Source organism: Lytechinus variegatus, chromosome 12 (genome assembly GCF_018143015.1).
Source record: "Lytechinus variegatus isolate NC3 chromosome 12, Lvar_3.0, whole genome shotgun sequence".
Lineage (NCBI taxonomy): Eukaryota > Metazoa > Echinodermata > Echinoidea > Temnopleuroida > Toxopneustidae > Lytechinus > Lytechinus variegatus.
Genome location: NC_054751.1, coordinates 4,794,649 through 4,938,827, shown reverse-complemented (window position 1 = coordinate 4,938,827; position 144,179 = coordinate 4,794,649). Strand labels below are relative to the sequence as shown.

The 144,179-nt window shown below is 37.3% G+C and overlaps 2 protein-coding genes and 1 non-coding gene across 7 annotated transcripts; all 3 read left to right on the top strand.

The window, feature by feature from the left end:
• The first annotated feature begins 19,959 nt into the window (after positions 1 to 19,959).
• LOC121425665 (ATP-dependent RNA helicase A-like) lies at positions 19,960 to 63,923 on the top strand. Of its 4 annotated transcripts, none has more exons than XM_041621814.1 (30): positions 19,960 to 20,005; positions 23,933 to 24,063; positions 25,910 to 26,050; positions 26,210 to 26,345; positions 27,101 to 27,177; positions 27,396 to 27,535; positions 33,467 to 33,513; positions 34,759 to 34,895; positions 37,691 to 37,792; positions 38,499 to 38,651; positions 39,895 to 39,969; positions 40,367 to 40,558; positions 41,769 to 41,910; positions 42,358 to 42,440; positions 42,932 to 43,088; positions 45,163 to 45,263; positions 48,148 to 48,246; positions 48,992 to 49,106; positions 50,996 to 51,090; positions 51,408 to 51,481; positions 51,882 to 52,034; positions 52,518 to 52,678; positions 53,205 to 53,316; positions 54,031 to 54,192; positions 55,993 to 56,077; positions 57,061 to 57,103; positions 58,958 to 59,181; positions 60,251 to 60,366; positions 61,086 to 61,292; positions 62,125 to 63,923. In XM_041621814.1, exons 2-30 carry the CDS (start codon positions 23,953 to 23,955, stop codon positions 62,723 to 62,725), a joined length of 4,041 nt encoding a protein of 1,346 aa, XP_041477748.1. In that variant the 5' UTR covers positions 19,960 to 20,005; positions 23,933 to 23,952; the 3' UTR covers positions 62,726 to 63,923. The 4 variants fall into 4 exon arrangements, with proteins under 4 accessions (XP_041477748.1, XP_041477749.1, XP_041477750.1 ...); XM_041621815.1 differs by having other exon boundaries at positions 19,961 to 20,005; positions 23,938 to 24,063; XM_041621816.1 differs by having other exon boundaries at positions 20,000 to 20,014.
• TRNAH-GUG lies at positions 36,774 to 36,845 on the top strand. Its single transcript has one exon. It is a non-coding gene; the product is annotated as a tRNA-His (tRNA).
• Positions 63,924 to 94,296: 30,373 nt separating the features above from the next.
• Positions 94,297 to 137,979, top strand: LOC121425661 (fibroblast growth factor 18-like). Of its 2 annotated transcripts, none has more exons than XM_041621807.1 (5): positions 94,297 to 95,600; positions 108,533 to 108,575; positions 111,800 to 111,974; positions 131,664 to 131,770; positions 136,658 to 137,979. In XM_041621807.1, exons 1-5 carry the CDS (start codon positions 95,578 to 95,580, stop codon positions 136,988 to 136,990), a joined length of 681 nt encoding a protein of 226 aa, XP_041477741.1. In that variant the 5' UTR covers positions 94,297 to 95,577; the 3' UTR covers positions 136,991 to 137,979. The 2 variants fall into 2 exon arrangements, with proteins under 2 accessions (XP_041477741.1, XP_041477740.1); XM_041621806.1 differs by lacking the exon at positions 94,297 to 95,600 and adding an exon at positions 107,063 to 108,076.
• Positions 137,980 to 144,179: the final 6,200 nt, after the last annotated feature.

The window sequence follows — 144,179 nt, the reverse complement described above, 5'->3', positions numbered from 1 at the left end:
AGATTTGCAAAGCGCAGGGGTGTGCAGTCCCAAAGTCCGAAACCATACCCTTAAAAATGAAGCTGCTATGAAAGGAGGGGCTAAGAAATAGATGGCCCTCTGCAAATTGGGATGCTGGGAACTTGAATTTTACAAGAAATGTGACTCCTCGAGAACTGACGCCTGAAATGTGAGGGGTTCAGCAACGGGGGAGAACGGGTAGGCCTATAGGCTTGGGTACTGCTTTCAGGCAGTGAAAAGTGGGGTTTTAATTTAATGCCCATGCGACCCCATTATACGTGAGTGCCCCAAGTGTCCCCTGAGGTTTAACGCAACAACCATTATTTTGTAAAGTGTTACGATACTGCAACAAGTAACAATGAAAATTTGGTTTTGAATTTGATTTCCCTTTACAGGAAATAGATCAATCATATACACTAAATAAACAACAATAATACTCTTACATCTCTTGAAGTGTCAATTCTGATTAGCCTATATGAACATGTATATTCCAAAGATATATCCCAGTTCGCTGGCAAAGGTTCCTTAAATGAATGTGCACAATGCTGGCGACAATGAACTTGATGTTGAAACACGATGATTAATAAGAGTCACTAACGAGTTGAAATGTCTGTGAAGACGATGTTGATGATTATTAACAGTCAATATCAGCAATCCATGGGTTTAAAAACGTTCATTAAAACAGGTTGATGATCTCGATGAGAACTGAGAATTCCTCTCTCAAAGTAACTGCAAACAGTTCATTGATGGCGTGCAAATAATTCCACAGAAGATAAATGTTGTATTCCAGTTGGAAATAAACTATGCTCTGACGTAAAGTCTGGTGCGAAAATCTGAGTTATGATCTGATATGATTATGTAGAAACTGCCACCTTATATAAATTTCCACTATTCTGGAATCTTCTAGTATTGTCTTTAAAAAGAACATTCTCCTTCTTTCTAGAGCAGTTCAATTATAGAAGACTATTAAATGACCTCAGTGAAATTAACAATGTAAACAAAATACCTGATCCTATTGTGATTTTCCACTGCTGGCAGGCTCTATTGTTTAGGAGATTATATTGTCTATCTTTGTTCATTCCAGAAATAACCAAAGATAATCAGCCTAATCAATAGGCATGCCTAACAAACTTTACTGGGACATACTATAATCATTATGCTATGAATATCCTTAAAGAGGAAATAATCAGATAAATGAATGTAATTGTTCTTAAAATTCTTATATTATAACAAAATTTTGGACACATTTTTGCTGAAACCCTCCTCTTTTAACCGGGCGCGAGACCTTATAACAAGCTTTCTGTTTTATCAACATTTACTTCTTGGGACGTACTCGAGCAATAGTATTTTTAAGAGTTAAATGCTGTTCAAAATATGGCCTATATGTAAAGAGGCTGGTTAAACTTTCAGAATCAACAGTTTTCATTTTATGAGTTCGTATACTGATGCACTGCACATTGACTATTTTTTTTTCTTACCAGATTTCTAATGGATATCAACAGTCATTACTTTCTTCATCCCAACGCGCTTTCGGAAACGCGTCGTTTGCAAAAAGTGTAAGATGATCCTTAGTCGATGTCAAGCCAATATTTGGGAAATTCCATGGTTCCTAGTCTAGCAAAAAAGTCATTATTCATGGATTAGATATTCCAAATGTATTTGTCTTGCCACGTCCGTACGACCAAGTCGTAGTCGGAAAAGGGGTCGGAGGAACTCTCTCCAGACGGGCACGACTCCGAACTTTCCTCCAGCCCCTTCCTCCGACCGAAACAGCCTACGTCTTGGTCGTGGTAAGATAAATATCTTCGGAATAACGAACGCATCCAGTCTGAAAGAGGCTAATATAACTGCTTTCATGAGCTCTAAATAAGTTATAAACATGAATTTCATAAATATGATGAGGTGTGTACGTCGTTTGGGAGACAAGCTGAGACCTTCCAACATCGCTTTTGATATTTTTAGTATACTTCAAAATGTGCTTCCACTCTTTTTTTTTTGCTACAATAAAATGACAGAATGGTAAATTTAGAAGTGTCCTAATTATTATCTTAGGTACTGAAAGAAACTGCTTGTGTTTAATGAGGGTGTAATAATGTGACACAAATAAAAATCATACCATCGCGACATGCTGGGTTGTCCACAGTGTAAAAGTATCTTCACACTTTTGAATTTTAGGATTTGAAGTGCGAATAATATTTTCACATAGTCCACTATGACAAACGACACAATGTAATCACACCTTCCTGTCGGCATGGCGCTTATATTGATTATTTTTGGATTCTATTAATTACGCTGGTCCTTTAAGGTTTAATTGATGTCCCAAAAAGAAGGATTGTTGTGATAAAAAATACGTCATCTAACAATTTACACAGACAATTGAATTCTATTATTTGAAGACCCTAGGATGTGCGTATAACGGAACCTCGAAATTTTTGTCGAAGGTTCGAACTAGCTGCTATAAGTCTAAAATACGAGCTCTCGGGAAGTATAGGCCTATGATATCGGGCTGATAGAAAAGCGGGGACTAAGGAATTACTTAGCAGTGTGTGTGTAATTTGTACCACAATAAGAGGGCTCGCGAGTATATATGCTGACTCCTATAGAGAACTAAAATCAAGGTCTGAAAGGGGGTGGGCGTCGAAGTGGATGGTCCATCCTGTTTACCAAATTAATGATACACGAGTTCTCCTAGCTCCGCTACCCCCGGGTCCGAACTATACTGGACGGTCTGCACCATATTAGTACACCATTAGACAATGTTCTCGTTGGCCAAGGCAGTAAGGAGATTTTTGCAATTGCAACGGGGACGGGTTCTGCCATGAGGTAAACCTATTAATTGCATGGCAAGTCAAGCCACAATGGACAACTGAGAGGTTTTTGTCGATAGTTGGTGGACGCGGGGACAGAAGATCGTCCTATAAGCATGATAAGATTCGGACCGGGTGAAAACTTGCAAATATGTCGCTTGTACAGAGTCCAGAACGACACTGCTGTTTAGATCCATCGACTTTCGACCAAAACTTCTTTGTCTTAAATGGCTTTTGACAATACATTCTCTGCGTTTTAGGGGGCGTCTGCGTAGTTGTTGCGAAAACACCCTAGTCACGGTTAGTCCAGCAACTCATTAGATAAAGAAATTATACGGAAACGGGATAGAAAGTTGCGATAGGTCTTGATCCGTGCAGGTGTAAAAAAGAAGCTATTTTGCATGACATGGTGCTATAAGAATATGACTTCTCATCTCATCCCCTTTGCAGAATAACGTCGGATAAACGTATCTGCTGCATCATGAAACGTAGAGGTGGATCGTGTATCAGCACAGCGCCGCCCGATCCTCTTGACACCTGCGACAGTATGTTTCCAAACAATGTCCTTCGAGTTGCTGGTTGGATTATAGCACTATCCGCTCTCATCGGCAACGCTGTTGTCATCGTTCTTCGTCTCCGGAGTGCGGACCTGGGTAGCAACTGCGTTCAAAACTATTTTCTAATGAGCTTAGCGCTTGCAGATGGGCTAATGGGTTTGTACATGTTGATTATCATTTCTGCTGACGTTGCGTACGGCACACTTTATTACTTGAGCGCAACAGCATGGCGTGAATCATTCGTATGCAATGTCGCCGGATTTCTAGGTTTCTTGTCAAGTGAAACTTCTGTTTTTACATTAATTCTGCTTACAACAGATAGGTTGATTTGTATTGTGAATCCCTTCTGGCGATTAAAAATCGAGAAAAGAGGGGCTCGCCTCTTAATCTGTGTGACATGGATTTGTACTGCCGTAATGGGCATGATCATGCCTGTATTGCAGGAGAATATCGATGGGTTATATGGGCTTTCTGATGTATGCATGGGGCTGCCTTTACATATTAAACCAGTCGAAACAAAGGTTTCTATCGAATTTATTTACCCAACGGCTTCGTTGAAGCGATCATTCGCTGACGGTGTCAACATAACGCAGACCAGTTCAGAACCTAAGCCCGTTTGGTGGTTTTCCCTGTTCGTTTTCTTAGGCATCAATCTCTTGTCTTTTCTGTACATTGGTCTGAGCTATATCATTATGTTTTCGAAGATCCGAAGCAGTTCGCAAGCGGTACGCAACACAGCGTTAAAGAAACGAGAGCTCACAGTTGCACGACGAATGGCAATTATTGTTTTTACTGATTTTTGCTGCTGGGTGCCTGTCATTGTGATGGGTTTCCTTACTCAAACTGGTTACCTGACATTACCCCCTTCAGTCTACACATGGACGGTAATATTTGTTATCCCTATCAATTCTAGCCTCAACCCATTTATTTATACGTTTATGATATTTTTGGAAAATAAAAAGGATACTACAAAGAAGCCCAAGAAAAAGGGTTGTGATCTTGAACTAATGCGTACTCAAAACGAACCGACACCTAAACCTTAATCAGAAAAAAAGTAACAAAAAACGCTTTTAAGGTAGTTCCGTCAACTGCTTTTTAGAGGGTGCTTTTTTTTGGGGGGGGGGGGAATTACCCCCAAAATTACTCCACCAGAGGGGGATCCCGCTTTCGCCAATGGGGAAGGGGCGGAAATATACACAACAAAAAAGTAAGTCCCCCCTTAAACAAACATCAATAATTTCCCAACCAATGCGATTTTTTAGTATATTTTTACATGAGCGTGTAGGTAATTTTATAAGCTACCCTCTGAGTAAATGTTGTAGACTTATTTTGCGTCATGCTTCAGTGAGCACCGTCAGAAGACAAAAATGTCACTTTTCAAAAGTCACAAGCCAAAAATCATGAATTTGATTCCTTTTAATGGAACTAATTCCATATTCTTATCATGAAAAATAGTCAGAAGGCTTGTTAAAGGTACTTTCTAAAGTACGATACAACCTTTTCATCTAAATTTCACGGTTGAATAAACACAAGTCCAAAATCTGTGTGTTACGATACTGCAACAAATAACAATTAGATTTTAAAATATAAATTTTAAATTTTCCTTTTTTTTATTACAGGAAATAATTATACATAAATAAAACAAATAATGATCTTACATAAATCTCTTGAAGTGTCCGATGTAAAATCCCGAAGTGATGATACTATATCCAAGTAATAATCCAAATGATAAAATCCCAGTTGACTGGCGAAAATTCACAATGATGGCGATGATGAAACTGATGTTGAAGTCCGATGAATAATAAGAGTCACTGCAACGAGTTGAAATGTCCGTGAAGACGATGTTGATGATGATTAACAGTTAATTTCAGCAATCCATGGGTTGAAACGTGTTCATTGAACAGGTTGATGTTGTTGATGAGAACTGATAATTTCTCTCTCAAAATAACTGCAAACAGTTCATTGATGGTGGGCATAAACTGCTCTGATCTGATCTGGTGAAGTGATCTCATATGATGTGATGTGATCTCCTGCTCTCATATGATGTGATGATCATCTTGAAAAATCTGCAGCTTTTATATACTAATTACAAGTGTTCTAGATCATTCTCAAATTTCAACTAATCTACAAGCTTCTAGAATTCACTCTTCTGGAAGCTTCTTTATTTCTAAAACATTCTTGAATGACCTCATTGAAATCAACATGGGTAAACAAAATACCTAAGCCTATTCATTTCCACTACCAATACAATTCTATTGTTTGGCTTTTCCCTATTCAACAATAAAACTCCTTGGCCTTTAAATAGGCAAGGCCTGCATAATAAAAAGACATTCTGGAAAGTTCTTTACAAACATGCTGTGGAATGTACTTGATCATTCTAGGCTATTCTTAAAGAGGAAATAACTAATAGATTAATGTAACTGCTTTCACAATTCTTCTACAATTATTCTTATATATAACATGTGCAATAATTGGATTTTTTATACGTTTATATCAGTAAGAATGAAAGAATATGATGATAGTTATTTTTGGGAAGAGTATCTTCAAAAATATTCATCGTTTCACGGTTCAATGAACATTTAATAAAAACAAAAAATACGATTTTCAAATATCATAGGCAAGTATTGTTTCATTTTGGTAACTGAAAATGATCTTTTCTCAACTTTTTCGTTATGTTCACGACCATTTAACATGCTTCAATGATTCAAAGGCGTTTAATTAAACATTCACGCTTGAATAAACATGTGGAATGTGATGCTCTCTTTTTTACGTTATTGGAAAAAATGCAATTCGTAATTATGGATATCTGTTGAAAACCTCCTAGCATAGTTCATTTGATTTGATTTTCATGAAAATCCCGATGTTTAATGCATCAGTGAGCACACAATATTCGAAAATTATGCAAATGAGAAGAAAGTTCAAAGCCTTGGCCCCACTCTGTGCCGTGTTGAATGGTTATTTTGGTGTACGCGCCTTTTGGATAGTGTCACTCTGAAGACATGTGCGAAGTTTCATGAAATAACTGTTGGCAGAAGTAGCAAAAACCGTCCATGAAACAAACCCTCACTTCATATTTGTGAAAATTTTGACTTCTTCTCTCATAGACTTGTGTACATTATGGGTGCATATGTTTAAGAATAAGTAACCCCTCATTCAATATGGTGGAACTTTTTTTCAAGGCTGTCTTTAGCAATGTAATTTGGCAGTAATGTTTATCAACCTAAGGGCAGAATTCTGTGCAAAAATGAAATCGACATGTTTATTCATGGATGAGTGAGCACGCATCAAAGTGGGAAAATTGGTATTTTCAATGTCACAGACTCATTTTAAAGGGTAATAAAGTGAATATTGAGGGCAAATTCGGTTTCAAATGTTTTTGTTTTACCATCCATCATTTCTATCACCACCCACTTTCCGAACTTAAAACATTTTCATGGTTGAGCGAGCACATTTGAAAACTTAGGAATGAATTCTCTTTATACGGCATGAATGTATTCTTTTCGTAACAATTTCTCATGATCAGTTTAATTTATGGTCAAATTAGCGGTGGACCCAGAATTTTAAAATGGGGGAGGGGCCTATAATCGGGGGAGCCACCAACATTTTCAAATTTTAACATAATCTAGCAAGTTGTAATGGATACTACCATAACCCCCTATGATGATACGTCACAATACAGGGGCCGCGCGGAACAGTTTTCAAAGTGGGGGGGGGGGACTGAGCCAAAAGTGGGAGGATGGGGGCTGACCATGCAAAAAATCATAATCGTATGGTCGTTTTTACATTTTTGTACATGCTTTTTGAAAAAAAGTGGGGGGGGGGGCTGAACCCCCTCCCCCGCTTCCGCGGCCCCTGCAATACGATGTCCTCACTCAACCATGAACACACGATATCAAAATTGTGTGTGGAGTGGCTAAATGATGGATAGTAAAGCAGTATCACATAAAATTAACCTAAAAAAAAACCACTTTTGTCCAACATTGTACTTGCACAATCTGAAACACGATTCTTGTGACTTTCAAAAATGGTCATTTTTAATTCAATCTTTGATTACTCATGCATGACTCAACCGATCAATCTCATATTTCCCCAGGAGTTGCCTAATGAGTGTAGAAAACCACCTACGAAGTATCATATCTCAAAATAATTCCGTTCAAAAGTTACAGCAATTTGATTTAGGGGGGACTTACTTTTTTTGTTGTGTATATATCTTCACCCACATTTACCCCAAATTGCCGCTAAAAACTGATTTTTGTCGGGGTCTTTTTAGATTATAGTCCTAACTACATATACAACTTAACTTTATTCTTAGAAACAAGATCAGTCATCATAAAACCGATTAATTATGGGAGCGCGAAGTTCCAGCACCATAATGGTTAGTTTCGGTCATCTTCGCTCATTTGGTTTACGTAGCAGACGATGCAGACTGCTATACAGTGCGTATCAAAAAAAGTTTACACTTTGAACAAATCCTGAAAAATTATACATTTGTAATATCCTGAAGATTTTTCAAAATTTTAACATTGGTACAGATCCATTTAAGCAAATGACGATATAATTATCAAAGAATATTTACGCTTGAGTGAGCAACAATTACTTTTAAAAAGTTAGTAAAAATGATTTGCGCAGAACTTTGAAATAGCTATGAGAATAAATCTAAACCTTTAGCAAGTAAAGTTGATTTGAAGATATCTTTGACCTCTTTTAACTTGTTTCCTTGCCCAATACACTTCGAGGAGTGTATCGCTCCCCGCCCCACTCCCACACACCAAGGCCATCAAGACGATATCAGGCCTCGAAATAGGATTTTGGGGGGGCAAGGCCACTTTTTTGAGGGGCACTTTTTCACTGAGGCCAGGCAGCAGAGGGCACCAAGGCCACTTTTTAAGGGGCATGTAATAAATTATTTGTAGGTGTTACAGTTTCGCGGCGTGGGGGGGGGGGCTTTCCACAGTCGATGTTATACATCAGATTCATTACCAAACCACATTATTTACTTAAGAAAAAATGAACTTTAATAGTCTGACAACACTCACTGTATAAGGTTTTAAAAGAAAGTTTCATTATTCTTCAGAATCACTTCAGGACAGGATAACACATCATTGCATTGCTTTGAGTCTTGAATTTGACATCCAACATGTAACATGTACATATTAACAAATCAAGTAAAAGTACCTCTGGTAGAAGTAAATTTCATCTAATTCTTTATCCAAATTACCTCATGGTATGCCAAGTAGGCCTGGGACGAATACCCTTTTTGCCATTCGATTGTTTGCCAGAGGAAACATTCGATTAGTTCGATTAATAGAGATTCCTGGAATATCAGAAATCACGCACTCAAAAATTGACCTACTTCCATGGCCTAGCGGTAGCTGCGCTTATTGATATGGGCTGATATGATGGGAGTGGAACTTGGAATAAATGCATTGTATACAAGGAACATGTACTTGTACTGTGTTTGTCATTTATCCCGCCCTCTATACACACAATGAACGAATAGCAAAGGAGTTGTACTGTGTTTGTCATTTTATCCCGCCCTCTCTGCACACAATGAACGAATAGCAAAGGACTTTGAGAACTGTGCGTGACCGCTATGGTGCATGGATGTTAGGCCTGGGACGATTGTCATTTTTACCATTCAATAATTTCCTGAAAAAATAATCGAATGATTCGATTGTTCGTCGGGAATCAGGTCTTTTAGGTCACAATAGTTGACCTACTTTATGGTGACCCCCCACCCCATGAATAAATCTCCATCAAAGTCACATGTTTAGAATAAATGAAAGTAGGACCTTTTTCCCCTTCTCCATATTTATATCAAAAGAAACTACATGAAATGAGATTAAAACTTTCAGTTTATTGTTCCAATGAAAATCCTTCCTAAATCCATGCTGGTACTCTGGTATTATGCATGCATCCCTCCCAGTGCCACACCCCTGCATATGAATGAATCAGCCCAGATCAGAGTCCAAAGCCCAAAGATGTAAACAACTCATTCATGAACTATTCTTTGAGACTGACCCCAGGTGGAGCATTTCTTGAACAATTACATCCCTTGCCCACACCATGTCCCCGCCCCCACTTGTGGCACTGCCCACGATTCTACACATGTATTTCAAAAAAATATTTTGCAAATATTTAATTTGAAATACCTTTTAAAATTACGATTTTTTATCATTTGAACCTACATGTATAACTGGGTCTATTTTTGGAGACTAGTCGAGAAAGTACCGGTGAAGACGGGCGCATGTTGGAATGTAGTTTTCATTGTGTGAGGGGATAGAAAAAAGGTTGCATTATTGTTTTGAAACATGAAAGGAATTCTCCGGCTCCCACCCTTATCTTTCTCTCTCCCTCACACACACACACACACACACACACACACAGATGGGGGAGGGGTCAATTTATTTCTGAAGTCATGACCTCTCCTGATAAGGGAACCACATGCCTTCTTCTTTGTTTCCCCAAAAGTTTCATTGGCTATCCGAAGGTCCAATCAGCTCAAGTGAGCTTGGTTGTGTGTTTTCTTATTGTTTTGTGCACGCAGACAATGAACTCATTTTGTGTATCAAGGGCTCGTCCATTCTTATGCTGCAGCTTACATAGCATATGTAAAGCGCACTAGCTGCCGGCTGGCCGCTAGCGGTGTATAGCTAGCTCATCGTTCGGCGCGGCTTCAGACTAGACTGCATACATGCACTGGACGTTGCTGGTAAAGCTAAGATATTGGATACTTTTTGAGATCGGAGAAAAGTTTTCCTCGCTCAGAAAAAAAGGTGCAGACTTTCAAAAGGGGCACATTATATATCAGAAAAAGGGCACATTTATGAGAAAAAGGGCACCACGGCCATATAAAAAAGGGCACATTTTTAGTGGCCGTAACTTTTAGCAAAAAGAAGAAGGGCATGACGGCCAGTAATCGGGGCATCGACGGCCATGGCCGTCGATGGCCGTCGATTATTTCGAGGCCTGCGATATTTGATTTACACTGAGCTGTGATTTACATAAAATGAATTAGGCCTGATGTTCATTTTGTTAATCATTGTCAAGCTTGGGAAAAGAGTGGAGAAACAAGTAATGAATAAAAAATCAAATGTCAATCCACTTTAAATAATAAAAACTTAGTGAAAAAGTGCTGGAGATGTCTGATGTAAACTTTTGTTCAGATTCAGTTATGTCCTCAGATCCAGCTGGCACAAAAAGGGTAAAAGCTGTGCTTACTAAGTGTTGTAATTTCAATTTGGGTGGCAAATTTGTTTAAGAATGCTTGAATGTATATCTGTTTTATCTTAATTGACTAAAAGTGCAAGGGAAATGTAGGAAAAATGTATCGCAGGGTAAGTTTGTCATGATTTCGCCCTTTCCCCTTAACACTGCGTGAAAACGAGCATTTCTGCGCAAACAGATTTCTGCGAGCTTTATAAAAATGGACAGTGCTCACTCAAGTGTAACATTCTGTCAAAAATTTTACTTTCATTGGATAGATGAGACCCAAACCCAAGATTATATGTCAAAAATTACCCATATGTTGTATATTTTTTAATTCCCAGAGCTTTTTCAAAGTGTAAACTTTTTTTTACGCACTGTAGTTTATACTGAATGTACGCAGACCCTATTGCAATAAATCAAATTCGATTCCGGACTCGATACTACTAAATATTTGCCCTCTCAAATTGTAGCTAAATATATCATGAATATCAGTAGACAAAGCTGTATACTACAAGAACATTGTTACTTTCAACATTAAATGTGTGAGCTACTTTTGTTTGGATTGTATTAATTGTTCCAAATGCAAAGGGTATAGGAACGGAAACTACCATACGTTAGTCACGTGATGTTGTACACAGAAATATGCCATGTTCTGCCTGCTCAATCTCAATTAAAGTTGGGAGGAAAATGAGATCTAACCATAATACCAGTCATGAAGTATTATACATCAACATGTAGGTAATCTATTTAGCATCGAGATGACAGTCAACCTCGACTTTTTGACCTTTACGGATATTTCAGTGGGAAAACAAAGATGCCAGTGTCTCGAAAATATGGGTGGTTTCGAACCGAACAGTAAGAATTTTGAACATGGACCATTTCAGATGAACAGCGAGACGTAAATAGTGAATTAATTGTGATAATATTTACATCAAATTAATGGAATGGGATAAAATTTTCACACTATTATCAATCTGGTGCGAGATTATTAATAGTTAAAATGATATACCCGGATTTTTGCAATATGAACGTGAAACGACTGTTCTGGTGTTGAAGCTGTGTGCGTGGACTTTCGGACACTCATGAAATTTTTGGATTTATTCAAAACTGAAAATAGAACATTCTAAGCAAGTTTGATTATCGTGATCAAGATACATATATCATCAATTATATAAAGTGAGCGCGAAGTGCGAGCCAAACATTTTTTTATAATCAGACCTGAAAACTTGACATTCCATGCATTTATTGTAAACATGAACAGGATAGGTCATACGTATCTAACAAAACCATAATTCATTCATGCAGGCGAAGTGCGAGCTGAAAATGTTTGATATTCCGACCTGAAAAACTTAAAGATATTGTTTAACTTTGTGAGCAGCCGATTTAAAAAATTATCAAACCAAGATGAAACATGTGTACAAGTGGATGTATCAGAACTAATAAACGCTGAAAACAGCTGTTATTGAGAATGAAAAGCTAAAACTACAAGGCAAACCCCGATTTTGTAAATAGGCGTCTTATAGACGCCTAAATAGTACACATAAGTGTATGGGATGAAATTAAGATGGTGTTTCCGGTCACTTTATATTTCAATTTTTGAAGCAATAAATAATGATTTTCGAACGCAATTTTTTCAGAGCTTCATTTTTGTAACATATCACAAACACAGGTGACAAGTGTGACCTTCTAGCTCAGATTTTTTAAAAGTCAAACCAATGTTAACCGATCACTTTAACACTTTAAGCACCTTTTTTATGCACCTTTTTTATGAAGAAGAAGCTACGTATCTCAGTAAAGCGAATCGAGGCCTGAAATTTTGGGAGATTCAGACCTTCAAAAAGGGCATTCTTTTCACTTTTTATCATGAAATGGATAAGTTTTTTTCCTAATAAATAATGCGAGCGAAAAGCGCGAGCTGATCAATCTTTAATATACGATCTGAAAACTTGAAAATTAAATTAATCAATTAAAAGGGGACATTTCAATGACCGTTTGTGGGATTCATGAAAAGAATGTTTATCTCACTAATCAAATAATGCTACGCGCGAGCTGTATTTTTTATATTCAACACTTGGTAAAATCATGAAGGATGCCTTACTCATTGAAACATTAGCAAAACTCAAATCGCGAGCAGAATATTGTACATGATGACTTGAGAAAAGGATGCTATAAGCCCGTTGTTTGAATATCCTTTTGAGCAGATTTTCATCTCCAAAAAGGCAATGCGATGGCTGAACGGGAGCCTAATTTTTAGTCATATAATGACCTGATTTCCCCCCAGCTATTCCCCTTGTTTTTTCCTCTTGATTTGTTTCTTTTCTTCCTTTTGCTTTTCTTTCCTTTTTTTCTTTTTTGTTTTTGCACTACCAATAGGGGGTGGGGCTGCGGTCCCTTAGGCCCCCCTTGATCCACCCATATCTTCTGTCTTAGCACAAAACAATTAACAGTTATACAATATTATTATATTATATATAATATTGCGTGAAAATTTGTCACATTTTTGTTCTATATTGTAATCAAATCCGATATTGGACTCTTTAGTCCCGGGTCTTTAGTTCATGAAAAAAATATATGTATAGGCCTAAATATTTATGAGAATTGCTTTCAAGTATAATCAACGTTTTCATACACTTGATTTACGTTAATTCAACATTTATTTTGATTTGACGTAACTTACTATTCGTTTTGTTTCTATTTAATGATTTTTGTAGTATATTTATACTGATAGATACAAATATTTTGTAAATGCTCATCTCTGATGTGAATGCAGAAAGGAAACTTTTAAAAATGAAATAAGATAAACACGAGGTAAAACAAAATTAAAGGGGAAGTTCACCCTGACAAAAAGTTTATTGTAAAAATAGCAGAAAAAATAATAAAAAATATTGCCGAAGGTTTGAGAAAAATTTATCAAATAATTAAAAAGTTATTATAATTTCAATTATTTGATTTGTGACGTCATATGCGAGCAGCATTCCTACATAGCGAATGGTAAAAAATCAACGAAATGTCATTTTCTCAGAAAATTGAAAATGGTTTTCACTGTAACTTTTGTATATCAATAGACAAATCGTTTCACACCCGATCGTGGAAAGAAAACAAAATTAAGTCATCAGGAACCATACAAAATTTGAAATTCATACATTTTATATTACATAACACATGGGGCAGCTGCTCGTTTATGACGTCACAAATCCAAAATTTTGAACTCTAATAGCTTTCTTACTCTTTAACGGATTTTCCTCAAACCTTCACCAATATTTTTTACTATTTTTTCTGCTATTTGTACAACAAAGTTTTCTTCAGGGTGAACTTCCCCTTTAAATGAAATTAGATTAAACTGAAATAAAACAAGATAAGATGAAAGTCATGTCACTTTAAAGCCTCCATATTGTACGTTGCTATAATGTCTTATGTCTTCATTCATTGTTTTTGGTTATTCCATTTTCGTAAACGTTTCTTTGGGTAAGAGAGATATTAATTAAAATTTATAATTTCATTTTCGACTAATTAGTTTAGTTTGGGTTAATATGCAGGTATAATGTGAATATAAATTGAAGTCCAGGAAATGTTATCGTCCTGGTTATGTGACTTTACTAGATGTATATGAATTGCATGATTATGTATATAGATATAGTACCATTGATATATCCTTGAATTTGATTTGGTTAATAATAGAATACGATTTTTAAAAAGAGTGAATTGTGTCTTAAGATAAGTAGGCCAGAGTAAAGGGTCTGATCCAGAGAAGCTGTGGATTCTTTCACTCGACAAGCCCTGCTTCCTGGATCCCTCCATTTCCTCAATATTTATTTAAATAGTAATGATGAATAAAAAGAATTATATGCAAAATGCTTTTATCATGATTAGTCTACAGTTATTATTATGATTATCTAGTTCATTGTAAATATCATTATTAATTTGATTATCATATTTTTAGTGGCTATTGTAAATGTTTGTTCATCTATGTCATACTGTCTATAGTTGTATATTCATTTATTTCTTTGTAATGATTTCTTTTGCTGTTAAATTGACTTGAGTTGAAATGAAAATAAACTGAAACTGAACTGAAACTGAAGTTGGCCAGATATGAAAAAGCTAACTTTGTAAATGTTTTCGATAGACCTCCCAGCTCCATTTTCTGATCTTAGAGGGTAAAATACGATTTTTAAGGATTTCCTTCATTGTATTCTCTCAAATCAAAATACCCAATCACATACCTTATTTGAAACATGATTATAGGTTTTACAATAAATCCATATCTCATTTAAAGTATACATCAAACTTAGATACTGAAAATTAATACTGGTGTGTTCCTACAATTACAAAATAAAATATTAACAAGATGTATCAAATGACAAGAGATCAAAATAAGCAATGTTGAAAAGGTGATGTGAATTTTTTTTATGATGAATTTTTAAGTTTATCAATATTTTGTGAAAACAGTTATGCACATCATTATGAATATTCATTAGGTGGGCTGATGATGTCACATCTCCACTTACCTTTTTCTTTTATTATTGCATGAAATCATAAATGTTTCATTTTTTCATACATGTGTAAAAAGATGTGTCTCCATTACGATAAAATAAGTTGCGACAATAAACAACTAATGCACTTATTGTCAATTCAATTGTTTTTAGTTCTTGGTAGAAAATTTTTGCATAAACCTAATTTCATATAATGAAATACAAAGAACAAGTGGAGATAATATGACATCATCAGCCCGCCTAATGAATATTCATAAAGGCATGCCTAGAACTGTATCACCATAAAAATGCAAATCGTAAAAATTCAATAACGTTGTTATTTGTTATCCGATTTTGATCAAATTTTCAGCATTTTGCATTATGAAGTTTACTTCATTTATCGAGATGTAAATATTTCCAGCCTAGACCATCCCTTTAATGGACAAGGAAAAGAAAAGAAACACCCCGAAATTATTAATTCTACATTCGCTCTTTATGGTATATATATTATATTAGTTGCATTAGTCTTTATGCTTTTAACCACTTCCACGGCCAGCATGAAAATTGTGTACACAATTATTACAGTGTTTGTTTTCACATGAAAATGATGATAAGTATAACACATAGAAATAACACAGAGTATTAACCACAAAGGTTGACTAATATAATCTAAGTGAATACTTGCTCCAGCGTGACAGTAAAGCAATTACATAATTAATCGTAATAATGATCACACATGGTTGTAAGCAGCGGGGGGGGGCACCCCCTTCCCCCATCAAGAAATTTTGAGAAATTACATGGTTTTCAGAAAATTTTCATAAATTTACCAAAAGAGTGCATGAAATCCTTCAATTACAGTACCATAATATGCCAACGGCAGTCTGTACTTGACAGGAGAAAGAAGAATATCACCTCACAAAATGCAAAGCCACCCCCCCCCCCCCCGTGAGAATCGCGGTCACTTCGTTCCTCGCTTTCGAGCAGGCGAGTAGGCCTATCTTAATAAGATATGTGCGTCTTGCCCCCTCCCCAGAAAAAAATATTAATAATTTTGCGTATACCATGTGATAACACATGTTTTGATATGTGAGAGCCTGGAAATAGTTTTGGGTAGGCATGAAAGCTTTATATAAAGCTATACCCTCAATATAAGATCAGTTGGGATCAACATTAAATAACTTGGAGTTCAAAACATCTCATTGTCCTCTGATTGTTTGGTATTCAGTCATTGTGTCTCTCATCCCATAATTGGGCTCTCATAATTTTTATTTTTCAAGGAATTTGTGTCCGAATACGCGATATTTCCTTCACTGTAAAAAATATTGGGCAAAATTTTAACCAGCACGAGGGTAATTATGTATCCAACCAATTTTGGGCAGTATTTTACACAATGCGGGAAGCATATTGTCCAGTATGGTTAAAAATAAGCAGAAATTACTTTAGAATGAGCAAATTTTCATCACACTGGATAAATAATAATGCCCAAAAGAAATGCCCAATGTTGGTTGGATACATAATTACCATCATGGAGCATTTTTACCCAATATTTTTAAGAGTGTTCTGACGATTGCTCCGGTCTTTGATACATATGATTAGCGTTAGGATTGTAATAAAAGTTTTTGTTTCAGATTAATGTAAAAATGAGGATTATGGTTTATTTCGATGTGGAGGTTAATGTTTTGGCTTAACGCGCAGATGTTCCAGCTTGTCGCCGTGAGTACGAAAAAGAAAACGAGGTTTCCATTCAATTTTCTGTTTAGTGAACGTGAAACAGAAAAAGGAAACAAAAATTTCACTTCAATTTTTGTGTTTTTCAAAGGAAAAACTAAAAATTGAAATATTTCAAAACATTTTAAAACGGAAAAATTAATCGTTTTTCCTTTATGTCCCGTTTCTACATATTCCATTCTTGAGACAAAATAATGAAAAATTACCGGTTTTCTACTTTAAATCTTGAAAATAAAATAAATTTTCACTCAATACTTCGTTTTTGCCTTTTCCGTTTAGAAATCAGGAAATCACATACTCTAACAGTACCTTGATTCGGCCATAGTTCTGGCTCCACCCCTTTCGCAAAAGCTTCAGCAGTCTTCAATATTCCGTTTGGTCAAAGGAAAAGGAATTATCTAATCGTACCTTGACGTACCGCGATATGATCAGATAATTCATGTTTCTGATTTCAAAAAGGAAAAAGGTAACGAGAAGGCGCACTCAATTTTCTGTTTCGTGAAGGCGAAACGGAAAAAAGGAAACGAGATTTCAATTGAATTGTCTGTTTCGTGAACTTAAAACAGGAAACGGAAACGAAAATTTCAATTCAAGTCTGTGTCTTTCAAAGGAAAAACTACAAATCAAAATATTCAAAAACAGTCAAACGGGAAAAATAAACCGCTTTTCTATTTTCCCGTTTGTACATATTTCATTCTTGAAAATGACCGCTTTTTCTGTTTTGAATCTCGAAAATATACTCAATCTTCACTCAATATTTCGTTTTTGCTTTTTCTTTCTCGAAATCAGAAAAAAAGAATTATCTAACAATACCTTGATTCAAGACACCTCCAGACATGTCCTACGTCCTACTTTGCACATCTCCCGCCACCATCTACATAATTGTAGAGAAAATACGTTTACGGCAAGCCACCCTGACATATCACCTTTCACCTTCTTTTTGTCATTCAGTTGCACGCTGATCGATGCAGTTTATCTGGGATGGCGCCAAGTCATTATTATTTTATTTTATCAATCTACGACTGCTCAAAGCGCTTCACAATTATTATTATTATTACCCAGTCACGGGATTCATAGCATTTCAAGCAGTAAGATACTTTCTAATCAAGATACTTTCTGATCAAGGTATATATATCAGACAAGTTGGTTAACGAAGATAAAGCAAACTTTTATAGATTGGGCATGACGAATTCATTTGACATTTCTGAATCCTCGAGCAGATATTGGGTAAAACAAGCTCTGAATCTATTCACAGTTGCAATATAAGTTCATAAACGAAAACATTCAGAGTGTTAACTACAGAATATTAAAAGAAACTCTTCGTTTAGAAACTTATCTCATCAATATGAATAAAAAAAAGATAGAATCATGATTTGTAGATTTCATTGTAGAAATCAGCGACTTCCTATAGTCTAAGGAAGATATGAAAATCGTCAAAGAAACATGAAGCTTTGTATTTTATGCAACGTTCAATCAATTGGTGATAAATTTCACTATTTGTTTGTCCTTCTTTTGGATTTTTCTTTTTTTTAAATCATAATTTTGTCTATTTTGATTATATTTGTGAAGCTTCAGGGTACTATTTCACAAGTAATTATCAAATTATTTTTCATGCTAAAATTTACCGTATTTTAATTGTTTTTTTTGTATAAAATGTATATGATTAGTACTTGACAAAATACGATTGATGATTTTTTATATACCGGTACATTGTATGATTGTTTCTCCACTACCTATTGGTGACAAGGGAATTATGTCATGCCATTGTCACCGTAAAAAAAGCCCGTCTCACAATATGCGATTCCGGCGTTGCGATCCGAATTTAATTTTGATAACCAACATTTGATATGGATATTCCAACCACTAGTAAAAAAGATATTACGGATCCTGAGAGTTCACAATAGTGGTAGGACTACTGAAATCGAAATTCAGTCCAGTTAGCCAGAGAGCCTCCCTGCTAAACAGATTCAATTCCAAATCGTATAACGTCATCGCATAAAGTCGGCTGTGACAAGAAGCCGATTTGGACTTTACTCTCCGACCAAAGGGCTTTCCACAAAGTAAAACAATGATTTAAGTTTTCCTATTGATATGCCAAACTTTATCTAAAATAATTTTACTTCCTGGAACTTTCTGAAAGTTCATATTTTGATGCAAAATGCGGGGGGGGGGGGGCCGGGTCAAAAAAATCGCGTCGCAGTACCGACCGGATCGCATATGCATGTGAGCGCTATTGTGCTTTCAGAATATACCGCCCCTGAAGACGACAAGTCAAATCACTCAAATGAATGATAAAGCAACTATGTATATATATATATATTTGTCTTATGTTACTAAGATAAAAAAAAAAGCGATATTGTATTGAATGGGTGTATTGAATGAATTCAATATTTTAATAAAACAAAAACAAAAAAAATGTCTCCGTGATACGGGAAGCACTGATTTCTCGCCAATCTCGTCAGAATGGTCCTTGGAGATATCGATCATATATATATTTTTAGACAAGTAAACTAGTTTCCAATAATGCGTATAGCATTTCCATTTATTTGAATGCAGTCCCAGTATAAAAGTCAAAAGAGCTTTATATCTACAGGTCTCACGGGCCTAATTACTAGTGGTAGGCCATAGATATTCATTCGAGCCAACCCATTGCTATTTTTTTTATTTTGATATGGCTGATTGACAAAGTGTATGCATATGATTGTACATCTAACACTGATTCTATTTTTGGTAATTACTGAACTTCCTTTTCCCTAATTGGGAAGAAATATCACCAATTTTGGACTATATTTTGACTGGCGGAAGGATTAGGGCCATTTTGCTGTTTGAGTTGATGAATCTGCTCCCCCCCGACGGTGTCTTCAAACACGCCAATTTATTTTTGAAATGAGCCGGTCGAGGGACCCTTTTCTGGTCAGATATGGATTGCCAGATATAAATCCTATCCACTGGTAGTAAACATTTGACCCCCGAATTTCATCCTTATTTTTTATGAATTTTTTAAAGTGCCAATTTAACACATGAGTCTATGGGGAATGAATTAGGCCTGTGAGACCCAAAGAGGTGCCATATCTCGTCATGAAACTTAAAACGCCCTCTAACGACGTGACCTTACATGGCGATTGGAGGTCGAGGCCGGATTCTCTGGATCTCGACGAAATATCAAGACATCAATTCTTATTTAGACATGTTAGACTACTCTAGAGTCTTGATACTTTTCTTGAGTTGCTGACTCGTGAGTTTGGTATTTGTTATTTTTTAATAGATTTCGATTCAATAAATTTTGTCTAATTTTTAATGGCGCTAATGCACTTTCGCACCAGGTTCCGACAAATAAGCCGAAGCGGCGTCCATTTGACACGATCAACGTTTCGCCGGCGTGGCTGGCTGGCAATCCTGGCATGGCCATGTGATGGGTGGTACGTACAGTACCTCGGGCGAAGTTCGTACAGGCCCCACTCCACTTCATTACTGCTGCTAGTGGTGCTACACTACGCGCCAACTACCCGAACTTCGGGACGGTGAACTAGTTCCGATATGCCGAGTCACAAAGGTGGGATGAAAATCGTGTATCGAAAAATAGAAAAAAATATAACGAGAGAAAGATGAATAACTTAATCTTACTCTAGCAGTAGAGGCACACGGCCAATGAATATGGGAGACTCATATTGGACTGGAGACTTGCTTGGCTTTGCAAAAGAACAAAAGAAACAACACCAACAAAAGTATGATTTTTTCCACCCAAACTTTTGTCCCACCGAGGTCAGAAGCCCATTTGTTTTGTGTGTGGATGACAACAAAAATCCTTAAAAAAACAAAAGTAGACGGTGAAAAGGGGTAATATTTCATGAGGAATCTGCTTATCACATTTTTATTTGCCGCCAAGGAAATTTAAACAAAGAAAATTGGTCTCCAAAACTGGAGACTCTGAAATTGGATAGGGCCTACCCAAATTCTTTATGAAAGTCTCTGATATTGGAGATAATCTCTCATGGGAGACGGTCCCCAATATTGGCCGTGTGCCACTCATTCAATGAACAAGGTTATAATATAACCTTGTTCTCAGTTATATCTCCATGTGTGGCAAAATAAGGGTGGCAATGTTTGGCTTATTTTCTCTTTTTCTTTGGGGCAAATGCTTGATTTTTTTACACTGACAGTTTTCATTACACCTATTATTCATACTACTTGGCTCTTATTTCAATTTGATTCTTTAAATCATTTTTTTCTTAATTGAAAATAGATCAAAAAATGAAAATTTTCTTGCCATATTGCTTTCCACCAATAGAGGGCGTACACAAAACTATGCCCAAAAGTCAAGTTTTTGAACGCTCTGGTGAATACAAAAATTATTCCCAAGTTACTAATGAAAAATAAATTGAAACTGTAAGAAAATTAGTAATTTTGGTCACAAAAGTGATATTTTAATGATTTTTTGAAGTGTGTGCTCTGTACAACATTGGCATACAATAGTCCTACCTGTAGATTCACCACAGGCAGGGTGGTAGCAATGAACAAGTGCCGTGCGCCTCTACCGTCTAGAGTCTAGATCTACACCTGTCGGCTGTAGCCTAATCTGTATTTCACTCTTTTTCTATCCTCCGGTTATCCTCAAAATTGGTGATTTCGGGCCGGTATCAATTTTCTCACACGTATTAATTCACGGTCGATTTCAAAACATCGCATGCGAGCGACCGCCGATATGTCCCGCCGTGCCCGCCGATCGTATTGACCTGTGATCTAGGCCTATGTGAATTATTTTCATTTTGTTTTCCTTCACGACTTTACCTTGAAGATGTGGCATTCGTTTATCTTTCTAATAAAAATGACTTAGTTTATCTTATCTATAGCAATAAGCTAAGCCTTAGTCATATCGATTATTTTGAAAACCGGTGTTCGACAGCTCTAATTCGATCGAACATTGATGCATCGAATATTGAAGGCGGGGAAAATTTAGTCTTGTTTTTGCGTCGATGCGATGCGCTTTGCATATGCACTATACGCACTGACGGTCTGCGCTGGCATTGGCCGGGTGAGCGTTGCACAAGCAGATGACAGAGCAAAGTTCGTTTGTATTTTTCATGATCACAAAACGCACAAAAAATGCCGGGGACCAAAGCAGAATTCTTCCCAAAATATCTTCAACAATGATATTTGCAGATGACAACATAAGTTTAAAATGAAACAATAATAAAGACATGAATCACGCAGAGTCGATCCGAATGATTTTCGGTCAACTAGCATTCGCAGTCCATTCACCAGCCCCGTCCGCAGCTCCGTACACTCACTCTCCCGAAACGACAGGCGTGCTTGACGTCAGCGCCAGCAAACAAGTGCAATCAACGGAGAGCGCTGTAACTTGCCTGAGATTGTGTAGTTTGATCCAAAATGAGCTCCAAATAAATTTATGGGAATAAATACGTAATTTTCTCTGGATGGTCATTTGAATTGCTATTCAATGCTGATATAACGATTGTGAGGAAAGATTGTGGAATATGAGTTATGACGATGTTCGAGAATTAATCCTGATGACAATCCAGTTTTTTAGACGCAATTGAGCATGCGATCAAAATAAATACGAATGGTTCGAATCGAGCCCTAAATTCATCTAAATTATTACGATTTAACAAGATTTTATGGTCATACTAAGAATATTGACGATGTCAGCAAAGTATGTTATGTTCATATGGAAGAATTAATACTGGGATTATTTCTATGATTCCATTTCTGGACGTCTCCTCCAAGCTCCGAGAAAATAAGCACAATGCGCATGCGTGTTCGATGACGTATGACATATTTTCCCATTCATGAAATCAGAGCCCAAAGTTGGGCACAAACTAGCTTCAAATTGATGGGAAAAAAAATCAAACGCAATTTTCTCTGTTTTGTCATGTAAAATGTTATTATATGGTGATATTACGAACTTGAACAGAGTTTTTGCATGTAGACAATGTTCGAGAATCAATCCTGACGTGATGATTATTTTTTTTAGACAAGTGCACTAGCTCGACTCAAGAAGTCAAGTCGATCGTCATGAGATGCCCGCCATTGAAAATTGAAACGAAATACAAACGTTTCACATCAAGCTCTAAATTCATATTAATGATTATCATATGCAAATTATTGTTAAATATTACGATTAAATAATGTTCTATGGTCATGATATTAATATTGTTCATGAAAGCAAGATTTATTTTACGTTGATCGCGTCAATTTCCGGCCATTTTCTGGTTTGATTAAAGAACAGTACTGCGCATGCACGATCGATGGCCATGACTTCCATTCATGAATTCATTGTGCATAAATTATCTCGGCACGAGCAGACGAGTAAGACTCGAACTATGATCGAAATAAACTTCAAATTAATGGTGAATAGCATCATAATTACTCAATCGGTTTCATTTTGGGGGCAATAGAAATCAAGTAAGTGGTAGTAAAGTTGGACATTGCTGATATTTTGATGATTGATTGTGTAAACCAAACGAATCGGCCGGCCGACGTTTTTTTTTTTTTTTTCGATGCACCGATTTTGCAAAATCTGCACCGGTGTTCGATGACATCGATCGAACACCGATTTTAAAATCGATTCGACTCAGGCTATAACACCTCAAAACCCTCGCGCAGTTCGATCTTTTATATGTTGGCGACTTCCATTTCAATGCATTCGTCTTTGTGACTTTGTCAGGAAGATGCGTAGGACTGCAAACAAAATTTTGATGTATTCCTTCGTTTTTAAACATCGCCGATTCGATTTTCAATTCAATTTTTATTTTAGAAGCTTAACTGCTGTTCCGATTTTGCGATCTGATTTTTTATCCTATTTACAACATTAGATGCTCCGTTGCTGAGACTAGAGTGAGAGTGCACCGAGCGAGACTCCGTTTGGCTCGGCGCTGCGGTATCCCCTCTGTCAGTGTCAATAAAGTTAGACCAATGACGGCCATTGGGCTTGTAATGTTTGAGGTTTGGAGGAAACAAAGCGTTTAAATGAAAATTAATAGGCCTCAATCTATATTAACTTAAGAAAATAATCAGCTTACCAATTTGAAATAGAATCTAAAACTGCGATGCGATATCAAAAAATTAAAGAGCCAGTGTGTGGTTCCAACGATAGACCGTCTTCATGTATAAGGCATGTCCATTTTTTCTTCTTTTTTTTTAGGATAGTGGGTGTATGGCACCATGAGTGAGCTGAAATCATTTCTCTACAGCTTTCTAGGGAAGAAGAAGTTAACTCCCGATTATGACATTCGCAACTCTGGTCCAAAACATCGCCAGAGATTTCTCTGTGAGGTAAGCACATGTGTATAATTTTGTTTATAAATTGATCATCCAAATTGAAACCCATAATAAGAGGGCAAATATACTAATTGTATCCCCCGAACAGAGTTCGGAGGATACAATGGATTTGGCCTCGTCGTGCCGCGTCCGCCGCCGCAGTGATTTTCTTGTGAGTGCTCTATCAGTTGCATTTCTTCTCTGATCATCTTCAAATTTGGCAGGAAGGTAGAGTATGGTATAGCGAAGCCGCCTATCGATTTTGGTGTGGGCGGAGACATCGTTGCCATGGTAACAAGAGATTTTGTCTCGCCCACCAGAGGTTAAGGCGAGACTTCGCGATCCAAATTTCGTCCGTCCGTCACAAACCTAATGACACATAACTTTTCAACTAAACTTGGATGGTAGATGGACTTGGGGGACCTGCATCTTATGCTGCAGTCGGAGGTCACAGGGTAAGGTCAAAGGTCATTTTCAGGTCAACGTTAAAGTTTACATGCAAGACTCTTATGACACCTAACTCCGCAACCGTACGTCACTTTTCAACTAAACTTGGATGGTAGATGGACTTGGGGGACCTGCATCTTATGCTGCAGTCTGAGGTCACCTGGTAAGGTCAAAGGTCATTTTCAGGTCAACGTTAAAGTTTACATGCAAGACTCTTATGACACCTAACTCCGCAACCGTACGTCACTTTTCAACTAAACTTGGATGGTAGATGGACTTGGGGGACCTGCATGTTATGCTGCAGTCAGAGGTCACATGGTAAGGTCAAAGGTCATTTTCAGGTCAACATTAAAGTTTACATCCAAGACTCTCATATGACACCTAACTCCGCAATTGTAAGTCACTTTTCAACAAAACAATATTGGAAGCAATATTAGAAGGTGAAGCGAAGATGCCTATCATTTTTTGGTGGGGGTCCTTAGGATTAGGTTTACAAAATATATCCAGATTACTCTATAATTTTATTCCCCAACGAATGATACTGGACAATACTTTAGGTTCTGCAGAGTTACGCTGCTACGTCATATTATTGTCATCAAATTTGGTACCCACTGGCAAAATGTGGGCAGGGTCATTGTCGCCATAATGACTATTTATTTGTCAAATTTCTGTGTGAGCTCTATATATCGCAATGACGGAAGACCCGGCGGGTTTGGGGAATACATGTGCTCGGCTGCGCGACCCGCCGAGCATCTCTAGTCTTTAATTGTTGAAACAGATCCTATACTTTAAAATTAAAATAAAACCTGAATAAGAGTGAGAATAGAACGAGAAAACTTGCTTTGAAGTTTGGAGTTCAATCATGCATAGACGTGCAATATCTGTTGAAACTCTAGGCCTGGCCCTGGTAGTCTCTTAGTCTGGTTTAACAATGGGTAGCCAAATGCGACATCAATCTCTATAATATCAATAAGATGAAAAATTTCTCAAATATATTTGGCATTTAAATCAAGAAGAATTTTGTAAATAAACTGAGACTATAATTTTAGCCCAGATTTACACCATGGTTGAAGCTAGCCAGAGTTCAGAATACAGGTCTTAGGGTCAAGAAACTCTTGTTCATAAATCACACTCCTTGGTCAAAGATCTTTGTAATTAGGCTTTATCAAGTTTGTCAGTCCATCGACTCACCAGTCCCTGCCAAAATAAACTTGGCAGGTCTTGGTTTATGGCCTATTAATAATGATATCATTCACTTTGAAACATTCAGATTCTTGATTCTGTATGTATGTGAACATGAGTATATGCCAAAAATATGAAAATTCAGCATTTAATTCTAGCTTCCACAAGTCTGTAATAAGCTAGGACATTGTGAACATTGCTGTGATACTTTTTTTTTTTGTTATTTGATCAGGTTCGTGTTCCGACGTATTCTTACGTCGGCATCGGCAACTCTACCAGCAAGAAAGACTCTCAGGCAAATGCCGCAAAGGACTTTCTCAATTTCCTGGTCCGGAGTGGGGAGCTGAATAGTAAAGATGTCCCACTCTTGGATGTAAGTATGCAATATCGGATTCTCGTATTTCAGCGTGTAATGTTACAGGCTTTCTAAATTGCCTTCTGTGGAAAATGGTAATTACTGTTTCGTTGAATCATGCTTCTTTGAAATGAATCGATTATTTAATGGGATGCCCGTCTCTGAATCTGTTTCCAGGCTCCTGTTGCATCCATGTCTAACGAAGGACCTTCATCATTGCCACCCGGGATGTCAGCCCCTCATCAGGGTCTTGGAATGGGTGGAGGCCCTGGAGACATGGGAGGAGGAGGAGGTGGGGAACATGGAGGGAGAGGTAAGCATTTCATTCTATTAAGAATATCAGCCCCTCATCAGGTTCTATGAATGGGTGGAGAAAGAGAAGACATGGCAGGAGGAGGGGGGGGGACATGTAAGTGATTGAGGCTTATTATCAAGGATGTCAGCCGGCCTTCGGGTTCAAGGGATGGGTGGAGGACCAGGAGACATGGGAGTTGGAGGTGGAGGGGAACATGGAGGGAGAGGTAAGCATTAATGGGTTTTATTATCAAGGATGTTGTTAGCTCCTCATCAGGCTCTAGGAATGGATAGAGGACCGGGAATTATGGGGGGAGGAGGAGGGGAACATGGAGGGAAAGGTAAAGATTTTATTATCAAGGATGTCGGCCCCTCATCAGGCTCTAGGAATGGGTGGAGGCCCCTGAGACATGGAAGGAGGAATAGTGCTGTGATTCTATTACCAACATGATCCTATTCCTGCTTTATACATTGCCCCCTTCCTGATCGTATTCAGCTCAAAATCCAAGTCCTTTCATTCAAGACAATGTGGTAACCTTGGTTATTGAAGTGAAGCCATTTTCAAAGAATGGAAATATAAGTCAATACCAATACTGACTTTCTTGAGTTTGACTGTAATTAAGCTTCTTTGAATTATGGAATTGTGATTCAGGAATGTTGTGATCGCTTTACTATTACTTTGAAGCAAGTTGATTGTTTTGTCTTGATTTTTCTTGTGGAACTCTCCTTTTTAATTGATTATTTCAACTTGTTTGTATATTCTGAAATCCACAGATAGTCACGATGGGAGTATGCCTTCATATCAGAGGAGTTTCTTCGAGAGGCAAGGTGACAAACGAAAACTCGAAGAGGTAATTTGATAAAATAAGCAGTTCTTGTTTAGCTCATATCACATGATTTACCATCTCTCTGCAGATTTAATCCAGCAAAAATTTAGCACCATTCCTATTTGGGGGAAAACTTGCCAATAATCGCATGTTTAGTAGACATTACATTTTGAGCAATGTGAAATATGTGTGAGGAAATCATTTCATTCAGTTTTATGCTTGGATGTATGTTTCGTTTCAAGGCTGAGGGAGCAGACATGAATGCAGGTATCCATGGCAACTGGACAATTAGCAACGCTAAGTCCCGCCTCCATCAGTACCTTCAGACCAATCGCATCCAAGCTGATTATAAGTATACACCTGTAGGTCAGGATCACAACAGGTAAGTGAAAGATACAATCAATGTTTATAATTGATTGTCATTTGTTTATCATGGTTTGCTAACTGTTAGAATTCACCTAGTGATCGATTGCATGTTGTATGTCCCAGAATGTGAAATTTTATATACTGATTGTAGAAATGGATTAGAATTTAATCAGACATCACACCTGATCGTATGTTATTCATCTAGAAATTGAGTGGTATTTAATTGATTTAAATGAGATGAGAATCAAACTGACATTTCTATACAGATAGTTTGCAAAGTGATTAATCATGTCATACTGAATTCAAAAGTGCACAAAATGAACTACATGTATTCCTTATCAAACATCAGAATGATTTGCTTTTAGAGCAAAGCTTAATGGATTTTTGTCTCACCTGCGAAGCAAAGTGAGACTATAGGCGCCGCTTTTCCGACGACGGCGGCGGCGTCAACATCAAATCTTAACCTGAGGTTAAGTTTTTGAAATGACATCATAACTTAAAAAGTATATGGACCTAGTTAATAAAACTTGGCCATAAGGTTAATCAAGTATTACTGAACATCCTATTAGAGTTTCATGTCACATGACCAAGGTCAAAGGTCATTTAGGGTCAATGAACTTAGACCATGTTGGAGGATTCAACATCGAAATCTTAACCTGAGGTTAAGTTTTTGAAATGTCATCATAACTTAGAAAATATATGGACCTAGTTCATGAAACTTGGACATTAGGTTAATCAAGTATCACTGAACATCCTACATGAGTTTCACGTCACATGACCAAGGTCAAAGGTCATTTAGGGTCAATGAACTTTGGCCGAATTGGGGATATCTGTTGAATTCCCATCATAACTTTGAAAGTTTATGGATCTGATTCATGAAACTTGGACACAATAGTAATCAAGCATCACTGAAAATTTTGTGCAAGTTTCAGGTCTCATGATTAAGGTCAAAGGTCATTTAGGGTCAATGAACCTTTGCCGAATCGGGGGTATCTGTTGAATTACCATCATAACTTTGAAAGTTTATTGGTCTAGTTCATTAAACTTGGACATTAGAGTAATCAAGTATCACTGAACATCCTGTGCGCGTTTCAGGTCACATGACCAAGGTCAAAGGTCAATGAACTTTGGCCGAATTGGGTGTATCTGTTGAATTACCATCATAACTTTGAAAGTTTATGGATCTGATTCATGAAACTTGTACATAAGAGTAATCAAGTATCACTGAACATCCTGTTCAAGTTTCAGGTCACATGATCAAGGTCAAAGGTCATGTAAGGTCAATGAACTTTGGCCATGTTGGGTTTTCTTGTTGAATAACCATCATATCTCTGTAAGTTTATTGGTCTAGTTCATAAAAAGTGGACATAAGAGTGGACATAAGTGGACATAAGGACATGTATCACTGAACATCTTGTGCGAGTTAGAGTAGTATTCAAAGTCAGCACTGCTGCTATATTGAACCGCGTGATGCAGGTGAGACGGCCAGAGGCATTCCACTTGTTACTATTCTGAGCTTTTTTTTTAATAATGCAATTTTCATATTCACAATATTCCTTCATATTTCTTGGAAACTGCTATTTTTTCTACTTCTCAGCAAGATCTTTCCTACATTCAGTTAGAAAGGTGTGGCGATCAGCTGAAATATATTTGAATATTATATGAAGACTTTTTTTCCTTTTGAAAGACCCTTTTATTTCATTTTATAACCACAATGTTACATTTGCAGGATTTGTCTTCAATCTTGATTTTCTATGATCTTGATAATATTTTTTATGATATAAATTAGCACTTTACCATTTATGATAAAGAGAGAGAGTAGAGAACTACTGATTATACAAATTTGTAGAATTTGGATGCCACCAAACCAGAGATGCTTTTACCAAATGTATGTAGAATGAGATATCATGTGATCTAAAGCATATATGGTCAGGTGACTAGATCATATTGCTTTGTAATCTCATGATATTTCTTATATGAAACTCCTAAGTCATGAAAAGCTATAAAAATTGGTTGGTAAAGTTACATTAGAATCCACTGAGCCAGGAGAAAAGCAACAGTGTATTAGATAATAGAAATGTCATGTGATATTGGCCATGTGATCAGGTGACAGACCTAAGATCACATGGTCTTTGATCGCATGGCATTTCTTGTATGTCATTTAAATAAATAGTGAAGAAGTAAGATGCTGTAATAGATTTAGAAAATGTTCGGCATTATTGATTGTTTAAAGAATTTAGAGCCGCTTGACCAGAAGAAAAAGTAACGGCAGTATATGAATAGAAGATATGTCATGTGATATTGGCCATGTGACAGACCTTAGATCACATGACATTTCTTATATGTACAGTATTTGTGAGTAAACAAAGATCAACATTTGTTTAACAAATTTTCGGCATTACTCCTATTTGTTTAAGATCAGTATGCTCGATCTGTAATGAAAATCATAAGATCAGTATGCTCAATCTGTATGAAAATCATAAGTCAGAAAAAATAGTAATGAGTCAGAAAGAAGAGGATCAAGGGTATTTGAATTCCAGTACATCGTGGCTTAGCCGTGAACCAGAATAGCCTGGTGGTTGAGTCGCTGCCCGGAAAGCAGTAGATGGCAGGTTCGAATCCCACTGGTTCCAATTTTTTCTGACTTATGATTTATGATTTTCATACAGATCGAGCATACTGATCTTATGATTTTCATTACAGATCGAGCATACTGATCTTAAACAAATAGGAGTAATGCCGAAAATTTGTTAAACAAATTATGATTTCCTCCTATAAAAGCCTCTTAATTTACTATCTAATGTCCACGGCGGACGGCATTTGAATAGTAATGAGTCAGAAAGAAGAGGATCGAGGGTATTTGAATTCCAGTACATCGTGGCTTAGCCGTGAACCAGAATAGCCTGGTGGTTGAGTCGCTGCCCGGAAAGCAGTAGATGGCAGGTTCGAATCCCACTGGTTCCAATTTTTTCTGACTTATGATTTATGATTTTCATACAGATCGAGCATACTGATCTTATGATTTTCATTACAGATCGAGCATACTGATCTTAAACAAATAGGAGTAATGCCGAAAATTTGTTAAACAAATTATGATTTCCTCCTATAAAAGCCTCTTAATTTACTAAAGATCAACATGCTATTGATTTAAAAGTAATGTGCTTTGATAGAAAGTTAGAGTTTTAGAGAGCCACTGACCCAGAAGAAAAGCAGCAGCCAGTGTAAGAATAGAAGATATGTCATGTGATATTGGCCATATGATCAGGTGATATAACCATGATCACATGGTCTTTGATCGCATGATATATCTAGAGTGTCTTCCCCATTGTATAGTGAAACTAGAGAGTGAAGATTATTTTGAAGGAAAAAAGAAATGACCTCAAGAGGTATTATTGGATTCTGGGATTGTTTGAAATTTCTCACTTTGAAAGAAAAGAGATAATCCAAAGCATGTTACAATTTATGCTTCTTTTTGCATTATTATGAATAATTATAACCATTTGGAACTTCTATATAAGTAAATCCAATATTCCAATTAAAATAAACATTGAAATTTGGCAACCTTAGGGGAGGTAACATGGAAAACTTTTGTCTTTCTGAAGCTAAGTTTTAAAACTCCGCTTTAGATCAGCAGATGATAAATTAGGACTGGTATCCCAGAATGCTTTTTTCCCCTCAGTAATTAAATCAAAGAAACAAGAAGTCATGTGATACTCATCACGTAATCAGGTGCTAAAATCTGGATCACATGATCTGTAATCACATGATCTTCATGGTGGGAAGTATGTACTTTAAAAATTTTGCATGGGTCCTGGACAACTAGGATTATTGGACTCGGGGAATCTGTAAATTCAAAAAGTGGTCAAAATATCTAATATTATTGAGGGTTTGTTGTCCATAAGTCAGAGTTGTCTAGGATCCTCATGTTTGAAGAGAGCCCTGATGTGTTTAACTTGCTGTCTGCTTCATTTTAATTTTTGGGGGTTCAATCTTGCTGTTAAAATGTAATCATAGTGAATAATTGATAATTTAAATTGCATTTGAACGTTTACAAGTCAAAATGTAAAGACTTGATTGCAATGGATGCAACTTGTAATGGATAAAAGTTGATTGCAAGGACCTGAATAACAGGAAATGTAATTGATCGAACAAACTTGGTAGAATATTAAAAGAAATTGCAGTCGAATGCAGTATTATACTTGGCAGATAGTGGCAATAAAGAGCAGTTTATTGTAAGAGTTTACATGTAGGAGCAAGATGATTGCAGGAAATGCAATCAAATGTAAGTTGAATGCAACAGGGCTCATGATCACTTGATGGCTGTTCTTTGAACCACCTGGAGGAGTCAGTGAGGAACCACACATTTTGTGGGGAAAAACCAGTGGCTAAATGTGGCGTATCACCTTTTACTGGGCAAAATGGGTCACCATAGTCATAGGATTTTGACAGCTGGATGTAAATTACATCTGTAAAAATGATAATGATGAAAATGAAATAATACATATTGTGTTGTACATGTAACTACATGTAATTGTACGTTCTGATGAGGAAAGAGAATATTACCCAGAATAGCATATATTCATAACAGTAAAGACCTGCTTTTAAAAGTGCAATACTTGATTTCATTTCATGCAAGAGCAAAGTTTAATATGAAGGATAACCATACCATATTTTATTTTCTTTTAATAATTTCATTGAAAGTGAAAATGGGAAGTTCACTGTCTAATGGTTCTTCAGGAAAACATCTGCCTTTAATATGTGCATTTAAAAAAATATCCTTGTAATACTTGGCAATATTTTTTTTGTAAATATGTACAAAAATGAACATGAGGTTCAACATGATACATGTATTAACAAGCATTGACACTATACATGAAGGTAGACTAAAACGTGGGATCAAGGTTTGTACTGTCATGTAAAGCCTGTGATTGTGGTGACACAAGGTTTAGTAAGCCAATGGGAACGGTCCCTATGAAAATGACAGGGACGGAAATTGAGGTGATATGCTGCATTACCCAGAATGCCACTGAATATTAAGATCTTAATCATCTAGTCTGGTTGCTCACTGAACCCTTCACAGTGGTTTAAAGGGACACATCAAGAGTTGGCTGCTGGCTTTTCTTCTGGTGGCTTGAATGAGGTGGAGGGGCCTCGGACCTTGGACACTTTGAGGAATATGGTTAGTACCATGTAGAATAAGGGGTGTTTCAAGAAGCTTGCATGTAAATTTTAAGTTTCATCACAATGGAAAATAAAGATAAATCCAAACTCTTGAAGCTATTTCCATTTTTTAACTTTTTAAATTTTGCTGCAATATTTAAGCATGCTATCTTCTTACATGTAGATTTCAATATTTCATAATCTGGTGACCTTGATGTAGATTTTAAGTTCAGACTTTTTATTGATATTTTATTCAAACAAAAGAGGCATATAAGTAGAAAGTGTGACAAATCCCTGCTTTTTTCTCAACTGTTGCATCTTCTTTTTGTGCAACTTTGAATGAAACCCTAAGCTGAATGGAAAAATAATTCAGTTTTTAAAAAAATGATTAAATATGAATTTTTATTTCAATTATACTAAATGAAATGGTTTCTTCATTTGTTTGTTCTTTCAGTAACCTATTCTAAGGAATTATGAATAAACTATAAAGTTCTACATATGAGTTTATCACTTTCTAGAATTTGTTTTTATTTCATGGTAAGGCTTTGAACCAAGTGATGTAATGAATATTTGTCTGATATCACATATTTGTTTTTATCATGGTATTTTAAAAGTGCAAATATCTAACATACTGTAGTACATGTACATCCTGCATTTCTTATCATATGCCACTACTAGTGAAGAGTAGTGACAAAGAGGCTTTCTTAAAATAAGTTTAGTTTCATGATTGGATGTACATTGCACAGTGAAATATTTGTTAATCAACTAAATGATTGTCATCCTGTAGGTCCTTTTATGCTGAAATGTCCATCTATCTCGCATCAAAGCGACGCAGTAAGTACAATAGTGCTATTCTATTTAATAGAATATTTTATTTAATTCTATTTAATAGAATATTTCTATCATATCATTTGAAATACATGCCTTTACTTGACTTTAATACTTCTTGTTATGATATGAAATGTATAAGTTCTATAATTTGTATTATGATTTTATGTTATTCCTTTGTAAATGGCTTAGAAACACTCGTTAAAAACGCTATTTATTTTGTTATTATTAAACCTACATGTATGTAAAAAATGTCTTTTTCACTGTAGCTCTAGAAAACTTTTACAAAGACTGATCAATGACTCCTATCAAAGCAGAATATTGAGTATGGTATTGTACTTTGTAAATGCCAATGTTTGGATTATACTTATGTGCCCTCTGATGAGTGTTGATTCACCAACAGTAAGCAACTTGTCTGTAATAACATACAGAAAATAAAATGGTTCCCACCTTTATTAAAAAAAATAATTAATATATTTAATGAACGCGGTGCCCCACAACGTCAACATCTATCATGCATGCTTGTTCAAAAAATTTTTAGATATGAATGTACATCCACTAAAGTCATTGATTTCTTGACAATTTGGTGCGTTTTCCTTTGTTGACAAAGGACATTTTGCAAATTTCCTGTAGAAAAAATTATGACACTGATGGATTTCCATAGAGTTACGATTGAGTGGATCAATTATAACCCTTTGTAAGACAGGCCTCAGATTATTGTCTATCATTTTATGTTATATGAATACTAGTAGAACTTTTAAAGGCATACAATAACATTGATTTGACTTCGAGGTTGCAAGGTCCCACTTGTCACTTGTGTCTGTGAAATGTTATGAATATGCAACCAAGAAAATATCTTGCCTGATGATAAAACGTGCATCAAAAAATGAAATATACATGTAAAGTGACCAGAAACATCTTAATTTCATCCTGTACACTAACATGTGTTATATTAGTCTTTAAAGGAGATGATAATTTTTCAGTATCAGATATCTTGAAGGTGCCTGTATGAATTATATTTTGATCCCTTGGTTTCTTTTTATCCATATGAACAATATGAAATATGACATGAATCAAAGTTAATATTTCAAAAAAATAATACCTTTGTAATTTAAGCCTATACCTGTTAAGTTGATTAAACTTTTGTCCAAATTGCTTTGTAGTATAGATATGTTGTTATGAATTTTCCGCTGTACTTAGAACAAAACTTTGAACTCACAAACATGCTCATTCGTTATTTGTATTTTGCAGCAATCCATGCCCGAGAGCAAGGTTCCAATAAGAAGACGGCATCGGTGTCCTGTGCTCTCTCATTGACTCGACAGCTCTACCATCTAAAGGAGATTGAAGCATTCACCGGGGAACGTAAAGCAAAGAAAGCTGACTCGGTAAAACGCATTTTTATTTTTTCTTGGATATCAAAAAGGATTTCAGTGTGGTTCTTATTTTTTGTCATCAAATTGATTTGAATGATAAGCAAAAAATAATACTTATAATCCCATATGATATATTAGAGAAGAACAATAATATTATGGCGTCATCTCAGCATTCATTAGCCTCCTTCTTAGATAAACTATGCAAGCATCATGATATTGTAACTTTGTTTATTTTTCATCTGATTTCTTTTAAATGTTTGTTGCATGCTTGTTCAATTTTACTACTTTCCATTCAAATAAATTTGTTCCCCTTTATATTAACATCATTGAATATATACATGTATATATATATATGTGTGTATAAACATGTTAAACAAAATAATCTAAAATGCAAATAGCTAGCTAATTACTTTTAGAAAATGCAAAAAAAAGACCTTACGTAGATGTATTTAGGGTGAAAATAAAGCATTTAGTTAAAATACTTCAAATTACATAACAAAATAATACTGCCATATTGCTATGTAAATTGCGAAATAATTTGATTCCTTATTGAGCTCCATTAAGTAAACAAAAGGGGGGGATAAAATTTTTCAATTCTTGAATAAGAATGATTGCAGCAGGGACATTGGTATTTATAGTTTGTTTGTTTGGGATGTTTTTGCATTTATTCAGACAAGTAGAACATATATACAAGTGAAGTGTTTGATGAACCCGCAAAGGTTGTATCTCCAATTCAAAGGGAGAAGCACAAGGCACTTGCATCGGTATATCTGTTTACTGCTGGACATTTCACACTGTATGCTGTCATGTTTGCAATCATTGTTAATTCAATGATAATAGAACAGATCTTACATAGCTCATTATACACTTCCCAAGGTCTCAATACATGTTAGAAAAAATTAAAGAAGAAACTATGAGGGGAAGCTGCTGGTAATGCTATGATTATATGTGACCTGCCACCTTAATACCAACAATAAGTCAACCAAAATGAATATTGAGATATTTATCGAGCTTGAAAAGTCATTCCCTAAGCTTTAAAATGATGTATAATATATTAAAATCGACCAACAATAGCCATTACAAGTACTTAATTGAATGCAGAGGAAATTCAGCATGAGCTTTATATTAAGGAGAAAACAAGGTTTGAAGTTTGGGGTTCACTCAAGCATGAGATATGCATATTTTGTAATCTCAGTGAAACTTCCAAGCAGTCCGAGAAGTAGTGTCCAAGAAACTCTTGTATCTTCTCTTTCATTCAACTTCACGACGTCAAAATTTAACAGTCTGAAGAAGAAGAATTACTCTTTCAGATGGAGGTTTTTTGTTTGTTTTTGAAGACTAAATTACTATTTTGGTTATTTACAGAGAACCTTACCTGGCGATGATTGGTGGTTTAAGGGCGGTAGGTCACATATTACTATCAGTTAAATCCATTGTTAGTAGGTAGTGCTTAAATATGTTTTCAAGTTGTTCATGTCTCTGTTGTGAGAATTATCTGTACTACTTTGATTACATCTAACAGCTTTTCAATGTCATGATGCAAACACTTAAAACACATACTTGAGAAAATGCTATTTTGAATATCATAGAATTACATAGAAAATAATATCGTGCAGGAAACCTTAATTATTGATATATGATAATTCAGACTTAAATACGTTACCCACATGCCTTTCCATCGCACCTTCATATTCTGATAACACTGTATTGTGCGTGAGTGTACTTCAACAGGTCGTTAACAAAGGGATGCTAAAAATAGAACTAGCCGGTGGTTTGTGGAATTCCCCATGAAATGGTATTCCCACATAAGCCTCTACTGTGCATAGTATTAGGCTGTATTACAAAAAGTTTAACTATTTAACGTTAAATTTGAGGTTGATCTATGGTGAGGCCGTGATAGTCTAGAGGTTAAGACATTACATTGTGAATGTAAAGACCCAGGTTCGAATCCTGGTCACTGCAACCGCCATTTTTTTTCTCGTCTCATTTTGCAAACTATGGAAGATGTAGCTTAATATTGTTTGTCTGTTAACCGTAGTATTATCCTCATCAGTTTTCTATTGGCTTTTTCATAAGAACATTGTCAGTAATTACCATATGATGCAATGAAATAAATCAGGGGCAGTGCCAGGTTGTTTAGATTTTTTTTTTGGGGGGGTTAAGATGATTTATAGGGGACATCATTTTGTGCCTCCACTCACCATTGGTGATGCTGGAGGCATTGTGTTTTCAGGTTGTCTGTCAGTCCTGTTCTGTTTCGAAATGACTCAAGAACCGTTTTTTCATATTTTGATCATGTATGCCTGTGGGAGTGACAATGAACTGCTTTATAATGTTGGGGTTATGGATTTCAAAGGTCAAGGTCACAGAGGTCATTATGCACCTTACAACGCACTGTTCTTGCAATGACACAGGAACTCTTTGATGGATCAACTTTGTATTTGGATCATGGATGCCTATGGGGGTTGATAATGATTTTATTATTTTGGGGTATGGAGGTCAGAGGTTCAAGGTCACAGGTCATGATGCACCTTAAAAAGCACCGTTCTTATGATAAGTCAGATAACTCAAGAACTCTGATGGATCAACTTCGTATTTGGATTATGTGACTGACAATGGCCTGAATAGTAGGACAAGGCACTCCACAGATATGATATAATTTCAAATTCTCTTGTGAAAGAATGAAACTTCCATTTCATTATTCGTGTACTTTATAAAGTTCTTCAGTAAGTTGACAGTACTTTACTGTTTGCTTAGTCTTCAAATATAATTTCTTATAAGCTTTTTCCCCTCTCTATCTTTTATAGCTGGAACCTTATGATGTGTTGCTGAACAAAGACGTTGAAGAGAGGCTGACCAATGTCTTGTTTGAGCTGAATCTCAGCACAGTCCCACCCTCACACAATCCTGTAAGTAATGCGCAGCAAGTTTGCAATCTCACACATATCTGAAGATCAGCATGGTTGAAGGTCGGCATGGTGATATAGTTGAATCTTCAGTGTTTCAAAATGCAGAAAGAAAATAAAATATCTGAATCATAAAAGATAAGAACAAAATATTAGAAAACGAAAAATGATCAGTGAAAAATCTGTTATCCCTGATAGGACTGGATGCCTAAGAAAGCTATGGGAACTGGTTCAGATCACCCCCTCCCCCCTGATCTCCATTGTTGATAGCGAAATAGCCACAGAAATTAGCATGCACGTTACCCATGAAATAATCTACAAAACTGTAAGGTCAAATTCATTGAAAAAATCTCTTTACTAATTAATGATGCTAATTTATGTGTGAAATCTAATTAAGTAAATTAAGGACCCCAAACAGTTATTTTTTTTTACTCATAGGCTCTTTGTAGGATTCTGATAAAATGTACTTTGATTAAAAAAAACTGACAATACAATTTTCTTAGGTATTTAAAAAAAAATTCTTATGTATTTTTTGGGTTACAGCTTTATTGCGAAAAATTCAGAATCTTATTTATAGGGTTAAAGTGATGAAAATATAGAAAGGCTTTCATGCTTCATAGTGTACAGTCAAATTTCTCAGCACAGCTGTTAAGTACTGGTGAACGCATTCAAATGAAATAACGGTTGATCTAATCTGTTCTATTCTCAGGAAGAGGTCGTGTCGATCAGCGGGGATACTGCCAACCAAGTTTTTGACAATCCAGAAGGACCAAGAGGTTGTTCTGGAGTCTCCTGGTCTCCTCCCATGAACAACTGGAACCCATGGCTCAACTGCAATATCGATGAAGGGCCCATCGCTCATGTAAGTTCCTCGGAGAGGACCTTAGGCCGTCGGTCCTCTGGTTGCTTGCTTACAAGCATTCTTGCCTTCTTAGCAGTCAGGGAAAAGATCACCCCCTAGTAGAGTTGATAGTCTATGGGAAGAATGTCTCCTTAACAAATTCCAGACCTCAACACTGCTGTTAGGAAACTTTGTTGATATAGATGATATCTGTGGTATAAAGATGGGTTTGTCTAATCAAGTTTGGCATCAGCAGGAACACATTTTGGGCAATGTTGTAAATTTATCGTTCATATGTGACATTGTTTGAACCATGGAAGAAGTGAATTTTTAGCATTTCCCTGCAGTGTGTTCAATGTGTACTCGCTCAACCATGATATTGGAAATAACTCTTGTGTAAATGTTGATGATGATGATGATGATGATTAAAGGGGAATGAAACATTTGGAACAAATAGGCTTGTGTAGAAACAGAAAAATCAAAGAATAAAGAAAGTTTGAGAAAAATCGGACAAATAGAGAGAAAGTTATGAGCATTTGAATATTGCAATCACTAATGCTATGGAGATCCTCACATTGGCAATGCGACAGGGATGTGTGATGTCACTGATGAACAACTTTCCCTTTGATGGACTATAAAATACCCTCAAAATGTCTCTTTTTGCTTTTTCTTATGATGATACAAAACTCTTTATCCGTGATGTATTCTTAAAAAATATGCTTTACATGCCCTCATGTAGAAAGAACAGTATGATTTATGGATCGATGTGATAAGAGGCAATTCAATTGAAATATATACCAAAGTAATGGGAAGATTTGTTCACAAGTGACATCACACATCTTTGTCGCATTGCCAATTTGCTATCTCCATAGCATTAGTGATCGCAATATTCAAATGCTCATAACTTTCTCATTATTTGTCCGATTTTTGTCAAACTTTCGTTGATCTGTTTCCTTGATTTTTCTGTTTTCACACAAGCTATCTTGTTCCAATGGTTTCATTCTCCTTTAATGACAATGGATGATGATTGTTAATGATGATTGACAATGATGATGTGACAATGATTAGCTGGAGATGTTAATAATAAGGGTGAGATCATGATATTCATAATAATGGTGGTGATGGTGATGATAATGAAGAAGAAGGTGAACATGAATATGCTGCTGCTAATGATAATTAATATATTGATGATAGTGGGGTGATCATATTGATGAGGTTGATGGTAATGATTGTCTCCTTTCCCCCATTTATATCACATACATAGATGTCCCTGGAGCAGATTAGTTCAGAGCTTGAACGAGAACATCAAGGCCAGCAACAGAATCCTGAATTTAGAAAGGTAAGACAAAACTTCATCTCATCAATGCTGAATAAACAACTTTTTGAATCTCCTCTATTCTTCCTTTGATTTTGCAACCATGCACAGTACAGTAGATAATTTTAGGGATCTTTGAAGTTAAATTGCATTTTTTGGAGATTGTACTCATTTTAGTATGACTTACTTTGACTTAATTCTCTTCACACTTGGCAGTGCATAATGCCTCCAAAGCTGAGTGCCAGTTTCTTCTGTTCTGAGCAAGCATTCCCGGCCCTTTCCAGGTTTGGTTTATTCGCTTCCTCTCCTGTTCAGTAGTTGTCCTCCATGTCCCTTTGGTCTGCCCAATCATTTTTAGCAATCCATTGTTCATGAAAAAAAATATAAAAACCGGACCCTTTACCCTTATTTTCCTCTCCAGATCCAAGATGACCGGCGGTCTCTACCCATCTTCCAGTCCGAGAGGGAGATCTTGAATGCCATAGACCACAACTCTGTAGTGGTCATCCGAGGGAATACAGGATGCGGTAAGACCACTCAGGTGCCACAGTTCATCCTTGACAGCTACATCCGCTCAGGAAGAGGAGCTGAGTGCAATATAGCTATCACTCAGGTACGTTTGCATAGACCATCGTTTATGACCCTGTGCTCATCTACATTCTTAACCCAGAAAGAGTTACGTCTCATTCTTCCATTAATTAGAATGCTCAAAGCGGTCTTAACAGGGATCTTAAGTTGTATTCCAAACCAGTTGGGAAATCCACCTCATGGTGTGGTTTTCAAGAGCGCTTTGCATTTTCACACGGATCATGTACCCCACATAGCAACAAGACATTTTTAGTTGATGTACGTCTGGAAACCAGTTCAAGAGATGGTGGGTGACGAGAACACTGGTGAAGAGTTCTTACAAACTGACCAAGTGGTTGTAGACCAGTTGGCAATATTCCATAGCACCTTGCCTGAGGGAAGTGAATTTGGCCATTAAAGGGGAAGTTCACCCTGACAAAAAGTTTATTGTAAAAATAGCAGAAAAAATAATAAAAAATATTGCCGAAGGTTTGAGAAAAATTCATCAAATAATTAAAAAGTTATTAGAATTTCAATTATTTGATTTGTGACGTCATATGCGAGCAGCATTCATACATAGCGAATGGTAAAAAATCAAATAAATGTCATTTTCTCAGAAAATTGAAAATATTTTTCACTCTACCTTTTGTATATCAATAGACAAATCATTTCACACCCGATCATGAATAGAAAACAAAATTATGTCATCAGGAACCATATAAAATTTGAAATTCATGCATTTTATATTACATAACAAATGGGGCAGCTGCTCGTCTATGACGTCACAAATCCAAAACTTTCTTACTTTTTAACGGACTTTCCTGAAAACTTCACCAATATTTTTTACTAATTTTTTTGCTATTTTTATAACAAAGTTTTCTTCAGGGTGAACTTCCCCTTTAAATCTTAGAAAGTTTGGATCTTGGAGATAACCTTAGTTTTCATCCTTAGGAACATATTTTTTTTGTCTATGTTATATGAAGAGTAAAGTAGACATTTTTTTCACATTCTGTATATTATGAGACTATATAATAGAAAATTTGCATTGTGGGTAAGGAACCAGTAACTGTTTGACTATTTTAGGACACAAGCTGTTGCTATTCTTTCTATATGGCTGAGCAGGTTGGCTTTATGAAAATTGGACTGGTTACCGGTAATATTTCTCATTATTTAAGATTTTAGCACACTTATAAGAAAAATTCCTCCTAGTAAATATGTACGATCTACTATCATATTTCTTGTTTTCTATACTCCAGCCTCGTCGTATTAGCGCCATCTCCATCGCTGAGCGTGTTGCATTTGAACGTAACGAGCCTCTGGGTGTCAGTGCTGGATACTCTGTTCGTTTCGACACTGTGAGACCCCGCCCCCTTGGAGCCATGCTCTTCATGACCGTAGGCAAGTGGACATTATTTTTATTTTACTGCACAGATACAGTTTAAAGGGGATACTTAGGAATCTGCAGTTGGACGGGTAGTCGGACAGGTGGTTGGTCAGTCATTTGAAAATGTTGCAGACTGAAAGACTTCCTTAGTTTTTGTCCAATGCTCTTGATACCTAACACAGACATTCGTTTTGAGGTGAATATATGTTAGACATCATCCTGGCACTGCGAGGGTATTAATCATCTTCAGTTAACTTCATCATGAAATTCTTGATCATTGCAACTTATTAAAAAAAATGGATCCAATGGGATAGTCTCGCCTTTCTGTAGCGTTGTGGCTCCACTTTCAATGAAATGGAAATTGATTTTAGAGAGGCCATCATTCAAAAGATACAAGTTTTGGCACCCCAGCAATAATTTTGATTTACTTGATAATTATTTTTGGACACTTCCTCTTGCAGGTACATTATTGAGGAAGCTGGAAGCAGGTCTACGTGGTATTTCTCATGTTGTTGTTGATGAAATTCACGAGAGAGATCTCAATGTAAGTGATCACACTTGAATTTTTATTTAGATAATTGCTAATACCTTATACTGGAATTCCACTTTTTATGCTGTATAATCAGTCAAGTGTACAAAATAGCTGAATGATTTTCAGACTTTCGTAGCAGTTCAAAGTGGCATTTCTATGTAGTAGCATAATGAAATAAGTAAAGAAATTGAGGGGGACCCCCCCCCCTAAATTTGTTTCTTTTACTGTAATCAGTAGGAAGAAATTCCTCGAATGTTGCACACATCATGCAGACATGCTAAAGCTTGGTTTTTTGTAGGCAATGCTTGAAACTTAGTATGAAAGCGCTGTATGAATGTTCCAATATTAATTTTCTTATTTTATTCACATACTGAATGCTTTTGTATATTGTTTAAAAAGTTCTGCTTTCAAAGACCTGCTTATTCAAAAAGAATTAAATCTGGGAAGGCACCAAGATTGTTTGATTTAAATCCCAATGTGTCCTCTCTTTCTCCACCCTCCAGACTGATTTCCTGTTGGTCGTACTGAGAGACATGTTGAAAGCCAACCCTGGGATGAGGATCGTTCTCATGTCTGCTACCATCGACACCACCATGTTCAGTCATTACTTCATGGACTGCCCCGTCATAGAGGTCTTTGGAAGAGCTCACCCTGTACAAGGTGAATACTGTTCTTTGACCATTCTTGCCTTATTCTTTGTGATTTTTTTCGCAAACCTGGGGCCCGTAACACAAAGCTTAGCAATGATCGTAGAACATTTTTCTACGATTGATTCCATTGATGACAATGTGCAATCAATCGTAAAAATCAAGCGTACGATCAATCGCTAGCTTTCGTGTTACGCGACCCAGGTGGGCGTTTCTTGAAGTTTTTTTTTAAGTTCTGAGCAACTTAATAAACGACTGGTGATCATTCTCAGGAAATACACTACTCATGAAAATCTGGAGTGTATCATGTACCACAAGAAAGGATCACCAGTTGTGCGTAAAGTTGTTTGTAAAGTCGCTTGTAACTTGCAACAGCATCATGAAACACCCACTGGTTTATATACATATACATCAAGTATGGTAAGCCACTTTTAAACTGAGCATGCGTTTGGGACACCGTAAATTAGAATGAGTAATGAAGGTATTTATGTATGATTCCTCTGTAACACATAAAATGAGAATAGTGATGGTATTACGCATGTGTGATGCCACTCAAGATGGCCATTGAGCTTGTGGACAGTTATGAGAGAACAGTGATTTTTATAACCCATTTTGTTTCGATTTCATGTGCCTGATTTATGTAACATTGGTATTGACACTTAGGAAATTGTGGGAGCAATTTTTGAAACCCTGTTTGTTCAAAGCCATTTAATTCGAGGATTTTGCCATTTTGTAATATAAACTTTATATTTACTGTACAGGAGTGTGAGAGATCACATTTTTAGCTGATTTTAGATTTTGTTGTGATTTTCAGTTTCATTTCAGCTTATTTTTAGCTTTCCTCTGTGGGTCATTCCATCTGGATTCACCCAGTGGTTGCACCCGACCGTCTCAGAATTCGTTGTAATTTGGTATACATAAAATTCAACATGGCCCAAGCACAAAACAAAAAAATTAGTCCAATCGGTCCGTCGGTTCTCGCGCTACGGCCCGCCCTTTTCTCCTTGTTTTGACAAAAATGGGCGTGACCTTCAACTTTCAATGGCCACTGCGTCGTTACGTGTTGACCAATTTTCATGAAACTGGTACCATTGGATAGGAAATTCAGAGAGGAATCCAAAACATGCATCGAATAATGTATTGGAGCAATTTATAAGGTCATGACCTTTGACCTTAACTTTGACCTTCAGTTTGACCCCCGGACAAATAATTTTTTAACTTGATTTTCGTGTATGTTAATTATTGGTATGATATTGACAAAATATGTTAAAATCAATGATGATATTTTATTTCTTCACCTTTAAAAACTCTTCCAAAGATACCATGAAATTTCACTCTAGTCCCACACACTGATATTCATGTTAGTAAAGTGTTTACCAGTTACATGACTTCTTCCAATCTTAAGTTACAGTATGCAAGCACATGAAAAGAAATTAAGCTTAATCAGTTCACAAATAAAAGATTAAACCTTTATGCTCATGAATAGGTATCTGTTTAGGCATTTTGATGTTCATCAATATATATTCATTTTGATGTTCGGCAATATATATCATATATATTCATAGTAGTAAAGTCTTCACTTTAATCATCAAAATATATACATGTATATATATGTATATGATATATATTGCTGAATCATAAAATGCCTAAACAGATACCTATTCATTAGCATAAAGGTTTAGTCTTGTATTTGTAAACTGATTAAGCTTAATTTCTTTTCATGTGCTTGCATACTGTAACTTAAGATTGGAAGAAATCATGTAACTGGTAAACACTTTACTAACATGAATATCGATTGGACTAATTTTTTTTGTTTTGTGCTTGGGCCATGTTGAATTTTATGTATACCACATTACAACGAATTCTGAGACGGTCGGTGCAAAATTGCACATTCATTGGGTGAATTGGCATGGAATGACCCCTGTATAAAAAGTATGGGAGCTCTTTCTATTTCAGACTTTTTCAACACTCTTCAGCTTTATTCAGATCTGTTTATTTGTGACCACTCTTACCCCTGACTGTAACTCTGATGTTAGTTGATTGTAGTTCCCATGTTGATTTGTCCTGTCCCTGTTGCTTTTCTTCAGAGTACTACTTAGAGGATGTTGTTCAGATGCTAGGCTTTGTACCCAGGCTTGATAACAGAAGAAAGAGAAGGGACGAGGAGGATGATGATGGAGAAGGGGAGGTGAGTATAATAGATAGTGACCTTTAATGGACCAGTTCGTAGTTACTTCAAGGACAATTTTTATCTCGCCTGCATAGCAGAGCGAGACTATAGGCGCCACTTTTCCGACGGCGGCGGCGGCGTCAACATCAAATCTTAATCTAAGGTTAAGTTTTTGAAATGACATCATAACTATATATGGACCTAGTTCATGGAACTTGGATATAAGGTTAATCAAGTATTACTGAACATCCTGCCTGAGTTTCAGGTCACATGACCAAGGTCAAAGGTCATTTAGGGTCAATGAACTAAGACCATGTTTGGAGAATTACTTTCAAAATCTTAACCGAAGGTTAAGTTTTTGAAATGACATCATTACTTAGAAAGTTTAAGGACCTAGTTCATGAAACTTGGGCATAAGGTTAATCAAGTATTAGGGAACATCCTGCTCGAGTTTCAGGTCACGTGACCAACTTCAAAGGTCATTTAGGGTCAATGAACTTTGGTCAAGTTGGGGTATTTGTTGAATTACCATCATAACTTTGAAAATTTATGGATCTAGTTCATGAAACTTGGACATAAGGTTAATCAAGTACCACTGAATATCCTGTGCGAGTTTCAGGTCACATGACTATGGTCAGTGGTCATTTAAGGTCAATGAACTTTGGCCGTGTTGGGGTATTTGTTAAATTACCATCCTAACTCTGAAAGTTTATGGATCTAGTTCATAAAACTTGGACATAAGAGTAATCAAGTATCACTGAATATCCTGTACGAGTTTCAGGTCACATGACCATGGTCAAAGGTCATTAAAGGTCAATGAACTTTGGCCGTTTTGGGGGTATTTGTTGAATTACCATCCTAACTCTGAAAGTTTATGGATCTAGTTCATAAAACTTGGGATATAAGAGTAATCAAGTATCACTGAACATCCCCTGTGAGTTTCAGGTCACAAAATGAAGGTCAAAGGTCAGTTCAGGTCAATAAACTTAGGCCATGTTGAGGTAATTGTTGAATTACCATCATAACTTTGAAAGTTTATGGATAGTGAATGAAATGTGGACATGGGTGTAGTTGACAAGTCTTAACCCTATCTAGGCCGGGGTATTTTGGGAGTTCCTATGGCCGAGGGGTGGGGCTCCCAGGCCCCCCCAAGATATCGGCCGTCGACCGCGTGATCGCGCCGAAAATTGGCACGCAGGTCGCCTGGGACATAATCTACAAGATCGTATAGTAATTTATTTCATGCGAATTGTTATTAAGTGATTATGCTAATTTATGCGTAATTAGTATGCAAAATCATACTTTTTCCTCTAACTCCCTAAATAAAGCTCCAAATGTACTAATATTTGGTATAGAAACTCTTTGTGGTGTCTTTAGCAAGTGTACATGAAAAAAATTGCGATATCAAATCATTTTCTTATGTATTATATTGTTTTTTTGCAATTTCTTTGTTTTTTGACCTTTTGTTTTTCATTGTTTTTTTCGATGAAATTTGTTGGGGACTCTTCTGTGATCATAAAAAGCATAAAATGAATACATTTAGACAAGCAAAACTAAAAATAATCATACATTTATGAATTTTGGTTGAAAACACAATTTGCATTGACTTTGTACACGAAATCACGTTTTTGAGCAATTTTTGGTCTGACATGCACTTACATAATGTTGCGTAATTTCGGAACCACATACCCGGGTGACGCAAAATTGGTCTCAAAAGTTGCGCAAGACTTGAAAGTAAAAAGTCAGCGAGTTGCGCGGTAAAAAAATTTCGCACGGCGAAAATATCGCACGATTTGTTGAATGGGGGGCCTCCGAGGCCCCCCCACCCCCCCCCCGGCCTAGATAGGGTTAAGTCACCGTTCAAATGTCATTTGTGGTCAATGAACGTGGTATTATGTCATTATATGAATGGTGTTTTTGTGAATGATTATTTTATAGTAGTTTTCAAAGTTGGCACTGCTGCTATATTAAATCGCGTAATGCAGGCGAGACTGCCAGAGGCAGTCCACTTCTTGGTAAAATGACCTTCCATTTCTTTCATTATGATAGGCAGATTTCAAAGCAAGATATTACGTAAGTATGCCTTACATAGCAGGATGCAGAAATTGAATAGATAGGGTGACTAGAATAGCACACTAATGATGAATGAAGGTATATGTCGCATTTCTTTTTTGAATGCATATTATAGCATGTTGTACATTCTACTTGGCAAACTGAAATACCGGTTCATGGACGTAGTCTTTTTTTGTGGATGTAAATGAAAAACACAATTCAAAAGAATATATGAATAATCAAGACATCAGAGTTGGTGTTTATCTCATTAAATTTCAAACCACCATGTCACTTTAGTATCATTGACGTTCTGCTGATCATGCGCAGAGTGGAACTCTGAACTGGCTTATTCCAATTCAGCAAAATTCAATTTCAATTTATGCAACCATATAAAAAAATGAATCCAAAAAAATTGTGTACATACATGTAATCAGAAAATACAAAATATGGAAGAATGGATTTGCAGATTAAGGATTTCATAGAATCTGCTTTGATTAATACAGGATTATCAACATGGAGATGATGTGATCTGAAATGTTTAACCTATTCTGATTACCGGCCAGTCTGTTGGGTACAATGTTTTAATCCTTTGCCACGTCTAAAACCATAAACAGACATTTACTCTAAAGTTTTGTGTCTTTTTCAAGGCCAGTCATGTAGTGCTTGAAGGATGATGGAATTCTTAAAATGATTTCTTTTTTTAAATTATCTGCAATTGTTTTGCTGCTGTGTAATCTCACATGGATGGCATTTATGGGGCTGATTCATCCATGCGTGCATTTTAGTTGCTTATTAACGAGCAACACCAGTCCACTATAATCATAATCAATATTAATTCTTTTTTTTAAAGGAGAATATGAACAAGACTATCAGCAACGAGTATTCCGAGCAGACCAGGCGAGCTCTCATGCAGATGAGCGAGAAGGAGATGAACTTTGACCTCATTGAGGTGAGATAAAATCATTTATGTACCTACTGTTAATCATCAGTTGATGAACTGAATTTTAGTCACCATATGGTGGTACCATATTATCGATGTATATCTATCCATTTTCTATTTACAAACATTTTCATGTATGTAATCTATTTATATTTCTTTATTGACCTGTAAACAAGGCAAATTCCCACTGTGGACAAAGAAATCAAATTGAATTGAATTGAATTGAATTCTTTGCTCGCATATGCTCAATATCAACGGGGATATTTTTCCATTTGCTTGATTGGCAATGGTACATCTAATTCCCATCACTTACGTAATTGCTCAAGTCTGAACAAGCCCCCACCAATATTATTTGAGCCAAGAAAACAAGCAATAAGTCAACTAAGTTTATAAAAGAGGGAAGTCATTTGTTTGGATCATCTTCTCCCTTTTTTACTCTTGCGCATATACTGACTTTTACAGGATATGTTGCCCACTAAACAGGGGATGCTTGTGTCTCGCTGACCCTTGATCTCCATTTTACATGTACTGAGCGCACCCGCGCCTTTATGATATGAAAATGATTGAAGAGCTTTGATATAGCACCCACTGACCAGCCCTCACTTTTTCCCTCCAGTACAGCAACATACATTTTTTTAAATAGGGACCTAACTCTAATCTTCAAGCTTTCATCATGGAATATGCAATGCATATTGGTACAAAATATGTGCACTGCCATTCACTCTATTTTATTTATCTTTGTTTCTCCTTTCAGAACCTTCTAACCTACATTGGTACGTTGGGTGTACCTGGAGCTATTCTCTTCTTCCTGCCTGGCTGGAACTGGATCTTTGCCCTCATGAGACATCTCCAAGAACATCCTAAATTTGGTGAGTAATGATTGAAATGGGCAGTTCCATAAAATAATCATTTAGGACTTTTGACTCATTTTTTTAGTCTGCCTCTTTAACTACCCTTGCCAAAATGATTCAAGCAGAATTGCCAAGTATTACTGATTTTCCGTATAAGTACTGAAAATGTGAATACTGTTGGTCTCATGCATAATACTGATTTCTTAAGTTTCGGTTTTATGTGTTGTCCTATGGTATTTCTTTGAAAATACTGATTGCCTCACCCAAATACTGATTTTTGTCTCACCTGCATAGCAGAGTGAGACTATAGGCGCCGCTTTTCCGACGGCGGCGGCGTCAACATCAAATCTTAACCTGAGGTTAATTTTTTGAAATGACATCATAACTTAAAAAGTATATGGACCTAGTTCATGAAACTTGGCCATAAGGTTAATCAAGTATTACTAAGCATCCTAGTAGAGTTTCATGTCACATGACCAAGGTCAAAGGTCATTTAGGGTCGATGAACTTAGACCATGTTGGGGGAATCAACTTCAAAATCTTAACTTGAGGTTAAGTTTTTGAAATGTCATCATAACTTAGAAAATATATGGACCTAGTTCATTGAACTTGGACACAAAGTCAATCATGTATCACCAAACATCCTGCATGAATTTCATGTCACATAACCAAGGTCAAAGGTCATTTAGGGTCAATGAACTTTGGCCGATTTGGGGGTATCTGTTGAATTACAATAAAAACTTTTTTTTTTAATTTGATCTGATTCATGAAACTTGGACATACTAGTGATCAAGTATCACTGAACATCCTGTGCGCATTTTAAGTCACATGACCAAGGTCAAAGGTCAATGAACTTTTGCCGTAATGGGGATATCTGTTGATTTACCATCATAACTTTGCAAGTTTATTGATCTGACTTTGGAAACTTGGACATAAGAGTAATCAAGTATCACTGAATATCCTGTGCAAGTTTCAGGTCACATGATCAAGGTCAAAGGTCATGTGAGGTCAATGAATTTTCGACACATTGGGGGTATTTGTTGAATTACCATCCTATCTCTGTAAGTGTATTGGTCTAGTTCATAAAACGTGGAAATAAGAGTAACCAAGTATCACTGAACATCTTGTGCGATTTATAGTAGTTTTCAAAGTCAGCAATGCTGCTATGTTGAATCGTGTGATGCAGGTGAGACGGCCAGAGGCATTCCACTTGTTAGCTTTTAAATATACTGTGAAATGTTCTTGTTCAGGTTGGAAGCACTGTTTCAGAGCATTACAACTTTTCATATGAATGATACTTCAGAGACAGATCATTTAGAAAGGTTCCACTCAAAGGGATCTTACATACATGTATGCACTTTATGATATTTCCTTTAAACTTCTCAGACCAGTACCACATTTTTCCAGAGAAATTGACGAGAATAGTCACTGGTATGAATCTTTTCAGGGATATGCTTTGAAAGCAATCGATATTCATGGCTGTTGTAAGCATTGTGTGACTATGTCAGCCTTTCGGAAAGATAGTAATAATAACGTCATATTTTGCCCAGGATAGCCACTTCAGTTCCGAAAGCTGTTCTCCCAGCGGGCCCTGCTTAACATGATCATGTTATCATTACCTGGGCTTCAGCATGGCTACCTTGATCGGGCACTCAAGCATTCGAGGAATTGTTTCCTGACAGGTACCCATTCACCTCACCTTGGTTGAGTGCAGCACAATGTTGGTAAATTTCATGCTGAAGGACAACATCACTCCCCAAAGTGAAATAAGTGCCTACTGATTGGTTGTAAGGATCTGTGATGAAAGGATACTTATTTTGTCATCTAAGAGGGCCAAAGTGGGTCATTTATAGGATACTCTCGACATTTCTGCATTAACTCTTTTCTTTGTCTTCTTTAAATTTTAGGTGGGCGTGATTTCTGCATTCTTCCACTCCACTCTCAGATTCCAAAGGAAGAACAGCATCGAGTCTTTGATACCATGCCAGAAGGAGTCACCAAGGTAAGAATGACAGTAGCATATGCAGGATTTTTGAAAGGGGGGGGGTTAAAGCTGAATGAAATGTTGAAAAAAAATAAATAATAAATAAAGGTCCGGGTTCCCCACAAATTTTGTCTTTTTCTACCCCCCCCCCCCCCCCCTCTCCAAAAAAAGGTCTTCAACAAAGTTTTAGTGGTGGGAATTGAATTCTTAGGGGGGTTAAACACCTTTAACCCCCCCCTCCAGTACGCTACTGGAGAGTGCAAAATTGAAATCACTAACTTTGTTAAACACATTGTGAATTCAGAATTGATCCTCTTATTTTGTTGTTTCTACAGATCATCCTATCAACCAACATTGCCGAGACCAGTATCACCATCAATGATGTTGTCTATGTGGTGGATATTTGCAAGTAAGTCTGTCTCTATACACTCTCTCCTTCGAGTAGGTCAGATTCTTTCTAAGTTTTCAATAAAGATGACATTCCATGTCTGAATTTGAAATCTATTCACAATAATTTTCTGATTCTAATTCTCAAGATCTCTTTCAGTTTCAATTTAATCATTTTCATTTCAAGTCATCACAAAAATGAACAAAATGCTTACATATGTAGATAATTACAAAAACAGAATGAAAATCTTTCGGAATACTTCAATTGAAAATAATATCATAGGAAGATGACTGATAAATAAATGAAATGTTGCTATCATATTGATAATTCAGCACATGACCCTATTGCAAGAGATACACTTTTTGCTTATAACTCTTGGAGTTCATTTCCTCTTTAAATTATATTTTTTTCTTCTGTACAGAGCCAAGATGAAGCTGTTCACATCCCATAACAACATGACTAACTATGCCATTGTATGGGCATCCAAGACCAACCTTGAACAGCGAAGAGGTCGAGCTGGAAGAGTTCGGCCAGGCTTCTGCTTCCATCTCATCAGTCGCCCAAGGTTTGAAAAGTAAGAGAATGGGAAATGTTTTCACTACTTATCTAAACCATCAGTGTGTCTGGCAATTGGGATATTGTTGAATTGTACACTTTTCACACTTGAAAAGTAAGATATTGGGAAAAGTTTTCACTTTGGGCCCTGTTTCAATAAACTTGTTATGATAACTAATATGCAATAATAGTAAAAAGCTGAATCCTTCAATCTGATAAACTTATAGAAATTTTCGCATTATGAACCATGATCCTTATATCTGCTCAGTGTTCGAAATTTATTTAATCCACTTGGCTTTTTTCCTTTTCCTGCTCAAGGGGAATAAAGTCCTGTTTTCGTGTTTTTTTTTCTTCTTACATTTCTAGTTAAATGATGTGATAATATATCTCCATTGTCAAAGGATGTGAATTTTTTATCGTTAAAGTTTTACAAAACTTGATTTGTTTAGTGCACAGTTTGTTCTTGACAATGTTACCTCCTCCTCTTCTATTGCTCCTTTAGGTTGGAGCAGCACACCGTTCCAGAGATCTTCAGGACACCCCTCCATGAACTGGCCCTCACCATTAAACTCCTCAGACTGGGTACCATTGCAGAGTTCTTGGGCAAAGCCATTGAACCACCCCCGCTTGACTCGGTGGTAGAGGCTGTAGCAGCTTTGAAGGGTATGTATGTCGAACATAGATTGGACCGTACCATTCTGTGAAAAGGGAGTTGGATGATTTGTGCTGGGATACTTTGATGGAGCTTTTGGAAACATTGTGATGTATCTTCAAATGTAATCTCTCTCTCTCACTCTCTTGCTATGTATCATAAAGAGCTGCTATACGTTTAAAATAAATTGCATTTGATACAAGAATATGACAGGAACACAAAAGTATGGAAGGTTATCTAAAAAGTATGAATTCGGGGCAGAAAAGAGGAAAAGAAAAAAAATAAGGGTGGAACAAGTTTCTCTTGTAGGAAAACGTGTAATACATTAGTTGTTTCCACACAGTGATAGGACACCTGGCACTGTAAACACGCATACAAGCACTGAAAAGCACACTCATGCAGTTATCGAGTTTGTGATTGAGTGCTTGATAAACCTTACTTGGAGTTTCTTAAGCAGAACCTAGAATTAATATAGTCATAGGTGTAAATCATAATCACTCTGATTAAGATGTTTGACATGTGCTTTTATTCTTCCAGAGATGCATGCATTAGACCACCAGGAAGAGCTCACTCCAGTAGGCCGTATCTTGGCTAAGATGCCCATCGAACCACGTCTTGGAAAAATGATCATCCTTGGCTGTGTTCTCTTGTAAGTAGAATCTTTCACTGCTTGGGGAACAAGCCCTTGTATCTCAAATATTCAGGAGAAGTGCATAAGGTGCTGCAATAACAATGAATTGAAAGGGAATGTTTTCCTATTTAAAATGATGCAGTGACTTCAGTTTTTAAGATTGAAAGTTTGGACAGAATATCAATTTATTGATTATCCAGCCAACACAAGAAGTGATTTCCTCAAAGTGTACATCTATATACAGGGCCGAAACACTCCAGTGATTATATATTTTGTATCTTATTTCAACTGCAGGAATTTGTTTCGACAAAACTTTATTAAGAGTGACCCCTCCATTGTTTTTTTTTTCTTTTCCTTTCTTCCATAAATGATTCAAGAAATTTAATGTAAACTGTATTATAGAACCAAGTGAAAAAAAAGGAATTATCTGAGTTTGATATGAATTTTAATGATTGATTAATACAAATATCAGGATAATGTCTCATTTGTTTTTGACATATACTTATTAACTGAGTAAATGAATTTACATCTATTTTGAGGTGTAAACGTTGAGGTCTAAGCCCGCATATATGCAGGCTGAGATTAAGGGAAAATGGGTTACAGCACTATCAGCCAATAGTGGCCTAGAAGGATCCAGAACGCCTTGATGGGATTCAACAGATGGTAATGACCTTTTCTATTTAAGTTGGATGTTTTTATTATCTGTTATCATGTTAACATTTTTTTTTTTAGTGTTGGTGATGCGATGACGATCGTAGCCAGTAGCATGTGCTTCCCGGAGATCTTCATCACGTTCGCAGGCAAGGTTAGTAACATCCATCGTAACTACTGCCGTATGAGACACAGTGATCACATAGCAACGCTTGCTGCATTCCAGGAGTGGGAGGAACAGTTGTAAGTTTCACTTTGATGTTCGATACTCAGGCTTATTTTGATTTGGGGTGCAACTGCTGTGACACACTTATTTGGCAAATATGTGATTATGTCGTCTTTTGCGATACGGCCTCATTACAAAACTTTGGGGGACAAATTATAAGTGTCATAGAAGCTGTGTTGCAAATTTTAATTTGCCTATTTGCATAAAATTAATTTGGAAATAAAGTCATAAGAAGTAGCAACAAAATCCATTTTTTGTGTTTAAAAACAAAATAATAGGTGTAACTGTTACAGCAACAAAATCATAGCGATGGAAAGGAATTAAGTCATCAAGGAAGAGGGGTTTTGTTTCATGCATCTATATCGTTTTTTGTCTCACCTGCGAAGCAAAGGGAGACTATAGGCGCCGCTTTTCCAACAGCGGCGGCGTCAACATCAAATCTTAACCTGAGGTTAAGTTTTTGAAATGACGTCATAACTTAGAAAGTATATGGACCTAGTTAATAAAACTTGGACATAAGGTTAATCAAGTATCACTGAACATCCTGCATGAGTTTCACGTCACATGACCAAGGTCAAAGGTCATTTAGGGTCAATGAACTTTGGCCGAATTGGGGATATCTGTTGAATTCCCATCATAACTTTGAAAGTTTATGGATCTGATTCATGAAACTTGGACATAATAGTAATCAAGCATCACTGAAAATTTTGTGCAAGTTTCAGGTCTCATGATTAAGGTCAAGGGTCATTTAGGGTCAATGAACTTTGGCCGAATCGGGGGTATCTGTTGAATTACCATCATAACTTTGAAAGTTTATTGGTCTAGTTCATTAAACTTGGACATTAGAGTAATCAAGTATCACTGAACTTCCTGTGCGCGTTTCAGGTCACATGACCAAGGTCAAAGGTCAATGAACTTTGTCCGAATTGGGTGTATCTGTTGAATTACCATCATAACTTTGAAAGTTTATGGATCTGATTCATGAAACTTGTACATAAGAGTAATCAAGTATCACTGAACATCCTGTTCAAGTTTCAGGTCACATGATCAAGGTCAAAGGTCATGTAAGGTCAATGAACTTTGGCCATGTTGGGGTTTTTTGTTGAATAACCATCATATCTCTGTAAGTTTATTGGTCTAGTTCATAAAAAGTGGACATAAGAGTAACCATGTATCACTGAACATCTTGTGCGAGTTAGAGTAGTATTCTAAGTCAGCACTGCTGCTATATTGAACCGCGTGATGCAGGTGAGACGGCCAGAGCCATTCCACTTGTTTCGGTATATTTCTGTCTGTATCACTAATTGAGAACCAAGTCGAGTATCTGGAAGTTAAATTGTGATTCCTTGGTTTTGACTTTAATTCTATATTGATGCAGAAGCTTTACATTCAAATATGTCTTCAGCAGCATGACATACATCATCATGCAAAGTGTTTGGAATTGCTCTCTATCTTTGATTTATCTATTGCATATAAAAGAGTTAGAAACGATAATAATGCAACTTTTAATTGCTCATACCCTCTCTGCAGGGGTGCGAATTGTCATTGCGCTGGGAATAGCCAGCGAACTTCAAGGTGTGCAAGTTTTTCAAGGAATGAATATTCCTGCCAATTAGTACACCTGGGTCGAGTGCATCGCAATTTGGATGAATTTCTTGCTTAAGGTAGTAACTTCATTGCTGGGAATAGAGGCAATGACCCTCCGATTTATTTGTTTGTTATATGCAAAATTGTGTTGTACATGTATCTGTTTATGTTGTAACACGGCATTACCCCCATCTGTTTATGTAATCACTGATCTGTTGTCTTGTTAACAGGCAATCTGGAGAGGATACTGCTATGAACTACTGTGATCATAAAGGATTGCAGATGATGACTCTGAGGATGATCTATGAAGCAAGGGTAAGATCATGTCAGTGGTGATTATGATGGCAGTCTTGATGATGTTAATGGTGGTGGTGGTGGTGGTGGTGATGGTGATTGATGATGATTGATGATGATGATGATGATGATGATGATGATGATGATGAAGATGATGATGATGATGATGGTGATGATGGTGGTGGTGGTGGTGGTGGTGGTGGTGGTGGTGGTGGTGATGATGATGATGATGATGATGATGACATTAAGATCTGGATAATGATGATCATTCTCCTGTAGACGACAAGAAGCACACTTGTCGAAACATCGAGTTTGGGTGGTCCTTTTTACAACCAACAATTTCCCACGAAAGGTACATGATGTACCATGAAACCTACAGAATGATAATAATGCTGATGATGGTGTTGGTGGTTGGGGTGGTGGTGATGGTGGTGATTGTTATGCTGTGGGTGGTAGTGGCAGTTCTGATAATGCGAAGGACAACAGTGATGGTATGATGATAGCAGTGATATGATAAACCTGATGAGGATAAGATGATTATTATTGTTAAAATAATAATTGTATGGTCCATTTATGTAGTGAAGCTACTACAATTATATATACTCTACTGCAATTGATACTTGGTATCATATTATTACCCCGGCTGTAGCTGAGCCGCTATATAGGTGCTCAAGCATTCAGGGAACAAGTCCTACCAGGCACCCATTCACCTCACCTGGGTTTAAGTGCAGCACAATGTGGGTAAATTTGTTACTGAAGGAAAACACTCCAGGGCTGGGAACCCACGTCCCTCTGAGAGAAAGACGTGAGTTGTAACCACTCGACCACGACCCCCCCCCCCCCATGATTAGGATGAAGGTGGAAATGGTCATAATAATCAAACTAATTGATATGCTTATAAGGATAGTGATCATGGTGGAAGTCTATTTGCAAAGTTTAATCAAATTTTGAAGGATTTCCGCAAATTGCATGAGTTATATTTCTTTTTTTTTCTCTCTTAACAGAATCAGCTTAAAGACATCCTGGTTATGGAAGGATTCCCAGAAGGTATGATTATCCATTATATAAAGGACATTGATTTTATAGGAAAATAAATTATGGGGGAGTCAAGAGGGGCCTAAGCTTTCGATCCTAGCAGAATCTTCTTCGGAGGCAAAATGACCTGAAAATAAATTATGACTAATTGAAGGGGTACTTCACTTTTAAATGAAATGAATTGAATTTTTACAAAAATATTAAATGAGTAAAACAATACAAATTTCATCAAATTCGCATGAGAAATGATGGGCATATTTTTCTCATTACAAATCATCAGTTACCATAGACAAACAATGTTGATTGCAGGAAAGCTGAAATGAAAAAAGATTTGAGGTTTTACAATATTTTTTGGGGAAAAAGCTTTATACATATACAAGTTGTAATTTGCAAATGAAAAAGCCAGTAATGTTGTTCTTTTGTAGTTAGTTGTATGAAAAAATATATATTACTTATCTATCTTATCTTATCTACTTCAATTTTCCTGGATGTATCTTGATTGTATTTAAAGTGATTGGTTAACATTGGTTTGACTTTTAAAAAATCTGAGCTAGAAGGTCACACTTGTCACCTGTGTCTGTGATATGTTCCAAAAATGAAGCCCAGAAAAAATTGCTTTCGAAAATCATTTAGTGCTTCAAAATTGAAATATAAAATGACCGGAAACACTATCTTAATTTCATCCCGTACACTTATGTAGGGGAAGGCGGGGTAAGTTGAGCATAGGGGCAAGTTGAGCCACCAGCCCCAGGCCAATAATGAATGAGTCAGACATTGTGGTGGTGTCATGTATTGATGACCCAAAGCATAACCCCTAACCCCACCACATTGTTTCCAACTTTGAAACAAAAAGTAGTTTTTTAGAGGGAAAAATATGAATTTCAGCCAAAAAAGTAAAAAAGAGTGTGAAATAGAGACATGATAACAACATTATTAGTCCAGGTATGGATCTTCATTCTTGTCATAGTCTTTTATATGATGGATGCATAATAAATGTGTGGATACAAAATTATCGCACTAAGTTCGGACTGGGGTAAGTTGAGCCAAACAGCATGGGGCAAGTTGAGCCATGGTAATTCCTATGGTAATGTATCTTAAAAAATAAACAAACCATAAAAATCAATTGAAATGCAGGCTGAAAGGAGCAAATTTACATGACTGCTCTTTTCCTTTTACAGGATGTTAGTATTTATAGAGAATTAGCAAGTGAAAAGACTTTAAACAAAAAATTGACATGCTGGTTCTCCCCCATACATATTGTACATAGTTTTTGTGGCTCAACTTACCCCAGAAGGTGGCTCAAACTTACCCCATATATGGGGCAAGTTGAGCCATTTGACATCGTTTTTTTGTCAAAGGTCACGATGACTTTCAGTGTAGGGATAAAAAGTTATCTATAGGTGGAAAATATTTCAGAAGAATTAAATATCAAGGCAAGGTACTTATTTCGACAAAATTATTAATCATATCAATTCTAACATGCAAAAAGCAAAAACTGGCACAACTTACCCCGCCTTCCCCTACTATTTAGGCGTCTATAAGACGCCTATTTACAAAATCTGGGCTTGCCTTGTAGTTTTAGCTTTTCATTCTCAATAATGGTTGTTTTCACGGTTGATTAGTTCTAATACATGCACTCGTACACATGTTTCATCTTGGTTTGAGAATTTTTTAAATCGGCTGCTCACAAAGTTAAACAATACCTTTAATTGAATTACCATAATACTAAAGTTAGTATGTTCTCCATGAGGAATCAAATCATATTTAATATTTGTAAAGCAGAAATATGAAATATTTAATTTGATAGAATACATTCATTCTGAAGGGATTCATTTCTTATTGGATCATAATTTCCTTCAATTACAGAATGCCTCGCCCCTCAGATCTTCAATTTCCAAGCCCCTGACCCAAAGCTGGACATTGTCGTGTCTTTGCTGACCATGGGACTCTGGCCAAACGTCTGCTTTCACAAGGAGAAGAGGAAGCTACTGACCACAGAGAACAAGGCTGCTCTCATCCACAAGTCATCGGTCAACTACTCCAAGTTTGACCAGAACTTCCCTTCTCCGTTCTTTGTCTTCGGTGAAAAGGTGGGTTTGTAGGGGTACATGTGTATATCCATTATTCCACTTTCATTGTTCTTGAAACTTGAATTATCCCCCCCCCCCCATTCCTTCCTGTGTTTCTTCTGTCTTGTATGTAGCCAGAGCTTTCAAGTAGTTTTCAGTAGTACTGGAAAATGAGAAGAATTCTGATGGTTTCATGTAAAAGAATAGATTTCTAAAGTTCAGTTTTGTGTATTGTCCTATGACAGGGATAGTGGATCAGATGGACAGGTGTGTGATGGGATGGACTCGGTGAAGTAGTTCTCGTGGTTTATTTTCAATTCATCTTATGCCAATTCGTCCAATTGCCAACTCGTCTACTATCATTTGAACTGTCGTTTGGTCTACTCACCACATGGTCTACTTTCATTTAATCTAATGCCATTCTGTCTAATAACCAGTGGTCCAATAACCATTTACTCCATATACCATTTGGTCTAATTAAACTAAAGTGGCAATTGTGCAAAATGAATGAAAAGAAAATAGGTATTGGACCAGCTGGTTATTAGACGAACTGGTGATTAGACAAAGTGATGATTGGACCGAATGGTTATTGGACCAAATGGTTGTTAGATGAAATGTTGATGGACGGAATGGCATGAGACCAAATGAAGGTGGACCATGTGGTGAGCGGACGAGTTAGCAGTCAACGAATTGGCATTTTACCATTCTCATATGGGGGGGTGAGTGTGGATGAGGCAGCTGTGACTGGAGTGGTGAACCAGTTAGCGAAGGCAAATGGGGTACGATTGCATGGACACATGCTGAGGTGGGAAGATATGCATGCAACAAGAAGGGATTTGAATTACAGGTTGGCAGATTAAGGCGAAGTGGTGAAAGAAGACTCGGAAGAAACAGTGGAGGAGGAGCGTAGGAAGGTTCAAGTGAGGATGGAGTATGCACTGAATTATGCAAAGTTGGGGAGGGCGTCGGGATGATTAATACAATAGTATTAATCATCCCAATAAAGTATTTAAACTTTAGTTTACTGACCAGCTGACTGAAAAATTCTCATTATTTGTGGTTCATTTCCTATCTGTTGTTTTCTTTTCAGATCCGAACCCGAGCTGTATCAGCTAAGGGTATGACCATGGTATCTCCTCTCCATCTCCTTCTGTTTGGAGCACGTAAGGTGGAATCTTGTGATGGTATCATCAAGCTGGATGACTGGTAAGTCATGTCAAGATAGCTTTTACATCAGGGCCCCTGTCTTACAAAGAGTTACGATTGATACAATCAATCTCTTCTGTATGGAAATCCATCCATACCCTTTTTTAAAACCAAGGTTACGATTTTAACATGTTGTCATATTTCGAAAGTATGTGGACCTAGTTCATTAAACTTAGACATAAGGGTAATAGTGTATTACTGAAGATCTTGCCTGAGTTTCAGGTCACATAATTAAGGTCAAAGGTCACTAAGGGTCAATGGAACTTTGGCCATGTTGGGGGTATTTGAGGTATTGTCATCATAACTTAAAAAGTTTATGGATCTAGTTCATGAAACTTGGACATAAGAGCAGCAATGTATCCCTGAATACCCTGTGCACGTTCCAGAAAAATTCATTTTTGGTCAATGGACATGATATTTTATTATCATGTTAATGTTTTGTTCTGTGAATAATTATTCATTAGCTGTTTTCAAAGGCAGCACTGCTGCTATATCAAATTGTGTAATGCAGGCGAGACTGCCAGAGGCGTTCCACTTGTATTTAATGTATTCTTGATCTGGCAACTGCAGAGACATATATTTTTACTGTCTGCAGTTGAGAATCCATCTATTTAAAGTGGCTTGAGCACTCTACAGAGTGGATTTTGGTGCAGCATAATCCAGTATGTTATTATTATTATTATTTCTGTGTATTTTTGTTTATATTTAATTTGACCCAGGGTCCAACTGAGGATGTACCATGAAGCAGCAGCTAAGGTTGTAGCCCTTCATCCTGCCATAGAGTCTCTTATCTTCAACATGACATCCAACCCAGACTCGGTGACCACACCATCTCCTCAGGATGAGATGCTAATCAACATCATCAGAGCGCTCTCAAAACCCAACGCGGGTGTCTTCGGGAGCTTCGACTCTGGGGATAACATGGGGTGAGTGAGGAATTCAATCTTGAGATTGATTTACACAGTCCTGCAGAGAGTGACTTGATCTCTTAAAATAAGCCAGTTCGTAGTTCCACTCTGCGCATGATCCTTTGATGGTCTTGAATATTCATATATTCTTTTGAATTGTTTTTCACTTGCATCCACCAAAAGACAACCATGCGTCCACAACGACTGGTATTTCAGTTTGCCAAGTACATTGTAAAACATGCTATATAATATGCATTCAAAGTAGAAATGCAACAAATACCTTCATAGAGTGTTCATTGATGTGCTATTCTAGTCACCTGGGCCCGTATTCCATAAACGAAATAAGCTTTTTGCTTAAGTTTGAGCAATTTGTCTTAGCTTTTTGCTTGTCTAAGAAATCTTCCCTAACGATATTCTATAAACTTTAAGACAATTGTCACAAGTCAGACGATATGGCTAAGCCAAAGTCTCAAATTCTATGACGTCATAAGAAAATTGCAACGTCACGCAACTTTTGTCGCAAACGCAACAGCTGCTCCGCGGTAAAAAGTCTATGCGTTTTATGTGTTAAAGCAAAAATTGCATCATAACAAATATCAAGATGGAGATTGAGAAAAGAAAAGGAAGGCCAATTTTAGTGAAGGAGAGAAAATTACGCTAATAGCAGAAATAAGAGAGAGGGAGGAGATCTTGAGACCGAAGCTTAATTCACGTATCATGTGTGTACGCAGTAATTAAAGGGCATATAGTAAATGAGCACTTTGAACAACCACTGCATCAAGAAGGTTTTTTCCATATTGGATCCCCAAAATAACTGGTGTTATTTTTGTTTCTCCAAATCTCTTTCTAGACCTAGTGGTGCCAAGAGAGGACGATTTTCCTTTTCCTCGCCTGCTGGCGGACAAGGAGGTTTCAGAGGTGGCCGTGGAGGCGGTGGCTTCGGTGGTGGTGGTCGAGGTGGCTTTGGCGGTGGTGGTCGCGGAGGTTTCGGAGGCGGTGGCGGCGGCTTCAGAGGAGGTAGAGGGTTTGGAGGAGGAGGAGGACGAGGTTTTGGAGGTGGTGGTGGCGGGGGTAGACGAGGTTGGAACCGAGAGGGAGGAGGAGGCGGAGGCTTCCGGGGAGGTCGCGGATATGGAGGAGGAGGCAGCGGTGGCTTTGGAGGTGGAAGAGGAGGTGGATTCGGCGGCGGTGGTGGCTATGGAGGCAGAGACAGAGGTAGTGACTTCGGTGGTGATGGTGGGAATGATTTTGGCCGAGGAGGTGACTCTGGAGGCAGTGGAAGCGGGTTCGGAAGTGGCGGCCGAGGAGGCTTTGGTCGCGGTGGTGGAGGAGGATTTGGTGGAAGGGGAGGTGGGTTCGGAGGGGGTAATGATGGAAATGGTGGAGGAGGATCAGGCTCTGGTGATGGCGGAGGTTATGGGGCCGAAGGAGGCTGGGGTAGTGCCTCCTAAATGACCAAGATTCCATCGATAGATGTAAACCACCGTGTTATCCAGGTCTAAGATGATGATGACGATGATGGTATTTGTTGTAATGTAAAAAGGGATTGTAGACAACTTATGTAGTAATAGTCACATTTATTGAGGATTCTTTCATTGTGATCTGGTGGTGGGATATGCCATAACCTGTTCAAGGTTTCTTGGGAATGTGGATTATTGTGCAGGTATTTCTAGCTTGCACCCAGTAGAAAGAGGTCGCACAATCAAGCTCTAATGCTCGTATTCAAATTGAACATGAGATTTTGTGTACTGTGTACACGCCAGAAATGCCTTCACCGTTACAGTCTGTAACCATGGCTGTACTATCTGTCGCTCCTCTTCTCTATGAATTTAGGCTGTGTATGTAATTTGTGTGTTGAATGAACTTCAAGTGTAACAATGTATTATATGGTACTTATTACATTCTAGAAAGATAAGGTTACTTAGTCCAACAGGTTTGGCCATCAGCTTGGAATATTACTCATGTTCTCCCAGAAGTTGGCATTTTTATTACTGAATAGATTATAATTGTGCATTTTCAAAGGCCTATTTTTACCCCAGAGGTATATTAAGATATGATTTGCTGTTAATCAGAAATTAATCTCAATTAAGTTTACGGGATTTATATACGCTTCAGATTATTTCCAATTTGAGTATCATGTCCAAATATCATATAGGAAAAGAATGATTAAAATAAGTCATATCATGTGCTTATAGAACTTTGAACCATTCTGCATTTGTCATGATAAAATTAGCTTTATCATTTTCAAATTAATTCTATTTGTCAATGCCAAATCATTTTCTGTTGCATATAAAATTGGTTGAATGTATGTACAAATCTATCACATAAGACAGGATATCATACAGTTTTTGTTTTTTAAAGAGTGTAAAACGTATATGTGGCATGACTTACAGGGAAGATTAATCCAATGGTAAGTTGTTTTTATAAAAGCAAAAAAAGGGGGGGGGAGAGATTCGATGAAGGATGGTTTGTATGTTAAAAACCATTCAAAAATGAAAGTGTGATTTTATTGTTGTCAATGTCTCAATTTTTGATGTGATATGTGATTAGCTGCTCCATATATCATGTAATATGAATTCCATGAATTTACATTTTTCGTGTGTAAGTCTTTTGTAATTTCAGTAAACACCCCCCCCCCCTCCCCTCCATCTACCAAGAATATTCCTTTTTGCATATAAGTTTGTGAAGTATTGTTTCATCACATCCAAACATGTCTCGTACGTGGACAGTTGTTACTATTATTCATGAATATGTGAGCTGTCTTATGAATCTTGTATGTATAGAATTTATAATTAAGGCAATGTTGCATCCTTATAGAAAGTTTGCTTTTAAAAAAAACTTGCCTTTTTTTCTTGGTAGTGGCTTCTAATTGAAACCTATTCTACAGGAAACTGCCAACAAAGACAATTTGTAAGTTGAAATTCACCTGTGAATTGTCCGTGTACACCTGTTTATCGGTGAGAGAGGAAATCTTTATACAAAGACCATTTTCATGTGGCTTGGTATTCTCCTATACAGGATGCATATTCAAGTACAGTTTGGAATATTGGGGTGTTTCACAAAGATTTTAAGTATGACTTCAATCACACTTAAATAATGCCAACGCGCAGTCTAAATTGATCAATAAGCAGTAGTGCGCATCCTCTTCGCATGATCTGACCATTGCGGTACTGCCTTTTATACCGCACGCAACTAGACGTTTAAGTGCGACTCTAATTCATACGTAAATCGTTGTGAAACGCCCCCCTGGTGTTGAACACTGGTGTTGGGTTTCAAAACATGGAACATAAGGTCTTTTCTAATGATCAATTTTCACATCAGTGGCAGTTGATGCATGATCCAGCCACCTAACGAGATCTAGGACAACTGACCTGTGATGGTGGTAGTGTGGATAATTGCTTGTGCAGTTTGGCGTTGAAATAACAAAGTTCATTTGTACGGTGTTGTCTCAGTGTTTCAGTCAAATGTCTGCTTCATGTTCATGCAATTTGCTTCAAACACGATGATGATTATGTCAATTAAAGTATGAGGGTACAAACAAATATGAGTTATTACTGTTGTCTCATTGTGCAGTCTCTAAACACATTTTCTATGCAACTAAATCCTCATTCAGAGAAAGCTCGGCAACATTTATTGTATATATCCAATATTTGATGCCTTAAAAATTCAACTGTTGCATCATGAGTTTGTCATGCGAATTGCTTGCCTCTGCAAAATTTTATTTGGATGCCTGTTTTCCCTTTGACTGCAAAAAATGTTGCTGAGCTATGAGTGTGCCATGGTCGAGCAAACATTGCATGAAAGTTGCTACCATTGGCAAGTCAGATGTATGTCCATGAAATAATCTTTGTCTTGCAATTAAATGCACTTTTGAACACTGGTGAGTGTTGCATAAACCCGTTTGTAAGGTACTGCAACTTTACTCCCCTCCTTCCTCTTCCCCCTCCTCTTGTTCTTCTTTTCTCCTTTCTTCTTCCTCTTCCTTCCCTCCTTATTCTTCTCTTTCCTTTTCTTCCTCTTCCCTCCTTATTCTTCTCCTCCTCTTTCTTCCTCTTCGTTCCCTCCTTATTCTTCTTTCTTCTTCCTCTTCCCCTCCTCTGGCTCCTCCTCTTGCTCTTCCCCTTATTCCTCCTTTTATATTTCTTCTCTTCTATATCATCTTTCTTTTTATTCTCCTCATGAGACCTCATCCAATTGTCCCATGATACCACTCACATCTTCTTCCACTCTTTTCAACCTCCCTTTTACCCGCCCCTCATCTTCATTTCATCTTTCATTGTCGTTCCCCCTCTCTTCCTTATGTTTGCTACCCCCCCCCCCCCCCCCCCCCCCCCCTCTGATGCACTATTTGAACCTATTTCTCAAAGCCAATCAATTTGACAGAATTATGAATGTGTAAATGCTGAATGCAAACGATCGTGTGTTGATTTGCTCACTATCTGAGTTTTGTTGACATCGCTCTTGAAAAACCGACTTTAATGTGTGTTATGTCGCCGCACAGACGACAAACAACGCGTTTTAATTGGGTCAAGTGCCAAGTCAACCAACGATGAATCATATTTTTTTCTATTTTCGATGAGAATATTGTTTTGTTATAAATGAATGTAGCACTTGCGAGAAAATTGAAACGTATCTTCGAGAAAGATGACTTTGTGCACCTGTATGACACGATAATGCTTTGAGAAGTGAGAGGAAACAAAATAAGATTTAAATTGAGAAGAGTAATCGATGGAAAAGATGTAAGGGGGCAGCGATAGTGAGCGGGCAAGAGAAATAAATAGATATATTAAATGTGTAGATAAAGATAGAAGGAAGAGGAAAAAGAGAAGGAGGAGAAGAAGAATGAAGGAGAAGAGAGATGGAGGAAAGGATGAGAGGGGTGGGAGAGGAAAGGGAAGAAATCGAATAAGAAATGGCGAGATGAGAAATTACAGTCTGAGAGAAATGGGAGGATCAGTCTGGAGTGAAGGGAAGTAGTAGTAGTAGTAGTAGTAGTAGTAGTAGTAGTAGTAGTAGTAGTAGTAGTAGTAGTAGTAGTAGTAGTAGTAGTAGTAGTAGTAGTAGTAGTAGTAGTAGTAGTAGTAGTAGTAGTAGTAGTAGTAGTAGTAGTAGTAGTAGTAGTAGTAGTAGCAGTAGCAGTAGCAGCAGCAGCAGCAGCAGCAGCAGCAGCAGCAGCAGCAGCAGCAGCAGCAGCAGCAGCAGCAGCAGCAGCAGCAGCAGTAGTAGTAGTAGTAAACGGATAAAAACAAACCTATCTTTCAAATAAAAAAAAATACATGGGAGGAGCTATAATACAGTATCCAGGTCATATTTATCAAGATCCCTGAAATGAAAAATAAATAAATGAACAAAATACACAAATCTTTCCCTTTCTCAACATGTTACAGCTATATTTTCCTCTATTATTCAAAGTAAATGAAAGCAATGATCATATTCTGTCATGGGAGTTTGAGAATACAATAGGCTATCAGCCCGAATAGAAGTGCTCATCACAACTCCTCTCTTATAGAAGATTTCCCCTCCTAATTGACCTATTTGATTGTTAGTCAACAGCAATGGAAGTAGTCATAATTACCCCCAACCTCTTGACTAACTCCCGGTAACCGCATTAAACAATTGATCCAATAATATCACAAGCGTTTCTTGGCGGTGCTCCTTTAAATTGATATGTATTATCATGACTATTAAAAAAAACTGTCAATGCTGTAAAAAGTTTGAAGACTGTTCACCTAAGAAGGTGACTTGATGCCTGGGAGGTCCACGAAGAACTTGCAGGGAAAAAGATGTTTACTTTTATTTACAAGTTGCAATCCTATTTTGAGTAGTTTATTATGGCGATTGTGATTGTGGCTGTATGCAGCTTCACGAAGGAAAGTTGCCCCTAGAAATTCTCAGAACGCATTTTTTTTTTTAAGTTTAAAAAATCCTGCACCCCCAAGTACTCACTAGATCCTTCCACTAAAACTTTATTAAAATGCAGAACGCCACAAACACTAAAACTGTATTAGTCAATCTGCTCATCCAATGGAATGCTAATTTTTTTTATATTATATCACCATTGTCTCATCATTATCTTCCTCATCAACATGGTCATCATTATTACCGTCATCATCACCATTATCATCATCATCACGACCACCACCACCGTCATCATCTATTTTAGCTAAGTTTTATCATTCTTTTTATTAGTAGCGTCCTCTTCCCATGAAAGTAAAGGTACTATATATGAAAGAACCCCCCCCCCCATCAAACGGTAGAATATGATCTATATCCTGCATGCAAGTTTATTCATCGATCTGCCCTCCCCTATATCTTGGCCTATTTTCCTTGGACATGCCTACATGCTGCGATATATAATTATGTAACTGTCACACACATTCACCTGTCGACCTTATACCATCAACTCTTCCCACCTGTCTTATTCCTACTCCCAGCCGAGGAGTCAATCAGAAGACTTTATCCTCTTTGCGTTAAACGTACTTCGACTTTAGACCCACCAGTATGCATGGCCATTGGCACATAGGCGGCGATTTCATGAGGCTTTTGGTCCACCGAGAGGGATGGTTGGGGGCGAGACGACCCTCTCATATCGAAAGGCATGCGAAAATCCACAGGGGATGTTCCACCCCCCCCAGTGGCGTAACTACGGGGGGGCATGGGGGGCACGTGCCCCCCCCCCCCCCATCGGCTCGCCCCCCCCAAAAAAAAAAAAAAAAAAAAAAAAAACGGGAGAAAAGGGAGAAAAAGAGGGAGAAGAAAGAAACGTAGTGGGAAGAATTTATTGTACATTATAATGTTATATTATATGTTGTGTTATATTACATAAGAATTATTTTTCATAACTTTATGAAACATAATGTGCTCAGGGCCTATTTGTTCATTATTCCTGGTACTAGCATTGTCTGTTTAAGGAGATATACATGTACAATCATGTTGTACCAAAACGTCCTGTTTTCAAGTCAATATGCACCAAATATATATCATCGCGCTTCGAGTTATCGTTGTTTTATGTAGTGACATATGCTTCTTTTCATGACTTCTTAAATGATAGCCCCATTTTAAGGTCTGCATAAAAAAAATCCTGTTCGTGCTTACGTTCGAATTAGTGGATTGATGAGATATGTCTGCTCTTCATGAATTCCTGAAATCGGTCCTTAAAAATGTATCTTTTTCCAATGTAAATATCAAAAATTTTCAGCTCGCTCTTCGCGCTCGCATCATTTGTTTAGTGAAATACGTATGGTCATAGTAGATTCCTACAAACAAGCCTTAGAATGCCCCTCTTCAGACCTGAATTTCCTATATTTTCAGCTCGCACTGCGCGCTACTGAGATGAGTATGATAATCATGATTACTATGACTACAAAAAGCTCTTCATGTGTTTGAATGTGATTCTAACAAAATCAGCAATCGCTTGGCACTCGCATTGGATGACTTTGGTGAGATATGTATACACTTAATGGATTTTAAAAAATAAATAGTCCTTAAAATGTCCCTGTTTGGGGTCAATATATACAAAATTTTCAGCTCGCGCTTCGCGCTCGTATCAATTTTTTACGTGAAATACGTATGGTCTTCGTAAATTCCTACAAACAAGCCTTAAAATGCTTCTCTTCAGGTCTGAATTTCCTAAATTTTTAGCCCGCGCTTCGCGCTCGCAATATATGATTAGTGAGATGCGTATTTTAATCATGATTACAAAAGATGTTTCATGTTTTCTAACAAAATCAACAAGCGCTTGGCACTCAAATTAGATGAGTATGGTGAGATGTATTGTCTTATTTGATTCCTAAAAATAGTCCTTAAACTGGCTCTGTTTGGGGTCAATAAGTACAAAAATTTCAACTCGCATTGTTTGTTTAGCGAGACAGATAAGTATTTTTTAATTTTATTTAATAGTTTATTTTGACCCTTTTTAGGTATGAATTTCAAAATTTTCAGCTCGCGCTACGCGCTCGCATCATTTGATCATTGAGATACATTACATGTCCGTTAAATGGCACAGTCCTTAAAATGTCTCTATATAAGGTCAATAGGCCTATACCTGGTAATTGAGCGCGCTTTGCGCGCTCACTGAGTGACTCAAAATTTTTGCTGGTGCGCCCCCATGCCGTGACCCACGGTACGCCACTGACCCCCCCCCCATACTTGGTCGCCACCAATGGCGCCATTACGACTAGATATTAAATTCACTTTTATTCTAGGAAGAATGATAGCATAGTCATAGATTTGAATATTGGGATTCGTATGATGATTTAGAACAGTACACATCTAGATATTCCATTTCTTAAAATCAGTATCAAAATTTACACCAAAAAAATCCAAAATCGGGTCGCAGACCAATCGTAAGGTTTGCGATGGCCTTAGCGAATCTCAAATATCGCGTACGGAATTAGGACTAAGCAACCAAGCGTTGAACTCTATTTAAATCTTAATCCGTAAATCGCGAATTTGACATAGATAAATTGTTTCATGTTGGTTTATTTGTGTTTTCATTTTTTTTTTAATCGTAAAGATTGAGAGTAGAATTCACGAAATCCTTAACAAACAACCATACCTAGGTTTCAATGGCATTGGGAATAAATGAATTTTATTACATCTTATGGGATTCTGAAAGGGTAAATATTCATGAGAGGGGCTAAGGCGATCGAACTCCGCAAAACAGATATTTTTAAATATTCAAATGCTTAATTTCCCGGTGCATTTACATTTCTTCGTTTCCCCCTTTTCATTTTCATATTTCTGTTTCCTTTTCCCTTTCTCTCTCTTTCTCTTTTGTTTCCTGCGCCCCTAAATTTGCTATACACTCCGAGGTTAAATTTCTTTCAAATGACGCCGATCATAGTTTCAGTACATGTTTCAGTATAACATGTTTTATAACAACATTAAGCATGTAAAATAAATCGATTCTGAAATAAATCATGCAAATAAGTTTAAAATAAAAATATAAAGGGCATATGAATGAGTTTGTCGCTTGGGGTTTAGGGTATCCCCCCATAGTTCTTGAATTCATTACGGCTGTAAAATATATAAATTTGATTAGCTCTTGAAATTATGGATTTTCATTTTCATTTTTCATTTTCTCAAAGGACTTATACTAAATGGAATGGAAGTTTTTGCGGTAAACACCATCATTAAACGGACTGTTCTTTTATCTATCTTGGTTTTTTTATAGCTCTGTATTTGACGTTATCGATGTTTTTCGACGTTTCGATCAGCGTGTTCTGGTCGTCATCAGGAATGATGATCCACTCGAATACTTGGGTATAAGCAGGTTGGTAATGAGGAAGGTAATTAAGATTGAGCCAGTAGAAAGGCGGGAATGAAGAAGGTAATTAAGGTTGAACCAATAGGAAAGCATGAATGAAGAAGGTAATTAAGGTTGAACCAATAGGGAAGCAGGAATGAAGAAGGTAATTAAGGTTGAACCAATAGGAAGGCAGGAATGAAGAAGGTAATTAAGGTTAAACCAATAGGAAGGCAGGAATGAAGAAGGTAATTAAGGTTGAACCAATAGGAAAGCAGGAATGAAGAAGGTAATTAATGTTGAACCAATAGAGAAGCAGGAATGAAGAAGATATTTAAGGTTGAAGAAATAGGAAGGCAGGAATGAAAAGGTAATTAAGGTTGAAGAAATAGGAAGGCGGGAATGAAGAAGGTAATTAAGATTGAACCAATAGCAAGGCAGGAATGAAAAGGTAATTAAGGTTGAAGAAATAGGAAGGCGGGAATGAAGAAGGTAATTAAGATTGAACCAATAGGAAGGCAGGAATGAAGAAGGTAATTAATGTTGAACCAATAGGAAGGCAGAAATGAAGAAGGTAATTAAGGTTAAACCAATAGAAAGGCAGGAATGAAGAAGGTAATTAAGGTTGAACCAATAGGAAAGCAGGAATGAAGAAGATAATTAAGGTTGAACCAATAGGAAGGCAGGAATGAAAAAGGTAATTAAGGTTGAAGAAATAGGAAGGCGGGAATGAAGAAGGTAAATAAGGTTGAACCAATAGGAAGGCAGGAATGAAGAAGGTAATTAAGGTTGAACCAATAGAAAGGCAGGAATGAAGAAGGTAATTAAGGTTGAACCAATAGAGAAGCAGGAATGAAGAAGGTAATTAAGGTTGAACCAATAGGAAGGCAGGAATGAAAAAGGTAATTAAGGTTGAAGAAATAGGAAGGCGGGAATGAAGAAGGTAATTAAGATTGAACCAATAGGAAGGCAGGAATGAAGAAGGTAATTAAGGTTGAAGAAATAGGAAGGCGGGAATGAAGAAGGTAATTAAGGTTGAACCAATAGGAAGGCAGGAATGAAGAAGGTAATTAAGGTTGAACCAATAGGAAGGCAGGAATGAAGAAGGTAATTAAGGTTAAACCAATAGGAAGGCAGGAATGAAGAAGGTAATTAAGGTTGAACCAATAGGAAAGCAGGAATGAAGAAGGTAATAAGGTTGAACCAATAGGAAAGCAGGAATGAAGAAGGTAATTAAGGTTGAACCAATAGGAAGGCAGGAATGAAAAAGGTAATTAAGGTTGAAGAAATAGGAAGGCGGGAATGAAGAAGGTAATTAAGGTTGAACCAATAGGAAGGCAGGAATGAAGAAGGTAATTAAGGTTGAACCAATAGGGAAGCAGGAATGAAGAAGGTAATTAAGGTTGAACCAATAGGAAGACAGGAATGAAAAAGGTAATTAAGGTTGAAGAAATAGGAAGGCGGGAATGAAGAAGGTAATTAAGGTTGAACCAATAGGAAGGCAGGAATGAAGAAGGTAATTAAGGTTGAACCAATAGGAGGGCAGTAATGAAGAAGGTAATAAGGTTGAACCAATAGGAAGGTATGAATGAAGAAGGTAATTAAGGTTAATTAAGGTTGAACCGATAGGAAAGCAGGAATGAAGAAGGTAATTAAGGTCAAACCAATAGGAAACGCTAAACAGGTTATACTTCAGAGGTAGTTGTAATTCTAAATAGGTCACTTGGAACGAGTTTTTTAATAGGGGCGCTGTTTCTTTATTTCGTTTTCTTAAGGGTTTTCGCTCCAAAATGAAGGTGATTTTGGTTACCATCCCCTCTCCCCATGCAGGGGGGGGGGGCCACATTGACGAGTGGATACAATGCGCGACCAAAAAAACACATAAAAAGGAAGTCTTTTTCACGATAGGGCACGTTACGTACGTAACGTGATAAGGGTGTCAAAAACACAAAAAATAATGAAAAAAGGGTATTTATTTCACTAGGAAAATTACGTATTTAGGGTCAAATTTGCGGGAATGATAAAACAAAATTTAAAAAAATGTTTTATAAAGGATGTCCTTTTTGCCACAACACTTCGTGTTTAGAGTCCGATTTGCGCGATGTGTAGAAGGTGGGGTCGTACTAAACCAAATAAGGTAAAGCCGACGACCGAAGGAGCCGTAACAATAAAACATTCTTGTACTTGTTTAGGGGTTCATTTCAGGGAATATTTGCCAAGAGTATCGTTTTGTTTCCAATACTTGTTAAGGGTAGGGTTTCACACGCCAATACTTGTTAAAGGGTGCATTTTCAGAATATGGAAATTACGTGTTTAGGGTGCTTTTCGAGACCCCATGGTCGCGCATGGTATCCACTCGTGAATGGAAGTGCCCCCCCCCCGGGGTTAAGATTGACCGTAGGCCTTGAGGTGTCGCTCAAGTATAGGAGTATATTTGAGCCCTTCCCCTCTCCCAACCGGGTAATGGGGGGGGGTCTGTAAACTTTACGACAGCCAGAGATATATTGTTTCAGTACGTGATCCCCATCTTTGTACTTTGCGTCTCTTTTCAACAGATGGCGTCATAAGTAAACTGCAAACAAAACACTCGATGTCAAGATCAGAATTTCGATATGCAAGAGTCATAGATAACATTATATCAAGGGAAAAAAAACTTCACAATTCACACATGACAAGCAAGGTACCCTGGTAAAATTCTAATGGGGCACTTTGTACGCGCGGTATGCTCGGCCAGACAAGTAACGTGTGGTAGATTTCATTGTTCAGTTTTGTCATCATTGATAGAGTCGTGGACGGGCTGGCTTGGGTGAGCTGGTGGTCGAACGACGGATGGACGGACGTCGGATTATTGACGACGGATCGGACGATGATTTCCTCTCTATAACATGTGATTTGGAAAGTTCGATGACACGTGATGACATGATCAGGTGAGAAAAACAAACCTTGAAACTTTTCAGGTATTTTCTCAGTTTTGAAAGTGTTTTTTTTTTCTTTCAATATTGTGATAGCCTAAAAGATCGAACTCGCGCCGAAGCGTCATGGTCATCTCTAGGAGACAGTCAACTATGTTTTTCGTTTGGTCGTACCGAGCAAGAACGAACTTTGAAGTGTTCGTTTGTTGTCTCAATTCCCAGATGTCGTAAATACATAGGGTATCAATAGCAATTTAGTACCTTAAAACTTGAAAATTTGAACTGAGCTATTTTAGTTAAGCATAATTCTAATAACAAACAAGAATGATTAATGGTGACTTGCATAGTAAGATTAAACGATTTTATTATTTGTATGGACAGTCAAATTTAGAGAACTGATTAATGAAAACGACGCGAGGGTTGGTAAACGAACTGACGATGATATTTGTGATGATGATGATGATGATGATGATGATAATGATGATGATGATGATGATGATAGTGGTGGTGGTAGTGGCGGTGGTGATGATTTATGTAAACATGAATATATATATATATACATATTTTATATATAAATCTATATTATGTATAATCAATTATTTATTGTAAAAAGTGTAAATATGTTTATTCAAGATAATCAAGGTTATCTGTTCAATTTCTGAAAGGAGATTGATACAAATTACGGAGTGCAATCATGGGGGTTTTAAATCACCTCAATTATTGTGATAACCTATAACTCGCACGTAACGATTTCGTTACTTTCTATTGCATTAAATTCAATTCAATGGATGACGGTGGTTGTGGTGTTGGTGATCGTTATGACAATCACCTAGTCAAAGTAACTTCTAAAAGGATTACGCTATAAAGGGACAGGTGAAACATTGAATAAAGAAGTGATTGAAATTATTTATACTGTTCCTAGTGGAACAGTCGAAATCAGATAGTGGTCATCTCTTCAACACTCACTCGAGTTATTCTATTGGCTGTCCAATTACCTAATGAAAATCAACTCTCCATTTATTCACTCAATTTTTTTTCAATCATTTTCCAACCATGAAATGTATTAGTTAAGCTTTACATAGTTGAACTAACAATAGACATTTATACTTTGATGTATTTATGGAGTTTTATCAGTTGCTTTCCAAATTCCCTGAAAATTTTATATATTCGAAAGCACAGATTTGTAACTAAAAATAAAACCGAAATAGGCATTTTATGTTCCCATCTTTGGGGAAATGTGTCAACAGAAATATACTAAACTCGCGTTATATAAGCATTTTTTGTTTATAAGGATCATTAATGTTTGAAACATGAACCCTGAAGTAATATGCTCTCATTAATATATGTAATCACGTACCACATAATTCAACATACTCCTACGTATTATGGCCTTATGAGTTAATCAGTAATTTGAAGTATAGGCAAATGTTTAATTGTTTTACAATATACTTTCGTCTCTTTTATCTAACATACGGCATGACGGGGCAATCTCAAGTGGCCAAGGGCAAACATTATTTGCTATTATCTTTGATATTTTTAGTCTTCTTTCTCATCGTTGAGAGGTATAAACATTGTTATACCCCTTGTCGTTGCTTGTAGACACTTCTAATTCAAGGGCGTCATTGTTTATTTATGATAGGGTGATACGAGCGGCAATGCTTCCTATAATGTTCAATGTGGGTATCAACTTTCAAAGTACAGAACATTATCAGGCCAGAAACAGTTCAACGCTTTTATTTCATGGGAATCATATTTTGAGGATGGGACAGTTTTACCTTTTATCAACAAAAATGCAAGCTGAAAGATATAATTGAGTTTAGTGGAAGTCGAAGTATCGCAGTAAAGGAATATCCAGGACAATAAATTAATAAAATAAGTATAAACAAACGAAATGAGTATTATTGGCAAGTAAACGACAAATGGAGGAGGTTTGGTGCCCCATAATTTTCTCTAATTTGGAAGCAGAGGATGGGAAGGGGAATGGAGGATGGGGGGTCATATATTAGTGGACAAAATTGTCTTTCTCGTCTCCTTGCTTGGCCATCTACACTCTCAAAACGAATCAATCAATTTGGCTAGACAAGTAGTCAGCTGGGTGCAACTGATATGCTAGTCGCATTTCTGACATAGTATTCTAGTTGAAAATAACTCTGTTCTAGTGAAATACGACTAGAAAACAGTCAAATATGACTAAAAAACAGTTGCACCCAGCTGACCCTATTAACTTGTCATTTTGACTGATTTGTTTTTAGAGTGTACAATTATGAGTAATGTTTGGATTTTATTCAACTTTTTCATTATTTTCCACTCCATGGAGAGTGAAAAAAAAGCTTCCCCATTTCCCCTCCCCTATTACTTTATCCGTCCAGCAGCAGCGTCTTGCTGATACGGATAGTATGTAACCACCAGGCGAGAGTTTCATCATCAACATTTTTTGTCGCCAGACAGGCTGGACAACTTTCCCTGAATTTGATTGGCTGAGAAGCGCTGTTACTATGGTAACTGTCGGATAAAACTTCCGATAAGTCCTTTCATGAAATACTCCTCTGGTGCACTCATATTTTCTGAATGAAAATTTGCGCGTAAAGCAAGGGAACCTGCCCCCCCTCCCTCCGCCCACTAAAGAAATTGTGAAGGTCTCTTCCCTAAAGAAAATTGTGCTTCTCGAAAATTGCTGGGGCATTTAACCCCTTCATCACCATGGGCAAAGATTTATACTGCATAGTACGATAACGATAAACTGTTTGATAGTATACCGAGATCGTGGAAAGTATCACACTCTTAATCGAAAGGTTGGAAAACTCCATAAAAATGCATAGGTGTTATAGTTGTGTTAATAAGGTCAGAAAACTTTGAGCTATTTTTGAATAATCAGTCCATTTCAGTGATTCATATTTAGTGTAATCCAGTTCGCAGGTTGCTTTCAAAGTTCGCAGATTGAAGTCATCATGGTGATTCAATAAAAATATTTAAATATTATTTCATATGATCACACTTTTCTTCCAATTTCCAGGGCAGTGTGTTGAAAATATATTTTCATACCAAACAATAGGAGTGTGACGAAATGACTCACTTTGGGGGCAAATTACCCAGTGTTTATAATCACGTGACGTCCCATCAGTGAGTCACAAACCGTGGTGGAATTAGAAATCTGGTAAACGCGTACTCTATCGGAAAACGATGAATGAAGTTTCAAGAGATATCGGTAGTACGGTCTAGCGATTGAATAGTTCTGTGGGTAATTAATAACTCTCGTGGGTAGAATAAAGGACCACCTGCTGCGATTTTTAAAGAAACAAATTCAGTGATGCACACGTAATTTTGCAGCTCGAATGGTCTGCAGACTATGGTCATGTTTCAAAAGAAATTATAAAAAAAACGTTGTTGGAAAAGACCATTGTTCTACCATTAGAACATTTTGTGTTTAAACATATTAAAGGTGTATTGGCTGCAAAGGAGAGTTCATGTGCATTTATTTTTATTCCCATTTTTCATAGATAATCTCGCTCTCTTTTGCCTAATTCCAAGCTCTGAATAAATACATTTACAATCACTTCCATTATTCTATCAAAATTGAAAACATATCTCTAAGAAACTTTGCTGTGTAGACATAAATAAATAAAAAAAAAGCTCTGAACAAGCTCATCTGAATATATCCATATTAAAGCTGCGCTTTACAAATTAATCCACATAACCACATCACCAATCCCCACAAAACGTTTGGTTTAGTATTTCATTATAAAATGAAGTAAACGATATTTTTAACGATTTTTTAAACTGATATTAGCTTTGTTATTCATTAAAATTTGATTTGGTTTCTTTTGGGTATTATTCAATATATCCTCAAACTCAGAGGCGGATCCAGAATTTTCCAAAGGGGGCACATTTTCCCGACGAAAATCTTGACGAGCGAAAAAAAGGTCTTCACTTTCAAGGGGGGCATCTCCTTTTTAACGGCATTTTTACATTGCAAAGTTTGATTGTGCCTTTTAAAGGGGGGGGGGGCACGGGCCGGCTGTGCCCCCCCCCCCTGGATCCGACATTGCTCAAACTGTTGACATTTTGGGCAAATTGCAATTATCTTTCATTAGAAATTCGAGTATTTTGGGTCAATTCAACTTCGCTTTAAAGATATTTTCGCTTTTTTCAATTCGATTGCAAATATGAAACGTATATAAATTTAGCATAATATTCTTTATCTAAAAGGTGATTTATAAAGTAATTGCGACTCATGGAATAATGAGGCTAAATTCAGATTTACGTACATTACGTAGGGCCTACTCTGCAATATGAAATTACGAGCGAGCGAAGCTTGTAGACCTTGAAATTACAGATTTTTTTTAATGGCCCGAATAATTGATTATGTGAAATGGCGAAATGCTTAACTGAAAAATTAAGCAGAAATAAATATAAGGAATTAAGGAAATAACACAAGATAATTTTACCCCCACCCCATGTTACTATTTTGTTGGATGGATTCCACCCCACAACCCGTCAGTACGCTAGACAAGTGTCTATGTCGTGCATTCCTTCAATCAAACGGATTTCCGTATCTCATCTAATCAATTGACACTTGAGTCATTAAATATTTCCAATTCGGGCATATCTCATCCTTCCTTTATAAATAAAAATTAAAAAATAAAAGTTATTTATCTGATGAGGTGTCTACATGCTGCATGGATGTGACCTACTTGCTTTTCTAGACGTTCAGGTCGGCCTATTTCGGTACACGCCATTGTCTTGCGCGTGGTGTTATTGACCATGTCGAGGAGGATTGGGTCTGTTTCTACCAAGGTTACCTGCAAACAGACATGAGAAATATACGTAAATGAAAGTACCAGGTTTCCCCATAACACAAACATTTAAGAATAGAATGGAATTGACCTTGCCTAAAACAGGAACAACAGGAAAACGACTGTAGAAGGAAGCCCTTCGTGTGGGCTGGATGAGTTCGTCATTGGTCTATGCATTTTGATTTACAGGTTCGTAGATCAAGAAGGATTGTGGTACAGAGGTTAGTGGAGAAGTGATGATTATTCGTTTCCAGGTCCGTATTCGAAGCCCGACATGACCTGAGCTGGGTCTAGTGTGTTCGAAGGGCTACCTAGGATAAACTTATTGAATTAATGTCCCCTCCGCCTCCCCCCCCCCCCAAAAAAAATCCTTCATGTGACATCGTGTTTCTAGATGCTGTCACAAACGTAATGCACTTCTTCTTCTTCTTCTATTTCTTCTCTCTCTCTTCTTTATTATTCTATATCATTTCTTCCATATTAAGATATATCGGATATGTTGTGATGCCCATTTGATAGATCGCGTGTGCCTTTTCACTAATTTTCAGATAGGTATATGAAATATGATCCCACTTCCGAAGTGTCCTAAACGCAAGATACAGGATGTTGTGGTACACCACTCACAGTTTTCCTTCTATGCCGAAAAACTATTAGTATGAAGATAGTAATTATTTGTAGATCGTATTTACCAACGATTAGTATTTCTTCAATGCGCATTTCTCTTTTTTAATAGCTCACTTCACTTTTTTCTTGTCAAATAAGTTCTTATTTTTCATTCGATGAACAACATCATGTGACATGCATTATAGTGATGCTTTCCAATTGAAAGCCACGCTTTTTTGCAGGATTTTCTGCATTTATTGAAATAATATACAAAACAAATTAACAGTGCTTGAGACATAATCATAATATAGCATAAAGTACATAACCAAGTGACAATCTTATATGTAGTGACTGAAGACATGAATACATTAAAATATATATATATATATATGGTCACACCACGCTTTATAACCATGGCAGCGATAAAAAACGACGAATTTCCCCTTTTTGATGGTATTGACGCGATATCTTGTAAGAGTATACTTAAGTATACTTAAAACACAATTGATAGATATTTTATTTTTGTAATCTACCAATTTGAATTTAAAAGGGAACCACAACCTATTTTACAACATTTATTCCTTGATTTATTCCTTTTATTCAAATCAAGCTTTTATTGGGTTGGACTTGCCCTTTAAGAAGGGAGCAAAGTGCGAAGGGACACTCGGTCTCTGCTTGTAAGAATGACTTTTTTTGACAGGTTGAATGTTTTCAGAATCAGCTGTTACTGACACCGGAATACGCTCAAGGATTTTTTTTTCCACGCTTCCGGGATTTGGAGACTAACCGAATTTCTTGACTTAATTTCATATTTCGATTTATTGGTAACACTTCATAGACAATCAAGACGAGTTTAATGGAACAAATTATACCTCTCATGTGAAAAGTCATGGTGTATGGTGGGTGGGTGTTTCATTAAGTAGTTCGTAACTTACGAGCAACTTGATTTGATTCGATTTATTTATTTCCGTTTCACAATAATATGATAAACATAACAAAACAAGGTCGAAAATACTATTAAAAAAAATGTAATACCAACGACTGGTGACCCTTTCTTGTGTGTGATGATATAGACCACAATTCCATTGGTGTCGGTTTAGTTTCTAAGAATTGTCACCAGTAGTTGGTAGAGTTACGAACAGTTTTATGAAACATCCAATAAAATATATTTAAATTTTGGTATAAGAGATACAAGATACAAGATTTTTTTTCTATACTTCTACTAAACGACTTTTGGGTCACGAAATCCCAATTTCGTTTGGTCACCATATTTTGTAATCAGCCTAAAGTTTATCGTATTCACTATGTCCATCGCATGTCTTATTGAAATTATTACAAAGATGTGGTACTTAATGAAGTCAGCCGATGATGTATAAGCTTTGATTGTTGATTGTTATTTTAACGTGTTTGGATTCCCGACAACAATGTATCCAGATCGAACATTTTGAAATGTGCAGGTGATCATGACTTTATTTTTTGGTGTCGAAGGTCTTGGCGCTTGTTGTCATATGGACCAACTGTTTAATCTATTAATAGCATCCTGAATGTTTAGTCTGATATTTGCAGTGGCTATACCAAGCTGATCGTACCACAACGTTTTTAAAGACATATTATAACCGGATCAATGTCAACAGGCTCTTAAAGGCTACTGTAAAAGTTGGAAAATGGACAAACTTCCGGTTGACGAAAAGTCGGGTTCCGGTTGAGGGCTGCTCAGTTTTCGCCTGCATTACACCGTTGTGGGATATCATTATCAATATTGGTCCGTTAAGCGAATAAGGATGGGGTGTTCTGTCATAAGCCTTTGAAATAAAAAGATACACATTTTAAAGAGTGGACGTGGGGAATTCTTTAAGATAACCGCGCCAGGTAAGGTAGACTGGTTTCGATATTAAATCGGAAATAATTGACGACCCGAATAGACTTGTTTTCAAATCGGGAAATGTGTCAAACACACATCATTTCCGATAATCTGATTGGCTTACAATATGATCGATAAAGTCAGTGGGGTTGATTGCACGAAAGGTTCCTTTTAGTAAGGCAGCATTGCCTGACATTGTTACCCTACAGGCATGACAGTTTTATCTCTTAAAAATGAAAACTGAAGTACAAAATTCAAAAGAATAATTTGGGCAACAATTTGGACATCACATTGTAGGTTTTAAATATGTATACTATTTTTCAATAGAAATTAAATTAAGATGGAAATGGAGGGACCCACTAAAAAATAATGAGATAATGGCACCAATAAAACTTCTTCTTTAGAAGTTCATGCAATATCTTCCGCCACCTAAAGATATAAAATGTATTGTCTAGGGTTTTTTTTTTGTTCTACACTCTAAAAAATATTGGTTAAAAATTCTCCATGAGGGTAATTATGTGTCCAACCAACATTTGGCATTTCTTTCGGGCAATTTCATTTATCCAGTGTGATGAAAATTTTGCCCATTTTAAAATAATTGCTGCTTCTTTCTTAACCTTACTGGACATTATGCTTCCCGCATTGGGTAAAATACTGCCCCAAATTGGTTGGACACATAATTACCCTCGTGCTGGTTAAAAATTACCCAATATTTTTACAGTGTGTGTGGTGGTGATGGTGGTGGTGGGGGAAAGGTGTAAAATTGTTTAACCAAGGTTGGTTGTTTGCAACAGCGGTTATAAGATTTCTTGTGCCACTCAAAAACTCCTCGTAAAATCCATCTGGTCTCACATTATTGCTATTCTTTGATTTTACTAAACCAGTAATAATCTATACTTAAGTTGGTATGAAAAAAATTGAGTTGAGAATGTGCTGGATTGATATTTTAATCATTTCTAAAAAATCGACTTCTTAATTGCGGGTACAGGTTTACAATTCCAATGGTATTCTTAATCTGATGGCATTTGAAATTCGACGCTAATCAAAGTTCGATTATATTTAACATTCCATGGTATATGAAATTCCATGTTTCTTGCATGAACATTATGCATTCACATTTTCTCCAAAAGTCAGGAAAATACACCCAAGGCCTCCAGTTTGGTATTTGTTATTCAAGTTGGTATTAAAAAAGCAGCACAACAGGGCACATCTTACATAATGTTGCAATATATTCAAATCAATGTCGAATCTAATTTAGTCTTAATCCTTCATCTTAACTCCACAATTTGAGATCAAATTACTTTGAGAATCATTTGAATCTATCGAGACTATTTGTCAGACATGCCCTAAGTGTTCCCTGCCACAAGTGTTGTACGGTCTGAGTTACTCATTCCTGTTTGTTCCTGAACGCCTAGTTACAGTTCTACAGGCTTTTGATCTATTCAGCATAAGTCCTAAGCTCAAGAACATACAGTCTTTAAGGTATTTTGTCATTGGATCGAGCTTGACCGACAACCTCACTTTGCGACAAAGTTTATATCATCCCAGGACCTGTAATTAAACGTGCCTTGGTGTATAGCATTAACCTAGACACGAGCTTCCGACACTGATCTTGAAGCATGTCCGGTTTTCTGTTTGTGAAATGGATTCCCTGAAATCAATTCTGACGCGGACGGACTTCCCAAAAATAGTTTATGTATAAAGTGGGATGTTTCCAACTTTTCATAGTCCGGTGTGTTTTAAACGGGTTGCAGCGGTTTCCTACTACGTAACGAATTTTTTTATATTCATGCAGATAATGAGCAAGACATATTTTTGCTTTCTGTTTACAATTTTATCATATCATATCTTTTCTTGAGTTGTTCATTATGTGAATATCATACTTGCTACAGTTTCCGGTCGAAGTGCAATATAGAATTAGCTTAGAATAGTTTTTTTTTCGTAGGGGGGCGGGACAGAGATAAGATAACGATGAAAATATTTACTTGCAATGTTATCCCATCCCACTCTCCCTCCCCCTTCCCCTCCCCCCCTCTCTCTCTCTCTCTCTCTCTCCCTCACTCTTCCTCCTTCTCCGGCAATGATATAAACCACGAGTCCTATACAATATCTTGAGGGTTTGTACTTCAGATCATTAATGTTCAATAAAGTCATCGTGACATACAATAAGACTCTTGATTAGAGAGGTATTAGTTTGAAGTTGGAAATCGTGATGTCTTCTAACATGAAGATAAGGAGTAAGGAGAGCACTAATAAATGTTGCCCATTTTGAACCTTGCCACCATGTACAGGCACATGAACGTGTGGTATTTCATAGATACACAGGCCTACATAATCAGTACCTTTCATTTCCTCAAATATAGTTCAGTTCAGTTTAGTTTATTTCACTTCCATTTTCTGATAATAAACATAACAAACATATATATACATATGTATGAAGGTACATAACATAATAAGTTTTATAAAAATACTTCAATAATTAATTAACAAATTCGTAGGAAATAGTCGGAGTATATATAATTATTTTTTGTTCCAAACACATTTTAATAATTAGACAAATTATAGATTACAGTTAGCATGTGAAAATGAAAATGAGGGACTTATTTAAAAGCAAACCTTGTAATGGTAAGTCCCTTGGGATAAATTTATAGTAATCTTAATAGTATTTAATTGAAAGTAAAGTAGGATAATCTTGACCATATATGAAGAACGGCAAAATAGGTTTGAATAACAAGGAAAGGGGGGCAGTGACTACATAAATTAGGGGGATATTAAAAACTGGGGAAAACAAAAAAAACGGTTATGTGCCAGCAGAGAAAAGGGAAAGGAGAGGGGAAAAGAAATAGGGCCGAGAGTCAAGTATCGTGCAAAAGATACATCAGTTCATATGTGTTATACATGGTACGCATTAAAGAGTGAAAGTTTTAGGTGTTTTTTGAAGGTGTTTATATTGTATTTTGTTTAAAGCTTTGGTGAATATATACACCCAATGCACTGGTTTGTAGGTAAATGATAAAAGTGATAGTTGGTCGGTTTACTGGACTGGAATGAAAACATTTCTTTGCCAGGAGGTAAGCGACCAGATGACCCATTGCTTTACGTCCTATCCACAGATTTGTCAAGGACGAATTTAGTCCCACGAAAAAAAAATCCGGTGCTTTGACTTTGTGCCAAAACAGTCACACATGTGCACTAGTCAATATTTAGATGAAATTGTACGTGATGTTTTGTGAAAATTGACAGAAGATACAAGCTTTTCATACGATATTTACTCGCAATTTTCTTTACCTATTTATTTATATTTACTCAACATTTAGTTTTAAAGCAACACAGATACTAAAAATAGCATATGCGATAGAAGGTAGCCCTGAGGGATAACATTCGATGACTCTGCTTTAAATTCGAAAGAGAACCTTGGAGTCACTGCAAAGAAGTCGGGTCGGCGAAAAACTTGAAATGGTAGTTGATCGACAGTAACTGCTAGGTCTAGAAAAACGAAGTCTGATAAAGTGATCTTTGCCTCTTGAATCTTTGGGGGTAAAGATGCATGTAATCTGGATGCAAATAGTTATAAACGTCTAAGGGATGCATAATCAAAGGCCCGTCCAGCTGCTAATCGAATGGCGATGTGGATGAAAATAATTGTATAGAAAGCTGACATCATTCCCAAATTAAAAAAAGAAGTAATTTACCCTTCTAAAAACAAGTTTTACCATATAGAGGTATGGCATGGGAAAAATTATGGTGTTGAGAAATTCCGAAGCTGTGGACTGCCATAAGAGGCATGGTTGCTTTTCAAGACTCAAGGGGGCCGCAGCGCGACTATTTCAAGGATCAGACCGATGTGCTCTATATTCAACCCCAGAACAAAAGCGTGATACCATTGATGAATTCCCCGTCAAACACGATCCCTAGACAATGTTGTATCATTTTCAGGCATTCTCTCGGTAGGCGATGCTAAAAAATAAAAAATAATGTATCACAATACTTACACATGAGGTTGAGTATTTAATTACTCAAAATAAAAGACAGGTGTAATCGTTTAAGACCTGATTGGAATACGAATAAAAAAATTGTTATTTCATATGTGCTAATATGAGGATTTCGATAATCAGGCTAATACAAAAGTTGCCAAATGGTTGCCGAGAAGCAGCCAAGCCAAATTAATTTCTGTACCTAATTAGAACATGAATCAACAAAAAATTTGGTACTTCTCTAGGTTATGTACACAACTTATGGGACCGTCATATAGCTATATAATAATGAATATTTTGATGTTACCTGCACAGCGGGGATACATACATGGGCATGACTTGGCGGATATCAGTGGAGTCTGGATGAGACGTTGTACTTTGGTCGCTTCTTATTTAAACTACTGTACATGATATCTACATAAACAATCATCGTGCTTACTTGGTGAAAGAGTGATTCGAAGATGTTTGTTTTACATCATGTTCATTGTCTTTGATAATCTTTATTGTATTGTAAAGTAAAGCCTGTCGCTTGTCTCTGAATGGCTCTCGTGAAATTGACATTGACTTTGAAATTCCTGTGCTGTAAAACGTTCCAACGTACATATTCTCTCTTAACCCGTTAACAGTAAAAATGTATACTATTTGCAGCAATGCTACATACTGTGATAGTTTGCGATGTAACCTTAGACCGAAGCTCATGAAATCAAACAATAAAAAGCCTGACATTAAAACAACTAAATACAGAACCATTCACTTGGAAAATAGACACAATTTCTTCCTCAATGACAAAGTATATAATCGATAATTAATAATTGATAGTTGACCAATGGCTGATAAACATCTGGGACCCGTCTTACAAAGAGTTATTCTACAGGATATTTGCAAAATGTCCTTTGAAAACAAAGAGAAGCCTACTGAATTAAAAAAAAACGCGAATGCATGAATATACATCATATCTATTGAAAAAAATATTATGAACAAACATGCATTTTACAAGTTGACGTTGCTGGCTTTCCATAGTTGCGATGGATCGGATCAATCGTAACTATTTGTAAGACAGGATCCTGATGAGAGACACAGTAGGTCGATGCCATACCTCAACCAGCCCAAAGCTCAAGCAGCAACAGAAGACAGACCATTGACAGACAGATGGCTGACCATTACAACACCTAAACGAATCAATCAACCGATAGACGCAATGCAATTGATAGTCCAGTGCTACCATATACCATCGCCAGACAACCCTCAGACCAATGCCAGACCTTCAAAAGACCAACTTCAAAAACCCATCGGACCATTGTCAGAACTTCAAAGGACCAACGCTTGTCACCCATTAGAAAGATGTCAGACCTACAAAAGACCCAACATAGCACAATCATTAGACCAATGCCGGGCATTCAAAGGACCAACTTCAGACATTCATTAGATCAATGTCCTACCTTCAAAAGACCAAGGCCAGGCAACCATCATACAAATTCCAGACCATCAAAAGACCAGCACCAGACAACCATCATACCGATGCTAAACCTTCAAAAACCAATACCAGACATCCATTAGACTAATGTGACATCTTCAAAATACCAACTCGAGATCCCCATTGGACCATTCTCAGAACTTCAAAGGAACAACAATAGCCAATATTATGCGCTATATAAGTACAATATTATTATTATTATTATTATAGCCACCCTTTACACCAATGCCAGACCAGGCAACCATCAGAAGTCCAGCACCAGACAACCATCAGACAAATACCAATTCTTCCCAAGGCCAACGCCGAATGCGCATCAGAAGAATGCTAGACTTTCAGAAGACAACACCAGACATCAATCAGACCAATACCAACGCCATATACCCATAGGACCATTGTCAGAAATTAAAAGGTTCAACGATGCGCTCATCCCCTTAGTCCGGACTTTTCGCAGTGACTACGGAGAAACCCTCTATAAGCACGATAAGGCACCATTAGTGGACTAACTCGGAACCATCAATTAACCATCATCTTGCAGAATATGAACAGACTAACGAAAGCCAATCAACATGCCATCTCTACATATCATCAACAGTTGGATTTGTATTGAATATCAAAATCAGAGGTCGTGGAACAAAGGGGAGTCCCCCTCCACTTTTTCCCCCAAACCGTGTACAAATACGTAACAATTACCATATGATAGTGATTTTTTGCATGGTCAGCACCACCTCCTTTACTTTCAAAACCTTTCCACGGCCTCGGAAAATGATGGGGCCCTACGAGAGTTGTATACAGATTGAAGACCTGACATGTTTGGATAAGAACTAGTACGGTGAGTTGATTCAATTTACAAATCTAGTTCTTGTTGACTAAATATTTCATGGGCTTTTTAGAATGTCAATAATTGAATAAGGGGGAAACAAAATGGATATGGTGTATGACGTACAAATCATGGTTTAGTGAGATGTTATATTGTAATCAAAGTAAGTTTGTAAACAATTTGTTATGGCCTCTTCATTTATTTTGTGTGTACAATATTTACGACACCCTCCTCATGTTAATATTTTATGAAGGCAATTATTCGAACCTACTTTAGGTTCTGAGAGGGATACGATCCTCTTTCACATTGTTCACACCCTTCTCACTTCCCCCATCCCACCCACCCTACCCATTCGCGGCGGAAGCCAAAAATTTTAGGAGGGGACAACAAGCAATTTTTTGACAAGCAAAAAAAAAAAAAAAAAAAAAAAGAAAAGGTTCTCAACCCAAAAATTTTAGGGGGGACGTAGGAAAATAAATTGACAAGCAAAAAAAAAAAAAAAAAAAAAAAGGTCATCAACAACTAATTTAGGGGGGACCGTCTCCCCTCCTCAAATTTTTTGGGGGACACGTCCCCCCCCCCCGCTTCCGCCGCCTATGACCCTACCCCTCCTCCTTCATTCTATTTCCAAGAGTGCACTCAGAGCAGTGCTAGAAATACATTAGGAAAAACTTTGCTACTTTGCTGAATATTTTCGCTCTCATTTGATAGGTCCGACGAATTTGCTTCAAACATTTGAACGGAATGGACTCAATAAAGCACTAAAAAATATCACTGTCTTGTAAAACTCGTTTGATGTTACAACCTTGTTTATTTTTATCTTGCATATACATGTATGTTTCATCATGTCATTTGATTTTTTTTGGGGGGGGAGGTGCTGATTGTTTTCAATGCGAAAAGAAGTACTAATCATTGAAGCTATTCCTAAATTTAAAACCGGGTTTAAGATTGATGTAGTTACATTTGAACGAAGGTAGAAACGTCTAATAGAAGAAAAATATGAAAATAAAAAAACTTAATAAATGTATTTTTAATAGATATTAATAGCGTTATGTAAGGTACATGAGAATTTGTTCTGCGTTCTACTTCGATGAATGTTTATTTATGAAAAAGAACTCACAAGAAAATTTAAATATCATAAGACACATTAGACGCAGTGTACAGATCACCTGTAAAGATTCGATTACACACATTTCACTGGCCTCATTACGAAAAAATTGTTATATTATAAAGGATAACAGTTACGGTGGTCGCCCTAAATGGCAAATGTTTATTTTTATGACGAAACAAAAATAGAGAATCATAAATTGGAAAACTGGCAAGGCATCGGCGCTTGATCAGACTAATGGTTGGTATATCATCCTCATTGTCATGTAGTAGTATTAAGGAAAAAAAAACAACAAAACAAAACTTTGATGGGGCCAGACGAGCGAGCCAAAATTATGACCTTTTAATAACAAAAATCAAATTTTGTGATACGCTTTGACATAATATGCAGAAAATAATATCATATGCAACTCCTTTTCCTCCCCCCTCTTTTTTTCTTGGTCATAAAGACTGTAGGATCCATGACCAGCCCAAAGCCCCCCCCCCCCCCCCCCCCTTCCCTTATCTGTACGCCAGTGCCATGTAGGTCATTCTCTGTAAGTCTTCTGGATCCGCTAAGAATTCATATTTGTTTTAAGAAACAGGTAAACATAACAGATATCATCCAACCAAAAAGTAGGATTTCTTTGTATATTTTGGTTTGTTATGCCCCCCCCCCCCTTTTTTTTTGGGGGGGGGTGGGCTCCAGTCTCATCCAGTAGTCCAGTGACTGCACTAAAGCCGTCGTACGACAGAAAAAATGTTCTAATCTTCTAGAATCCAGTCGTGGACGTGTCGTTTAGCATTCGACGCCCTCAAACCATGCTACACAAACACAAGGTGTGACTACGGAGAAACCCTCTAAAAGGCACCATTCGTGGACTAACTCGGAACCATCAATTAACTATCATCTTGCAGAATATCAACAAACTAACGACAGCCAATCTACATGCCATATCTATATCATCAACAGTTGGATTTATATTGAAGCTCAAAATCAGGGGTCGTGGAACAGGAGGGTGGGGGCTTCACCCCCCCTCCAATTTTTCCCAAAACCGTGTCCAAACACGTAAAAATATTATCATTGTGATTTTTTGCATGGTCAGCCCCCCCCCCCTTCACTTTCAAAATCGTTCCACAGCCTCTGAAAATGATGAGTTCATTCAATTTACAAATCTAGATCTTGTTGACTAAATATTTAATGGGCTTTTTAGAATGTCAATAATTGAATAAGGGGGAAACAAAATGGATATGGTGTATGACGTACAAATCATGGTTTAGTGAGATGTTATATTGTAATCAAAGTAAGTTTGTAAACAATTTGTTATGGCCTCTTCACATTTATTTTGTGTACAATATTTACGACACCCTCCTCATGTTAATATTTTATGAAGGCAATTATTCGAACATACTTTAGGTTCTGAGAGGGATACGATCCTCTTTCACATTGTTCACACCCCTCTCCCTTCCCCCATCCCAGTGGCGTAGCTAGGATTTTTTTCCTGGGAGGGGCACTGGGGTGTCCTTGCTTTTTCAGGGGGGGGCACCGGCCATTTTTTCCGATGTGTGTGTATGTGTCACAAGAGCGGATCCGACTTTCGCCAATAGGGGACGGGGCCCTAAATTATCTTCACCTATATTTTCCCCGATCAGTCACTTTTTAGTTTTATTATAAAACAACATAAACATGTAATAATCTCAAAAGCCTTATAGAAAAAAAGTGCGAGCGCGAAGCGCGAGCGATTTTTTTTTTTTTTCCTTTCATGTACTTTGTCCCGAAAATTTAGTATTCTGGGCAATGTTATGTGTGATCCTGAAAAAGATTCGTATGTAACTAGATAGTTACTGCGAACGCCAAGCACGAGCAGAAATTTGTATTAACTGTTCTAGCATTATCTAAAAGGGACCTGTTAAGGACGACTGCTTACAGTTACCCACGAAGATGGTATATATTTCAATAATGCGAGCGCGAAGCGCGAGCCCATTTTTTGACATTCCAACTTACAAAAATGGTCATTCTAAGCACTTTTTGTATTAATAAATCGGATAGGTATCTAACTAAACAATTGATGCGCGCGCGAAGCGCGAGAGGAAGAAAATTGAGATTTTTGACCTAAAAGCAGGACACTCTATTCATATTTTGTAAATCATTAATAGGATATGGGTATCATTAATAATGCGACCGTGAAGCGTGAGCAGACAATTATCGATATTCTGATGTGAAACTTGATAATTTAAGTACATTTTGACTAAACAACATGCAGGCTATCGCGCATGTTTTAGATTTAGACCTAGAATCTGGGCATTCTGAATACATTTGTTTAATGGAACATTATGGAATACACGTAGACAATATGAACTTGACAAATCAAGCAATGTGACAACGCAGCGTGAGGTTTAATAATGCTGATATGTAGACCAAAATGGACATTTTACAGAGCACTTAAAGTTGTAAATGAAAAAATATTGAAAGCTCGATATCCGAGCTAAAATATGTTTAATATATTGACTTCAAAACTTGCTTCAAATCAGCCTATTGAACAAGATATGAATCTCATCGAACGGGCAATTCTGGCGCGAAGCGCAAGCAAAAATTTTATATAGTAACATGAAAGATCTTTTTTGCAAGTCTTCCCCTCACATTATTTCAATCACTCGTCTGAAATACATTAGGAAAAACTTTGCTACTTTGTTGAATATTTTCGCTCTCATTTGATAGGTCCGACGAATTTGCTTCAAACATTTGAATGGAATGGACTCAATAAAGCACTAAAAATATCACTGTCTTGTAAAACTGTTTGATGTTACAACCTTGTTTATTTTTATCTTGCATATACATGTATGTTTCATCATGTCATTTGATTTTTTTTTTTGGGGGGGAGGTGCTGAATGTTTTCAATACAAAAAGAAGTACTAATCATTGAAGCTATTCCTAAATTCAAAATCGGGTTTAAGATTGATGTAGATACATTTGAAGAAAGGTAGAAACGTCCAATAGAAGAAAAAAATATGAAAATAATAATAATTGTTTTTCTCTTGAATAAATGTATTTTTAAATATATATTAAAAGCGTTATGTAAGGTACATGACAAATTGTTCTGTGTTCTCCCTCCCTTATCTGTACACCAGTGCCATGTAGGTCATTCTCTGTAAGTCTTCTGGATCCGCGAATAATTCATATTTGTTTTAAAAAAAACAGGTAAACATAACAGATATCATCCAACTAAAAAGTAGGATTTGTTTGTATATTTTGGTTTGTTAGCCTCATCCAGTAGTCAGTGACTGCACTCAAGCCTTCGTACGACAGAAAAATGTTCTAAACTTCTAGAATCCAGTCGTGGACGTGTCGTTTAGCATTCGACGCCCTCAAACCATGCTACACAAGCACACGGTGTGGAATTTCTTATAATGATAAGTACTCCCAGAGGGGGAGTTAAAGTGTTAACCCCTCCGATTGATCATTGAGATACAGATATCAAGGTCAACGCATGCTCCTCTTCAGCTCCTTGTCATTCCACCGCAGCTACCCCCTGCTATGAAATGTCGCCCCCTATCGCCCTTACCACCGAGAGTAATTATTGTGTCTGAATAGCGTCTTCCCTTCACTGACATGAGTAAGGAATATTTTTTTCAGGTCAGATGCACTGTCAGATTTATCATACAAGATAAAGAAGACAAACAAAAAACAAAATAACAAAAAAGGATATCGATAGCATTTAAAATGTATGATGGCGGATTGGATAGGGAAAACGTGGAAAAAACGTGGAGCGTTGTAGCCCAGTGGATTAGTCTCCGGACTTTGAAACAGAGGGTCGTGGGTTCGAATCCCAACTATGGCGTAATATCCTTCAGCAAGAAATTGATCCACAATGTGCTGCACTCAACCCAGGTGAGGTAAATGGGTACCTGGCAGGAATTTATTCCTTGAAAAGCAGCGCACGTAACAGCTGCACTGCTAAAGCCAGGGTAATTATGCTGCATATACTGTAGAGAGTTTCTGACAAAGTAAGTGTTAGAGCTATGTAAGCAAGTACAATTATAATTATTGTTATTAAAAACAGACAAGAAGGAGTCTATGGGTTCGGTTTGTTCTCCATAAAGGTTAATGAGGAAACAAAATTTAGGCTTACTTATCTATTATTGCAGCAACCATTGTAATTTAGCCATAGTCTCTATGGACGGCCAAAAGGGAAATTCCGCCATTCTCATGCCCAGGTGAGAAAAAAAACATTTAAAGGACAAGTCCACCAAAACAAAAATTTGATTTGAATAAAGAGAGAACAATCAAATAAACATAACACTGAAAATTTCATCCAAATCGGATGTAGAATAAGAAAGTTATAACATTTTACAATTTTGCTTAATTTGACACAACAGTTATATGCACATCCTGGTCGGTATGCAAATGAGAGGACTGATGACGTCACACGCTCACTATTTAGTTTGTATTCTATTATATGAAATATTCTGATTTTCTCTCCCTCGTGATGTGAAATCGAGTTGTATTTCTTCCTGAACACGTGGAATTAACATTAATTAACCTTATGTGGTTCAGTCAAATTATACATTATTGTCAGTTCTGTAAAAATTGAAATATTGTATAATTCAAACAAAAAGAACAAAATAAATAGTGAGTGACGGAAATCATCGACTCTCTCATTTGTATATCACTGAGTTGTACGTCGAACTGTTTCTCATTTACATCCGATTTTGATGAACTTTTCTATGTTATACTTGTTTGATTTTTCTCTATTTATTCAAATCAACATTTTGTTTCTGCAGTGGACTAAACCTTTAAAGTCACATCCCCTTTAAATTTTTTGTTTTATTCTGCACTCACTCATCTTAATCTCAGTTCATTCTTATGATAGATAATAATCATAGATACCTTATGTAACAAAATTTTAAACTTGACAAGGAATTTTCTGAATCTCGACTGGGTAATTTATATGTTTGTTGATGTATATATTTGCCTTGTTGATGAAAATAGAATGTTTAATCCTAAAAAAAATATATCCCAAAACACATTGTCTTAATATGGTCAAACTGGGAAATTAGTCTTTTTATTTTTTTTTTTTTCAAATCGCTCTTTCTTTGTGTTGCTGAAAAATGGCTTATTTCTCGATTTTACCAATCGCATATTTGTGTATTATTATCCACTTAAAATGTTTGTTAGTATTCATGTTACCTTCAGTTATATTTAATGTGAACAAACAGAGTGATCAATTTATTCTAATTTTTTTCCAATTAAGATAATTTTGAATCCTTATTTGATTAAAATGTATAATGGTCATATAACCGATTATTAATGTTTTAATGTTTAATGTGTTTAGTCTATGTATGATTAAGAGCACGCTGATGTGGTGTAGCATGGTGATTATGTTCACAGTTTGCCTCATTTATTACACCATAGCGTGGTATGCATGTTGCTTAATGAGCGGTGGGTCAAATGGAGGTTAATATTGCCAATGTTCTTTCGAAATTATCAAACCAGACTGCGTGCCTAGTAATTTACCTTTCAAATTATGCTCCCTTTTCCTAGTCATTACCCAAATTCTAAATCCATACCCAGAACAGTGTGGTGTAAGGTATTAGGTCCATTAAAAAAGCCTTTGCTTGCATGTACAAACGCTCTTCTGTATTGCCCTCCAATTGGTAAACGACTTCTCAGTTTTATAAAGCTCGTCGGTGGAGTAATTATTTGATATTACACGAACATGATTCGCGCCATAGATCCGCCGGGTTTGTAATTTTTAAAGAAACTCTCCGCATACCGCTGCTAATCTGTGCCCAGTGTGAGGCTACGCGTAAACGGTGCAATACCCATGGCGACCTTAATCAACCAACTATCAAGATCAAAATGCATATCATGAAGTGGTTATGATTATAATAACTCGAGGCCCAAGCGGGTGAGAAGGAGACCTCTTCTGGCAGCGGTACTCTCCTAACTTTTCTTTTTGTTCATGAGGTGTACCGACTGAGCGCAGACAGCCAATGAAAAGCTGGTAAGAACTCGACCGTTCAGCTAGCTCCTCCTACCCCCTATTCTCAAACAACAATTCGTCAATTGGTGCATTTACCTCCGAATTCGCCTTCGACACGCATTAATAATTCAAAACCATCAAACGCTTTTTCTTCCTCTCTTTCCCTATTAATATGAATTTGCCTATGAAAAGCCTGTCCCAGCCCTCCGTTACTCCCTCCCCTCTCTCTCTCTCTCTCTTTCTCTTTCTCTCCCTCTCTTTCTCTCTCGTCTTGGGCACTATGCCTCCTTCCTCATTCGGGACTTTGGGAATACTTTTTGTGAGTCCTGATCATTTGGCGATCGGGGTAACACTTTGAGAGGGATCTCATTGCAACAAAAGTCACTTACGAGGAAGGACCTAATAACGCCTTTATCCGCTGTATAACTAAAATACTGAATCCTCTGTCTCCTTGTACCTCATTCACTTACTGAGATTTTCACTGGGACATATCAACCGAGGACCCCGTCTTTTTAACCAAGGACCCTGTATTTTTTCTTTTCTTTCTTCGGGAAAAGAGTGGTTTGCCCCCCTTCCTTCAGACATATGGTGTGGCAAATCTCCAATCTGGATTTTTACAGCTTCCGTAGAGTTAATGCTTCGCATGCTTAATATTCACTTGGAACACTTCTACTTCACAGGTTTTGAACACGACCTGATATTCGTCAGAAGTATTCGTTAACAATACATTTGGAATAAACTTTCATTTAGTAGAATTGATATTATTAAGTCAGAATTGTCATCTGAATATCTCTTCGAAACTATCCAGTCTTCTTGAAAATTCGCCGTTCTTTTTGGAATAGTCACAGCTTAAACATCTCAAAGACAAATGTAATTAGCTGAATGTTGATATCGAGCATCTGATTTGTTTAACCTTTCTAATTTTATTTTATCCTGGAGACCGCTTCGTACGATTGAAAGCCATCTTTTGGGGCTTCTGGTTTTTTTTTCAACCCTGAGCTCATGTTGAAACTTTTGGTTAAAAGTTTGCAGCCAGATCATGTTCACGACGACGACAAGCTGAGGCAACTGCTTTAAAGTATCACAAGTAATTTCTGGTCACATACACTGGAATTGTGCAAGAGTTTGTGACTCACTTTTATCAACGTGCCAGTCTTTTCTGTTTTCACTTCTTTTCTCTTTCCCTCTCCAGCGGCATATTACATTCAGCACAGGTTCAAGACAAACTCTCGGAGATCCTACATAAGTTTATCAACCATCGTCGGACGATCACCGAGTAGCACTGGATTACCACAAAGTACACGTGCGATCGCAAAGTTAGCCTCAGAAATCTCCTCCCAATTGCTCTTTCGCATATTGATTCATTTAGAGGATCTGTTTTGTGAGGTCCTAGATACTTGGAAATTTGTCTCCGAGAAAAGGCCTTTGAAATCTCTTTGAAGTTCCTGTATTTGAAAGTTTGAAGCTGATATCTGTTAGTAGATGGAAGGTTGTTAGACTGGCTACCTGTAACCCTGCGATTCTGATAGGGCTACATGGAACATGGCGCAGCATGAGGATGACTACTTTGTCCATGTAAGTTTACATCATCTTTTTCTTTCTATTAACCCTTTGAGCATTGGCTGGTGTTGCTATAACACGTATATTCCTGTATAACCAAAGGCATCATCTCGTGTATATATTATGCGGGCTCAGTATCCAACGGGTTAAACTTTGTCTAGATTATTCACCTTCCATTCCTTCTCCGATTAGTAGTCATCGTGATAGTGTAAACGAGGGTCATATCTGCTTGGTAAAGGTATTGGCAGTTAGAACCTTCTATCATGTACATCGACCTTATATCATTCAAAGTGAAGCAAATCAGTGTCATGGGTGAATAGATGAACATTTTCAGTAAATATTTTTTCTACAACCAGGGAGGTACGGTGTTTTGAAGAAAAGATGGAAGCGAATGAGCGAGGCAGCAAAGGAACCGAGCAGGCTCTGAATTAAGGATATGGTGCAAAAATTGGTTTTTGTTTTAAGAAGTAAATTTCAAATAGAATAAATGCCCCCTTCCTACCCTTCTTGGTCTCTGAACCTGAATCTCAAGCTGTTCGATGGTACAAATTTTCACCTTTCTGTTCTGTGAAAACCAAGGTAATGATGTATGAAGTAGGCGACGCGATGAGGAAACGGGATACACAGAATGTTGAATTTGCTGACAATGATGCATGTTTACGAAATGAAATGATGTTGTTTTTGTTGTTGTTGATTGATTTTAACGGCACTCTCATACAAGAAAAACAATGTATGCTGCAAATGTGGGAGCTGGCGGTTTTAAACCATTTTCAAATCACTCTATATAGATAATACCATTAAACATTAATGCCTTACAGAGTTCCAAACTTTAATGTCATTTTCGACACCAGGTTGAGTGGGTAACAAACCAACTGACATGACTGAGCCAAATAGTAGGAAAATTGCTTAACGGTTTATACAAGTGTTTTAAACGCATATTTTTCTGTCTGAAATGATTGGAACTGTATACAAAGGGGGTACTCGGGAGTTCCCAGGGTTGGGAAATAGTCCATAATTGAACAGAAAATACATAGAGATATGTGCGAGGGAGGGAAGCAACTGAGCTTTTCTCTAGAGGTAGGAATCTGTAGTATCGGATTGATATTCAGGCAATCTGGCCTGCAGAAGTGTTGATAAAAAGTGAGTTCTTGAAAAACTTGGGGGGGGGTGGGTAGGCTGCTACGCCCGCTCCTCCTCTTCATACGATCATGTTGTTAGTTACCATGGTTACTATTCATCTAACTTTTATTATCGCAATATTCTGTTTAGCACTATTAAGATATTGTTTCTTTAAACTTTTGTGAATTGAAAAATTAACTGATATCGTATCTGCTTCATCAAATAACGGGGGTGGGTTGAGGGGTCACGGTTTTATAAATGATACGGAAATTACTACCGTCCCTCACGGATCGAAATTAATCCTAATTGAACAAAATAAGATTAATGGCGTATAGGTCTACAAAGATATTGACATCTAAGGCGTGTCGTTATACATGTTGACTTTTGTGTGTTTATGTTAAATTAAAATAATATCATAAATGTGATGAACTAAATTTAGATGTTCATGTATGTACATGAGAGCCAGCTTATGAAATAAAAGAAATTTGTAAAATATTACGGTGCCGATGATTAATTTTCTGTGAATGATAATCATAAACGTGAGGTGATATAAATATTTGCAGAAAAGTTTTGATTCAACTAGGACTGGTTGAATAATTCAGACACTGATCAATAATTAACTTTTGATGAGGAAGTTTCTGTGATTTATTCCAAACATGGTGGCTTGAAAAGAATATGCTTTAGTATACCTGCAATAAAAAAAACGTTACAAGAATAAGCACCGATTGATCTTTTTGAACAAATTGTTTTCTCAGAAATCTTGGTAGAATTTGGGATTTGTGTTTCCCTTCATGGCTATCCGATTAACTCCCAATTACCACTCGATGTACAGAGTGTTTGGTTCCTTGTCGTTACAAGTGTACTGTCTGAAGAGTGCAGGGACTTTGCAGCTTGCCTCTTCTTCTCCTTCTGTTGTATACAAAGTCAAGTGCACGATTGAATGACAGAGAGTGGCCTTGTCGATCGTAAAAGACATGAATCACTCGAGCCCACCCACTCTTAAAGAAACCATGTACCTTTCCATTTTTAAGAGTACAATCACCCCTAATTGGGATACATTCTACCCCGATTGAACGGTCATTAGGCCCCCCTTATAAGGAACAACACTGATCCCTTTACCCATTCAGGGGGTAATCCTCATTAGCTGTGAAATACAGTCTAGAGTCTTGTCGCGAAGTCATCCCCCAAGTGCTCCTATTCATCAAGAGTGAAAAGAGCGAAGGATCACCGAACGCTTGACTTTCACATTTCGGCACTGTACGGTACTTAAGTTGACATGTAGGTACTCAATATGCTAAAGGTTGTTGAAAAAAGCCTTGGATTCGGGAGGTAGTAAAATGGACGGCATAATGCTGTCACTTGATTGTTATCATGGCAAGTTGAATGTAATCAACCCTTAACAAAGCTTTATAGTCAGGTGTATCTACGGTGTTTCAAAGAGTACATTGCAATTATATCTTAATTATTGCCTGTAAAGTCTCTTCCTTTTTAACCTTGTTGACTATAATACACTTTAAAAAACGAAGAGCCAATTTAGCTCTTAAAGAGCGTGTATTTTTCTCGTTCAAATTTGAACCAGACAAATCAGCACTTACAATATAAGAATATGTAATTTCGGCGAAGTAACCAATTTTCACGAAAAAAAAAATATTAAGTCCATCCTACCAATAAAACATCAAGGAACATGTACTTTTATGTTATTGGATTACATTGCTTGAGCTAACGCAATATCCATGTAATAAAGGTGCATTGGAATGTATGATTTCTTGATAGTCGAATCTAAATAAATGCTTATAGTAATGCACATTACATGATTGGATAAAACGGACAACAAGAATATATTCAGGGGTGGTGTGTGGGATTGAAGTCGCTTCATTTGCCCCCCCCCCCCCGTTTATTTCTATCAGAAATAACTGAAAGAGAACGAACTTTTGAAAATTAAAGGTTATAAAAAAAAGATATTCTAAACTTGATTCTAAGAAAACAAGAAGAGAGATTAGATCGTAATAATGGACCCTGATAAGATACAGCTTTGATGTGACAACTTAAGTCTTGTAAATTCTACGTAACGGTTCACACGCGTCGGTACTTAAGAATGAAATCACGTAGTCACATAATAAGGCTGTTCGTTTGATATCTTAACGTCATTCATCATTTTTATCCCAGATTCTAAGTATGACAGAAGTAATGGTTACACCGTTCTTCACTCTTTCTCTGTTTTGTACACTGCAAAAACACCGGTGTTAATTTAACACCAGCCCGGTCTCTAAATCGGAAAATACAAGAGAGGCATTAAAGCAACACCAATTAATGTTAAAACAATATCGGTTTGATTCTAAACTGGTCACACTTTTCATATGTTTTCTGATATAGATACAGGGCTGGTGTTAAATTAATACCAACGTTTTTGCTGTGTATAGGTGTATATGTTCAACAACATTTCGTGTTATGCGGATGTGTTCACGGTTCGAATGTTCATGTTAGTTTTGCATCCAAATTCAGGTATAAGGAATGTAAAAAAATGTTATTGACTGCTGGGGTGTCAGAGCTTCACCCGACATTGCAGCATTTGATGCACCTTTTGTAGAGATCCCGAACTCAGGAAATCTCGAAAGAAGAGATAAACCTAACAAGGTTGTTCATTGGTTTGAGTTCTAGCATCGAGTGTGATGTTAGCGCATATCAGTGTCGAAACGTGGCGTACTATTTGAGGGGGCCCAGATACGCTGTTTTGGGAAGATTTGCGAGGGAGTGAGTCGAAAAATAGAAAATTTTCGATTTATGAATAACTCCACTTTAGTGAGACATTGGTCTGTGAGAAAGTCACAACGGCCAGGTTTTAAATTAACCCATTGCCTACTGGAACCTGGTGATTCCCGTATAAAGTCTATGGGAATCACAGAAATCAGTAGTCAACAGGTTAAGTTAAATGTTTTTGCGCATACTGGTTGTATTGCAGGCTATTTTTATTATCACATTGAACATAATGATAGTGAAAATTACGCTTGTACATTAATCTCAATTTTGAATACATTGTACTGGTCCAGTAATCTTTCTAACCATAGTAAGGGGGTCCTAGGAATGAACAGTGCACACTAGACGAGTATGTATTTCCGATCGTTCTAGCCATGTCCCAGCCAGTGCCTCGACAAGAGGCTAGATTTTTAATGTAGCTTCCCGATTTTCCCTTGATATTGCCGACCCGGGTTTTTCCTACTTTAATGCAAAGTTCAATTTCTGTTTTTTGGCGTCATGACTTTCACGGCCCTACAAGGGATTGTTTGATATCGGCTTCCTCGGTATAAACAGAGAACTCGTCAAGGAACACGGTGCATTGTCATGTTTGCCTAAACTCTCCCGATTGAACCCGATTCGTTCCAATATTAACTGGAAAAGGAAATCACGATTTTGCTATATGGAATCAGCTAGATTTTATTTTGTCATGCATGCTCTGCATTTATGTCTGTCTAAATTTGCATTACACAAAGGACATGCATTTTGTGGCAGAGGATAGAGAGAGGATGATGAATTGTCGAAATGTACCTTTAAAGGTATCGTCGTGGCTTGTGATGGCCAAGGCTGTATCAAATGTTTCCGAATCGAATGCAATATTGAACAGCACCGCAAGGTCCGTGGAGTGACGACTGTGTTTTACACATTGTGAGATAAAACGTACATGTGTATAAAAGTATTCAATCCACTTTCATATTTAGAAAGCACACGTGAAAAGGTACCAGCAAGTTTATCAATAGAAAATATTCTGATAAGCCACATAACTGGTGTAATATGTAAATCTCTGCATTGTCTCTCACCTTTCGTTAATCAAATTCAATGAATATGCTGGTTTAGGTTTGGGCACGGTGTAAAAAAATGAGAAATAGTTGCAACTCTTGAAATGTACATCTTAGTACAAGATAATTGTTTTATTTGTTGATTAGACATAAAGGATGTTTGCTCTTTTTATCATGATAATCAGTTATAAATATAGAGTCTTTGTCTTATGAAATCAATAGTTGTTTCTATACCTTGGTTGACCTGTACTATTGTGGAAATGACATTATATTACTCAAACACGGGTCAAACATAAAGTCATGACAACTGTTTCTTCCTCCTACTCAGGACTCTTTAAGTCTGTTACATCTTTTAGGGAATGATTAACACAACCAAAGATCTAGCTCTGGGAGAGCGTGCTATATACCACAAGTTTACAATTGGAGCACTTATACACAGATTAGATCTGTGGATAACTTTATTGACCTACTCAAAATATCTTAAAAGAAATACCTTTCTTTTTTTTTCTTACGTGAGGATTATTCGATTAGCCTCAAGCCCGATCTCCGCCCAATAATCAACACAAATTATTGAGAACGAGGGGAAAAATAGGATCGAGGATTGTAACGCATGAAACACCGGTAAAATGTAGAGAAAACTCGCACTTTGGCCCTCTAGAAAAACGATGAATGACAAATATTGATGAAGGATAAACACACGTTTGTTAAACAGAGACAGCTTTATCTGTCTTATCGCTGCCCGTGACAAAAGGAATCTTGATATGATATTTTTATTCATCATGAAATGCAATCAAGACCAGAAAAATCAAGGTATTTTTGCGTCAATATTTTCCTTTTCGCTCTAAAGGTGTTGGGCAAGTAAATGTTCGTTTAATATTTCTTTTCAAAGTGGGCTTCTTCACATGGGGGCCGCCCGGCCCAGAGAATCACACCAACAAAGAATAACTGTACTTTGCAAGGAAAACATTTTCACTGTTTATTGAAGAATAATATCGCATAAAATCGGCAAAGTGAAAAAGACTGAGGACCTTGACAAACAATGAACGAGGATAGACAGAAAGGAAGAAAGAGAAAGGGATGGAGAAAAGGGAGAAAAAGTGAAAGGTGTGTGACAGGGTAAAAAATAATTACTATGGGAACTTTAAGGCAATAAAACAATAATTGGCCCACCAAGCATGCTTTAAAATATTGGGGAAGTTATACCCCAAACCCAAAAGGAAATAGTCCAGAAATTAATAAATGAGAGAAGGGCAAGGGGAGTTCCGAAGGAAAAGACACCCTTGAAAGTTAAAAGCGTAGAGGAAAATGGAAAAGGAGAGATTATGATTTGATATTCCCCCAATTCTAGTCAAAACAGATCTATTTTTAAGTATATTTATGACGTAAAACTGTCACCTGAAATTGAACTTGGGCGGAGAATCTCCATTCCAGTTCCGGGTGCAGTGATGCGAATCCAAGATGGCGATGTGATGATTGCCAGTCATACCTTTCTATTCCGACTTACTGACGTTTTGATTCCCCTCCAAACTTTATTTTAGAATTGCCCTTTCCTGACATCTAAAACCTCACCCTATTTAAGATCAAATATTGTCATATTTAGTGAGATAGTCTGAGGTATGCCACCAATGCAATTCTTCTCATTCACTTAGAAGATAACGTTTCCGATTAAGCCATCGTTATGAAAAAAGTAAAGTTGATTTAAAGTCAATGATTTTTTTTTCTTCTGCGGTCTGATAACAAAAAAATATTTGGACATTGTTTGTCAATCTTTGAGTTCGTCTGCCAAAATGTCTGCATCGCTATTTGAAGAAATAATGAGCTTATTATCTCTGCTAAATGTATCAATACATGGACCGTCTCTGGATTGTTAGCCGACACGAATTCTCAAATGGTGTTTGTGACGTGTTTATTTATCAGGCGATTTCTTTTTCTTTTTTGTTATTGATAACAATTCATTCTTGTCAAGATGTGCCATATTTTACATGCAATAAACATGATTAGACGAATCACTAATGCCAACAAATTTGATGTTCGTTATCAGTTAAAAGTGACTCCGACACGTTGAGAGGCGGATATTTGCATGTTACCATGGCAACATACAAATGTTTAAAGTTCGTGATTCAAAATGCTCCATTGTAAGCGTTTTCACTCAGGAGACACTTACAAATAAAGAAGGAGATATATTGATATACTTGGATTGAATGTAGCTTTTATTTCATCGAAAGCAGATATTTTTCAATCAAACTAAAATCTTCAAAACAAGAATAAAAATAAATGCTTTTGATCAATTTGACGATGGATTTAATGGCCCTCATGGCGGTTTTCAGTAGGTCTAATGCCAATTCGTCTAATTACCTGCTCGTCTACTATCATTTGGTCTACCATCAGTTCGTCCTTTATCCACACGGTCTAATGGCCATTTTGTCCACTCACCATTTCGTCTAATAATGAGTTGGTCTAATATAGCCATTCAGTCCAGTCCATATACCATTTGGTCTAACTGGACTGTGTTAATTGGGCGAAATGAATGAGAATGAATTGGGTATTAGACCAACTGTTTATTAGACGAAATAGACGAACTGGTGATTAGACAAAGTGATAATTGGACCAAATGGTCGTTAGACGAAATGTTGATGGGCCGAATGGCATTAGACTAAATAAAGGTAGACCATGTGATGAGTATACGAGTTGGCTTTAGACGAATTGGCAGTTTACCCTAAGGGCATTTATTTTTACTACAAGGATGTGGCGCCGTTATAGCAAATGCATTTTTACGTTTAGAAATTAGAAGTAACACGATTAAGAAAGTACTTGAGCCCTTTAAAGCACTACTGAAAAAACATATAGTATATGTAAAAGCCGGCATAATAATAAAAAAGAGGCGTATCGTTTTATAGGAGGGGGGGGGGTTACCCCTAGTACCCCTTTAACGATCCCAGACTATGATGGGTGTAAGCGTCGATGGCATGCATAGGGAGTCCTCAGACATGATCCCCTCCCCTCACTGGCAGAGAAGACGTGACATTTTACCAGTCTTCCTGAGGAGACAAGGGAGTTAGGCGAGATATACAGATACATTTTAGGAGTAAGTAGACCGACCTATGACAGAGTGTGCGATCTACGGCGGGACTGCGAAGTACGTGGACGATAAGCGACGCAATGTCCGGGATATTGCCATTCGGTCTACACCCACTTCGTCTAATTTTCCGTGTCGTCTCATCGTCTCATTTGGGGGGCGTCGTGGTCTGGTGGTTACGACTCTCGTCTTTCAATCTGAAGGACGTGGGTTCGATTCCCAACCATGGCGTGTTTTCCTTCAGCAAGAAATTTACCCACATTGCAGGAAGAAATTCCTCGAATGCCTGGCGGCTCGGCTACCGTCGGAGTTAAATGATTATGATACCATTTGTGAAGCGTAAATGGTCCATATTATTATCATTGCTATTCTTATTATTATCCTGTAAAGATTGGTCTATCCTTTTTCGTCTATAACCACTTCGTCTACTATCCATTTGTTATAATTTTGTCTAATATCCACCTGGTGGAACACAACCTAGGTCCCGTAACACAAAGGTTAGCGATTGATCGTACGCTTTATTTTCACGATTGATTGTACAGTATAGTCAATGGAATCAATCGTAGGAAATTGTTCTACGATCATTGCTAAGCTTTGTATTACGGGCCCCTAGTCTAAAATTCGTAGAAGACCGATTTATGAACTAAATTCACGTTTTAGCCACTTAAAAGATACTTGGTAGACGAAGGGGAGATTAGACCAATAGGACATAAGACTAAATCAATAGTAGACCAAATGGGTATTTGGGGCACAGCTAAATAGACAGCCCTAACACAGATGTTCCATGGCATGCAGATGCTTTGGGCATTGTTGGATCTGGGGCCCGTTGCAGAAAGAGTTGCAATCAAACGCAACTCTAAAAATCATGCGCAACTTGATTTTCAACCAATCAACAGCGCGCATTTGGGACTTGCAATTGACTTTTTGGCTTGCGTTTAAACGCAACTCTTTCTGCAACGGGCCCCAGGCTAATGAAATATACAGGGCATTGCATAATGTTAATCTCTCATAAAGCCTGATTCCTCTCTGGGTGATCTCCTGTTACCTTCATGAGAGGTGGTGCTTGATGAGAGAATTCGCTGCTCCCCCTCTGCAAACTTTCTCCCTCATTCTACCCCCTAATGATCATTGGGAGGGAGGAAGTACGCTCATGTGGGAGGCGAAGGAGTCACTGAGTTTCAGTCGAAGCTCGGGGAGAACGAGCTGTCTCTACAAGTTTTCGAGGCATTTCCGAAAGAGTGATGAAATGCACATGATCATGTCGGCTCCCGGCTATTTGGACGGGAGTCTACAAGCTAAGCAAGAACATCCCATTCTGTTATAAATACACCTTCCCGAACCAATCCTGGAACACTCAGAATTCTTAACGTAAACCTAATGCATGCTACCTAACAGGTGGTGCCTATTTCAAGTTCAGCCTATATACGTATTGCCTATACCCATCAGAAATAATTGTCTGAGCTATTCGTAACATGTATAAAGTTTAATAAATAATAATACTAATATACAATTTTTATAAATCGCCTTTCCCAGAATGGCCCAAAGCGCGTTACAGCATATTATTACCCCGGTCATTGGATTCATTTCAATCAAGCACGAAAAGTGCACAATTTCCACTCCCTGGGGAGCATTCCTTGCATTCGTCGCAGCCACATTATGGCGCTGGCAAAATCAAACATACAATATCTTTCGCATCCTACCGGGTACCCATTTAGCACCTGGGTCGAGAGTGGCAAAGTGTGGATTAACGCCTTGCCAAAGGACGCTAGACCGCGGTGGGATTCGAACACACGACCCTCTGTTTACAAGGCGAGAGTAAGAACCACTACACCACGGCTCTTCCACTTCCAAATAAGAATACTTTTTAAAAAAACACCATATTTATCATCAAAATGTTATTACGAATTAGTTCTTGTTAATACTGTTCTATGTGTTTTATTAGTCATGTTTGTTATACACATTCAAATATAATAAATAAATTATCAATATTACTTTATAAGCCATTCGTCATCTCTTTAGAACCCCGACATCACTAAGAAAAGACAGCAAGTTATAGAGTTCATGTCAATATAACCAACAAACAAATAAACTCATACGATACACCCTAACAATTAACGGTCTGTATATCTGTACAGACCAAAGAATCAACTCCTGAACGATTCAATTTTTCTCGTCCCAAGGGGGGGGGGGTGAAAGAAATGTAAAGATGCTTGTGCTTAATTCGAGTACATATTCGCCCTCAAATCATAGAAATGTACATTTTTATTGCCACTTTCATACAAAATTCGTTTGGACGACATTCTCCATGTCCTCTAGGTTAACTCTCTTTTATTATTGCAACTGATATATTTGATGAGAGTTTTATGTTTTATTTTCATTTCCTTTTCATTATTGTATTTTTCATGTTTTTTTTATCCTCCATGATTATCATTATGATATCATAATATACATCTTAATTTTTTTATCTTAATGTTTTATGTTTCTAATGTTTCTTTATGATTTTAGGTTTAAACTTCGAATATTCTTATTCAAACACATATCGGGTAAACAGCTTTTGCCGAATGGACTTGACGTGTTGAAAGTAATAAAATAAAAAGTAAATTCAAGGAGAAGCGGATGTAAATGATACAGCTTTATAGCATTACTGTTGGCAAATATTGTATATTTTTTTAATTCTATTTTTATTGAAAAAATTATGAAAGTCATATTATTTCCAAGAGTTATTGGACGATTAGAATACAAAATAGCAAATGTTGTATCTTCAAATCATCATTCTGTGTTGAAGTATAAATTGAAAAACGGGGTACTAGAAGTATTGGAAACGACCTTACAGAATATTTCAATTCCGGAATGACGCAAACTTTAAATCCTCCAAGCTACCGGTCATGCCGGCGTAAATCTAACTCGACTGAAATATTTGTTAATCATGTTAATAGAGAGAAGGGCGGGTTAGGGGGCTCACTTGGTTGCCTTTCCGTAACCCCTATCAATGAACCATCCCGATTCCAATTCATGGAATACAATATCAATATTTATCGCCTCTCGGAGTTTTATAAATCCCTTTGTGAGCGAACACTTGTAATGATTTTCCGCGACACAAACAGCCATAAAGAACTGCATAGCACAACGTAAGGGAAATAAGTAGAAAATGAAAAGTGTGGAATTGCAAGTGAATCGAGAAGATCGGGGGGGGGGGGGCTTAAGTGTGTGTTCGTATTCCATCATGATAAAACATTTCAAGTGGATGAGGGGAGCGCTTTATTCAATGCAGATCAAATTGTGCAAGACACAAATGCGCTAATTAGAATGGGTCCTGTCGAGGAGAGGGAGCTCTCGACTGGACGGTTTTTGAATGAGTGATGAGCTAATTTAATTCTGTCACTGTTACCCTCTTGGTTGAATAAGTCTCTTATGTTGGTGAGTGATATGCCGTCAACGCATGAGTACCCCCCTCGTGCCCACCCCCATTTATTTCATGGGCGGTGCTACGATATGTATTTTTCTCCTCTCTCTCTCTTTCTGTCTCCCAATTTTGTTTTCTGTTTCTCCCTCTCTTTCTCTATCTCCCTCTTTCTTCCTCTCTCTCACCTAGTTGGCAAAGCAGCGTACCGTAACACAGCAGTCTCATTTTAATGTCTATGGTTCTCCAATCACTTCCACCCAATCATCCGGCGTAGTCTAAAGCGAGCACATGTTGGATAGAGAATGAGAGAAAGAGTGGGAGAGGGAGAGAGCTGAACCACATGCGTTCATTCGATCACCGCACTGCCACGCGAGACGGTACGAAGTGAGCTCCTGAACGCCACTTTGCTTTCGATCACTCGTCATCACAACGGCATGCGCTGCATTTAGTATCATCCTCGCCGGCATGTACTCATTCGTGTCAATGGAATGAGATGATAACATACCTCATCAGACCGCTGGATAATATCAGTCAGAATGTTCCGTGTCTACCTGACCGGTGTGACAAATTAGCTCTTGGTTTTTATTTCGCTTTGGACATCTATATCTTCCTGTCGACTGGCCGTCGCGACGCTTGGCGGATTTCCCCTAGCCCGCCCTCGGATAGTAACCGGACGATATCCCCCTCGCCTTCGACCGTGACCAAGAGGAAGCAATCAACATCCGCGTGGGAAGGAGATACAGTGACGGCCGTCGATTGTATCTGTCTATATGAAGCACCGTCAATGATTTATATCCCGACAAGACACTTGAGAATTTGTATGATATGACATTCACAAGCGGCGGCTCGTGTACAAATATTTGGGCTCTTCTAGCCATACTTTGTCCATGCTTGCGCAGACGGAGATCAACCTTGTTGTACCATTGGCCGCTATCGTCCTTCACCGAAAGGCACTTGGTGCTCGGAATACCATTTCTACTTCTGTCCTTGTCCTGCTGCATCGACAACGTACAACATTTCGAACACTCACCAGTTACTTTAAATCTGCGCTTCATGTGCTTTATGGTGTAGCAATGCAAGTACGGCAATCAACGGCAACCATGTAAGCCAGTTTCTTAATCTGACCTCCTGCGTTACACCAACTGGGATTCAAACTGATTCATTTCAGCTTTATATCAGATACAGACCATAATCACGTGTCTATCTTTCAATTGTTATATATTGGACCCTACCATGCTTTAAAGCACCACTCTCCTCAAACACATGTCACTTTACGACACCCCTACCTGCCCATTTTACCCCCCTACCCATCGTTCGTCTACCCCCTTCTCCAGCTCTTAACGGAGGTGTGCACGTCCTTAAAATACCGTACCTTTCCAACATGTTATCATCGGCTAAAATCAAAGCTGGTTTCCGCACGTGTCATGGAGGAATAGGAGCTCTCTATTACGATTTTCACGAGCTCCCCTGGGAGCCGTGGTATAACCTATCCCATCACCGTATTCCCATTTCACCCGATGCTAATCCTCTTCTATTTTCTCTCTTCTCTGCTTTCCAGATTGTTACAGTTCCTGCTCTGGTGTCTCAGTATACACGTAACCGTAAGTACACATAAAATCTTCCTATTAAACAGTCCTTTCTGTCTTACACGTTATAGGTTATACTTTTCGCTTTGAACTTTATATGGGTGCCCGTAGTATTCCGAGAAAATATACATTAATATTTATTTTGGTAAGTCGCATTCGAAAATGTTGGGAGTTTTGACGTTTATATAAGATTATCCCTTGTCATGACGAAATGATCCATCGTACTGGCTTGTGCATTGTTTTATCTTCAAAACTGTCGTAATTGAAACCAATATATTGCACATTTCATGTGTAAAATGTGTATGTATATGTATGTTATAATAAGTGAAAGTTAGGTCTGTGTTATAGTCAGTTTGCCATCATTCTTAGATAGAGATGAACTGATGTCCAGTTTTGATGAAAATGACGATTTCTTTTCATGAGAATTATTCGGCAGCGGACTGCGTATCCAGTGGGATATAATGTATCTTCTACTCCTGCTAAATGTTGCGTATTGTGTTCATATCCTACAACTCACAGTTATTCAAATATTCGCTTATACGTGTAGTTTGTGGATAAACACATTGCATAGAACATGGGTATTTGGACACATTCCTACATGAGACTGTGACATGGATATATCAATGCGAATATATAGCAGGGTGCATGCCAAAGTTTCGTGGAGACTGTCTAGTTGGAGGTGAAGTTTAGCTGGAACCATCGCTGGAGGCAGTAGGGCTATTAACCTGCTTGTTACCCCATCATCGTCAGCTGTGATGTGATTCGCAGTGTTATCACATGCTCTCCTGGGAGAACCATGCAGACCTCTCATACCCTTATGGATACCTCCAATCTCTTGCACTTTAATCTCTGTTCAACACGTTCAACATCGTCTATAGCTAACTGAGAGGGCAACATTTACAATCCTTTGCGGAAATGTGTTTACATCCATGTTTAATATGACACAAACTTATATTTTGGCAATATTTTGCCACATGGGTCTTTGCATGGTATTACATATATATAAAAAGGACGTCGCTGATATATGAACAACTTGAACTGTTGACGAATAAATATGGAATCCTCTGGAAATAAGGCTATGAAGTGAATAGATGTTGTCTGCAGCGAACCAAGCACGTTGCTTTAACCCGAAGCTGGTGGGGTGTTGCCCCGTGGTGCTCGGCCAATGCCGAGCGGCATATGCTAGATGTCATCTGATGAGGCGCTTGGGGAGTCCAGTGGATTGAGACCGATTACCTGTCCAATGTGCAGGGAATCCTCCCTTAGGGACCAGGCCTAGGAGGTTACATGCGCGTGGACGTCGAGGGAAGAACGTGGCTGGCACACGAAGCAAATGCTCCCATCAAGGCACCACGATCAGGAACATAAGGAGTACAAAATGAATGATGACGTCACGTATGGGCCATGCCCCATTAGTTTCTTGTCATGCACAATCACTGTATTCATTGTAATGTAACGAGTTAAGCTGGCAATTCTAGATATTTGGAAGTACATGTATATCAAATACAACTACCAGTATTATTTTAAATCTGGTTACCGCTACTAAGGGGGAAGGGATGATTATTTTTTCCTCATGAAAAATTGAATATACTTTATGATATTGAGAGAGAATAACTGTAAGAATACTAAAATGTATTCACCCATGTATGTATTTGATCACGACGTGCTTTAGTTAGTCATGTATCCTATTATAAATTTAGAGGCTAAGGTTTATCATTGATTCCGAATCGTTTGTTTGCTGCTTTTTCGATGTTTTTTTTATATTTTCTTTCGTTCAACCTAGTTTTTATGATCTATATTTAAAATGAAAATGAACCAATTTCTAGCAGGTAAATCCTTCGATTATGATCTTATTTGTTGCACCGTGTTACATCATGGGAGGTCTTGTTTGTGAATGTAAAGAGAATGTAGGAGCATGTTTCTAAAAAAAATGTGCAATGTCTGGCGTGACGGAATGAACAACAAACATTTATGCATTCACGCAGGACCATAATAAAGAGGACAAAACGATTATGTTAGCAGGAACAGGTATTGTTGGTAATTGTATGGGGATATGTAGAAGGCTACACGATTCAAAAGTACTCTGCGACAGTTTCACGCGAATTCGAAGTATCTCCATAGCTACCTGCCATTTTTAACACTAATGCATTCATGATTTATACGCAACATGACATATTTTAAAAACGCGGAATGTCCCTTATAAGGCCATTAAAGAACTACTGCACCCTGAAATAGAAAGTACTGTCTCAATGAGAACAAGAAAAACATTTCACCCTAGTTGTAATATTCCAATATTCCTATTGCTTCCCAAGTCCCTTGGCAAGCAAACGAAGTGTTTATTCTCCACTCTCAGTGTCTCTTGAAAGTTAATATGTTTGTCCATGTAGTTTGGTAGCCTGATTAAGGTCCCTAAGAACTCAAAAACCCTGTTTTGATTTGCCCATAGCAGTGTATCTCTTATGTAAAGTAAATACTTGACATGTACTCCTTATGTTCGATTATTGTAAGCTTCTTGAGCAGGGAACTCTCTGTATAAGCCTTCGAATTCCTGTCAGCTGATACAGTCCCTGCCCAAGAAGGCGAGTCCTCAAGAGCAGGAGGAACAAGAACTCATGGACTTCCCGAACATCCATCCAGAATGTGCCTCCAGAGCAAGTTGCCATGCCAACCCCATTTTCCGAGACGTTCGCATTCTACGTCAGTTGAAACAATGAACGAGGAGGGTACCTCGATGCCTGTCTGGGTTCATTCTTTTAAAAAAAATCAGACATGACAAATTCCCCTACCTTTGGGAAAAAGTACATGAAATATATTGAATTCTTGTTGGTCTTTTGTCCATGGCATCAGTTTGAAAAAAATATGATGTCCTATTCTGACACATTATGCAAGATAGGAATACATGTAACTGTATACTATAATCCGTATTGGGATAATGCTGTGTAACACACCTGCTTTCAATTAATTCAAATGCCCGATAGCACAGATTTGAATTCAATCGCAAATTTCAAAAAGCAATTATGAATGCTAACGAATCATTAAACATGCCACACTGATCTTCGTTGACCATTATCATTTTCCAGTTAATTTCATGTAAAATGTTGGGACTTCATAATTCAGAAAATACTTAAACAATGTTATTAAACCTTTTGGGATTCACAACTTTTATCAAAATAGAATCATATTAAATTTTGATTAAGTTACTTTTCTTTTACGATTTTACTTTTCGGTTCCAATTATAGAAAGCGAGGTCAGGAGTCATGCCTTTAAACAACTTCGACCCCACCACGGACACCTCCAACTTCAATTCTGGAAGCACAACACGACTTCAAACACTATACAACAGAGCAAGCTCCCGTTATGTGAGAGTACAAGGTCGAAGGGTAGATGCCAAAGGTTCGCAAGACGACCCTCATGGTAAGTGTCATAGACCTTTCTCACCGAATACATCCACCAAAATATCATTACTGAGCAATCCATAAAGACTGTAGGGAACTTTAAATTTACTTCAAATAATATGTGGTGGTATACGCAGTTCTATTTTTAGTTACAGCGGATTTGTTATGGGTTTTGTGGCTTAATCTTGGTACCCATCCTCACGTTTTTCATAGATAATTATAATTTACCACTACCTTACTAAAATACTGGTTCGAAACAGTGGCACAGTAACAAGCTAGCATGCAAGACATTTATGACTTCTCATGCATATAACTTTTCAGGCCAATTGTGGATATTCTTTCTTGGGTGTAGTAATGCCGTAAGCCTAAACGAGTACTACAAAATTACTGCACAAATTGCACGCTACATATGCAAGCGAAACGTACTACTAGTTGAATCCTAATCAAATTTTCCAGGGCTTCATGAAAATATACCAGGCACTGGGAATTATTTTCCACGGTCTCGTACTTGAACATGGTGATAAGAGGGTTGTTGACGATTTTCAACCTTGTCCCTCGTTGTTGAACTTGTTACGTTGATTTATTATGCCATGAAAATACATTCAATCCTTTCATTATGATATGCATGCTTTGAAATCCTTATGTAACAGTAGACTTTCCACGGGAATCATTAACATGAAAAAAATACAATTTACGGTGATCACCCTTCTCTGGTTCAGCGTTTTAACCAGTCAACCAACAAGGACGCGCACCAAGTTTTGTAACCATTCATACACCTGGGTGAGGAAAGTAAATATTTGAAGAAAAAAAACAGGTTCTGATTGTGGGCTGTGACTACGGCCAAGCCAATTAACGTCCCGTGAGTTCATTGCTCAAGGTCCACCCCCCCCCGGACACAAAACCATCGTCATACAACATTGTACCGTATGTAATACCAGAATACCATCGCAATTTGCAAGAGCTTTCGATTTGCCGGTCTTAGCCCCTTTTACCTAGTTTGTCGTTACCTACACATTCATATTGAAGTGTGTTGGGTAATAAAAATAAAATGCTTTCGTAAGAAAGGACGGATTTAACGATCATGACGATAGGGTTTCTGTATAAGTAATAGTCGGCAACGTTGTAGATGGCTTTCCATAGGATTCGAATGGTAGAATGTTTAAGTATAAGTTCATCTGTTTTATCAATGTTTGTGAAGGCTTTCCATAGGGTGCGTATGGCACAATCTCCTTCTCTTGTGTACATGGATATATTGGTAGTGAATTGACAAGCAATTGACCTTCAGAGTGACTCAGGATTGCCTCAGCCCGACCACTCTCATGAAGAGACTCCAGCTACAGGGCTCGAGGTGGTATGTGTCACCAAGACCTTTCCCAATCTCTGTGGACTTCATGCTGGATCACGTATTGGCTGCGTCTTCTGAAGTGCTTATGGTTTGTACCTTCGTAGATTCGAATACCGACCTCGTGTATGAGTATTTAAATGTTAATTAATTAGTTTCTTTTGGTTAACAGCATGACCAGGACGTTGGTGGTCTTACTCCAAACAAATTGTTCGATTTCAGCTTGTTCAGAGAGCTCAATCGATCACCAGAATGATACAAGTAGCCAAGAGAATAGTTGTAACATTTGAAGGAACTAGACACGGCAAGGGTATTGAATGGAAACCTGATACCTGTGGTGAAAGAGGGAGGGTGACATTATCTAGAACGGAAGGAAAAGGGATAGAGGAACACACATTGGTTTCTACCGATACTTATATACAATTAATGATAGACGAGGCGCAATAGTCAGGGTTAGATGCATTGGCAAGAAGAAAAGTTAAAATTTCATATCACTTTAATGCAAAAACCTCCTCAATTCCACTGAAATGACAGTTACTTCATCTTCAAGACAAAGTGTCCTTGGAATTTTGTTGTAAATGTCAAAGGCCACCTCGTGATTTATCATGAAATGCTGCCGAAATAAGATAAAGGTCGTTCCGAGTTGACGACATCGTCGTCGCGCGCCAAATTTCGTCAGCAGTATATAGGTTTGAGGTGAAAATGTCGTCGCCTATCTGTCAGCGAGTTCGCTCGCGCTAGCTGGAGGTCGATAATTTGTGGACGGTATTTTCTTTCATATAGCCACGAGATCACGGGGCTGCCCATCTCTGCCGTTCTGTCGTCAGTCTCAATTTTAAGTGCTGAAAGTAATTTATTTGGTATGAAAATCTGGACGCGAAACGCTCCAGAAAGCATAACAGATGGACTACCTCATAGAGTTTGGGAGGTACGGGTATTTTCTTGGCAAATATCACTTTCTTCTCGACCACTTTCTCTTGTATACTTGTATGACTCGTCACACATTTTTGAAATATCTCAACGGATACCTTTTTTATGCCTAAACGTAGCATTGCTATATGAGAGCAATTAAATCCCTTGGCAAATATTTTAGCATTCTCTCGATGGTTTTTCTAATTACAGAGTGACGATAATAATCATAATGTAAATGAAAAGGGGAAAGCCCTCGGAATTACCGAGACCTGTGGTGGCAGGTGGAAGTCTTGCAAGGCATCAGATTTAGGGAAAAGGGGTAATGTATCCATGGCAAAGATCCTAATTTTGAGATCACGAATCTACCTAATCCACTATGGAGCACTCATTGACTTAGGGGGTGTTGACCTATATCTGTATATACTAAATAGTACTCATATACATGGTTCCTTGCCCCCCCCCCCCTCCGCCTCCAAGGGAGATGGGCCTAAGGTCATAGACCTGCCCCATTTGCGAGATTCTTGCCCCAGAATGTCCATTGAAGTTGCACAATCTGGGAAACATCAATGTGCCCCTACCCCACTTCTTCCCAGGGCGGAAACATTTACAAAAAGGCAAAGATCTTGTATAATGGATGACCACATGACGGGGTCCACATCATACTGGACAAGTGAAAAGGGTTAACCCCTTCAAGCCGAAGGTCCCATCCGTCGAGAGCCATAAGACTCGATAAAGATCAGGAACTACAACTAGGGTTTATGCCCACGCCCTCCCATATTTCACCAGAGGTCAACAACCATTCAGAGCAGATAACAGCATCATCATAAATCGATGCCATAATAGCCTCATCAACGCCATGTACCCCCACGTCTTCACTTATGTGTCCGTCTTTCTTTTGACTTTGATGACTTTTAGTGCCATCCTCTATTAGGTGCCTGCTGATGAGAGTGATATTATACATGTTACATGTTTATCAATCTATGCTCACCTTTGGCAGGGTAGATAGCCCCCTGAATTATCGATACCCATTTACTTCTCTCTGCATGAGTTGTGGGGGAGGCTAACACAGATAGTCCCTGGCTCCCGAAATCGCGTGTGTAGTTGTATCGTCAGGGGAATCCCTCGCTAATGAAGACTTAATTAGTCTTCTTCCGTGTTTGTCGATGCTCGAGCTCTGTCGAACTCCCCTAAACGACGCTGGCATGTGTTGTAGGGTATTTCAAGTTTCTGCGATTTGGCCAAACATTTTGATAAAGCACCATCGCACTTTTGAAGAGTCCACACGTCTAGAGGTATCAGTAAACTGTTAGGGTTTCCAGTGTTTGCTCCAGACTTTTTCTTTATCTTGCAAAGTGATACATTTACACGATACTTCCCATCCATCTCAAGAAATACCAATTAATTAACTCAAGGGCGCGTATTTTGAAGTCGGGCTTAATAACTATGGAGAGCCAGTTGTTACATAAATCTCTAACAGTAGAGGTTCAATGTATCAGCTTATTTGACTCCCAAAACATTATCAACTGCCTGGGAAGGATAAGTATGACAATTGTCTTCACCATTAAATAATTAGTGAAGAGCACAGTTAACATGAGAAGCATTCACTGTAAAAAAAGTTTTGAAACGTTTGGCTTCCCATAATTTTAGTACAGAGTTAGACCATGGTCAAAGTTAAAACCGACTTCAGAATACGGGCCAAGGTGTTTTAATTTTGACTGCTATTCTTGTTGTTTACTGTGTCCATGGTGTATGTACTTGCGACTGAACTATTAATGTTCATCTACAGGGTTCGAATACTGTCAGTGAGGGCGTCATGAACTAAATATGATAGATAAATAGCCTAATCAGAAAATTTGGAATGAATAAAGAGTGAATCTTCCTTGAAGGCTTGGAATCCATATTTTATTGTTTGAAATAGACATGAAATGAAATGTATAAGAATTGTTTCAAATTGACAATTTCACCTATGTTAATGGTAATCCATCTTTGTACTATTTAAAGGTTGTTTTTCATTCAATCTTATGCTTATCATAGCAAGGATTTATCAATCGGAATGTATAGGTTGTCAAACATTGTGCATTTATAAAGATACCACCAATTGTTTTTTCAACTGAACTTGGGTATTTGAGTATGACCGTCGAAAAACTGCAATATAGTAGGATAACGAGGGTCGTCTCTCCATCGTCACTTACATACGAGTACCTTTTATTGAAACATATGCAGCTTTTGAGGTGCTTTTATCATGGCTTCATTTATTTCATTTTTTTTATTTCAAACGTGCATTCAAAGAGTACATGACTAGAAAGTTTCCCCTTTTTCAAATTACAAAATCGATTTAGTATGAAACTCTGAAGTTTCTTCAACCTTTAATATAAATTTCGCGGACAAATAACTCATATAATCTCCGTTGTTACTTCTTCTTTAATAGATTGTTTTTAAATGTTTGTTTCTATATCAAGAGGAATTTACAAACGCTTTTAAATCTGTAAAGAGTGGCCTCCTTACCACATTAATGTTATCACATACCGCCCCTGACATGAATTCAAAGTGCGCACTTCTACACTGATTATTTTGACGAATGTCTTAGTCGTATTTACGGAAATCTAATCTGTGTTACAGGTCCACCAGACCCCCTACTGTCAGATCCCTTGCAGGAGTTTTCTTTACTAATTTCTCGCATTTCTTCCCGCTTGTTTTCATATCATGTTTTGGCAACATTCACGGATAAGGCGATAGATAGTTGTTGCTTCGCGATCCTTTGGTCTGGCTTTGAACCCATCACAAGTCCAGGTCAGCTCCAAAAAAAAAGCTTTCACGAGTTCGAAGCGATGGAATGCCCCCGGGGAGACCAAATGTCTAATGCATAACCAACTGGTTATATGTAGAGCATTATATTCCTATTAACAAGTATATCAACTTATTTCTCGAATTTTCTCCACTATTATAAAACCATTAGTTTACATTGTACCTATTATTCACATCCTGTTATGGCTACGTCCAATTTTTGTGTACAGTTTGTATCACTTTGTCTTTTATCTACGACCTTCTATCATGTATATAGCTCCTTGCATATCCATATTGCATAGTGCTTATTTGCCGTATTTTAAAATATTATTAGAATTAGCATAAATGGACATTTGAAATTTCAGAATATGATGGTAATCTTGATAATGGTTTTTGTAATAAATAGGTTCCAAATGAATCTAAAATTGAATTTTGGGGCTGAAATGCTAATAATTTGGAAACGAGATATTCCATTTGATTTGATATATTAGAGTCCACTCAAGATACAAAATATTCATACATTATTTTACAATAAAACAAATTAGTACAAATTGAATCTCACTGAGTTCTGTTTTGACGCGTCTTTTTGGACCTGATCGCAGACAGCCCTTGGTCTGTGAGTAGACCCCTCCTAATCACCTGTCTAACCAAATATAGCCCCCTGACCATCAACCAGGATATGCAGACTCTAAAGCAAAGAGAGATAGGATATAAAGAGGAGGGGTGTGGGGGTGTGTGTGGAGGGGGGTTGGGACAGTGTGAATAGGAAGATTATTAAGCAAGACGCAACGTAGACCTCCAAAATCGCCACCCCATAAAATACGAGGAGCGGAAAAGCGAGACTTCTGCCAAGAAACGTGGAGTGAAGACTTCACGAGCCTACGATTTGATAATGATGATATAGGGTAACAGTCTAGACTATCTCTTTGAAGGTTAGCATGGTTTGTGTTCTTATTGTTGCATCTCAGGCGAATGAAAGTGGGTGGATTCGAAGTTTAATTCTGTAAAGGGATGTGCTACGAGGAAAGATATGACCTAATTCTGGCTCAGAATGCTGAAGTGTCGTCTCGAGGGGGTGGTATGGTCACAGTATTCGTCTGCCCGACAGGGTGTGATACCTAGTAACCACGACTGTTATTCTGCATCACCTCATCATTTATGATCTTAATTATCAATATTCCTTTATATACATATCACGTCACATTTTTTTATAGCGAACAAATATGAATGTTAAAATATATATGTCAACACTTAGGAGGTATAGAAACACACATAATTTTATTATTTTATTCTCAATGAACAGGATAGAGGCGTGTGTTTATTGCTCAACTATAAACAAAGCCTGCAATTCACTCCTAAAATCTAACATTTTATGTCATAAAACAAGGAGTCGCCCTATTGGTTTATTCGAATCTTGTTGTAAATCAGTATCAACTATGATAAAAATATTTATATGAAATCTAGATATTAGTAACCCATGTATTACTAATATGAATCTACATAATAAAGAATATTACATTTAGGTTATACCAGATAGGTATACTTAATCGTTTAAAAGATGGAAATACCTTGTCCGGGATTTTCTATAGTCGGCAGGCTGTAAAAATGTGAAGGCAATTTATAAATCTCTTTATGTACAGGTATTCATTTTATATAAGCCCTCGTATTTCAAGTGCTTTTATTGAATAAATGTAAACCTTGTATGCAATAAAATGTGTAAATCTTGGGTGTTTCCTGAAAGACTTTCTGCCATTTAGTTTGTAAATATATTTTTATAATGTTCACAAATGCTGTTTATGTATACATGCCTACATTAATAGTATCAGTAATGGAAAACCACAGCTCCTTGAAACAGAGTTATCTCCATTTTGTTGATAAGGTATTTCCATCTTTTAAACGATTCAATTCAGATTATGTTACTCTATGCAAAGTAAAATCGTAAAAAACTTAACAATTAGATATTAATTTTTCATTTACATATTACATTCATAGATGGCGACAGTCTTATTGTGTTGTTGCAGCATTAATTTGAAATAACTCCTTATTAGGCATCCTAAAAATCAGGTATCACAATGCCACATGAAAAATACGATTCTTCATCGCGCTCTTCCGTTTGCGTGAACACATGATTAGCCATGTTCTCAATCCGTGTGGCGGGGTGATTTTTGTATTTCCTCGGCATACATCATATTTCATAAATTTTAGTACAGATGGCATTGGCTACTGTATGTTTAGCCGGATATAGGTTGAGGAAAAAAGTGTTAAGCAATATTTGAGTCACCCACTTTTTTAAAAGAATACGGAAGTGAAAACGCCTGGAAATGAAATCTTTTCAATGTCGAATATTTCTGAGAGAGTTAAAATTATCTGGCTCTATGCTTCTGGAGAAATATTACTTGGAAACCACTAAATGCAATTTCGATTAGTATGATGCATTCTCAAATAACCTTAAGTAAGAAATCATTTTACTGGGGCATCGTGGGTATATATATAGGAAATGTGTATTGTCGACCTTGTCAGGGTATATGGCGATACAAATAAAACAAAATTATAATAATGTATACCACTTCCGAATTTGTTTGCCTGTACGAAAAATGTATTTCCGTCCTTTACATTCTGAAAAAAAATATCTGGATTAAGCCAGGGTCGCTTTGGCGCAACGCATGTGCCTGGTCATACATTATCTATCTACATTCTTGTCTAAAGTGAATGTTTTAAGTCAAATTCGACTACAAATTAGTAATAATGACTAAAGTAATTGTCTTTTGGCCGCAGTTGACTCTTTAATGTAGTCATTTTATGTTTCTTTCAGAGTGTAACATCTGACGTCGTGGTAGAGAAATATGTATATCACGCGGCGTTACGAAAGCATCACGTTGGGTTGTTTTCTGAACACTTTCATCAATTCTATGCATTGTACAGTTTCCGAGAAATGGAAAAGAGTCTCGAGAAACTTAATAGGTACTTACCTTGATATTACCTTTAAGAAAGTTGTTAAACTAGATTGACCTTGTAGTGTTTTGAAACGACAACACCACGTGATTCCCTGGTCCTTAATAATACACCTTCCATATCGTTCGTGATGTGAATAATAAATGGGAATACAAGTAATAGCAAATCTCGCCATTATCACGCTTATTATAAGTTAATGTTTCCCCGGGTTAGCCTCTTGAAAAAAAGTGCAACAGTACAACTTTACACAGAATGCCGCATAATGTTAAGAATTCTGTACCATTTGTAATTTAACAAATACAGTGAGGGCAAAAGAAGGCATGTCGGTTTTGAAAGGAATAATATCTATCTCTTGCTATTTATTGAGTATTGCAAAGAGCACCTGTCTGGGTGGAAGGTAATCACTCATCTTTCGCTTTACTGTCACAAACAACTTGTAATGGCGACGCAGAATGGTTTAGCGTTAAAAGGGTTGTTCCTTAGGTTGTTAAAGGCACAGTTAACCAGTGGGTGGGTGGGCTATGCAATTACAGTATACTGTCATTCTAGCATCGTAAAATGAAGTGATAGGAACGTCGTCATTATAAAATTATCATACCCACTCATGTCGTTAGTATCGTATGAAAATTACAGGACTGTAACAAAAATGTTAAAGAGTTAATGGTTGGAATGCGTTCGGTAGATCGTGCAGAATCGAGCAGCAAAGAATAAGAAGATGGCCATTATCTAATGTTCCTCTCCACTTGGGCCCCATACTATTTTCATACCATCACTCGATTATGGTGAATGAAAACCTAATCGGTATATCAACATTCCCAACATTCCCTTCATTTCCGGGTGGTAGAAGTAGAGATCTATCAAAAAGAAGGAGAAACTTGCCATCGAATGGCAAATGGTTTGAGAACCCCTTTTAAAAATGACACTTCTTCCTCTCGTGCGACGGCCCCCCTTTAAAATCCGAAGTTCAGCTCTACTTTTCTTCAATCGTAATTTCCGGAGTGCATTGGCAGAATGAGATATATCTGTGGATGCGAAGTGATAGATGTGATTCTTTCACATGCTCAATGTATTTTTATACAGTTAACCGCTTCTCTTTTAACGCATGGGAATGGGAAAAGGGGGATCTGAGGGGCTAGAAATAAATAATAATTTGGCCTCTAAGTTGAAGAGAAGGTGAAGATGCCACTGCACATTGTATTCTGTATACTTTACAGACTCTTTTTTTCTGTGAGCATGGTGAGGGAGGATGTAGAAGATTGTAATCTAAAATTGAATTGAATTGTCGGAGAAAACACCTATTCCCCTTTTCCGATTGCAGCTCGAAGGCAAACCTGATAGTTATACATTAATTCATTTTATCTATTTATTGTTGTTGTTGTTGTTGTAGAAGTATTGCCCGTGTAGTTTAAAGAGCCATTAGATTTGAAGGACATTGGTGAATCTCTCTCCCCCCCCAAAAAATGCTACGGAATCTTTTGATCTAATCAAGTTTGAAATCTTTCAAATTGTATCTTCTTGTATAACGGACAGCCATTGTACAAAATTCGCCATATCCACTGACGGTTCAAGTTAACTTGCAGTGCTTCAGTGCTGATTTTGGATAAAATTCGTCAAAGACTAACACAATAATGAATGCAATGTACTGTCACTGTGATGTTTGAATGGTTGATGCCTAAAAATACACATCACATAATGAGATTCAAAAGCCTCTTGCACATAAATGAACTTATTACATGGGATGATATTACTCGCAGTTGATGTGATTTGCATAAATTTGATTTCACATATATTGCAAGTGTGTTATATAGGCACATGATAAATGTGTGTACGAGGGTTCTTCTATACAAGTATCAACTTTGCCTCCATACAATCAACTAAGTGAGAGAATATATTGTACCCAAGATCTTGTAGTGTACAACCCTGGGGCGTCAAAACTGCTCGCTTTTCGCGGGCTTTATTGAAGATTTCTCCATCAATTCTTTCGCGGTTAGCCATCACAAATCCGGCTGCCAGTGGACGGAGAAAATAGTTTTTACAATCGACGTTATGCTTTTATTCAGCTAAATTACATCGATGTAGCAAGCAGACCGATTCATATAAGCTTTAAACGATTGCTCGGAAAATTGTGCTCATGAATTTATATATCGAGATATGAAGAAATAATTGAAACTCATTATAACGCCCGTGGGATCGGGGGTTTGTGGCACTAGGAGGCGAGTCTTCGGTGACAAACCGTGCCAATATGAGGCACATGGGTCGAATTGAGGTTGCTATCAAAAGAAATTATATTAACCATTGGCAATGGAAATAAAAGGGAGAAGCTGACAATAAAAACCCTGGCGGTTTTCAAGCCGCCAACAAAAGAAGACCATTTTTGCCCAAAACTGATCCCAATGGGTTGTTTTGTGTCGCTGCCCGCACGCACCACACGAGCAGAAAAACTGTCTGCATTATTGACGAAATAGAAAAAAAGAAGAATATACAGCGAAGTAACAACTTTGTTCAGATTTACATGAGGATTTTGAATAGAATTGGATATAAACTGGATCCGGAGATCATTACTCTTCTATAGAAATGGTATTTTTGTACCACGGGAAGCAAATAAATCTGCTATGATTATAATTTTTGGCAGCTTACTACTAAGCATGGCCCATAAAAAAACCCTGATATTTAACTCTTATCTAAACAATAATGTGATATAAAGTGAATAAAAAAAACACATTGATCTTCAATAATTACATAACAAACTCTGTTTAGCGAGTAGCAACATGGTTGAAATGAAAATACAATGACGGGGCAATATCGGGCAGTTCGTAAACTGAAGGACCAGTGTATATTGCTAGTGACTATGTATGTATTCTTGTTAGAGTAAAACTTGATGATTGATCATATATTAATATAGGTTTGACTTCTACCATTATAAGCACATGTATATTAAATACTGCTATTCCTCTGGGTGATAAATAAGTAATGTTTAAAGTAGCACATGCAGAATTAAAACATTACTATTTTTCTAAATGTTAGGGGTGATTCATTATCTTCGGTTTCCAACTAGCTGCAGGGACATGCATATTATATAAACTTTAATTAACGAACAAGTCTTGAAACCAAGTTTGGAATAAATTGCAATATAATCTTGTCAAATTCGCACGATACACGGATGTATTTATCCTTGTAGGCTTAAAGTTCCCACAATTGAATATTGTTTCGACATGCAGATCGGCCTGTGCCTGTATTAGTTCACACGTTAGTACGTTGGTTTAGTTTGCGGAAATTTCATCATCAACATAGCATAGGACATCGGTAAGGTCCCTCAAACGATGGGAACTGACCCAGTTGGAATGCCCTTCCTCAATTTGGAAATACCTGTATTTATACATAAATTCGCCAATCGTCAACTATCGAGTCCGAACACATTATTCTTCGCAGCATTGAAGGCTCTGTCTTTACTAAAGTAATATAATTTCTACAAATCAAAATTGTAAAAATACATTTCTGAAATATTTTCACAAAGTCCTCATTATTGTTACAGAAATTTGAGTGCATTCCGCACCCCATAGAGATTTGAATATCAATTTAACTAAGCGAAACGAGAGGGAAAATATCAAAATCGCGACTGTTTTTTGTTCTCGAAACGTTGTTGACCTGAAGTTCAGAATATCATCTTTTAGAAAATAATTATCCTATACAGCACCTGCAGCATTTGGGATAAGCACTATACTGGAACAAGCTTAAGAATGATTTGTTAAAGTATGCAACAGACTGACCAGTGATCAGTAATTTCAATCGTCATTTTAGCAAATTAACTTTGCATGTTTGCCAACTGCTTTCTATTCAGTTGCCTCTCCCTCTTACATATCCTAGTTGAACGTTTTAATTAGTTCAACTAATGGATTTAAGTTTAACCCTACGTTTATTTTAGAATGATTCCGATTTTTTGTATCCTTTCCAACTACTCTAGAATTTGAAATGTTTACCCCCTTCCCAGCTTGCCGTAATTGCTCATCGCTCGTCTAGTTAAAAGCTACATGTATTAGATGTCATTTGATTCTTACAGTACATATTTCAACATGTTAAGCTACTGTACATGTAAGTGTTATTCTCCACTTGGAAAGTGTTTGTTTATTTCCTCTTTGTAGAGGCTCAAGAGCAGTGCAAATAGAAGTCGAAGCAGAAGTGATGTTTTTCATTATAATCGCCAGTGTGGTAACATTTATTACGTTGACAACGTACGCCTTTCTTCTTAATTTTAAGGCCTAGTATATTGAATTAAATATATATTGCATGTAAAGTAAGATTAAGATGACTCTTAAAAAAAACAGGTGTTTTACCAGTCTCATATAGTGAAGGGATGTTGTGTAGTTTATGAGGACCAGCTTGTTGTACCCACCCTCGTTCATATCAATTTTAGCACCGCAAGCGAGGTATTATTTTGAAAATGTATTATTTCTTTTAAATATGATGTTGAGCCACAGTGTGGCTACTTGGTTTCATTGGAAGTACAAAAAGAGAGCTCAATTCGAAAAATATACGCCATCAAACGCGTAATGAATAGAGCACGGAGCACGGAGTATCGACCTCATGCCAGAAAACTGTGATAATGAAGTTGTAACCACTTGCTTTCAAGTCGTGTATTAGTTCCATCCAAATAAACCCACCTTTTCATTGGGGTCCTTTGAGTGGCTCTTCATGATCGGAATTCAGTGTATACACTGGCCTAAATCCCCAGACTAAAGTCCCATCTATTCACAAAGACTAAACGGGCGTACTAAGGCGTCTTGAATAACACTGCAAATGATCTGGACATGATTGAGACACAGATTCCCATTCACAAGTATACTTTGGAAGACTCGATACAACAAAGCCGCTGCATTCAGGGAAATTAAAGGCTCATTATGACTCGTAAGCTCGCACTAAAGAATATTGAAAAGTCAGAGGAGTTTCTTTACACATATTGTAATGCATATGGCAATTTGTAATTCACTAGTTTTACAAATAATCTGCGTTTGAGAGACTATTCTCGTGGGAGAGGTGGACGAGGTTTGCTCTGTCTATCACACACAATGGAATAAAATTGTTTTTCTGTCCAGTCAGTGTCTCCAGCTTTTCGGCGAAGGCAGGACAGAATATCTTCTCTAGCTTTTGTATAGCCACACCACACCGACGTCTTCAATCTTGCTGGACTATAGGAGAAACGCATGTTAGACCACACACTCAAAGAATTCTCAACCCACTGATGCTAATGTACTCCCTTTGTTGGTCCGGTCTGGGCAAATCTAGATAAATTTGCCCTCCTTTGTGGGGTAAAAACGATGTTTTGCGAATCATTTAGCAGAACTTTGTACTCTCTGCAATAAAGAAAGTCTTGCCAAATCTTATGGGATTTTAGGCATGTACGCAAGCATGTCAAACAACCAGCGAACCCTGCCATGCCTCTTGAATAATGCAAGAAGTGATCTCTATTACGAAAATACTTGCAATTGAAATACATAATTTTTGTTATGAAGTGTTACAGCCTTTTATCCGGGATTGGCGAAACCATGAAACAAAAGTAAACTTTTTAAAGTATATTATATTATGTCATACAAGGACTTTCTTCTGTTTCTGTTGCTCGTAGAAGAGCTTACCTCCCCCCCCCCTTCAACAGTCTAGACCTTTATTGCAACGCACTAAATTAAAAAAGGAAATTCGGTCATCATCTAATCCAACATTAATAGACCACCATCACGCAAATAACATCCCTTTTGTGGATGTTGAATTGGAATGGAGAAAAGAGTAAAAGATATAAACAGTTCCTGTTTTCAAAACTTCCGAAGGTGGTCTGTTCTAGTGTATGTGTGAATCGTTATAGGAGAAAAAGCCAAGAGCGCCAGGTTTAATTTGTTTAGCTCTTAAACGTGTCGGTCTGAAAGAACCTGTCTGAATACTAATGATCTTCAAGTAGCTAAGTGTTTAAACTTTTCTCTTCCTGTCTTATTGTCACTTTACATCGTTCCTTTCTGAAGTAGAATCTGTGATGCAAATTTAGTAAAGCGCAATGTAGAAACACACTTTCCCACGTAAATTTTACAGACTGCTGAGAAAGTTGAAGGCTGCATGTTGTTCCAAGGAGCAATTAGATCTTCGTAAGCATATTTAACTTAATGATTGAAAACATAAACTATTTCGTTTTAAGACGAAAGGATCATCACAATTACTTTAAATTCATATCAGTAGAATATCCTATATTAAAAAAAAAACAAGCTAAAGACATTATCGCTGAGTCTATTCCAGTCAGCCACTTTGTGGTTTAATCTTCTGTGTTGTTCAGCGTTTTCAAGTATCTATAGATTATTCCTTCATAATTTGACCATCGCTATTACCTCAACATTGCTCAATGTCATAGGAACAATGTGGACACTTCACAATAATAATAACCAGCATCATGTTATCTCAATAATAATAATCCTCGTCTTCTTCATCATCAACATCATCATCATTATCAAAATAACATGCCCCTTTGCCATACATACCTCGGATAAGTAGCAAGCAATTGCTTTCGACATGCGCCAACACATTTACAGTCTTTATCCAAACGTGTAAGGCCCTGGCCAGTTCAGCTCCTCCTTCAGCCTAGCCTCCATACTCGATCCTCCATTGCAGGAAGGGGCACGGGTGATGAGAGGAAACAAGGCTGAAACTATACGGAAATGGCAATAATGGGATCAGGGATACAGATCGCACTTGATTGTATGTTTCAATTGAGTGTTGTCTTTAAAAGGAATAACGTTCATGCACTTTCAGTGGCGTTTTAATCCCACATGAAGAAACGTGATGGCTTACAAGACTCCGTTTGAACAACTCAGCACTAATACTGAAGGCCTTAACAAGAATATCCATTCGTAAAAGCTTCTTCAGTTAATATGAAAACATTATATACTTGATAGAATCACAAAATAACAGTTTTATTTTGCAGAAGCTCCTATCACCTGAGACTATACAATTAAACAAAATGTTATTTACAGAAAGATTTTATTTAAAAAATCAGATCGTGAGAACGAAATCATGGATGGGGCAATGATAATCACATTCTGTTTGAAATTCAAATCGACAAGATTTATGAAATAGGTCACCCACAGAAGTCGACCTTTCACGTGCTAGTAAATATTCACCCTAAATTTATTGATAATACACATTATTATAGCACTTTCAATTTAAGGAAATAGAAACTACTCTATTTGATTATATATTCGCTTTATAAAACATCCCCCCCCCAAAAAAAGGGGTGGTGGAGTTATGGGAGAAGGGGGGGGGGTAATAACACGAAATATATTTTTTTTAAATGAAAGTGGCAGAACATGACTTAAGGAAAGAACAACAAGCAAATGAAAAAAAACGTTCCCACCATAAAACAGTGCATCAACAATTCTTAGCTTAAAATAAATAAGGTGAAACGAAATTAGTGTATAATCCATGATCCGACCAAGTCATACACCATAGGCACTGGCAAGTAAAGGTCCTTTTCCATTCATTTCATGTATTAGACGGCCATATTACATGCGACACCCAAGGTGTGCACAAGCGTGAGAGAGTTTTCCCATGAAGCTTTGATGGGGAAATTCGATAAAGAAGTATTTTTGAAAACTGGTTTATCTCGAAATCAGGTGGAAGTAACCAGCTTAAGACTGGGAGATCAAAAATCAACCTGCCGATTTGTAACTTAGTTTAAAATTTGACACATTGTTGAAACTATATATTCCGCAAATGGCGGCAAGTCTTTGCAATGTAAATCAACTGATCGTATCTCCCCTCCGTCAGGTGGATTCATCGTAATGTGTCACGTGCATGTTGCATGTCACGTGACATCGAGCCGAACATTGATGAACCGAATCTGCATGAATGAATTGTAGTACTTTCTTTAAAATGCCGAAATCCTGTATACTTCTGTCAATATATAAGATAAATGAGCCTGGTATGAAAATCATATGGAAGTCAACAATGCAGTATTTTGCCATTTGTGCCTATTCGAACACTTACTTTCTCCATGGACCTATGATTTCTTGACGGATGTCGTAGAGGGTGGGGGGTCTGTGGGCTGCACTTAAAATCTTTACTTCTCTGATTTTTGTTATCGATCAGTCATTGTTATGTATGTATTACAAGAATAATTATAATGAAATGTGATTTCGGCTGGTTCTCTCTACTCGCTCATGAGAACTGAATAAAGTCTTATGCACATTCGTTCTGTATCACACTTTGATATTTTTATTAACACAGGAGGAAGAAATTCGGTAGAAATCGCTCATTTGAAAAAATCTATAACCCGTTTAGAAAAGTGAGCCAATGGGCACTATTCTCTTTCCAAGATGCAAATTCATATAGTAATTAAATTTTGGTTGTCGCTTCAGAACAGTCCGAATATCCACCGTGTCTGTAAACCCTTTAGGGTCTTTAAAACAAAGACTATTATTAAGTGTGTTTCTAAAGCCACATCTAAAGCGGTAGACCGCTCACGTGTCTAGTCTCCCCGGGGGTGATAATGTCGGGTTAATGTCTTTACCAGTGCCACGCGACTATCTCGTCGGATTCGACTGGGTGTAAATCATCTTTGATGAGTGTCCTTGTTTCAGGTCACAGCAGATTACGTAATGTAAACAAAACACCGCTAAATTCACATGCCTCTAGCCTACACGCAAGACACTCAGAATGTAAATTCATGCAAGCTATCTGAGCCACTCTCTCCGGATGTATAGTATATGGATTTGTTTTTAAACATTGGCACTTTAATTGCTAGTTAATGAATTTGGCAATGAACCCTATCTATGGCATAAGCAGTTTTAAAGACAGTCGTTGGCAGATGAGGACTTCATGTGGCTGGAACCTTTATTGCTTTTTTTATATATAACTAATTATTGCACAAGATCATTCATCTGTTATTTCTATGATATGTGGTGCTGCGCCAATAGATTATTAGCAGAGTATATATAGAATAGTTTTACAATTTTACAGACATGGATTTGCTCAAAACTTATGGGTTTCTTTGCGTTTTACATGTCCTGGAGGATAGTATACCAGCATTATGTAGATGTCTCAATTGTCGTTTCATGTGAATGAACTGAGTTGCTTATACTGTAAATGTTGTTTCCACCGTTGGAGCTGAGCGGTGTCTTTGTGGTAGAGGTGTTGAAATCTGCACCCCTGTCTTCCGCTCCCCACGTCCTTCCCACAGCACCTTGGTGAATTGGGAACCTGTTGGGTACCTGTTGCAAAAGCTCTGGTATCAATACCACCACTAAACGATGTTTGTTCAACCATATTGTGCATGAAATCAATCACACACATGAATGTGCTCCACAATTTATTTGTGTGTCACGGGATATTGTCTGCTGCAAATCAAAGAGAACAACTGAAATTTGTAAAACTTCGGCTGTTAGGGGCTTCAGGTAACAATAAGGATGATTATGATGGAATTATGGAATCGTATTTTTAACACAAAAATGGTGTACATCACCCTCCTATGTCCCGTAAGTAAAGCAACACTTCAAAATATTGGTCTTTTCTTTGTGCCTCGTTGATTCTTAAATGATTATGAAATCGTTAAAAAAAATTATATTGAAGGGAACAAGTAATCGTTATACCCTGCAAATGAAAAAAACTCGCTCTTCAAAAAACGGAATATCTGACTAAGTAAGAACTTGAACCTAATGAAATTATTAAGAATAGTTCAATTCACTTTTAGAATTTTCCAAGTTTATTTTTTTATATATTATTATATTCATGGTCGTTGTTAGGTAGGTCAAAACGTGTGGACTATTTATTGGTCTCTATCGAATAAGCATAACAATTCGAAACCCTCCTCCCTCAGGGATCCATTGTGTCACCCCTGCTCTTTAGATAGCCCGGTTGTTTAAGTAAATAATGGGTTCCTTAAAATCATTTGAATAAAAAAAGTTAGTATTCATTTTTATAGTTTACCTATTCAAATCAAATTTTACTCTAAACGGATTGACTAAGAATAGTCAATTACAATTCGAAGAACAAATTTTTCTTATTTGCAAGACCATTGGTACGGATATATGACTGCTAGAATCGAAATAATTTTATTTCATTTTCTCGAGGAATTGGTATACCATTAAAGATCTTTATTACACAAAATATGCAATCTGTTTTAAAATCTCGTGAGTTGATGAAGATCTTTCAAAATTGCTGTACCTCGAACTTGTTTGAACCTGGTAGTGTTTAGAAGCGAAACGCGGTCTGTAGCTTGCCAAGAAAGTAGGTAAAAAAGTCAGGATGGAATTTGTTCTCATTTTCGACTTTGAACTGCAAAAGTGAGTGGCCTGAGTAAATGACCGGAGGGCAATGAGAATTATTCTCCATCAAGCCCCGGTGCTTTGCAACTAAGTCACGATATGGCGACAAAAGCTAGTGAAATTCCATCCGCGAGCTATTGGTGGAGAATTAGTTCAACGGCTAAAGATCCCGAGTATATTGGCTCTAAGTACTCGGGTCTTCTGTTCGAGCAAGAAAAGAGCTAAATCCCCATTACTTCGGAGAAAAGGAAGAAGTTGAGGGGGAAAAAGTGAGAGAGAAATCCCTTCTGTAAAGTTGCCTTCGCATTAACCATTCGATGTATACGAGCGTTAGAGAGTTTTGACGCGCCGTAGTGGGAATGAATTATTGAACTTTAAACTTAGGATGCCGCCAAATGGTGTTGATTAAATTAATTACGAGATTGTATGACATGAGCTTGATGAAGCTCCACGGACAAGGGTCGAGATAGAAAATGGAACGGAAGATGGAAAGAGGGGCAGAGAAAGTGCGAGAGAATGAGAATAGAAAAAGGAAACTGGTTTTGATGGTGTAGCCGCCTAAAAGTACGCCGCGACTCACCAAGGGACTCAGTCCAGTGAGAGGGTTTGATGTGGAGTAGTGGTGGCGGTCGACTTGGTGTACTTGGTCGCGATGGTGGATAGGGTTGTTTAAAGACTATACCAAAAATTAATACATGACCAGTTTGCAAGAGGGGTTTGTTAACTTTGGAAGGTGACACCTAAGGGAGTGGGGTGGGGTTGGGTGCATTTTCAGACCGGTTTTCTCTGATGTGGTTGGTAGCCAAATGCAAGAGTGGGAAATGAATGCACGAAAAAAAATGATTGAAATTAAATGAAAAGAGGGGAAGATGGTGAATTTTGAAACGATGGCGATGGTAAGAACTGATGGGAAGTGAATGAAAGTAACATGGTTAAAAAAAATAATGAGTTAGTTTGTAAATATTTCAAGAAGTCATCAACATTGTGTGTCGATATCAATACCTCAAAAAAGTTGACCATTAGGTTAATGATTTTCTGAAAATGTATTTATAATTTCTATACTTTTTCTTACATATCAACGCCGAAATTCCATAATCGCAAATCGAAGGAAGACACTATATGCTGTAACGCGCTTTGAGCCATTCTGGGAAAAGCGCTTTATAAAAATTGGGTATTATTATTATTATATGCTAATGAAATGCCGATATCTTTTTATGACTGTTTTATGTTACTTGGCGAAAAAATAACTTGAAGGCGTGGTTACTTGATGAATAAACACTCTGTATTGTGAGAGATTGGCAAATCAGTATTTGAACATCAATTTTCTTCATGCTTTAAAATGCTCGACACGATTCGACGCATTCACTGTATTCTCTTTTAGTTTTAATTAAATCAATGTTTTCTTCTCCTTTTCTTCCGTCTGCAGCACAATTATTAATAACAACGACAGACTTAAACAGCAGGGTATTGATACAAGGAAATAAATCAAAAAATTATTTATGCGTAAACGGCAAGGGAGAATTAATATCAAAGGTAAGTCTATCCATTATTTTATTCTAAATTCATCACAGAATGAAGATCAATGTCTCTTAAATGTTTAATATGAATTGTATTCATTCATGTTTGGTTTTGGGCTGACCGACCACGAGTTGAATTTGTCACTGTTAGTTGATTAACCAGAGAAAATGTAATTACCATCTCAACAATTTGATTTTTAAAAAAATCTAAAACAACTATGGCACATTGATCTCAAGCTATGTATATAACACGTAATGCTCTAGAATAAAGGAAGAAGTACCCGCAACAATCCATGTCCGAACTGACCGGAAGCATGTCATTGGAAACTTTGTAAAAACTTTTTTTTTTCGGTTTGGAATCGGTTACGACAGGAGCATACTCTATGGGACAGGGTGTCATCAGATTGGATACTAGAGTGTTTACGCTTCCATGACGCAAGAAGGATTCAAGAACATAAAAAATATATTGTCAAGTGTACTCCATGACAAAGCACAACCAAGAAGTCTTTGTCGAAAATCGGTGGATCAAACCTGCAGGTTCGTCCTGGAATCTGGACAAGCGACATATTGCAATATGTCTTCAGCTCAGAATCTTAGGACGAAACTGTTGTTCCGGTTCATCCATTTTCAACAAAGACCTCACAGCTGGTCTCTGCCATTTGACGGGAATGTTTAAAGCATTTACTGCGTTCATGAATCCGTTGCGCGTCATGGAGCGAAAAAACTCTAATACCAAAACTATGACTTAAACTTGGATGACGGACCAATGCATGTAAAAATACATCATCGGAACTAGCTACAAAGTTCATCTCCTGTATGGGTAGTTGGAGTGGGGTGAAGTTTTAGCCGATAGAGTCATGTTTCACAACAAAAGGGCTTTAAACATGGCCCTTTTCTTTTAGTACGGTCTGGCGAATATTCCTATTGCCCCATAGCCATAGTGTAGAGTAAACTGTAGCTGTTTGAATGTGTGTATTGAACAAATAGAGAAGTACTTGTGTTCCCCGCTCACAAAACAGTTCGGCAGTGCTATGGTACATAATGCCAAGATGTGGGTCTTTGGTAAACACTGAAAATTATATTAAAGGGAAAATATAGATTTGATAATTACCATGCTAAAAACACGTCGACAGTTTATATTTCTTCAATGGCGTCGTGAATAACAGTTCGACAGTCATGACAGTGCTGTGGATGCCAGGATGGAGGTCTATATGATTATGGTTTACACTGAAAATCATATAAAGGGGGAAGATAATATATATCATGCTAGAAATCATGTCAGCAATTTATGTTTCTAAATGACGCGCTGACTACACCATTAACATGATGAACACCACGCATCCCAACAACATTCATTAATCATCGTTCATGTATTTAGCGGAATGCATTGCGAGAGCTAATTTGGCTCGAAATGGGAAAAGAATTGGCACAAAGAACCGGAAATCCGAAGTTATAATAAGGTTCATGGCAACTACCAACTCCAATAAGCCACACCATGACAGTAAATCTAAAGCTATTCATATTATAGACCATCAAAATTTAAATGCTATTCAATTCATGTAGCATCCGAATAGAAAACCTTCTTTGGGGGCCGTCTATGAACTATTATAATTTGGTAAACATGCTTGCATTTTAGCAATATATCATGTCAATCCCTTTTCATTCACTGTTCCTACAAACGAGCTTATGAACTGCAGTTTACTTACAAGTGAGCATCTATAAGACGAGACAAACAATGTATGAGATGACTCCGCTAATCTTTTCTATCAATATTGTATTTTGAGGATTATGTCCATGAACTCAGGACAATATGAGAGATACTTACTTGTTTTTCTTTCACACCTCTTGCCAAGTTTAAAGTTGTTTGTTTTTTATGGCGACGAAGACGTCGTTGTGGTTGGCTATGACCTTCGCCCTCCGTTACCCCTTCACAATTCTACCACCTTAAGATTGAAGAAAACAACAATTTAATTTAAAAAAAAAATAGGTAGCAATTTCGTTTACCCCAGAATGACCGTGGGCTTTGTGACGATAACGAATGCTATAAAGATATCATTACGTCTGACTGAACAATTTTAGGGCTATAATTCCTGGTAATAGACACGCGTTTCACGCATGTTTTGTAACAGGACGTACGACAAAAAATTATATATTTTGAATCATGCAGATATGAAATCATGCATGTTTTTTAATGGTTCTTGAAATTATATGATTACACCTGCTTACCTCGTTGCTGTCACTCTGAATTATTCATAAAGACATGATCATCTTTCATTGAAAGATTATTCAATTGACACTTTTTGGAGAGGAATCCTTATTAAAAATATTATTCAAATCGTTTTTGTAACGTATCATCATTGACATTTTCGATCTTATATTAATGCATATTACTAGTAGATTTTAAAAGTAATTTCTTCTTATGTAAAATTCATTGGCTCAATTTCTGATGTCAAAATAAGTGTGTTTTATGAATTCAACCGAAATCATTCATTGAATACTTTGACTTCATACCTGCTCAGTTGTAGGTCTATGCATTTGGCTGTCCCCGAACAGTATTATTGAGCAAACGTAGCACTTAAAAAGCTTAGAAATCCGAACTTCAACAAACGTTCAATGGCACGGTGAACCCTTAAACACTTCACTCAGAGTGTCCCAAATTGACCCGAACTAAAAGTAGCACTCATGGCGGAAAATATGAAAGAGAACTGGGGGTAAACCAGGACCCCGTACACAAACAGTGCTATGTCATGTGTAGCAGTTCAATCACAGAACTGAGCCAAGTCAACATTGCTTGATGAAAGCTCTTTAAAGTGAAAGAGACGTTCGTAATAATTTGATTACATGAAAAAGACGTTTTATGTTCTTTTTAAATGTGTGTTGTATTTGTAGCTAGTGACAGGTACGTCGACACTCGGGTGTCATAGCATTGCAACATCTTAAATTACCTGTGTACTTGTTAATTTCATGAAGATGTGACCACTTGGCCCTTTAAATGAACATTGGAAAGTGAAGAGAAGCTGTACATTCATTTTCCATGTATGCACAGAACTAGATTCGAACGATATGTTCATAAGATATTGTATCTTTCATAAATGATTTCGACATGTTCGTACGTATGCCTGAGGTTTTAAGAGAGTTTTATACTATTAGAGGGCTCTTGGCTCAGTTAGAGCAAGATGGAGTGTATACAATCTTGTTCTGTAAGTCGATGGTTAACGGGAAGCACAAAAAACGACATCCTTAGTTTCCCCTGCGGGAGAAAACTTAATACCTTTCGGAGTCAGAAGCGAGGCAAACCCAAGGTCAAAACCCTCTCAGCAGTCCCTTTCGTGACATGAACGCAAAAAGAGAGATCTGAATTTCTCCCTCCCCGACAAAATCTATACCGCCAATTTGCATACGCAGTCCCAAGTACATAAGAGGTAAAATGGTCGAGTTTGAAAACACCTTTTTTTAATGCTTCATTGAAAGATGTAGACAAAGAAGGACAAAACAGCCATCGCCGGAAGTCTTATGAATACGGGTCAAAACGAGAGATCCCCCATGTTTTTGCCCTGAGTCGAGCGGTTAAGGGGTCGCGATGGGGCATTGTCATTGTCAGATGTATGATAGGGTGAAGTGTGTAGCATAGAACGAGTGGGACTATATACCTACCTTAACCCTGAGGCTATTTTTGACACATAGGTACAGTAACGACTCAGTCATACATCCTCCATTGGGAAAACACAAAGCCCTATGACATGATAGTTGCCTTTAACATTCATCACTAGCTAGGGGGTATGGGTTCTCGGAGTCCCACAGACACATCCTCGGTAGGTAGTGGTTGCTACCAAGTACGGGTATCAAACATTCGTCGCTCCTCTGCATGTTACCCCAACTAAATTTGACTCCAGAGAGGCATAGAGAACATTTCGTCAAAAATTTCAGAGTTCGGTTATGGTTAGGAAGAGTGTTAGCATGTTGGTTTGTTTAGAATGGACCATATTAGGTCCATGGTCATGATGGTTCTAAGCAAACATGTTTTAACCGAAATCTTTCGCCTTTATTATATTTCAAGAAAGATCCTCGTGCATCCACTGAGCACATTTCACCAACTGGGTAATATAGTGTGATATCCTTTTGCAGGATAATTCAGAATACACTCTGAATCGTGCCAAAGATGTGCTTTTTAATTGTGAAGCACTAGGAGTGTCATATCTGAGAGACATGACATGAGTGATATATATATATATAGGAAACCATTACTGCCATTATGTCAATAAGAACAACGGAATGTGGTCCGAGAAAGTAAATTCTGATATTCACCTCAAATCACTGGACAATATCTACATATTTTCCTCCGAACTCGATAATATCACCGTGTTCAATTTTGAGCGTTAGGCGTTTACCTCTAAGAATTTTTATTAATGGATTATGGTTTACATAATTTCGAACAAGCGTATTAATTTTATTCCACTCTGTAAATATACATATGTTTTCTATCTAACACTACTTTCATACCAAGGTACGGTCGCAGTGACCGTACCCGGCGCAAGCTTGATGTGAAAGCACATCGTACTCAGCGACCGATCGTAATGCAATGACCCTCCCCCCCCCCCCCCTACATACCCACGCACTATCTCCACTTCCACTTCCGGCTAGGTCAGCTACACAGCGACCGATTGCTCTGGGCTTCACCAAATTTTGAGGGCGATGTGAAAGCACGTCCGATCGGTCGCTGGGTCAGTTGCAGAGACCGTACCTATTGACCGTAACTTGGTGCGAAAGCGAGTACCTGGTTCAACCATGCATGTATCTCAGTCATGTCAGTCATTTGTTATTGTAAATTATCATGGTTATAAAACATTATGTGCCTTATTTTTAAGCTTTCTTTTCATTTTCTCTTATTTCTTTCAATCTTCAGAATTTACTTAGAAGACTAAAAGATGGAGGGACAAGTTGTTTATTCCAGCACTCGGTCTCGATGTTTTCTAGATACGATGGATTCGCATCGGTTCAAAACCCCTCGTGGGTATTAGCCTTCAAAGGCAACGGTGACTCGAAAAAGGCTTCCAAGGCCAGACTGGACACTAGGTCGTCACAATTTTTGTTTATGCCGGCCGACGATGATATTAATCGTAACGAGGAAGCCTTCAAGCTCTTACTCGACGACGTTTTAAACGAAATACAGAAAGCAATCCGAGATAGTACGAACGAAGGAGGAAGGAGAAGAAGTTTAGATCAGGGTCGTAGGTGATGATTGCTTCTAGAAAGACTTCATGTGTTTATGGAAACCATTTGGAGATCAGTGGACTCCGAGACAGAGCAGAGGAATATCAGCAGACTCTGTGTAGTCCCATCTATTGCTGACTATTAACAGTATTTTTATATGAAGATTTGTAATTTATATTATTTCTTATTTAATATTGTACCAAAACGACTTCAAAGAAGTGTTTTCTATGAATATTTATTTATTATGCTTGAGTTGCACCAATGCCACGATTCGCTACAACTGATGGAACGTTTACTCTGATTGATGGAGCAACGTCGATATATCAGACGTGTATACAGGCGCTCAAATTGACATCGTCTGTCTTCTCGGAGGTCCCGTGTCAACTTGAACTTGCAATGGGCGGTTTCGACGGCTGTACTTCGCGTCTAGGTCAGAGGGAGTCAAGCATCTAGTGAATTGCACATTGTGTAGGTCACATGTATCGCTTCTGCATTTAATTGAGATTCGAGTATTTGTATATATTGTTACATGAAATCTTCCGTGCAAATTAAATGACATTATTCCGCAGAAGCGAGCAAATAGTGACTGACGGCAGCTGGTTTGAAAACAGTCATGTGATTGAGCACCCATTTTCATCAACCAATGACATAAAGTATGGGCAATCACGTGATTACATTCACTAATCTCCTCAATTAGCTGCTTTTCCTGCCACATCATTTATATTTTGTCAAGACATTGTATGTGTGTTTATGGTATATCTAAATGAAAGTATCAGTATAAAGATTTATTTGGTTTACGGTTTACCTCACCTTTGTTGAAATATGGGTACAACTTTTATAACGTGTTTGTATCCGGTGAAATCGTGCGTACATAATTATCCACTTCACATATCCATGTAATGGTGATACTTCGGCTTATCCCCAAGTGTTGCGTTGCCTTGCGACGCGGTGCGATACGATGCATTGACGCAAACCTTCGAGTAAAGCCCCCACTTGTCTCGAAAAGTTGCGTTGGGAACCTGGGAACCAACTGGCTCGTTAGCGCACCCTTTCGAGACAAGGGCGTGCGCTTCTCTCGAAAGGTTGCGTTAACGCAACGCAATCGCATCTTTGAGATTAGCAGTTTATAACCAAGTGAATGTTTGCTCATTCAATATTATAAAGTTATGATTTTGTCAAATTTATTAATATGCATTGTGATTTTTCATACTCTTCAAGAAATCGTTCATGGCGATACAACAATCTGTTAAACTAGCTGAAATGTTACAAGTGATGGTCGGCTACTAATGTTTTTCAAGAATAGCAACTATCTAGCTCTGTCATATTCTGTGAATCTTTAAAAAGGAGCAAGCAGCTTTGTAATTCATGGCCAGATTGTATTCATTAATTGTTCTTACTATAGTAAAATTTTAAAGATGACTAATGCAATTCAATTTCGTATTACATTAATGAGTAGTTTATCACCTCATACGGGTTTGATCCTTGAACAGTATTGTTCTTTTTGCGCTCATGTTAAAAGAAAAGTTTTGAATGTACCAATAACAAACAATATTTTGTCATATTTATCAGGATATAGCATTGCAAAAGAATTGTCTTCGATCAGTGCTTCTATAAAACGACATTTTATGAATGAAAAGCTCTGTAGGCATACAACCCATTCGTGAACAGACAATTTGACGCACACATATGCGCTGTGCTGTGTCAATGCTCGCGCATAACCCAAATTTGAGTTTGATTCTGTGCAAGCCGCGACATAATTTTAATTTTTCTTCACGTTCCTACAACATTGGATCCGAAAAAAATCGATACTGTTCTCTGAACTTTAGATTATATTCATTTCAAAAGGAGTTTAATACACTTTAAATCACTGCATCTTGTTTTAAATAAAGATCCCTTAAGAGAAAAATCCACCACTAAGAGCATAGCTCTATAGAAGAGTAATGGTTGACTTTACCGTTAGAGCGTTGTAATCAAACAGATACTCAAATTGCCACGTTGCATCCCATTTTCCTCAATCCAATGTCATATCCCTTCGAATTTCATTAACTTTTCGTTCTCCTCTTCCACACCAATATTTCTTAGCGAAAAAAAACGTAACAATTAATTAACCCATCATTTTCGAGAATTTGTGATTGAAGGTAAAAGGGGGTGGGGAAGAGGTCAACGCATGCGGCGCGTTTGACTGTCATGGTAACGCCCGGGATGGGATGCTACTGGCGGAAACTCAGAGACGAAAGCTGACCCCGTCAGGAGATCCTATGATATATTTAGCTGAAGAACCCCCTTATTTTAGCCAGCCCCGTCTCATGTTTTATCACATCCAATATGCCTCCAATATCTCCACCTACCTGCGGGGATGTGGGGGAAATTTCTTAAGCCTTGATGGCGTGTGTGTGTATCATAAAGATAACAGCGACTATGCTTGTTTGGAGTATTTAAAAGTCATATTATAAATCTACAAGATGATGAAAAATGGAATTATTCTGATGGAGATTTGATTAGGATACAAACGTTTACGACAACTTTGATTCATAAAAAGCCGCAGAGTTTCCTTCCTGCAGTCAGTGAGGGATGTTTTTTTTTTAATCTATTGAAGATTGTTAGTAACTTTGTCCATTATTTTGCTGCAAATTCAATCATAATTGCGATCCTTTCGGTCAGACAGAAACGGTCAAGATTTTTGTAAAAGCCAAGTTGTATTTTTCATCAAGATATGTACGATTTTCTCAATAACGGTACTGCCATACCGTTCTTCAGCAGACATGGTTTCTAGTAGGTTCATAGCGTGCCGCGTGCCATTGCGCTGTGCAATGACATGCGGCATGCCCGCAGTGTTGCAATATTTGGGGAATCTTGAACATTTGTCGCCTTTTTAAAAGAAAATAACTCAAATTTCGTCTAAAATGATCAGATATTGTTGGTTATATACATCACCTCTCATTCCGTCAGAAGCGTTTTTTTTTTCTAATTTCGAAAATGTTAACTCGTCCCTCTGAGGAATAAAAAACTGAACCAAAATCAGGTTAAAATGGATCATGTAGAATAATTATATTAGAACACATGGATAATTCCCCATTCTAATTGCAAGAATGTTTATGAATAAGTGGTATTGTACCTTGCGATTCCGTATGTGTATGATTCAGAATACATACACAAATTTTGGTTTACGTATTTTTGTCGTAGCACACAAACAGAAAACCAATATTCATGTACATATCATACCATAATGAGGTACCGACAATGTTTTTAAACTTATTACTGAAACTTTCTAAGACGCTGTTTCACTGCCAAATTGCTCAAATTTATTTTTCGCATATAGATATCATGATAATATAATGATGAATTTTAATTAAATTGAAGTATACTTTCGGGGTAATTTTCATGCCCACAAATTGTTTAATGATAGTTTGCGTAAGATTAAAAAGGGGACGTTTTCAATTATTGTATTTATGATATGTTTTCACACGAGCAAATTTACCTAATTTGTTATAAATACGTTTAGGTTGTATTCTTAAACAAATCTTTTAGTACAGCATGTAAAAGCCAGGTAGGAAAGTTAGTTGTGTGTCATATCGCGCACCTTTTTCTATACTGGAGAAAATCATATGAGCTGGCCTCGTGTTGAAATGCATCTCACCAAAATTAGCTGCCCGCACAATTTTCGAACAGGTCGGAAATTCTAAGGGTTTGACAAATGTGGTTAAAATTCGCATAAACCGCACAATATGTCCAGAAGAATATAATCATGAATAAGGCTGGATATAAATAAGGATACATGTACTACATATATATCATAAATCAGAGGTATGCCAATGTATGTTTTACACTACACCGTCGATATCCTATTGTTTATTATACAATTATATTTGTTGTATCGGGTCTTGAATTTGTAATGTTAAAACGTATGTAAAATGTGATTCAATATGAACTCTACCCCAGTTTACTGACTTGGATTTCTAACATGAACCTACGTATAAATTAGCAAAATTATTCATGTAATGTTTTTCCCCTAAAATTTCAAATTATATCATAATGTCCCCATTGGCCCATACTATAAAATATTGTCGTTTACATTTAATTTGAAATATCAAGACATCATCTTTCTGACAAGTGTAACTTTTAGTCAGATGAAGTATGTGATGTAAGAACTGTACTTTGGATATATCATAACTATTGCACAATTTTCTCGTGTTTTATTATGCAATATGGGACCAAGACTAGCAGCAAACTTTATATCACGTTTCTAGCTCGATGTCATACGATTTTTGTTCTTACTTTTGTTTTCGTCTCATTCTTGTCTCTTCCTTTCTTCTTTGACCAATTTCTTCAGCCCTAATTCCACAAGGAGAACATATCTCCTTTCAGTCAAAGCTATAATGTTCTGTCTTGGCCTTTTAATTTTTTCTGGAATGTTATTTCTTTACAATACATTCCCTTCACTATCTTGTCTCTACCTTTCTCTCTCCCCTTATCCAGCTCTCTAAATGTATTTAGAGAGGTTTTTTTCCTACCTCTGTCTTTGTTTCTCAGACGCACATCTTCTGCGATAGTCAATCTTTCCTATAGTTGTCTCTGTCTTGTATTTTCACTTATCTTCAACTGGTTCGTGGAGAAAGTTATATATAAAAACTATTTATATCTTCACACCAGGCAAGAGTACAATGTAAATGGTTATTAAGACAATGCAAGAATTCTTGTATCGAGAAGATAGCTGGGCCATTATCGAGAAAAGATGACTAGTAAGATTCAGAACGAATTTTAAACGAAGGTGCTTTGAATTGATTCGATTAAAAAAGGTGAAACCTATACTATTGAAACTTGCATTACGCTGTTGCTTAATGTGCCGTGTTATAAAGTGAGTGGTTTATGTGTGTCGTATATGGTGTGGTCGTGTTTTTCGAACAGAAGAATGGTCTGTTGAATACGTTCAAATAGCTTTTTAAGCCTCAAATTAATAGATATGATGACAATGGTGCCGGTGATGTTTGCGACATTAATGTTGATATTCGTTATAGACAAAAGTTATTAATTTGATGATGATGATGATGATGATGATGATGATGACGAAGATGAAGATGATGACGATGATAATGATGATGATTACAATAATGATGATGATGATGATGACGATGATAACGATGATGACGATGATGATGATGATGATGACGATGATGATGATGATGAAAATGACGATGGTGATGGGGAACACAGTTATAGTGATGATTAGAAGAGTGGCTTTTATCAACGAAGGAGACATTGATTTTGAAGGTGATTGCCAACTGACTGTGGAAGTTCTACAAACATATGGATGATGATCTCATAAACTGGTTCTCTTGGATGATGATAATAACGATGTTGATTCTGGTGGTGGTGGTTATGATGACGACGATGGCGACAGTGATGATGGTGATTACGATGATTTTTATGGTGGTGAGGATACTGGTTAGGATAATACTGCTGATGATGATGGTGGTGCTGGTGGTGCTGGTAGTGGTGATGATGAGGATGATGAAGCTGCTACTGCTGATATTGGTGGAGGTGGTCTGTACGTACTGACAGAATCACGATCGATTTGGTTAATAACGATGTCATTTCGCAGGTGAATGATCGTTGTGGTTTTTGTTTTATAGAGGATAGTCACGATGACGAAAATAACCAAAATGATTATGATTAAGATGATAGCCATTACAGTATCGGCATCTTCCCCAATAAACGTTAACCCAAAACAATTTTCAAATCGACTTCCATTGAAATTAGCATTCGGAAGCAAATGTGTATAAACGTGAAAGAAATATGCATAACGTAATTATTTTATTTCAACGAGTAAATTTTCAGAAGAAGAAAAAAAGGAGATTTTTTTTTAAATACAAATATTTTTAACCAGTTCGTTGGGCAATAAAGTCTAATAACCAACAGAGTTTATCGGAAATAATACAATTGGAGAAGATATCAGCCAATGGTTTGCCGGAGTTTAATCTGATTGGAGGGTTTGACTGGAATGATACCAAGAGAAAGAGAACACTTTAAATTCCAAGATTCTGCACAATACATGTGTCCTTCCATATCTAAAACAAAACATAACTTTAAACGAGTTTTCGTATTTATCATTTTCAAATAAAATAAAATGTCGACCTTTTCAAATTCTGTTAAATGTGGTGAGCGCTATCTTTATAGAGGAAGCCACGTCTGACGAGCAATTGGAATTGAAACATGATATCTCCATGAAGACACTTCTAGCTACTCCACTTGGGACAAACTATTAAAGATACCCCGAAGACGGTCTTCCCATGAGCCTTTGCGCTTGATGTCATAGTGGGGCTAGACGGTGTTTTTGTAGTCACGGTCTTTGGAGCAACCATCATCGCTGTCTCACCGATCTGAAGATTCTTGATGGGATGATAAAGCGAGGGATGTGCTTCAAGCAAAGGAAGGCTGGATCTTCACGATGTCATAAAACAGCATCGCTAATTTTTACCTCTGCCAGATAGACCTTTCATAATGGATAAACTTTTGGGGGCACAATTGGACAGTTCTCAATGAATTGATCAACACGGTTAAAAGGAGCATTTGGGGTGAAACGACATTTGCTTCGGCGACAATCGCTCCGGGTGACAGTTTCATCAACATTTTTGTCCGACAAGTTGTCAGATCTGACATCTTTCCTTGATTCTGATTGGCTGAGAGGCACTGTTACTATAGTAACTGTCGGATAAAATGGGACTTGTCGGATAAAACGTCCAACAAGTCCTTTCATGAAACGCTCCCCGGGTCTTTTCTGTCTAAAATGTAGGATTAGGGTTAGCATGGCTAGGTTTGCAATAGGGGTTTGTGTTAGGTTTAGGGTTAGGTTGGGGAATATTATAATGTCCAGGGTGGAAAATATTTGTTCGATATGTGTAAGGAATTTATGGCGGAGCAAATGTCTTGGAACTGCGTGTCGAAACTGAGAAAATAAAAACATATTCCAGGGATTTATAGATAAATTGTCACACATATTTGTAATGAGCTTGTGAGTTACAAGACAAATTTACTGTTTTTATACTGTTTCTATATTGTTTTAGGGAATTTTCTCATCACGGAGACGGTAGATAAACAAAAGTAATGCTGAAAAGGGACCAATACCGGGTATTAATCCAGGCGTTTGATGGATGGAGGATGCAACATTACTTTACAAAAAAAATGAGGACAATTGTCTTCACTTCAAAATGGAACAA

Coding starts and splice junctions, on each gene's coding strand:
- LOC121425665 (XM_041621814.1), top strand. CDS start 23,953: ATGAGTGAGCTGAAATCATTTCTCTACAGCTTTCTAGGGAAGAAGAAG. Junction 33,514..34,758: donor TCTCGCATCAAAGCGACGCA/GTAAGTACAATA, acceptor TGTATTTTGCAG/CAATCCATGCCCGAGAGCAA. Junction 49,107..50,995: donor CCAAGAACATCCTAAATTTG/GTGAGTAATGAT, acceptor TTTAAATTTTAG/GTGGGCGTGATTTCTGCATT.
- LOC121425661 (XM_041621806.1), top strand. CDS start 107,862: ATGCTTGCGCAGACGGAGATCAACCTTGTTGTACCATTGGCCGCTATC. Junction 108,576..111,799: donor GTCTCAGTATACACGTAACC/GTAAGTACACAT, acceptor TTCCAATTATAG/AAAGCGAGGTCAGGAGTCAT. Junction 131,771..136,657: donor AGGGAGAATTAATATCAAAG/GTAAGTCTATCC, acceptor TTCAATCTTCAG/AATTTACTTAGAAGACTAAA.